General features: G+C 39.1%; 1 pseudogene across 1 annotated transcript; it reads right to left on the reverse strand.

The window, feature by feature from the left end:
• Window positions 1-39,788: 39,788 nt before the first annotated feature.
• LOC309821791 lies at window positions 39,789-104,893 on the reverse strand (annotated as a pseudogene). The gene is made up of 6 exons: window positions 104,883-104,893; window positions 86,053-86,237; window positions 77,264-77,316; window positions 71,071-71,149; window positions 67,244-67,381; window positions 39,789-40,277 (listed from the first exon to the last, which is right to left on the reverse strand). The product of its transcript is annotated as an uncharacterized misc_RNA (transcript).
• Window positions 104,894-144,179: the final 39,286 nt, after the last annotated feature.

Below are 144,179 nucleotides of genomic sequence, written 5' to 3' on the forward strand. Positions count from 1 at the left end.
TTAGAATAAATGTCTTTTAATTTTGAGCCAAAGTATATTGTTGCCCTTGCATGAAGTTTTGTTGGAAAAATACCAGTATATCACTAGCCTTCATAAAATGATAGACTGTTGAGAGTGGATAAACTTGTACATAGTTTATAGAAAACGAATTGAGACTCCAAAAGTTTCTCTCTGATATATCTTTATTGACCTCAATTTATATCATATAGCTCAATTAATGACATTAAGTTCTTGCTGTGTGTGTGAGAAGGTACATGATGTGTAAGGACCCTCCTACCCCTTGACTGCTGACAGACTGGGGAGGTAGGGAAGAGGTGTGAACAAAGATTGGCAGTGTGATGTAGGGGGAGGGGATGGCCATATTAAATCAAGAAAGTGAAGGCAAAAAGTGAAGACGTTGCAAAAGTAAAACAACAATTACTTAGATGGCACTTAATTAACATTGCTTTTCCCTGTATTTGATTTGCAACCTTGGCTAACCTTGCCAATCCTTATAAATAGGGTAATGGTTTTATTATTATTTCCTAACCATTGTGTTCATAAGTTTTCGACATTATTTATAATCTGTGTAACATCATCTTCTTTATTTGAAATTATTATTCAAGTGAGTCACTATGTGTCTGAATAGTTTTTAAAAAGGGAAGAAAATATCCTGTACTCCTTAATGACTATGAGTGGAAAATGTATTTCAGGCAGAAAGACCCCTCAGTTCCTCTAATAAAGGGCCTTCCTTGCTGGGAGCTCAGCTAGCCCCTGAATGAAGCAGGAATACAGGATTGACTTTTGGTTACTAGAGCCTTTACCAAGTGAAAAACGGGATCCAGTGTTAGGCCAGTGCAAAGAGGGGCTAGAACAGAAAGTAAGCATTGGTGGTTTATTTATGTATTGCTTTAAAACCCTCTTTTGCCATATTGCAAAGCAATGTCCAAGTATTTTCTTGTAAACAGAGAGACCGTATTTTGTAGGGTTCTAATGAAGCTGGTATTATTTGTTCCCTGTGGGGATAGGAGATTGTATTGGGAGAGGGGAAGAATACTTTTGAATCTTAAAATATTTGAATGTAGTAATTAAAATAGTTTTAGTGATATCTTATAGATGTAGAAAAATAAAAATAAGAAAACAGATAAAAAGAAAAAAAGTAAAAACCCCTGATAGTATTCACTTGAAAATGATCATTGTTAACGTGTTGTTGTATGCTTTTGTTTTTTTCCCCTATGCATCTAATTTTTAAAAGGAAAAACAGGCCATACATAAATGTGTGGAGTTTCAGTTATACTAAATGTCTGAAAAAATCAACAAATCCCCATCTCATTCTCTAGAAAGACAGGTTATTCCTTGTCGGCAAATCTAGTCCTTTTTATCCCTTATCCTTATGAAATGCAGGTGATAAATAGTGTATCAGTATTTGAGGAAATCCCTCTTCTTGCAATTAGAAGTCAAAATATTTTATATCTGGAAGGAACCTAAAAGGTGGAGTTCAAATCCCTCATTTTAGAAGTGAGTAAGTTGGATTCTGAAAGGTGAGCCACACAGCTGGTTGAGAACAGAATGTGGCCTGGATCCCAGGTGAGGGTATCTTTCATCACATCATGCAGCCACATCATTCTTCTAAAAACCTTAAATTCCAGTGTGTGGAGAGACTGCACAAGAGGAAAGCAGAGAAGAAACTTGCCTTCATTTGACATTGAAGAAGTTCAGTTTTGATTTATTTAGGAACTTGACTTAAAAGCCAAGTTTATTAGCAGCAGTAGGACCAAAGAAGAACAAACCAGCAAAAATAAAACTGAGTTGATTAAAACCTTTTGAAAAACAAACAAAAAAAACCTTTTGAGCTCTCAATAAGTTCAACAATAAATAATAGCAATTATATTGTTTTAAGAGTTGTGTACTTCTTAATGCTCTTCTGATTTTTAAAATTACTTTTTTTGGGACTTCCCTGGTGGCCCAGTGGTTAAGACTCCACGTTCCCAATGCAGGGAGCACAGGTTCAGTCCCGGTCGGGTAACTAAGATCTCACATGCTGCGTGGCACAGCCAAAAAAAAACAACAACAAAAAGCCCACAAAATTACTTTTCTTATTATGAAAGTTTTCAATCCTGTAGAGAAGTAGAGAGAATAGTTTAATAATCCTCTATAACCATCACTCTGACTCAACAGTTATTAATATTTGCTCTTCATCTGAACCCTATTTTTTTTAAATTAATTAATTTATTTTTAGCTGCATTGGATCTTCTGCTGCGCACGGGCTCTCTCTAGTTGAGATGAGTGGAGGCTACTCTTTCTTGCGGTACTCAGGCTTCTCATTGCTGTGGCTTCTTTTGTTGCGGAGCACAGGCTCTAGGCACGCGGGCTTCAGTAGCTGTGGCTCACGGGCTCTAGACTGCAGGCTTCAGTAGTTGTGGCACGCGGGCTCCGTAGTTGTGGGTCACGGGCTCTAGAGCGCAGGCTCAGAAGTTGTGGAGCATGGGCTTATTTGCTCCGCAGCATGTGGGATCTTCCCGGACCAGGGCTTGAACCCGTGTCCCCTGCATTGGCAGGTGGATTCTTAACCACTGCTCCATCAGGGAAGCCCCTTTCCTTTATTTTTGTTGCTATAGTGTTTTAAAGTCAATCCCTGCCTTCTTGTGATTTCACCTTTTCCATTTGTGATTACATCATCCTACAATTCCCGTGTTACAATTTCATTGTCGACAGTTAACTTGGCATTTCCTGTGGTCTCTTAATGACAGTGACATTTCTTATTAGTAACTGTCTAACAGTATTAATGAGTCTACCTTGATGGCACCCCACGTGTCAGGCATTTCCCGTGTATTAATTTATTTAAGTCTCACAATAATCCTGTGAGACGGGATCTACTATATTCTCTGGTTTTATAGATGAGGAATTGGAAGTACAGAGAGTTAGTCCATGGTAGATTACTTCTGAGCAGTTCATTACTTAATAAGTAATTCACAGTTTACAAAATTGAAGTCATAGAGTTTCTCAAGCATGAACGTCTTACACTTTTCAACATTTTGCCTGCTAGGTTTTAGGGTGAATCTTTTTTTGTGTCTGTAGCCATCCCATCCTAACACAGGAATAAAGTCTGTGGGTTGAGAAATGGTGTATGTGGTAAAAGACAGAAATATCAAGGGCTTCATAATTTGGAGTTGTTAATTGTAGGAGAAGAAAACGTTTTTCTTGACCCTCTTAGGTTTCCTGACTGGGTCTGAAAATGAGACAAAGACAGATTAATAGGAGAAAGCATATAAAATTTTTTTTTTGGCATACAAATTTATGTGATATAAGCGTTATAAGACATGTGAGCTCTTATAAGGAAAGACCTGAAGAAGAAGTTAAACCTGACTGTTTTTTATGCTTGGTTGTCAGCGAGTGGAAGGTCATGGAAAGATATGGTGGAACAAAGAGTATGAGGTCAGTGGAGTAAACTGGGGGAAACTTAGCAAGGCCTCTCCATTCAGATTCCTCTCTGTGTCCCTTTCTCTTAAGAGATAGGATGCTCATTTCCTCCAGTATAGAGATGGCATCTCTCACATGAGGAGCTTAATTCCTGCTTCAGGGGTAGGTAAGAAAGTTCTTCCTGCACCGGCTGTTTCTCACATTCCTTCAGCTTAAAATGTTTAATATGCCAAAGCGCCATGTTTTGAGTCGTATGTCCTGATTATGAACCCTGTCGTAATCTTTCCAAAGATGCAGTGTTTTAGGTGTATGATTATGTACAAGTTTGAACATTAAGTTAGAAAAATAGAATTTTTTTCTGTTTATTGTCTATTTTTGATTGGAAATGCAAACCTAAATATATTTTAATTCTCTGATCAGTTTTGAATGTCATTCCTTCCAAATTAGTTTTTCTATTTATGATTTTCAGGAAACGATACTAAGGATCAGATCTACTAAACTGTCAGAACGGTCTTTACAAGGCAGCAGATCTTTCTAATTACCAAACTTGAATTGCTATTTTCTTTTATCTTCCTAGGAATTGGTATCAGACAATAAGAACAAAGGTGGAAGTTGCATAAAAATAAGAGGATTCCCTCTGGTCCATTTCTTGGTGGTAAATTCCATCTCAATGCTGTAGAGAAGTGGGTGGTAGTGGTGAGTAAATTAGCATATGAAAGGAAAGTCCATTTTCTCTCTCATCCTTAACTTCTGTGGCTTTGATTGGTTTCAGTGGTATCCCTCCAGCATTTTCCTGTCATCCAGACTTGGAACCTTTATTTGATAATTAGTGATTATTAGAGTTTCATACATTGTAGAGGACTTTATGCTTTTCAGAGGGCTTCTGCATCCATGATGTATTTCACTCGTTTTCCCTTTCATCTTCTCCCTACCCAATTTTTGTTAAGTTCCTATTGATTCCCTGACTATTATGTGTTTTGGATTCAACCCATCCATTCCAGTAGCTGATACCATAAAAATCACAGCGTGGTGGGGCTGGAAGAATCCTTAGAGACCATTTAATATGAACACATCATCTGTTAAATGAAGAAACTGAGATATGAGTGTTATGTAACTTTGGCAAGATTATAGGTCCACTGCCCGCCCCTGCCCCCTGCAGGTCTCTGGACCACTGCCTTCCAGGCCATAAATCACGGTTTGACTGCTTAGTCCCCACCCCCATCCTCATTCTCACCCCAGTTCCAGTTCGTTCTGTAGAGTTAGGAGGAAAATATTTTTCTTTTTTTTTTGAAAATATTTTTCAAATTCCATTTTCTTAAAGCTGAGTTTTCTCCTATAGACTTAATGGGACTTATTTTCTGATATATGAAATCAAAAGTGCTTTAGGAGGGTTAATTATGTGTACCTTCTTTATAAACTATTCCTTTTTTTCTTGAACATATGTGCACTGTCTTTATAGTAAATATATTACATTTGAATGTACATTACTTTTGTAATGTACTGAAGTTTTGGGTGTGTATGCTTAAAATATCTAAAGTTTGAAACTGTGCCATTTATTTCTTTTGTAGGCTTCTTCACAGTGTTTAATACAGTGTTCTGAGCTGCATCTCAATTAATACAAATAAAGTTCTCTACCAAGTTGAGTGCAAAGATAGTACTTGGAAATATTTCTTTCACTAATGAATGCTTACTTAATGTTTGCTAGTCTTCCTCTACTGTGTTTCTTCCATTATCATATACCTATTTTTGCATGTAATTGTATTTTTTTTTCCTCGTGTCACTCTATTACCTATTGTAGGGGAGAAAAAAATATCTTTTTTCTCTATTTTTTTTAGTTCTGGACTGCAACCCCTTCAACAAAAGACAGATTAAGAAGAGAAAAGCATGCAAGTTTATTTAATATTTTTTATGTGATATCAGGGCCTTTATAAGGAAATGAAGACCTAATGAAACAAAATGGTTAAACCTGAGTGTTTCCATGCTAGATTTGCTGCAGAGTGAAAAGTTTGGGAACGGTCCCAGTGATGGGACAAAGGGTATGAAGTAAACTGGGTGAAAACTTAGTAAGCCCTGTTCATTCAGGTTTATCTCTGTGTTCCTTTCTCTTTGGAGATAGGGATGATCCTTTTGTCTGAGTGTAGGGAGGGTTTCATGATCTGCTTTAGAGGAAGGTCAAAAAGTCCTTCCTCCACCTGCCATTTCTCAAATTCCTTCACCTTAAAATATTAAATATACCAAGATGGCGTATTTTAGGGCAGCGTGTTCTGAACCCCATGATATAAACTCCTTGAGGGAAAAAGCTAAGCCTCTGATGCATGGCATATAGTAGGCTTTTAAGAAATATTTCCTTCATCTAATGACACTGGAAACACCAAGTGTTGTAGGAGTGCAGAAAAGCGCAGAGGAAGGAGTGATTCATTTTTCTACAGGTGACATAGTGTGAAAGGCAGCTGGACCAATATTTGAGCTGGTCCTTGAATTTATTGGGCTGGGGGAAACACGTTTCAGGTAAAAGGAATCATATAACCAAGGTAGGGAGAGTTCCAGCATTTTAGGTGTGACTTGTTGCCCCAGTTGATCAGTGCATTGAAAGATTGAAACATAGACCTCTGAGGGCTAGTCTGTTTCTTTGGAATAAAAGAGGTAAAAAAAAAAAGTTTTCTTAACTTTTGATTAAATAAATCATTGGAATATAAGAGAAGGCAAGGAAATATGTTAGCTAAGGTGAAAATTACTAAGCTCAAATCTGTACCCTTAATAAAGTGAGGTAATTTATTGGTTTAAGCAGAATACCTTCTAATTTAAAATAGCAATAAGCTCGATAATATAATTCTGATAATTTTTTACTTTTGTAAGTGTTTCAAATATTGTGTCAGTTTTAAAAAATCAGTTTAAAAATATTTAATGGAAAAGAATAAAATTAAGCCATGAGATAGATTTTCTAAATATTTTGACGCTCTAACCTGTACTCTATTTTTTAAATACTTCAAAATTGAATTTTTAGCAACTTGAAAACTATGGTATTTTTTAAATGCTTGTGCATCTGAGCTTCTCGTGCCCTCTAGTGGCAGGAATGAACTATTAAATCCTTAATTTAGTGTTTTGAAAATGCTCAATACTACTCGATATAGTTAATTTTATGCATATTCAACATTTCATTAGGAGAAAATTAGGCTTACAACTAATGGGAAAGAAGTACTAATTTGGATTAACATAAAGTAATAACTCCTAGAAACATTGTTCTAACATTTGATGAATATTAATTTCATTTAAGAAAAAAAGAATCAGTGGGCTACAGTTCTCAAAAAGTGTTACAGTTAGTAGTTTGTAGCTGATACACTTATCTAGGAAGCTAAGTGTATCAAATCAAGAGGAAATCAAGAACATACAAAGTGGAGTGGTAATTTACATAGTTTCTTTCATCTATAGGTCTTCAATAATTAGGGAATTTTGCCCCCAGGAGGCAGTAGTCTGCTGTATTCAAAAGATAACTAAGTGCAGTGGAATTTTCCCTGATCCCAGAAATCAGATTATAGAGGTACAAAGTATCAGATAACCTGTCATGTTTCTTTTGAAAAACTCAAGGCAGAATCATGCAGCTGAAAACTTTACTAAAAGACCTTGCTTCTAGTTCAAGATCAGTCACCTCACCAGTGGGAGGGTGGTGCCCACGATATTTAAAATACCCTGTTTGCCATCACCCCAATGGTGGGCTCAAGATCCAGAGTCTGGAGACTGAGTTTGGACACTTGCTTCAACTCCGACTGGCTGTTGCCCTTTATCCTTGCTGGGCTTCAGTTTTCTCATCTGTAAAGTGGAAATTGTAATATCAATGTTTATTGGTTTGATTTTGTGTCTTACATGAAATGTGTAGATAAAACACTTGCTAATTTTAGAACAACTTTAAAAATTAGGGGTTTTTTTGTTTTGTATTATTATTATTTTTTAATGTTTTAGGCCATGCCTTGCGGCATGCGGATCTTAGTTCCCACCAGGGATCAAACCTGTGTCCCCTGCATTGGGATCACGGAGTCTTAACCACTGAACTGCCAGGGAAGTCCCTAAAATTTAGGTTATTTTTATTGCTAGGAATTGTTACTATTGTTACTAGGCAGAGCATGAGGAGACAGAGAGAGATGGAGGGCCGTTCAAAAGGGATATTTCAACCAGGCTTTGGGCAACTGCTAAGACATTCTGAAAATTTTGCCAGTCTCTGAGTTCAAAACTAATAATGCATAGGGCTCCCCTGGTGGCGCAGTGGTTGAGAGTCCACCTGCCGATGCAGGGGACACGGGTTCGTGCCCCGGTCCGGGAAGATCCCACATGCCGCGGAGCGGCTGGGTCCGTGAGCCACTGAGCCTGCGCGTCCGGAGCCTGTGCTCCTCAACGGGAGAGGCCACAACAGTGAGAGGCTCGCGTACCGAAAAAAAAAAAACTATAATGCATATAGGAGGCTAGGCCTGAAAGGTCACTAAAGGCATGTAGAATTAGTCTCCCGAGGGAATGGGACTAGACATTTCTCTCTGGATCTGTGAATAGTGTTTATTGTGCATCTTTCTCTTTTTACTATGTAACTGTTAGGGCTTCATTTGGGTCTTTGTTGGGGGACTCTGGGGTGTTTCCATTCAAATTTATGAATTGTCCTTGAAACTTTTCAAAACACATTTAATATCAATTATCACTTTATTTAGGATACAGCCATTAAGATCCAGGCCCCATGAAAAAAACACTGCTTTTCCCCATTGGAATCTGCCTGTGGGAGTTAACACTGTCAGACTCCAAGGTGGCTTCTGGAATGCAAGGTTCACTCACCTAAGGGTTCATTCTAGACTTTGACTAAACCTACCATCTGGCAAACAGGAAGTTTTCCCCCAAAGAAATCATTCCCTTGGAATCCACACACTTTTCTTCCACTGAGGTGTTTCCCTGTATCTTCTAACTGGTCTCCTGACTGCTCTCTCTCCTCCCTCTAACTCAGTAGTTCATAGTCCCAATCAATGGAGAACCCATATACAACTGCTGAAGCTAATTTCAGGAATTCCAGGGAATCTTGACTGTTAAGTAAGCCAGAGGAACCTAGCTGGTGTCACAGTATTAAAATAACTTAAAGCAATGACAGTTGCAAACATTTCTAGGGCAAAGCTTCTCAACATATCTTGTCGTCTTTTCTTTCACTGGAAATCACCTTTTTTCGCACTCCCTATGCCCCCTAGGATTTTCCAGCCTCTCTTTTTACTAGGAATGCTGAGACTGTGCTCTGGCTTCATATCTGGGCCCAGGGTTTCTATTTTAGTTCTAAATTGAAACTATAGTGAAGAGGCAACAATACCCCCAGTGGCTACCTCTCTTGGATTCTGGTACAGACTTTGTTCTTCAAGGCTCTCCTTTGTCATTGATATGTAGCCTCCCTATAGGGTCTACCAAATCATTTCCACCTAGTTCTTTTTTTTTTTTTAATTTATTTATTTATTTTTGCTCTGTTGGGTCTTCGTTTCTGTGCGAGGGCTTTCTCTTGTTGTGGCAAGTGGGGGCCACTCTTCATCGCGGTGCGCGGGCCTCTCACTATCATGGCCTCTCTTGTTGCGGAGCACAGGCTCCAGAAGTGCAGGCTCAGTAGTTGTGGCTCATGGGCCTAGTTGCTCCGCGGTATGTGGGATCCTCCCAGACCAGGGCTCGAACCCGTGTCCCCTGCATTAGCAGGCAGATTCTCAACCACTGCGCCACCAGGGAAGCCCTCCACCTAGTTCTGACATAATTGCTTTTGTAGTGAGTTGGTTGGTTAGGCCATCTCTTTCAATCAGCTGTTTCTGTGCTCCTTTCTACTTAGACTACTTACCATCCATATATGAACAATGGAGGTACATCTGTACACACCCATTGTTTCATTTGATCTTACACTATCCTTATGGGATAGGTTATAGTGATCCCATTTTACAGATGTGGTTCAGAAACATTTAATGAGTTGCTAGCGTAGGGGAACAAAAATTCTTTTTCCTACTGAAAAAATTCTTTTTTCTCGGGCTGGGGCCCTAAAAAGTGATCTGACAAAAGACAGATTAACAAGAGCAAAGCATACAAGTTTATTTAACATAAGTTTTATGTGACTTGGGAGCCTTCCTAAGACCCGAAGAAACTGTTAATCTTGAGGGTTTTTGAATTAGGTTTGATGAAGAGTGAAGAGTCACGGAAAAATGTGATAGGACAAAAGGGTATGAGCTAAGGGTAATAAACTGGGGGGAACTTAGCAAGGCCTGTTCCTCTCTGTGTCCCTCTATCTCTGGAGATAAGAATCTTCCTTTCCTCCAGGTATAAGGAAGGCACCTCTCACATGAGGGTCTTAAGACTTGTTTCAGGAGAAACAGGGGAGGTCAGAGAGTCCTTCCTGCATCTGCAGAAGAATTTCTTCTCAAATTCCTCAAATTTCTCAAATTCCTTCGGCTTAAAACATTCAGTATGCCAAGGTGCCACATTTGGGGGGATAGTGTTCACTAGATAATGGCAGAACCAAGACAAGATTTTACATCTCCAAGATCCTGGTGCAGTGTTCTAGCCACTGAATTACTGTCTCCCTTTTATCTTCTTGACCTCTGACCTCTTCTCTTTTTTTCAAATACCTGTCCACCTACTGAGATTTTTCAAGGACGAATGTTGGGTGTTTAGTACTTCAGTATTTTCTAGCAGCCTCTCGTTTAATCCTCATGATCTTATGGGGGAGGTATTACTATGAAATTTTTTTTTTTAGTTTTTTAAAAAATTGAAGTATAGTTGATGTACAATGTGATATAAGTAACAGGTGTACAATATAGTGATTCACAACTTTTAAAGTTTGTACTCTATTTATAGTTATTATAAAGCATTGGCTAAATTCCCTGTGTTGTACAAACTATGAACCTTGTATTACAAATGAGGAACTGGATGAAACACGCAGAAGTGAAGTAGGAGGTCCAACGTCACACACCTAGCGTTTGGTGATGTGAAGATGTGAATCGAGAAGTGTGACTCCAGAGTTCTTGCTGTCAACCACAGTGCTATGCAGGCATTTTGTTTCTTTCTTTTTTCTTTCTTGGCTTAAAATCCTTCACTGATCTTGTCAACATGTTCCTTTCCTTTCATCACCAAAATCAACCCACTATCTCTATTCCCTTATCAACTGCTTACTCTTCCACTCCCTGCATTCTGGCTCTTGATCAAAGCTTTTTTTTTAAGATCAGCAATCACCAGTTTTCTAACATATTTTCTTTCTTTCTTTTTTTAACCTCCATTTACTCTTGGCATTGTTAAGTCCTTCCTCTCTCTTGAAGCTTTCTTTTGTTTTCCGTGACACATCAATCTGACTGGTCCTTCTCCAAATTCATTTATTTAGGCATTCATTCATTTAGTGTGTGTGTGAATGTATGAGAGAAGATGAGAGTCACTGTACTAATCATTGGACATTGGAAAATGGTTCTGTGGTGTTTTATGTTTTATTCCTTAACTTGATTACTTATTATATGGATGTGTTTACTTTGTGAAAATTCATAAAGCCGTATGTCATGATTTGTGCACTTTATTAGTCTTCAGCAAAACATTTAAAATCAAGTAAGTACAATGAGGAGGAGTTTAAGGTCTAGTATGGGAAAGACACACACCATTACAGTACAGTATGATTGCATTGCTATGGCATTATTCTGATATGCGTTATGATACTTGGGGTCCTAGGAAATTACAGACTGAGCAGTGAGAACTGAAGTAGTGATGCCAGAGTTGAAAGTTAAAAAAATGTTTAATAAGGTCAAAGAGTTTGAAGAAGATTTAATTAAGATGGGGTGTAAGCACCTTTTGGGCAGAGGTTACTGCATGTAAAACATACATTTAAAACATGGGGATTGGGTTTCCCTGGTGGTGCAGTGGTTAAGAATCCGCCTGCCAATGCAAGGGACACGGGTTCGAGCCCTGATCCGGGAAGATCCCGCATGCCGTGGAGCAACTAAGCCCATGTGGCACAACTACTGAGCCCTCATGCTGCAACCACTGAAGCCCATGCGCCTAGAGCCTGTGCTCACAAGAAAAGCCACTGCAATGAGAAGCCTGAGCACTGCGACGAAGAGTATCCCCTGCTCACTGCAAGCCAGAGAAAGCCCATGCACAGCAACAAAGACCCAACGCAGCCCCCGCAAAAAACCACAAAAAACCATGGGGATTTCCCTGGTAGTCTAGTGGTTAGGATTCGGCACTTTCATTGCCATGGCTTGGGTTCAATTCCTGGTTAGGGAAGCGAGATCCTGCAAAAACAAACAAAGAAGAAAACCATAAAAAGAGTTTGCCAAGTTTGGAAGACTCCATAGCCTTCCAACCACCTGATAGATTTTGAGTACCTATGCTTAGGTACTATGCTAGGAATGACAAACTCAGTCTCTACTCTCAATGAGTTTACTCTCTAGTGTAGCATATGAGGTTGACAGTTAAGCAGTCAGTTTAAGGTGTGATGAGTTAACTACTACCAAGAAAGAACATGGTGATGTTAAAGTTGAGATCTAAAATAAATGAATAGACATTAGCCTGCAAGCTGAGGCCAAACCGTAATGGTCATGTTAATTGCTTAGGATTTTATCCCAAAGGCAATTTTTTCACTGGCAAGTGAAAGGATTAGATTTGTGGTTGAGGGAGGTTCTCTCTCTGTGGCTGCAGGGGCTGGACTGAAAGCCAGGCTCCCAGTTAAAAGGGTGGTGAGACAGGAGAGACGTTGGAGTTGAAGGCCTCGCTTTGCTGGCTGCTTTGGTGATAGGAAGACAGGATGGCTTCAGGAGATAGATTTCTCAGGACAAGGTGTTGATTGGACGTCAGCCAGAGAGTGCGGGGTTGAGGAAGTCTTCCACACTTCTGACACGGTCATTAAAGATAGATCAGACCGTAAAGTAGAAAATGTGAGAGCAGGTCTTCCTGTAGGGAAAGGTGATGAGTCTAGTTTTGGCCTTAGTGACATGAAAGTTCAGTGTGGCTAAACGTCCACAGCAGGTTGCCGCTAAACTAGGGAGATGCGTGAGGAGAATATCTTGGAGGGCGTTCCATGTCTGTGTGCACACTTGGAATCTATCTTTAAAGGCCATGGGGAGCTAGCCCTAAGGGCTTCTTCTATGTCAAGATTTGTGCGTTTCTATTCAACATTCTTATTGTACACTTACTGATCTCACTTACTGCCAATGCTTTAATCACTGTTTTCGTTCAGAGTAGTCCTAAATCTGTGTTTCTAGGTACATATCTCCAGAGATGCATAGATAACATTTCCATTGGCCTACTTGGTGATTGGTGCCACCTGGTTGTCCTATAGCTTTCCCTGGATATCTCACTTACACTTAAAATTTAACGTAACTCCCACGTTTATTCCTTCTGGGTCTCATGATTATTTTCCCCCCACCATCCTCCCATTATACAGCTGCTAAATATTGGCATCATCTTTGACTTTACTTACTCTGCATATCCAATCAGATGGCTCTTGGTCCCATCGATCTCTTTTCTATTGTAGCTCTCTAATCTATGGCTCCGTCTATTCCAGTCACTTTTGTGTTTTTTAAAATATTTCTCATTGATTTTTTTCCCTTGTGCCTTCTAATTGGTCTCCTTGACCTCACCATAAATCCCCTCTAATTTACGGTCTTGACTGGTAGGGCTGACACAGGTGGTCATCATGAATCAAGAGCACCTAGAGAAAAAAAAAATAAAGATCACCTAGAGAGCTTTCTATTCTGCTCCTCTCAAACCACCCGGGCTATATCAGACCCTCAACAATATACTTTGTTTTCTCTTCCCTCTACAATCTACAAAGAACCAATGAGTCCAATTCCGTTTTCCCCAAAGGATGAGAATTAGCTAGAGTGATTCCTGGACCTGAGATTACGTTTTACTAGATTTTTGATGGGGCTCAGGAATTTGTAGTTTAAGACTCTGGTCTAATTCATTCTGCATACACTTGCTAAAGTTATATTCTTCAAGCACAGGCCAGGGCTAACCTGTGGTTTCACTTTTTTTTTTTTTTGCGGTACGCGGGCCTCTCACTGTTGTGTTCTCTCCCGCTGCGGAGCACAGGCTCCGGACGCGCAGGCTCCGGACGTGCAGGCTCAGTGGCCATGGCTCACGGGCCCAGCTGCTCTGCGGCATATGGGATCCTCCCGGACCGGGGCACGAACCCGTGTCCCCTGCATCGGCAGGTGGACTCCCAACCACTGCGCCACCAGGGAAGCCCTGGTTTCATTTTTTTCAAGTGCATTGAACATGGAGGCAGAGGCCTCTGATTATGATTTGCCTTCATTGTTTACGAGCTCTGTGAACTTGGACAAGTCCTTAATATCTTTGAGCCATGTCTGCAAAATGGGATGATAATAAATAATATTAATAATCATGATATGAGTTCTTATCTGGATCAGAAACTTCTTCAGTTATGAAGATCTTTCATATATTTACATTCCAGTGTCTTCTTATAGTAATGGGGATATTGATACCCAGTCGGTTTATCTCAGATTTCAGAACTGGGTCATAAAGTGAGAATGGCCCTAGAAGAAAGAGTAGCCAAATGCTGAAAGGCAGGGTCAGGGTTATTAAAAACCCCTTCTTGCCTCAAGTCAGTATAAATTCCGAACTGCAGGTTGGTATCAGGAATTTGATAGGGCATCACCCAGATAGGATGGGGGACCCACACATGAATGAATGCAGAGTAAAATTTGGGTCAGTGGTTATCAACTTGGCTGCCCACAGGACCGGAGGAGCTTTAAAAACTGCTGATGCCCAGTTTCTACTCCCAAAGTTTCTGATTTAATTTGTCTAGGGAAGGGGCTACAAAGAAGTTCAAAATACTCTCCAGTACCCAGGTTGTTGTAACGTACAATTATAATTGAGAACCATTGTTTTAGAATGTCTCATGAGGAGTTTGCTTTTTCCTTGCAAATTGTCACTTATTAAACTGAAATGATCTTTTTAAAAAGAATTTATATGCAGTTTAATATGTGCCAGGTATTGTTTGAAGCACTTTACAAGTATTCATTCATTTAATCTCAACCACATATAAAATAAGTATTATCTCTATTTTACTGATGAAGAAATTGAGGTGTTGAGATTTTAAGCAACTTGCCCATGTTTTGGATTCAAGTAGTTTCGAAATGATGTTCTAAGTGTGTACTCTAAGCTGTTTCTCTAGTTCTTCTTCAGCTTTAAAATTAAAAGGAGTGGGGAGACCAAAATATTATAGCACAGTTCATACCCTTCAGTGTTTTCTTAAATAAACAGTTATTTATTTAAAAAATTGGAAATTGTTTAAACGAATCTTTAAATAGTATCAGTACATAGGAACTGTGTAGGACAAGAAATAGAAAACTGTAGGAAGGATGCATATGTATTATTTCTTCAATTAACTATGATAAAGTTATAACTTTTAATTGACATTCTCTTATGAAAATTCTTCTAATATAGAGAAAAGTAGAGAGAATACGCTAGTGAAAATCTATATATCCAGCAGTATTTTAACAAAATAGTTAAAAAGCAGTTAAAGAGAGAATTAAAATGCTAAATGAATCTCTTAACACAGTATCCTAGATTTAACACTTATTAAGATTCTGCCATATTTGCTTCATCTGAAATATTTTAACATACTAACAAACATGATGATTGTCTACCCCTGAATATTTAATTATACATCTCTAAAAACATGAAGATTTTTCTATATAACTACATCAAACAAACTGGACAACAACTTCTTAATATCATCGAAGATCCAGTCTGTGTTCAGATTTTCCCAGTTGTCCCCCAAATGTCTTTTACAGCGAATTTGTTCAAATCGGGATTCAAGCACGCTCAGCATACTTATCACATTAGCTTGTTCTGTTTCTTAGGTCTCTTTTAATCTAGAATAGTTCTGACTGCCCCCAAGCCCCAACTTGGTTTTGACCTTGCCTTGCTGAGAGGGAGGGCCAACTGACTGCAGAATGTCTCCGTTTTGAACTTGTCAGAATGAAGCTCTATTTTATTATTAACTTGTTTCGTCTTGCCCCTGGCTGCTGGCGACCTCAAGCATTTTTTTTCTTTACATCCTTAATCATTTGCTATTTCATATCTCTTTCTATTCATTGAAACCCTTATTTGTCTTTTACCTTCTAATAGTAGATATCACTCTGTTCTGACTTCTTGAACAACTTTTCCTATTCTATATATATATATATTTTTTCCTCGATGAGTACTTCTGATATGTCCTTTATACTGGACATGCCTGACAGCTGTAAAATCCTTAGTTCTATGATGTCATTATCAGGGTCTCCCCGCTCCTCGCCCCTCAGTCATTCTCAATCAGGAGTAGTACTGCCCTCTAGGGGAATTTCTGGAAATGTGTGACAATTTCAATTGTCACAGTGACTGGGGGCTTACTGGCATGTATATTGGACAAAGGCCAGGGATGCTAAATGTTCTTCCCTACTTAGAATAATCCAGAGCAACTAAGAATTATCTTGCCTAAAGTTATAATAGTGCCCATGTTGAAAAACACTACACCAGCACATAGTAGGTGTTCAGTACATATTTGTTGAATGAATGAGTTTTGAAATTTGACCTTTTAAAGCAGACTGTTTTGCCACACACACACACACACACACACACACACACACACACACATTACACAAAATTATTTTGTTAAAACTCCTTTAATTACAAGTGAGAAAAACTCAGTTCACACTGGATTATGTAATTGAAAAGTTCAGGGGTACCTGCCTTCAGAAATTGCCAGATCCATGGCCGTAAATTGTATTATTGGCACTCGATCTCCTTTAACTTTTGGCTTTCTACTCTGAATATTGGCTTCACTTTCTGATGGGCTCTTTCCTCAAGAGAGTGCCCAGCAGCTCAAGGTTTATATCCCTTACCCCGAAGTCCAGGAGAAAGGAGAATTTCCTTGTCCTAACAGTTCCAACCCACACTTTCATCTTACTAGAGTCATTTGCATCACCTGCTCATACCTAAGCCAATCACTGTGGCCAGAGGAGATGGGGTACATTAACAGGTCCGGCAAGATTGTTTCTTTTCCTTCACTCAAGGCAGGCACTGAAGTTAGCCCATCTGCACCAGATGCTTTTATCCAAAGAAGAGGGGATGGATGCTGAGCAGGAAACAGCAAAACAACGTGCATTTCCACTGCTCTAACCCATCACTCAGTACAGAACACCAATCAAATATTCACTCAGTCATCATCATCTGAACCAGGGACAGATTTTAAAAACGAAATTATACAGTGTAATTTTAACATTATTACACAACACTAAATAGTAAATATTATTTGTGTATTTTGAATATCTTGTGATGTAAAACATCATCCCTGTCTTACCATGAAACTAGAAACTAAAGGAATATTTCCAATAGAACTGAAGTGTTTTTTTTCTTTTCTTTTCTTTTTGGCTGCACTGCATGGCTTGTGGGATCTTAGTTCCCCAACCAGGGGTTGAACCTGGGCCCTTAGGCAGTGAGAGCTGGAAGTCCTAACCATTGGACCACCAGGGAATTCCCAAATAGAACTGAAGTGTTTAATTCGATTCTACAAGTATTTCTTGAGGCCTACTTGTAGTGTCACATTGTACTGAATTGGTCGACCAGACCGGTGTCTGGGTCCTAGCCTCAGAGAGATAGGAGGTTTCAGCCAGGGAGGTTCTTTTTCTGATAGGATTTGTGCAGCCAATAATGAAACTGATGCTGAGACTAGAATAGCACAGGCTTTACTCAATGGCCAAAGAATGGAGAAGCCGGAACCTAGTTCACAAATCATCCTCTCAATTCAGGCAGAGACACCAAATATATAGGAGGGTGGAGGTAAAAGGGAGGAAATTGGAAAGAGTAGGAGGAATGTTCATGAGTTATCCAAGAACAGGGGTGTGGTTTGGACCTGGAATTGATGCAACTCTCCTTTTCATTCCTTGTTTGGGCTTTCCAGTTGTTGTCATGGCAATCATCAGCTGTCATGGCTCTGGTGGGTGTGTCATTTAGCAATCTAGTGCATTACAATTAGCTATAATGAAGTTCCAGGTCTACTGGAAGGCAAATCCTCCCCCATCTTGGGCCTAATTGATTCTAACCAGTTTATGGGTTTTTTTTTTTTGTTTTGTTTTGTTTCTGTTTGCAGCTTCTTCCTGAAACTTAGATTAGTTGGTTTCTATTCAAGGGAGGGGCAGGGATATGATTCTGGGGCAACAGCCTTGGTAACAAAATTTCTAGTAAAATAATTGAAGAACACTTCAAGGTAGTATGAGTTAAAATGCTAAATTTAATTTCTAAAAATATAGTTTAGTCCATATATTCCTAGCTTTCACCTCTGGGGCAAAGGGAATGGACAGCAGGCAAATATTATTTATAGACTAAATTTTCTTTTTGGATATGTCTTGAATATGTAGGTGCTATTGTTAAAAATTAAATGTCTATTCCTTGGTAGCATTTTTTTTTTTTTTTTTTTGCCATGCGGCATGCAGGATCTTAGTTCCCCAACCAGGGATCAAACCTGTGCCCCCTGCAATAGAAGCTCGGGGTCTTAATCACTGGACCACCAGGGAAGTCCCTCATTGGTTGCATTTTTGGCCATTGTTGTTACCTTAGCAGATGTTAGAAGTAACATTTTTTTTCAACTTTAAAAGGAACTAATGCTGGACTTTTGAGTCAGAAAGAGAAAAACAAATATCGTATATTAACGCATATATGTGGAACCTAGAAAAATGGTACAGATGAACTGGTTTGCAGGGCAGAAATAGAGACACAGATGTAGAGAACAAACATATGGACACCAAGGGGGGAAAGCAGGGTGGTGGTGGTGGTGGTGTGATGAATTGGGAGATTGGGATTGACATCTATACACTGATGTGTATAACATCGATGACTAATAAGGACCTGCTGTATAAAAAAATAAATAAAATACAATTCAAAAAAGAAAAAAGAAAGAAGGAACTAATGCTCAAAAAGGCTGGGGTTTTGACCCAGGCAATCAAATACTCCTATTATAGGAATAACTTTCCCATCTCCTCATTCCCATATCAAGGTCTGAAATACTCCCTTTGCCTTTTAGCTGAAAACAATCAGAGGAAGAAAGGAATAGGGCCAGAGAGGCACAAAAGGGGCAGGAGACTGGGAGAGGGCAAGGAGGAAGAAACCTGGGAAGACAACGTTGATGTGCAAGATTTCTTGAATGGCTACTGGTGAATGGGAGTAAGGCATATGGATGTAAGGGATGTTTAACTTTATATGCTGTCCTTCTATCTGCATTGACATTACTCCATAATCAGTAGGCATATACATTTTCAGACCTCATCCGAACTGAAATCAGAAGCACTTGGTACTATTGTTCATGCTTGCCTTCTTGAAATTCTGTTTGTTTATATTTTGCGGTATTATTTTCGTCTGTAGCAGGAGAGAATACCTGTTTTACTGACTACCTTTTAAACGGTGTTCCCCAAATTTCTTATTTTGCTGTTTTTAAAAAATTTTTATTATTATTATTATTACTTTTATATTTTGCTGTTAAAAAAGAAATCTTACTGTTTGTGCTCTCTGAGATCAGTTTATGCTGAAGGAGGAAATTTATGTCGTCAGCTCAAAATTTTGTTTGGGTTCTAGACTTGTGTTTCTATGTTACTTTTGCATGTTTTTACCTAGTTGTCCTATAATGATCTTAAATTCATGATGTCTAGACTTGAATTTTTCTTTCTCTACTCACATGCTCTGCGTCTGTTTCAAAGTCTGCAAAGAGAACCACTGGGTTTCTTTTTTTTTTTTTTTTTTTTTTTTTTGCGGTACGCGGGCTTCTCACTGCTGTGGCCTCTCCCATTGCGGAGCACAGGTTCGGGACGCGCAGGCTCAGTGGCCATGGCTCACGGGCCCAGCCGCTCCGCGGCATGTGGGATCCTCCCGGACCGGGGCACGAACCCGTGTCCCCTGCATCGGCAGGTGGACTCTCAACCACTGCACCACCAGGGAAGCCCCCACTGGGTTTCTTGACTCTCTCAGTTACCTTTACCTGTTGCTATAAAAATGCTGTGTAACAGTTCACTTTGAAAGCTCAGTGGCTTAAAATACTGTCATTATTATGGCTTACAGGTCTCAGCTGGTTTTGCGCATGTAGTGTGAAGTCAGCTGCCCTTTGGTTGCGTGGTTCTGGTGAGCCTGATGAGGCTTTCACATGTTTGAGGAGCAGCTGGCTATAGGCTGGTCTAACATGACCTTAGTCGGATAACTGGGCTCTTCTTCAAGTGTCTCTCATATGCACATGTTTCTCATGTCCTTGTAGTAGGCTAGCCTGAGCATGTTTTCAAGCAAGCTTGGAGAATATGCTCAGAGCGATCACAGAGAAGCAAAAGAAGGTAGAAGTTCTTAAAAGCTTTTTCAAGTCACTGCTTGCTTCAAGCTTGATATTGTCCCACTGGTGAAAGCACGTAATATAGCCCAGCCCAGAGTCAGAGTAAGAGGGAACTAAATATAGGGTAAAGGGTCTAGATATGGGAGTCCCTTTAATTGGGGCCATTAAATGGAATCAATTTACTGCACTTTTCTAAGTTTGACTCAGAGTTATCCTTGGTTTCCCTATTCCCTTTACTTGCCATGCAGTTAGTTGATCATGTCTTCTTTTTTTTAATTTAATTTTTATTTTATATTGGAGTGTAGTTGATTTACAATGGTGTGTTAGTTTCATGTGGACAGCTAAGTGATTCAGTCATACATATATATCCATTTGTTTTAGTTTCTTTTTCCATATAGGTTATTACAGAATACTGAGTAGATTTCCCTGTGCTATACAGTAGTTCGTTGTTGATTATTTTATATATAGTAGTGTATACATATTAATTCCAAACTCCTAATTTATCCCTCCCTCCGACGTTTCCCCTTTAGTAACCATAAGTTTGTTTTCAAAATCTGAGTCTGTTCCTCTTTTGTAAATAAGTTCATTTGTATCCTTTTTTTAAATTTAATTTAATTTTTTAATTTTTTATTAAAAAAATAGTCACGGCACGTGGGATCTTTCATTGTGGTGCGCGGACTTCTCTCTAGTTGTGGTGCAGCGTCTCTAGAGTGTGTGGGCTCAGTAGTTGTGATGCGTGGGCTTAGTTGCCCTGCAGCATGTGGGATCTCATTTCTCTGACCAGGGATAGAACCTGCATCCCCTGCACTGGAAGGCAGATTCTTAACCACTGGACCGACAGGGAAGTCCCTGTATCCTTTTTTTTTTTTTTTTTAGATTCCAAGTATAAGTGATATCATATAATATTTGTCTTTCTCTGTCTGACTTACTTCACTTGGTATGATAATCTCTGGGTCCATCCATGTTGCTGCACATGGCATTATTTCATTCTATTTTAAGGCTGAGTAATATTCTGTTGTATATATGTACCACATCGTCTTTATGCATTCATCTGTTGATGGACATTTAGGTTGCTTCCATGTCTTTTTTTATTTCAGTAATTTTAATTTTTATCATGGTTAAAAAATATAACAAGATATAAATACAGTCAGCCCTCTGTATCTGTAAGTTCTACCTCCATAGGTTCAACCAACCATGGATCAAAAATATTCAGAAAAAACCAAACAAACAATTCCAGAAAGTTCCAGAAAGCAAAATTTGGATTTGTCACATTCCAGGAATGATCTATATAGTATTTTTTTAATGGGCTTGTCATATAGAATATATAGCCTTTATTATGTTGAGGTGAATTATATACTTTTGAGGTTTTATAAACAACACAAAAAGGGCGGACAGAAAAGAAAATACTTGGTTCAAATGGAGATGGTACTGAAGTTACCTCTGGTTGCCTCAGCGTTGCTGAGTCTGATGCATCCCTTAGCTACCGCTGCAAAACAGCCCACCTTCCCCGAACTCGGTGCTGAAAATAACAAGCACAGGTTGTTGCTTGTGCATCTCTGGATCAGCTGGTTAGTTCTTGGCTTGGCCTGGCTCCCTCACATGTCTGTTATTAGCTGAGTGTTGGCTGGAAGCTTTGCTTTGCCTGCTCTTCCCATCCCTGGTGTATGAAGCCCTTTTTGCTTCTCTGCAGAGGTATGGTCTTCCTCAGCATCGTTCCCATGTCTTCTCCCTGGACCCCAGCCAGGTCCGTCCATCATGGTTCCCTCAGCTGAACGCTGGGCATGCGAGCCTTCTCATGGATTACCTGGGTTGCATCTGAGTCCTTTGTGTTAAAAGTCCATCGCAGTTTACCCTTCTAATCACGTGTCCCTCATTCCCCTTCACCTCTTATCACACATAGGATTGTGAATTCCTTTTACTTTGTTCATCTCTCTCTCTTATTTTTTTTTTCAGGTATTATTTTTTTTAACATCTTTATTGGAGTATAATTGCTTTACAATGTTGTGTTAATTTCTGTTGTATAACAAAGTGAATCAGCTATATGTATACATATATCACCATGTCCCCTCACTCTTGTGTCTCCTTCCCACCCTCCTTATCCCACCCCTCTAGGTGGTCACAAAGCACCGAGCTGATCTCCCTGTGCTATGTGGCTGCTTCCCACTAGCTATCTGTTTTACATTTGATAGTGTATACATGCCCATGCTGCTCTCTCGCTTTGTCCCTGCTTACCCTTCCCCCTCCCTGTGTCCTCAAGTCCATTCTCTACATCTGCATGTTTATTCCTGTCCTGTTCCTAGGTTCATCAGAACCATTTTTTTTTTAGATTCCATATATATGTGTTAGCATACAGTATTTGTTTTTCTCTTTCTGACTTAATTCACTCTGTATGACAGACTCTAGGTCCATCCCCCTCACTACAAATAACTCAATTTCGTTTCTTTTTATGGCTGAGTAATATTCCATTGTATATATGTGCCACATCTTCTTTATCCATTCATCTGTCGATGGACACTTAGGTTGCTTCCATGTCCTGGCTATTGTAAATAGAGCTGCAGTGAACACTGTGGTACTCTTTTTGAATTATGGTTTTCTCAGGGTATATGCCCAGTAGTGGGATTGCTAGGTCGTATGGTAGTTCTATTTTTAGTTTTTTAAGGAACCTCCATACTGTTCTCCATAGTGGTTGTACCAATTTACATTCCCACCAACAGTGCAAGAGGGTTCCCTTTTCTCCACACCCTCTCCAGCATTTGTTACTTGTAGACTTTTTAATGTTGGCCTTTCTGACCTGTGTGAGGTGGTACCTCACTGTAGTTTTGATTTGCATTTCTCTAGTAATTAGTGTTGTTGAGCATCTTTTCATGTGCCTATTGGCCATATGTATGTCTTCTTTGGAGAAATGTCTATTTAGATCTTCTACCCATGTTTTGATTGGGTTGTTTGTATTTTTGATATTGAGCTATATGAGGTCTTTGTATATTTTGGAGATTAATCCCTTGTCGGTTGCTTCATTTGTAAATATGTTCTTCCATTCTGTGGGTTGTCTTTTTATTTTGTTTATGGTTTCCTTTGCTGTGCAAAAGCTTTTACTTTTAATTAGGTACCATTTGTTCATTTTTGTTTTTATTTTCATTACTCTAAGAGGTGGTTCCAAAAAGATATTGCTGCAATTTATGTCAGAGTGTTCTGCCTATGTTTTCTTCTAAGAGTTTTGATCCTGTCTTCATTCTTCCTTTGAATTGAATCAGCTGTTTCTCTTCATCAGTGCCCACTAATGCTGATTGATTTAAGACCTTAACCATCACTCTCCTGAATTACTGTAATACTCTTTGCACTGGTAGGCTTCCCCACCCCCACCCCGTTTTATCAAGTTCTACATCAGATCACAACAAAACTGGTTCATTTCTCCATGAAACCTGCAGATCCCCGTCAGTTTGGTTTCCCTTTTCTGGAAGTTCTGACTCACAACCCCAGAGATGTTTTAGCCCTCCTAGTCCTGTGCCGCAGTCAGGAGCTCCAGGGAGTGTGGACATATGGTTTGGGTGAGCCTGCTGCAGATTCTGTGCTGTTTGTTCATCCAGCATGGGGTACGTTACTGAACGCAAGTTTGTGTGCCTGCCACAAGTAAGGCCAAACGATACTGAAATGTCACAGTTCGGAGCAGAGAAAGGTTTATTGTAGGACCATCCATGGAGGCAGGTGGTTCATGCCCCCCAAAACCCCAATCCACCGAAGGGTTTCAGCAAAGCATTTTTAAAGGCCAGGTAAGGGAGTGGGGTTGCAGGGTATGTGATCAGCACGTGCACAATTCTCTGATTGGTTGATGTTGAGGTGACAGGGTGGTTAACATTATCAATCCTTGGGCACCAGTAGGTCTGAGAGCTACATGCTCATGATCATCAGGTAGGTAATTTCTTCCATTTGGTGGTGGTTTTTAGCATATGAAAAATTCAGGAAATATGCATGAGATAGTATTATCTGGGTACTTAAGAGAGGAGCTAAAGCAGAGGATATGGGGGAGGGGTCTGTCCGGGTAGGCCCCATAGGGTCCTGATCGGTTACCGATAGGGTATCAGAAGGCATCCCAAGGACTCATGCTCCATTCATCGGTACCATCCCTGGTTAAATGGGAGGAGAGCAGTTTGGGTTTTTTTTGGCGTTATGCGGGCCTCTCACTGTTGTGGCCTCTCCCGTTGCGGAGCACAGGCTCCGGACGTGCAGGCTCAGCGGCCATGGTTCACAGGCCCAGCCGCTCCGCGGCATTGTGGGATCTTTCCGGACCGGGGCCCCTGCATCGGCAGGCGGGCTCTCAACCACTGCGCCACCAGGGAAGCCCAGGAGAGCAGTTTTTACTGTAGCTAATGCTGATGAAGATTCCAGGTCTCCATAGCACACTCATCGCAGAGAACTGGATGCATCAGCATTGGAAACAGATTCTGGAGGCCTCTAACGCTGGGGTCACAGGAGGTCACTAAAAGCAGATCTTGGTTGGGATGCCAGTGTCTCTCTGTGGTATCTTCTTGGGCATGCCTCTGCTGATGCCTTTCAGAGCCTTAAATCTTCATACTTTCTACAAGAACAGCAGCTGGTGCCATAGGCTCGACATTTCTAGAAGAAAATCTAAAATTTCTTTTGGCTAAAAAGCTGGGTGGTATATTGGAGTATTTCTACTACGAGGATGAAGAGAGGAAGTGTTTGGGGAGGACTGTGACCCTAAGACTATCGTGGTAGAAGTTAGCAAGTGTCTCATCCAGATCTGGCACCAGTGTCTCTTTTTTGTTTATGGCCCTAGGACACAGGGGTCGGAGGAGGGATTCCATACTGAAAAGTTTGGTGCTGACTTACCATTCTGATCCGAGGAGCTCTAGAGCTTTGTGGCAGAGGCCCAAAAGGTACACGGGCCCAGCAGACACTGCATTATCTCTTGTGCCTCACTGAGGTCCATGTAAACCAGTTCTGGCCATTAGACAGGAAGTGGGGGACTCAAAGGTCAGCATCTAAGAAGGACATAGGACAGAATGAACAGAGAGTGGGCACAGGGGGCAGTAGGGCAGCAGGCATGGGCAGTTTGAGGGGACCCTTACTGGGAGAACTGCACTGAAGGCTCTCTGGGAGTCTGGACAGAGACAGCCTCACCGGCTTTCAGTCCAAACAAGACATAAATATCTGTAAAGTACCTGGTACTTGATACATTGTAGGTGCAGTATAAATATTTGATTTATTGTGTTTCTCTTTGCTTTAATTTATACAATCAGAGTTACCTTTCTAAAACACAGATAAAAGTATTCAATACATCATTTCTTTGTTTTAAACCACCAGTCACTACCTTTCCTTTCCATCAGTAGTTCTCAGATTCATGTACATTAGGATCACCTGGAGGGCTTTATAAACCACAGATTTCTAAGCCCCACCTCCAGGATTTCTGGTTCAGTAGATCTAGGGTGATGCCCAAGAATTGCATTTCCTAACAGGTTCCTAGCACCGTGTTGATACTGATGGTCTGGTAATTGCACTTTGAAAGGTACTTTATCTCTGAATAAAGTCCCAACTCCTCAGCACCGTTAACAAGGACCTCCATAACTTGAGCTCAGATGTGAAGATGGGGAATTCTACCTCGGAGAGGCGACAATGCCAAGACCACCATCCCCTCTCTGGTGTGTCACACCTGGATTACCCTCCCCTTTTGGCTAGGCAATATTTTATTCCCCTAAAATCTGGCTTAAAAGAGTGTGAAGGACTGTTTTGAGGGGAAAAGAAGGCAGTTAAGGCAAGTGTAGCTTCACTAAATAGTACAGCATAACCTCAGGAAAGAAATGTGTGTTCAAGAGGGAGAGGGCCAAGACCCTTGCTGTTTAGTCTGTTTGGTACCCTTGGTGTGATGGATTTTGTAGCCAGGTCACACCTTCAAGTCCATTTTATTATCTGCTGGTGAAGTTGCTTTCTTCTTCTGTTACACTTTTAACAGAAGTTGCCCCACCCACTTACCACCAGAGGTAGGAGGTTATTGTACTGGGGAACATGTGTCCTGGGGGATGTACCAGAATCATGTGGGGAGATTGGAAAAAAAATGCAGATTCCTACTGTAGACTTACCAGCTGAGAACCTCCAGAATGAGACCTTAGAATCTGTATTTTAATTTAATTTTAATACAGTGTATTAGGTCTTAAAAAAATACAGAAAACTATTTTTTAAAAACCCATAAGAGGGGCTCCCCTGGTGGCACAGTGGTTAAGAATCCGCCTGCCAATGCAGGGGACACAGGTTCAATCCCTGGTCCGGGAAGATCCCACATGCCATGGAGCAACCAAGCCCGTGCGCCACAACTACTGAGCTTGTGCTCCAGAGCCCGTAAGCTACAACTCCTGAAGCCCGGGCCCCTAGAGCCCGTACTCTGCAACAAGAGAAGCCACCGCAATGAGAAGCCCGCGCACCACAATGAAGAGTAGCCCCCACTCACTGCAACTAGGGAAAGCCCGTGCACAGCAACAAAGACCCAACACAGCCAAAAATAAATAAATAAAATAAATTTTTTAAAAAGTTATAAAAAAAATAAAAAATAAAACCCCATAACATTGGCCCATATTCCTCTACTCAGATAACCTATATTGGCATTAAGAATAGAAAAATGAACATATTGGAACATTAATATAGTAAAACCTTCCCTCCATCCTCTTCTCCTTAGTTCCTTTACTAAAAAGTAATCACTCATTGCTTTTCCCTGTTTTTATCTAGATAATATTCTGGGAATCTACTTTTTGGGGAAGAAATGTACATACTGAATGTAGAACTATTTTTATTACAATGTGAGGAGAACACTACAACATATCTATAAGTATCCCTCACTAGCTCCTTTTCCCTCATTTCCTTCTTAAATTGGGCACGCTGCAAAATCCATCCTCAGCCCTCTTCTTTCACCATCACCCAGGTGTGACAGCCCCTGTTCTGGAGAAACTAGGAGAGACCCATTCAAGCATTTAATTTGTGCCAAGATAGGTTGGTTTGACTTAACCTTTGTGTGGTAATTGATACAATATGTATTTCCGCTCAGTTAGTGTTTATTGAGTGTGTCTTAGTCTGTTTGGGCTGCTGTAACAACATACCATGGACTAGGTAGCTTATAAACAACAGAAATTTATTTCTCGCAGTTCTGGACTCTGGGAAGTCCAAGATCAGGATGTCAGCATGGTTGGTGAGGATCCTCTTCCCTGTTGCCAGCTTCTCATTGTATCCTGACATGGCCGAAGGGGCTAGGGAGCTCTGTGAGCCTTTTTATAAGAGCACTAATCCATTGGCAAAGACTCCACCCTCATGATCTAATCATCTTACCAAGGCTCTGCCTCCTAATGCTATAAACATTAGGCATTAGAATTTCAAAATATGAATTTTGGGAGGACACAAACATTCAGACCATAGCATAATGCTTTCAAAGTAGGCTAAGTAGTTTAAGAGATAGAAATGAATTAAGGTCTCCATCATGCCCTTTAGGGCATGTGTTATCAGATAAGCAAATAACTACTATGCCTGGAAGAAAGGAAGCTCTCACGGAGGTGTAAGAAATGTGCCCTGGGAAACTTCCCTGGTGGTGCAGTGTGGTTAAGAGTCCGCCTGCCAATACAGGGGACACGGTTAGAGCCCTGGTCCAGGAAGATCCCACATGCTGCGGAGCAACTAAGCCCATGCGCCACAACTACTAAGCCTGCGCTCTAGAGCCTGCAAGCCACAACTACGGAAGCCCACGTGCTTAGAGCCTGTGCTCCGAAACAAGAGAAGCCACCGCAATGAGAAGCCTGACAGGCACCACAACGAAGAGTAGCCCCCGCTCACTGCAACTAGAGAAAGCCTGCGTGAAGCAACAAAGACCCAGCGCAGCCAAAAAGTAAATAAATAAATACATGATGAAAAACAGAAATGTGCCATGGGCGGCACAAAGATAACTGATTTGTGAGTTCTGATAGGCAAGTAGCATTCAAACTGGTCTTTGAAGGATAAAAAGTAAAATGGTAAATAAAGAGGGATGGGGGCCTTCCCTGGTGGCGCAGTGGTTGAGAGTCCGCCTGCCGATGCAGGGGACACGGGTTCGTGCCCCGGTCCGGGAAGATCCCACATGCCGCGGAGTGGCTCCGCCCGTGAGCCATGGCCGCTGAGCCTGCGCGTCCGGAGCCTGTGCTCCGCAACGGGAGAGGCCACAACAGTGAGAGGCCCGTGTACCGCAAAAAAAAAAGAAAGAAAGAAAGAAAGAGGGATGGAAATGGGAGGTGAAATCCAGATCCAAGGAGGAGCATGAGTGAAAGTGTGGGGTGGGACCACGCTGTCATGGCAGGGGGCAGGGATTTAAAAACATCCTTTTAAAGAGTTGAGATTTTTAAATAGACAGTGGGAACTTTTTCTTTTTTTTTTTTTGGCCTTATGGCATGTGGGATCTTCCCCAAACAGGGATTGAACCTGTGCCCCGTGCAGTGGAAGCGCGGAGTCTTAACCACTGGACTGCCAGGGAAGTCTCGACAATGGGAAGTTTTGAAAGTTTTTTTTTTTTTCTTCCCCTCCTCCTGAAAGTTTTTGAGAAGAGATTTAACAGGAAAAGACTGATGTTTTGGAAAAATAACGCAATACTATTAATATTTATGAGCAACAGGATCACAGAGAGAATTAAGTACCAGAAAAAGAATATTTTGGAGCAACCAGCAATGGGATTATATTGATGTACAACATGGTCTTTCTCCCTCTTATTTTTTTTGTCCAGCAGAAGTGTGAGGGATGGATTTGGGTGGGGATCAACCAGTGGTGAATAGACCTGTTACTGCAGTACGGTAGTGAAAGTAAGAAAGGAGAGTAGGACATGAGAGACATCGCTAAGGTAGAGTCAGGACTTGTGACCGGAAGAAAACTAAAATAGATGATTTTTAAGATTTCTAGGCTAAGGGACCAGGTGACTATTAGGTATCATTAATTGAGATGGAAGAGCCGGAAAAGGAGCAGGCTTTAGGGTAGAGGTGGTCAGGGAGAGGGGTAGGAGGGTCCAAGCTTATTACTTTGCTGAGTTTGAGTTACACTGGGGATATTCAGATAGAAAGATTTAGCAGGCAGATGGTAACTCAGGTCTGGAGCTCACAAGAGAGGTCAGAGCCAGGCAGTACAGGTTTATAGCCACAGACCTAGGAGGCAGATGAGATTGCCTGGAGGCAGTGGTTTTCAACACACATCAAAATCACCTGGAGGCCTTGTTAAACCTCACCACAGGGCCTCATGCCTGGAGTTTCTGATTCAGTCTGGGATAGGCCCAGTAATTTGCAGCTCTAACAAACGCCCAGGTCGTGCTTATGCTGCTGGTCTGGAAGCACACTTTGAGACGCATCAGCCTAAGGAAACATGTAGTGAAAGAAGAGGTCTGAGGGTGGGAATTGGGGCAGTGCCCAGCTTAAGGAGGAAGTGAAGGAAGAGGAGCTAGTGAGAGCTACTTATAGATATGTCTTAGTGTTCCCTTACTTAGTAAGAAAAATAACTGTACATTAAATGTGTACATTACGCACATATATTTGCACATAAAATATGCACATTTCAGGTATACAGTTAGATAAGAAGGATCAGAGGAGAACCTGGAGAAAGAGAGGATGCTGTGAATCCCAGAAATCTGGTCTTTTTCGAGGAATCCCTCTCACTCTGTTTAATCCCTGAATGGCTTTCATTTGGGTGTCATCCATTTCCTACAGGTCTCAGTAGCTAGTCCTTTCATTAACTGATCGGTTTAACCCATTCCTGGAATAGAAAAGTCTGACCCAGTTTATAATCTGAGATTTCATGTGAGTTGCTTCTAAAAATTGAAATAGATTTTAATTTTCTTATTAGGAGGAAAATAAAAATAATATTGGTGACAATAACTCAGTAAAGGTTGGGGTAGTATATTTTTGTTAATTGGGTTGAGTCGTTTCTATACACAGTCTTGTGCTGAGGGGTAAGCTACAGCTGGCCAGCAGTATGCACATAGAAGACTCAAATGAACAAAATCACACTGTGGGGAACTTGCTCATTAAGGTAAACGTTTTAAAAGCCCTGCTGATAAAAATATTGGAAATTATAGAAATTAGTTTTTTAAAATATCTGTAGTTTCATATTTGAGAAATAAAACCACTATGAAGATTTAGGTATATTTCTTTCTAGTCTTATATATTTTGTAGGGGAAGAAAATTTCTTTTTTTTTCTTTTTACTACACTCTTAGGTTCTCTGGCTGGGGCCCTATAAATTGGACTGACAGAAGATAAATTACCAAGAGGAAAGCAACCACATTTATTTAAGTTTTATGTGACTTGGGAGCCTTCATAAGGGAATGAAGACCTGAAGAAACAGTTTAAACCTGAGTGTTTTTATTCTAGATTTGATGAAGAGTGGATAGTTATGGACAAAGAAGTATGAGCTAAGGGTAGTAAACTGGGGGAAACTTAGCAAGCCCTGTTTATTGGGATTCTTCTTGGTGCTCCTCTGTCTTCAGAGATAAGGACGCTACTTTCTTCCAGGTATAAGGATGGCACCTCTCACGTGATGGTCTTATCACCTGTTTCAGGGGAGATGGGGTAGGTCTGAGAGTCCTTTCCGTATCTGTCATTTCTCAAATTCCTTTAGCTTAAAGTATTCAATATGTCATGGAGCCATATTTGGGGGCAGCATGCTCTGAACTCCATCAGTATTTTAAAAACTTAAATCAAATAATTGATTTAATTTTATATCATGCTTTTTTCCACTAAATATTATAATGTGGTCATTAAGTATCTTTTGGAAACCTCATTTTTTATTGGCAGCACTGCATTCTAGTTTATGGTTGTATTATAATTTAACTATTGCCTCCAGTTGTTTCCTTTTTAAAATTTATTCTAATCAAAATACAGTGAGGTAAAAATTAATGTTCTTTTTTGTATGATAGAGAATTTCTACTAAAATGTCATAAACAAATTAATTTTTGGCAACATTCTCCTTGCTGTTTAGATATTTAGATGATATCTCATCTGAGTTAATGGATGTATCTAGTGCTTAAATATGCTCATCAGTTTTATTTTCCTCAACTTCTTTCATTTTGTTGGACATGAATCACCTGCTTGAGACTTTTTTTGCTAATTGTATGTGTGTAACTTTTAACAATACCCATTAGCAAATATGTATTAAACTCTGTGTATCAAGAAATATTAGGTGTTATGGGAAATTATAGAGATAAGTAAAATGGGGCCTCTGGTCTCAGAGAGATCATATGTAGTAAGGCAAAAATATAAAAAGAGTATAAATGATAATCAAATTTAGTTTATTGATCAACCACTCTCTGATCTACAGTTCCAAATGAAAGGAAAGAAGTCGTTAGGCAGTAGAAATTACATGTACATTTCTTCCCTTCTGTAGTGTTAGGAAAAAAAGACCGTTGTGTTAAATATGCACGTTGATTATAAAATGCATCCCTATTTCAGAAACATTAGATGTGTAAAGATATATAGTTCAGAATTAAGACATTCTAATTTATATGTATGTATCTGATATCTATCAGATATATATCTACCCACCTATTATCTATCTGTGTTTCAGCTTTTGATGTATATTTCTTTTCCTTTTATATTACTTAAGAGAGTCTCTTATTCTAGGGCTATTCTTGTGGTCCTTTAACTGCTCTACCTGCCTCCAGTCACTTCTGATCTTGCTTATTACTTCCAGACGAATATTCCCAATCTCCAACACTCATCAGAATGTAGTGAAAACAGTCTATGCTGGCCCTGGGGCTACAGCTACAGCTGATTCTGGGATTGTCAAGACAGTTGATCTCTGTGCTGGCTACAAACAAGACCAGGGTCCTGCTGATAATAACAGTAAGACTTTGAAGAGCCAATCAGGGTGGCTGTCACCCGCCCTTCTCTTTTCTGTGGTTGTTGGTATTTGATAGCTCAACAGATGAGGTATGGAGAAAATCACACTGGATATAGTATACCAGAGTTTGAGCCCCATCTTTGTTACCTATCTTGGTTTTTTTAGTGAAGTCCCAGGTAGTCTTAAACAGCTTTTGTAAATCAGGATAATAATTATTCTAGCCAGACCTTGAAGTAGCAGGGTGCTGACAAAATTTAACTTATTCATGAAATAATGTATCCTTTTAAAAGCAGTTTCATACACATAGCTGATTTCTTCTTTACTGTGCTACTTCAAGGTCTGGATGAACACAAATCCTGAAATATTATGACTTCCAACCAACTGCAATGTCAACAAACATCTGTGGAGGATACAATGAGACCTGGTAGTGCTAAGCGCTGGGAAGACAAGGGTAAATAGAACACACAGTTCCTTTCCTTGAGAGGTCGGTAGGTTCCTTTCCTCTGAAAGCAGGTCCCTGTACCTTGCTTACCCCCTTGCAATAACTATGTCATGGAACCAAATCTTTGAGAACTGATGCCAGACTGCAACAGGATTGGCTAGCTAAATTATTCTTGTTTGTGTTTGGGGGGTGGGAGCATGATGAGAGAGTGGCTTGACTATCAGATAACCATCCCGCACGCCATTGCCTGGAGCTGCATTTGTTGCTTTGCTCATTTTTCTTTTGTAGGGGGAAATTGAATTTATAACAGCTTCCAACTTCTCAACATCACCTTTTTCCGGCACTTACCACGTATTATTACCACTGATTTCTGACTTGCTGAGTTAGCTTAAATTGCCTGTTCTTTACATCAAATTGAACCTCTAGGGAAATCTAGTTTGTACCAAAGTGGTCAGAAATGAAAGCCTGCTTCTGTGCAAGGTTTCTACATCACCATTCAGTTTGTGTGATATGCAGCTTCCATTTATGAATGCTGTCTTCTCGGACTGTGGAAACACTCTCTGGGTGAGGTTCTGGTGTATTTTCAATAGCTACACACATCTTATAATATAAATGTGGAATAAGTAAGTGATTTTTTTTGATAATTCTGCATTTTCTTTAAAACTCAGTCACCTTATTCTTACTGACAATGCAGTATAGTAGTATATAGATTGCTCATTTTCTTCTCATTTACTCACATAATTATCTTAATTTTACAAATGTATGAGAGACAGTCTCAGATTTTATCACCAGATTTAGCATTTTTCTCAAAGTCTTGGAGAGTGAAATACTCTACATGACTGTTTTACATAAGCATTTATACATATTTTCATTTCAGACCTTTTCACAATTATTTTATCAGACAATCTTCTCTTGCTTTCACCTGAACATAATCTTAAAATCGGATTATGGAGGAAAATAAAAAATTTATGGTAGAACTTGACTTTCTGTTTTCCCAGAACAAGGGATTTATTGCAGTGCATCTTTCAAGGTTTTCTTTCTCCCAGGAACTCTGCCAGAAGACAGCATCCTGCTCCCAGAGGCCCCTCTCTGCTGCACCCAGTCATTAGAAGTCAGTGAAAACTCTGCAGTTGGAAGGCCCATTAGCCTCAGAGAGGCTGGCAGGAAATGAATTTGCTTGTGCATCTCCAGTCAAGGACAATGCCATTAAGGGTTGCAAAACTACAATATCTCAGAATAAAGATTTTCAAATTCTATTACCGGCGCACCATTGAGACACTTTCATTTCATTTCGACTCAGGGCTGGAAACCCAAGTAAGGAAGCACAGTAGTTAAGGTAGAATACAATTATGATAATGAAAAATACAAGTAAATTCTAAAAGCGAATCTCTATGTTGAGTTAGCTGGAGAATAGATCTCTGGCTGTTTGCTATACTTTAATGACCATAGTTGAATCTGTTTTTAATTTTCAGTGGTATTTCCTTTCTAAAAATGCTGTTTGTTGGTAATGCCTTGAAAGACTACCCTGGCATATTTCTGACTTCCATTCTCACTGCCAGTGGTAACAAACAGTATTCTATATTTTCTTTTAGAAATAATGAAAAGCACCTAAATTGTCTAAAAAGTAGAAATAGGCTCATATCATTCATCACTGTAATGTTAATTTAAAAATGAAAAATTACTGTGAAAGAGACTGTCAACCATTTGTAAGATATAACCCTATTTGGATCCTGATTTGAAAACATTTGTAAAAAACACACAAAAAGATGGAAAACTCAACATTCTATTTCTTCTTCCAAGTGCTGGCTGGTTACATGGGAATGTTCACTTTGTAAAAATTCAGCAAGCTGTGTACTTATAAATACTGCAAAACAAAATTTACTTAAGTATTTATGAGACAAGCAAGGAAATTGAAGCAGTGACTAGATGTTTGATAATATTAAGGAATCGTTAATTCTTAAAATGTGGTAATGGTATTTTTGGTTATGTTTCTAGAAATCCTTATGTTTTAAAGACATAAAAATGTATCTATGGATGAAATCTAGGATTCCCTTCAAAATAATCTAATGTGCGTTTCTGGGAATGGGGGTAGAAGTGAAACATTGGCCATGCTTTGCTAATTATTAAAGCAAAGTGATTGGTACATTTGGGCTTATTATACTAGTCTCCTTGCTTTTGTTTATATTTACAGTTTTCCATAATAATAAGTGAAAAAAATAAATTTTCATGAAATATTACAGCTGTACAAAAGGCTATAGGATATAATAGTAGCTGAATCAAATAGTGCTTACCCATGTGCCAGGTACTGTTTAAGTGCTTAATATATGTTCACTTATTTGATTTTCATGGTACCCCTGTGAGATATGTTTCATTATTATCCCCATTTTACAGATAAAGAAATTAGGTTAAATAACTTGTCTTGGGTCATAGAGCTAAATAATGGTGGATCCACATGGGTTCCTATGAACCCATGTGTATCTTCCTCTTAGCTTAAAAAGTAAAACCTACTTAACATAGTCAAAGACCACTTACATGTGAGGTTGAACCATATATGACATTGTTGTTTCTGTAGGTCAAAAATGGTGGAACATTGGCACTATCATGTGGTTTAACCCAATACCTTGTCCCAATTATATTGTCCCTCCTAATCCCCGTGCATTTCTTTGTACTCTTAATTCATATATATGTGTCCCTAACAGTAGGTAGAATTGTTTCTCATGTTTTAAAATGTCATATAAATGATATAATATTGTTAGTATTTTAGCAATTTGCATTTTGCCCTCAATTTATGTTTATGAGATACATTTATGTTGATATGTTTTATAAATATGTTGTGGTATACTCATACTCTGGCATAGTACACAATTGAAAATACATGAACTTGGGCTTCCCTGGTGGCGCAGTGGAGAGTCCGCCTGCCGATGCAGGGGACACGGGTTCATGCCCCGGTCCGGGAAGATCCCACATGCCGCCGAGCGACTGGGCCCGTGAGTCATGGCCACTGAGCCCGCGCGTCCGGAGCCTAACGGGAGAGGCCACAACAGTGAGAGGCCCCCGTACCGCAAAAAACAAAAACAAAAACAAAATACATGGACTAAAGCTAAACTTTTCATTTTAACTTGTTTTCAGTGTCACTTATTATTCTTTGGTGGGCTTTCCATCTCACAAATATTGGGCTACCTCATTCCTTTTCATTAGCTGCATAGTATCCATTCATTGTATTGGGTAGACTAATTTATTTAACCAGCTCCCTACTGATAGACATTTAGGCTGTTTCTAGTCTTTTGTTATGACAAGCACTCTCCTACAAATATATAGGGCATAGTCGTATGAGTGTGTTCGAAGGATAAACACCTATCAACAATGGCAATTTATAAACTTCACAATTAGTGGATAAAAACACCACCTTAGACTTCTGTTGCTTCTCAAACGTATTTGATTGGATTTTATTTGGTCTTTCCTGAAAATATTCCAGATGGTTCGCACTGATTGTCATGACAGGCTGTATTTCATCTGTTCTCACAGAAAAATATAGCCCCCCTTAAGAGCAGCTTTAAGAGTGTGTGGATAGACAAAGCAGATAATGTGGTTGAGCTGGAAAATTTTACTCAGTTTGATACTGTGGCCAATAACATAAAAAAGAGGGAAAGAACCAGAAATAGGAGAGAGGGAGTCTTCACAAAATAATATATTATCTTATAGAAATAACCTCAGTGTAGCTTTGGTGAAACAGCTGCTTGCTCTTGAGAGAAATCTATCTTCAAGAGTCTATGGGCTGTGGGGGACTTCCCTGGTGGCGCAGTGGTTAAAGAATCCGCCTGCCAATGCAGGGGACTCGGGTTCGAGCCCTGGTCTGGGAAGATTCCACATGTTGTGGGGCAACTAAGCCTGTGCACCACAGCTACTGAGCCTGTGCTCTAGAGCCTGCGAGCCACAACTACTGAGCCCGTGTGCCCCAACTACTGAAGCCAGTATGCCTAGAACCCGTGCTCCGCAACAAGAGACGCCACTGCAATGAGGAGCCTGCGCACTGCAACAAAGAGTAGCCCCCTGCTCACCGCAACTAGAGAAAGCCAGTGCGCAGCAACAAAGACCCAGTGCAGCCATAAAGAAAGAAGAAAGAAAGAGTCTATGGTGGCCTGTGGTTGTAAATGATGGAAGAGTTTGTACATCTGGATCGTTGGTGGGAGTATTTATCCATTTTTACTGCCCACTCTCTCACGCTTATTTTGCTACCTCTCCTTGATACCTAATATATCTTTAGCCTTTCTGGTGACCTTTTGAGGCCCTTGGAATTAGTGACCCTTGCTTACATAAAACCTGAAAAGTTACAGGGAAGCCTGAGCTTCAGTAATGAACACTAGGCATACCAAGGTGAATCTTCTTTGCCAAGCTGCGTGGCCCTTGTGCTCTTGGTACACACATTTGTAGAAAGAGGTAAGAGGTGCTGGAATGACTTTGGAAAATAAATCGTTACCAGTCGGTGTTGTTTTTTTAACTGTAAGCTTTTCTCTTTTTCCCACGTTAGCAATGCTTAGTAGTTAATGTTCCTGCACTGTAGGTAGATTCTTAGTTGAGATTATCTTGGAAAACTGGATACTTGCTTTTTTTATTCTCTGAATATTAAAAGGTTTCAGCTGCCTTCACTTCAGACAGAGTCAAAGAAGATATTTCAATTAAAGAATTATAGTTAAAAAATTTTTAAAGCATACTACTAGACACAGGAAAGAACATTTTAGCATCTTACTCCTTTAAACTTTCTTGCTATTTATGCTTTGCTTTAAAAAATCGTTATAAAGCAGACCCAGTTATTATGCATTACCAATTGGAACCATAAAGCCTGTAATATTTAAATTCAACTACAAGAAAAATCAATCTTATTTTGAGATAGCCTATAAATTTTTTACAATGTTGACCAAAATATTTTGGCTTGCAAAATCCATTCTTCACTGTGTGTAAGAAAATATGGCAATATGAGATTTGGATGTAGATGTACATCTTTTTTTTAAAGGTTTATTTTTTAGAGCAGTTTTGGATTCACAACAAAATTGATAGGAAGGTACAGAGGTTTTCCATATACCCTTTGCCTCAACACGTGCACAGCCTCCCCCATAATTTTTTTTTTTTTTTGACTACACCGTGTGGCTTGTGGGATCTTATTTCCCCGACCAGGGATTGAACCTGGGCCCTCGGCAGTGAGAGCACCGAGTCCTAACCACTGGCCAACCAGAGAATTCCCACCTCCCCCATAATTAACATCACTCACCAGATTGGTACATTTGTTACCAAGGATGAATTTCCATTGACACATCGTTATTACCTAAAGTCCATAGCTTACTTTAGGGTTCACTGTGTTATATGTTCTAATTCTATGAGTTTGGACAAATGCATAATGACATATAATAATATGTCATTATAATATCATACAGAGTATTTTCACTGTTCTAAAACCCTTCTATGCTCTGTCTCTTCACCCCCACCCCCATTTCTAGCAACTGCTGATCTTTTCATTGTTTCCATATTTCTGCCTTTCCCAGAATGTCATATAGTTGGAATCATACAATATGTAGCTTTCTCAGATTGGCTTCTTTTACTTAGAAATATGCATTTAAGTTTCCTCCATGTCTTTTCATAGCTTGATAACTCATTTCTTTTTAGTGCTAAGTAACATTCCATTGTCTGGATGTACCAGAGTTTATCCATTCCTCTACTGAAGGACATATTGGTTGCTTCTAAGTTTTGGCAATTATGAATAAAGGTTCTATAAACATCTGTGTGCACGTTTTTGTGTGGACATGTTTTCAACTCCTTTGGGTAAATACAAAGGAGCACGATTACTGGATTGTAGGATAAGAATATGTTTAATTTTTTAAGACAGTTGCCAAACTGTCTTCCAAAGTGGCTGTACCATTTCGCATTTCTGTCAGAAATGAATGAGAGTTGCTGTTGCTATACATCCTTGCCAGTGTTTGATGTTGGCCAATCTGATAGGTGTGTTGTGGTATCCCATTGTTTTAATTTGCATTCCCTTGGTGACGTATGTTGTAGAGCATCTTTTCACATGCTTATTTGCCATCTGTATATCTTCTTTGGTGAGATGTCTGTTAAGGCCTTTGGCCTATTTTTTAATATGGTTGTTTTCTTATTATTGAGTTTTAAAAGTTCTTTGTATATTTTGGATAACAATCCTTTTTCAGATGTGTCTTTTACAAATATTTTTTTCCAGTCTGTGGCCTGTCTTCTAATTCTCTTGACATTGTCTTTTGCAGAGCAGATGTTTTAATTTTAATGAGGTCTAGCTTATCAATTATTTCTTTCATGGATCATGCCTTTGGTGGTGTTGTTCCCAAGGTTATCTGGGAGTTTATCTTCTTGGAGCTTTATAGTTCTTGCATTTCACATTTAGGCCTATGATCCACTTTTAGTTAACTTTTGGGAAGATGTAAGGTCTATGTCTAGATTCATTTTTTTGCACGTGGATGTCCAGTTATTGCAGCACCATTTGTTGAAGAGACTACCTTTGTTCCATTGTATTGCCTTTGCTCCTTTGTCAAAGATCAGTTGACTATATTTATGCGAGTTTATTTCTGTGATCTCTGTTCTGTTCCATTGATCTATTTATCTGTTCTTTCACCAATACTATACTGTCTTGATCACTGCCACTTTATAGTAAGTCTTGAAGTTGAGTAGCATCAGTCCTCCAGCTTTGTTATTCTACTTCAATATTGTGTTGGCTACTCTGGGTCTTTTGCCTCTGCGTACAAACTTTATTTATTATTTTTTTTTAAATATTTTTTTGATGTGGACCATTTTTAAAGTCTTTATTGACTTTGTTACCATATTGCTTTTGTTTTCTATATTTTTAGTTTCTTTTGTTGCAAGGCATGTGGGATCTTAGCTCCTCGAACAGGAATCAAACCGACACCCTCTGCATTGGAAGGTGAAGTCTTAACCACTGGACCGCCAAGGAAGTCCCCAAACTTTAGAATCAGCTTGTCTGTATCCATAAAATAACTTGCTAGGATCTTGACTGGGATTGCATTGAATCAGTTGATCAAGTTGGGAAGAACTGACATCCTGACAATATTGAGTCTCCCTATCCATGAAGATGCAGTATCTCCCCATTGATTTAGTTCTTTTATTTCATTAATCAGAGGTTTGCTCATATAGATCTTATTTTGTTAGAATTATACCTAAGTATTTTTTGATGTAATGCAAATGTTATTGTGTTTTGAATTTCAAATTCCACTTGTTCATTGTTAGTACGTAGAAAACAATTGACTTTTATATATTAACTTTGTATCCTGCAACCTTGCTATAATTACTTATTAGCTTTAGTAGTTTGTTTGATCCTTTTGGTTTTTCACATAGATGATCATGTCATCTGCAAACAAAGACAGTTTTATGTCTTCCTTCCCAATCTGCCTGTGTACCTTCTATTTCCTTTTCTTGCCTTACTGCATTAACAAGGACTTCCATTATAATGCTGCAAAGAAGTGGTGAGAGGGGAATGTCCTTTCCATATACCTGATCTTAGTGGGAGATATACATCTTTTTTGTGTGTGAAAAAAAGATTTAGAGAGCATCTTATTATGTCAACACACTACTAGATTTTTAAATACCTTTGGTTATCTGTGACAAATAGATATAAAATCAAACATTGTTATTTATGCTATTCAAGTCACATCTCTCTCTTAGCACACTCTAGCACTGGGCATGGCCTGGAGTCGAAGCATCAGGTGTGGGTAGGTGACCTTCATGGAGCCTCACATGGCAAAGAGGATGAGGAAGGTGACCATCAAACAGAAGAGCCCCATAGACTCAGACCAGGGCAAAGCCCAGAATGGCGTAGGAGAAGAGCTGCTGCTTCAGAGATGGGTTCCTGGCATAGCCAATGATCTAGCTGCCAAACACTGTGCCAGTGCTGGCCCCTGAACCAGACACACCAACTGTGGCGGCTCCAGCGCCGATAAACTTGGCCGCTGTGTCAGGGTCCTGGGAGACAACACTGATCCGGAACTCCCGCCTGGCCACGGGGAGTGGGACTCTGCTGTAGGAAGGCTGTTCAGATGGGACCTCTGGCCTCCTCAGGAAGGAGGCAGACACAGGCCTGATCAGACCCCTAGTACAAGAGCAGATCAGAGCAGGAGGAGTGAGTAGTGCCCCGGTGGTCTGCGTTTTTTCAGTCTGCACTCCCACTGCCCCGCTGCCCCTGCTCGGCCCACAGTGCTCGCCCGGCTTGAGGTGACTGACTCCTCAAGTCACATATATCTCTTGCAAATTAATTTATTTCAGTCTTGACTGGTAGGCACTCTTCTGTTTTTTTTTTTAAAGTTTTGCCGAATGTGCAATGGCAAAGTGAAAGTAAGATTACATAAAAAAGAAAGAAAAATATAGCTAGTATTCAAAGTTCTTCACAAGTGAAGACCTTAATCTACTGTTCTGAATTTATCTTTTGCTGTCCCCTGGATAAACTCTTCATCAGGGTAGACCTGTGTATTGCCTATTCCTAAAATATATTGCACTAGGCTTTTTGTTGTTGTAAGGAGGAGATTCATTCAGGTAATCTTAAGATAAAAGGGGTTTACTGTAAATACCAAGGACCTAGACTTTGTTTTCTGATGTCTTTCTGGGTGATTGCTCTCTATTTTTCTCCCCCCTGTTCAATCTTCTCTGCATTCTCCAGTATAAATTCTGGAGGGAGGGCTTCCCTGGTGGCGCAGTGGTTGACAGTCTGCCTGCGGATGCAGGGAACACGGGTTCGTGCCCCGGTCCGGGAAGATCCCACGTGCCGCGGAGCGCCTGGACCCGTGAGCCATGGCTGCTGAGCCTGCGCGTCCAGAGCCTGTGCTCTGCAACGGGAGAGGCCACAACGGTGAGAAACCCGCGTACCACACACACACATAAAAAGTTTGGAGGGAGATAGTCGGATTGGACTAATTTCCACTGCTCCAGTAGGAAGAGTCCTTTGAATTGGGCCACCCCATGAGTCAAGACTGTGGAGTTGCTGCCCTTGGGTCAGGCCCACTCTGGTTTACTCAGTGGCCATTTCTGAGTAAAGAAAAAGTAGCACCACTGTCATGGGTAGGCAGTTTCAGTGAAAAGAATGAGATTTTCTGTGTGACCCTGGGACTGCTATGTCCAAGACGTGTCTAAGGTGTTTCTACCTCTCTGCCTTTGTTGACACTTACTCTCTTATCCATAGGGCGTTCCCTATGAATTTACACATATTCTGATTTTACCAAGCTGAAATATTAATGATTAGGTAGGCAAAGCCTGCCCCAAATATTGCAGTCTACTGATATCTTCCATCTTTGAGTTTTTAGCGGATCATCACAGAGCACAGTGATGATTTGAGACCAAGGAAGTGAAGGACCTAGAGAGGAATGACTTTTTCAACAGTCTGTAAGAATGCAAAAATAAAAATATTTATTAAATTTGGAGTTGAATTTTTTCTGGGCTTGGAGGTGCGGGGAGAAGCAACATGCACTAACAAGGACAACAAAGATTACTGAATTCTTTAGATCGCGCCAATGATTTACTCTGGTGTATGTGGTTTACGTCCCCTATCTCCTTTATACTCTAGTAAATCTGTGCTCTTTTGTTTATTTTTTAATTAAAGTATAGTTGCTTTACAATATTGTGTTAGTTTCAAGTGTACAGCAAAGCAGTTTGGTTATACATATATATGTATATATTTATATTCTTTTTTATTTTTTACATTATAGTTTATTATAAGATATGGAATACGATTCCCTGTGCTCTACAGCAAATTCTTGTTGTTTATTTTATATGGTAGTTTGTATCTACTAATCCCATACTCCCAATTTATCCCTTCCCTCCTTCCCCTTTGGTAACCATAAGTTTGTTTTCTGTCTGTGAGTCTGTTTTTGTTTTGTAAATAAGTTCATTTGTACTGTTTTTTAGATTCCACTTATAAGTGATATCATATGGTATTTGTCTTTCTCTGTCTGACTTACATCACTTAGTGTGATAATCTCTAGGTCCAACCACATTGCTGCAAATGGCATTAGTAAATCTGTGCTTTTGATCTCTGTGTTGTGGACCACAGCAGTTAGTATTCAAAGTAATTTTTTGACAATTCAGATATGACATATTTACAAGAAAAGCACAGCAGTTGGAATAAGCTAGAGAAAAAGAAAAAAGGGATGCGAGAGGACATGAACCAAAAGGTGCAGGACTTGAAGGCAAAAATCTCCCTCTCGGCACTTCCCTGGTGGCGCAGTGGTTAAGAACCCGCCTACCAATGCAGGGGACATGGGTTCGAGCACTGGTCTGGGAAGATCCCACATGCCATGGAGCAACTAAGCCCGTGTGCCACAACTACTGAGCCTGTGCTCTAGAGCCTGCAAGCCACAACTACTGAAGCCTGCGTGCTTAGAGCCTGTGCTCCAAAACAAGAGGAGCCACCACAATGAGAAGCCCGTGCACCACAACGAAGAGTAACCCTCCACTCACTGCAACTAGAGAAAGCCTGCAGGCAGCAACGAAGACCCAACGCAGCCAAAAAAAAAAAAAAAATCTCCCTCTCTTTGGTCCTTGGAAGCAGCACCAGAGAGTTACCCAAGATGGTGACAGCAAGGGATTCACTGAGGAGTTCCCCAGGCACCAAAGGACTAGGCTTATTTGCTCTTCTAATATAGTAGTTTACATGTGCATTGGACTAACTAGTTTTTCCCTATGGAAAAAAAGAGAATAAATAAGAGAAGACTAATGTAGACATTTTGGACATAAGAAAGGTGATAAAAAATAAATGAATTTTACTGGTGAGAAGGAATGAATGGATTCTTTGTCCACAATGACCTTGAGGTAAATAGAAATAATCTGTCCTCAATGATGTACTCATTTATTTTCATGAAGTATCAGGTCTCCAACCAGTTGATCTTGAAGTCTATCTTGTTGATTTCTGAGCCAGCTGACTAGATTTCCAACAAAGAGGACCTTACAGAAGGTTTTTCGTCAGAGATAGGTGGTCTCATCGACTGAAGTTCCCTTCCTCTTAAGGGTTTTTTTTTTTTTTAATATTTTATTTATTTATTTATTTATTTATTTATTTATTTAGGCAGCACTGGGTCTTAGTTGCAGCACGTGGTATCTTCGTTGCGGCATGTGGCATCTTTGTTGCGGCATGCGGATTTCTTAGTTGCGGCACGCATGCAGGATCTAGTTCCCTGAACAGGGATCAAACCTGGGCCCCCTGCATTGGGAGCGCAGAGTCTTACCCACTGGGCCACCAGGGAAATCCCCTCTTAAGGGTTTTGAGGGGTTTTTAGAGAGTAGCTTTTCCTCAGGAAAATTTAAGACTAATTTAGCAAAGTATCGTGCCTCTTATTATTCATATTTATGGAGTACTTAAGGAGTCTTTCTAGCTGCCACTTTTCTTTTTTTTTTTTTTTTGCGGTACACGGGCCTCTCACTGTTGTGGCCTCTCCCGTTGCAGAGCACAGGCTCCGGACGCGCAGGCTCAGCGGCCATGGCTCACGGGCCCAGCCGCTCTGCCGCATGTGGGATCTTCCCGGACCGGGGCACGAACCCGTGTCCCCTCATCGGCAGGTGGACTCTCAACAACTGCGCCACCAAGGAATCCCCAAGCTGCCACATTTTAAAGAGAGTCTTGGTAAATTAGAGTATGTTTAAGTAAGAGGCTGAAGGATAGAGAAGAGTTGTTAAAATATTGGGGACTCTTCACGTAATCTTTTTTTAAATTGAGAACAGGGGTTAAATTTATTTCCTGTAGCTTCAGAAGGCAGACCTTGGATTATCGGGTGGAAGCTGCAGAAAGCAGGTTCCTGCTTAAAATAAGAACTTTGCAACACTTGGAGTTGTTTGAGAGTGGAATTGGCCACCTTGTGAAGCAAGGTGTATTAGTCTGCTGCTAAAACAAAATTCCGTAGCCTAGGTGGCTTAAGCAAGAGAAATTTATTTTCTCACAGTTCTGGAGGCTAGAACTCCAAGGTCAAGGTTCTGGCTGATTGAGTTTCTAGGGAGAGCTCTTTTCCTGGCTTGCAGATGGCTGCCTTTTCCTTATGTCCTCACATGGTCTTTCCTCAGTACATATGTGGAGGGGGAGGGAGAGAGAGAATGAGTGAGTGCTCTGGTGTCTCTTCTTATGAGGACACTAATTCCTGTCAGATCAGGGCCCCTATGACATCATTTGATTTTAATTGCTTCCTTAGCAGCTCCATCTCAGCCTTAGGGCTTTGGCATAGGAATTTTGTGGAGACACAAACAAAACAGGAGAACACTGTGTTTGAAGTGTTTAAATAGAAACTGGTTGCCATCTGTCCGGAAAGTTTTAGAGGGCATCCTCAGACTAGGAGAGGCTTGGCCAGATGATCTCAGTTTTCTTAAATCTGAAGGAACAAGGTCACGCTGTAGATTTTTGAAGATAGGCATATATTGGAGCACACATTTGAAAAAAAAAAGTTTGATTTTATTCTGGAAACTTGTTAGGAACCAAAATTATAGGTGTTGGAAAATCAAAATGGAAGTAAAGAAAACCTCTTACCTCTAGAGCTGCCTGTACTTGGTTAGCTATGAGAATTGAAAGCATTAGAATCTACCTAGATAGAATTTCCAAATATCTTAATCTTCATAAATAACAGAAATAAAGGGAATACATATGTATTTGTCATGTAGCTGGTTCTTTAAAGGACAAATTCATAATAACATTATAAATATGTTGTGTAATTATTGGATGTTGGTAAGTACTTTCTGAGAACATAAACCTCATTTCATTTTATTCTTCAGCACGTCCTGACAGAGTTCCTTTCTCAGTAGGCAGTGAGGTAAATTTTGCTTCTCTTAGGATATCGGAATTGGACCTAATAACAATCAACATTTGAATGACTTGAAAACATTATTTATTTATTTATTTATTTTTGGCTCTGTTGGGTTTTCGTTGCTGTGCGCAGGCTTTCTCTAGTTGCGGTGAGCGGGGGCTACTCTTCCTCGTGGTGCCTGGGCTTCTCATTGTGGTGGCTTCTCTTGTTGCGGAGCATGGCCTCTAGGCGTGCAGGCTTCAGTAGTTGTGGCTCCTGGGCTCAGTAGTTGTGGCTCGCGGGCTCTAGAGTGCAGGCTCAGTAGTTGCGGTGCATGTGCTTAGTTGCTCCGTGGCACGTGGGATCTTCCCGGATCGGGGCTTGAACCCATGTCCCCTGCATTGGCAGGCGGATTCTTAACCACTGCGCCACGAGGGAAGCCCTTGAAAACATTCTTATATACAGGTTTATTGCACTGGAATTTGAATCCTTTTAGCATGAAAAATAGATGATAGTCTACATTGTTCAGTGTTGTTGATGACCATAGATTGGCTACTAGGTGGATGGTCAATCTTAGGCACTTGGTATTTACTTTGGGTCACACAAAAATTTATACTTTATGCTAACTGCAGCAGAAAAAAATATTTGGTTTGCGACAAGAAATGTTAGAAACGTATAGATGCTATACATCATATAGTTTTCTACCTTCCCTGCTTAGTTGATTTCCTACTATTTTACAAATGTAGAGAAATGAAGGGCCAAAAAGAAAGAGAGAAATAGAAAAGTTTTATCCTGATATAAAGAAGAATGTGAATTTTATTTTCATGGTATGTTATTCTTTTGTTTTTGTTTTATTATAAATTTGATACATGCTTATTATAGAACACTTGGAAAAGAGTGCATTCTTTTTAAACTTACCATCTGTTACCTCAAAACTAGATTTTTTTTTTTGGATAACTTGAACTCATCCCTTTTGATCCAAAAGTATAAAATAAAACCACAACAGTGTGGTTTACTTTAAAAAGAACTTCAATTTTTAGAGTTAAGAACCTAAAAGCATTAAAAATATAAGAAAATCTTCAAATTAATTTTTTATCTTTTGGTGCCATTTATTAAATTATTTTGCCCAAGAAATTAAAACAAGTCACAAACGAGCCAAAAGTTAAGGTGTTAAGATCGTTCCTATCAAGATTATTGATGTGAAAGCCTGGAATATTATTTGTATTTTGTTCAAAGAATTTAATTATATTATAGGCATATTAGTTATACTGTAATAACTTAGAAAAGTAGTTATGACATGTAGTTTTTATCATTATTATTTACCCTGCAAACCCTTTGTTAAGAGTTTTTTGGTTTTTTTTTTTTTTTGCGTTACGCGGGCCTCTCACTGCTGTGGCCTCTCCCGTCATGGAGCACAGGCTCCGGACGCGCAGGCCCAGCAGCCATGGCTCATGGGTCCAGCCGCTCCGTGGCATGTGGGATCCTCCCGGACCGGGGCACGAACCCGTGTCCCCTGCATCGGCAGGCGGACTCTCAACCACTGCGCCACCAGGGAAGCCCTGTTAAGAGTTTTATCTCATCATGCCATTAGTTATTAAAACTTAGGTAGGAACTATTTTGTATTTTGGTTTATCACATTGCTGAATAACTAAATCATAGAAGCTCAAAGACTGGAATATAATTAGAGATGATTTTTACTCAATTCCATCTTTCATAGATGAGAAAGCTGAAGCTCAGATGGAGATGAGATAATTTCCTCCATTGAGTAACTAGCAGCTCCCCTGCCTTCCCAACCCCATCGGGTTTCATCACATTTCATTGGTGGGGTTTGTGGAATAATGAATTGTTGATTTCTCCCACCGCAGTCCAATGTGTTGGAAGATATATTAACAATGCAGGAGACTCTGAAGTGCTTCCATGACAAAAGTGGATTTCATTTTAGGACAAGCCATAGAAGGTCATGAAAATCCTTTGGAAAGTTTTCATGCAGTTAAGAGTTAATTTGTGTAGATTTCTAACTTGGAAGTCATAAAATCAATTGCTGTGTAGTAAGATTTCATTTATAAGAATTTGATGTATTTAATGCAGTATTTTGATAGACAAGTCTGCTGTTGTGTGGAAGAGGATCAGGTCACTTGTTGGAAGATATTCAATTACTTAAATGAGTAATAAAAACAGAGTATATAGTTATCCTATTTGTTTATTGCTTTGCTTATTCTTAGCCAATAAAGTAAAATCAATCCCATAAGAAATACTCCTGAAAATGCAATTTAAATATAATTAAGTGCCTAGAATGCTTATAGGGGAGTACAATATCCAAGCCTGAATTTAAACTTAGTGATTTTCAGGCATCAGGTTTAATTTCTTTCATCAATATGAGTTGGTGGCTGTTTTCCTCTTGAGCCAAGGGAGGTACTGAATGTAGGGGTAAGAAGCACTTTCTTCTGTTGCCTCTAATTATTCTAGCTGGGAATCAATTCTTTTTTTTTTTTTTTTCTGTACGCGGGCCTCTCACTGCTGTGGCCTCTCCCGTTGCGGAGCACAGGCTCCGGACGCGCAGGCTCAGCGGCCATGGCTCACGGGCCCAGCCGCTCCGCAGCATGTGGGATCCTCTCGGACCGGGGCACGAACCCGTGTCCCCTGCATCGGCGGGTGGACTCTCAACCACTGCGCCACCAGGGAAGCCCTGGGAATCAATTCTTAAGTACTTTCATCAAAGAATGAACTTGCTGCCAGGAGCCTTATTTGCCTGCCAGCATAAAAGTTTGGGAATAGATTTTATTTTTTTGCGGTACGCGGGCCTCTCACTGTTGTGGCCTTTTCCGTTGCGGAGCACAGGCTCCGGACGCACAGGCTCAGCGGCCATGGCCACCAGGGAAGCCCCTGGGTATAGGTTTTTTTATTTCAGGGTAACATAGCGCTTTCCAAGGAGGAGCCAATGGCAGAAATTGACTCTATAGGCAACTGTGAGACAGAACAATAAAATGATCCTGGGCTATAAGAATTAGAAAATAATCAAGTTTGAATCCTAGTCCTAGGACTTGCAGGCAAATGACTTTGGGAAATACTAATTGCTTTGAGACTTAGGAAATACTAATTGCTTTGAGCCTTAATTTGGCCATCTATGAAATGAGTATAATAATATGTTTGTTATAAGAATCAAATGGGGCTTCCCTGGTGGCGCAGTGGTTGAGAGTCTGCCTGCCGATGCAGGGGACACGGGTTCGTGCCCCGGTCCGGGAAGATCCCACATGCCGCGGAGTGGCTGGGCCCGTGAGCCATGGCCGCTGAGCCTGTGTGTCCCGAGCCTGTGCTCCGCAACGGGAGAGGGCACAGCAGTGAGAGGCCCGCGTACCAAAAAAAAAAAAAAAAGAAGTGGAATTATTGGATCAAATGATAGTTATATTTATAATATTTTGAGGAATCCCCAAATTTTCCATAGTGATTGCAGCATTTTACATTCCCACCAGCAGTGCACAAGGGTTCCAATTTTTCTATACCCTTGCCAACACTTGTTATTTCTGGTTTTTTTGTTGTTGTTGTTAATGTCATCCTAATGGATGTGAAGTGGTAGGTTAATCCTAAAGAAATGATGCATAATGCATAACCTGTCTAGGCTCCAAGCACATAGTAGGTGCTTGTTAAATGAATGGGCAAGAATTCGCATTTCATATATGAAATGAAAGACCATTAGAATATAATCCAGGAAGTATTACAACTTATCCATCTATCCATTAATGAAATGGAGTGTGTACCATGCACTATGTTAATTATTAGGAGTCCAAATTTCAATAAAAAGTGAAGCCAAGACAAATGTTATTCCTTCTCTCAAAGAGCTCACAGTCTCTTATCTCTCCAAGGAGGGAAGCTGAGTCACCAAAATATGACAGCTTAATTAATGAATCCTTAAAAACATCTAATCCTTTTGGCTCTAGAGTCCATATTTTTTAAGCCACATTATAATTATAATTAGTATAATTAGCCACATTATAACTAGATACTATATTCTAGTTTTTGTGACACATGTATTTTCTTTTACCAATTAGTAAATATAATACATACATGTACACACCTACACACACGTATACATATATATGTATAAACTGTATATATATATATATATATACATACATATAATTTACTTCATGGGATTCAAGCCCTCTGGAATTCTGGGAGTGAAATAAGCCCTAATGGTTATTAGGCATCCATTGCATGTAATGAATTAACTTCTCATTGCATCTAGAATGGTAGTAATTATTTGCCATCCTTGGGAGAATGGAGAAATAATCTCTCAAATAATTTTCTGTATTCTGTGTTCAGATGAAGAACCCCTGTTGAGAAAGTCTGCCTCAGTGACTTTCCACTTTGGAGTGAAATAATAAAATTGAGCTTCTTAGCCTGCAAAGCTGAGGACTGTTCACTGGACCATGATAATGGCCGAAACATGCAGGAATCAGTCAACTCTGCTGTTACATTACTGCTCTTACTTTCTGTATAAATTCAGAAAGATAAGGTGGAAACAAATTTGCAGCTGAATCACAGTCTGGTTTTCTTCCTGTAGGAGAATGGGCTTATTTGCGAGGGGGCGGAGTGGTGGTGTTTGGGTTTATTTGTCTTATGCCCAAGTCAACAAAATGCTGTAAACAATAATGCTGCCATTTTGTTTGTTACACGGAAGCCATGCATTGAACTGCCTCCCTGAACAAAAATGTACAGTACCTTTGCTACTGGGATCAGTATTGCTCTTTCTACCTATTTAGTTCCATTTATTTAACAAGTATTTATTGAGATCCTACTGTGTCCCCATTATTAGGCTAGGTAGTATTTGATAATACTTTGATAATACAAAGGTGAACTGATCCTGTGGTCTAGCGGTGGTGAAAGACAAATGAATAGGCTGTTACAATTGCTAAGTATTAATAAGTGACAGAAAGCACAGGATGCTGAGATAGAACAGAAAAGAGACCCCTAACTCAGACCAGAAGAATCAGGGGGAAGACCTCCTGGGGAAACTGATGGCTAAATTAAGACCTATCAATTTAATAGGAGTTAGTTAAGCAAGGAGAGGGGAAACTGTTTTTAGAAGAAACAGCACATACAAAGTCCCAGCGTGGGTAAGCATACACTCTTAAGAAAATGAAAAAATGTGAACATGATGGTTTGAGACCAGATTGCGAGGGTGTGAGATGAAGCCAGAGAGATAAGCAGGAGCTCACTAATCTAGGATATTATAATCCCTCTTTGGGACTTTGGTAGCTTTCTGGATATACAATGTGGGGGAAAAGGTGGACTCCCTGGTTTCTGGCTTGGCCACTGGATTAGAAGGAAAACACTAGGAGTATCAGGTTTCCTAGGGAAGACAGTAAGTTCAATTTTAGATAATTTATATTTGAGGTGCCTGTGCAACAAGCAAGAAGGCTTTTGGGGTGAAAAGTTTAGGGGGAGATTAGGGGAAATTATTGTTGTTGATGTTTTAATTCTTGCCCTTATTGCCAATCCTCTCTTAGGATGCCACTATAAAATAAATAATTTGTGAATTAGAGATATTTCCTGTGGGATTGGATCCAAAGCATATAACGAGCAGGAGCATATAACTTGCTGCTTCTTGGGAGCATAATGGGCTGAGGTAGCAGTGTTTTGATTATCACTTTCTGCCAACAGCTAAACAATTGCTCTTTCCTATTTACTTAAATATATACATGGTTATATATACATAAATAAGGTCTTTATATCTGTTGATGTGCTCATCTTTAGGAAGTGGGTTTAGTTGGAGGAGAGGGAAATGTTACTTTATATACCTCTATATTGCTAGAATTTTTTTTTACACAAAGCACTTTATTTTTATGAAAATAATAAAATGAAAATTATTTAGTAAATAATTGAGTAAAAATTTTGAGTACATTGAGTTGAAAAAAGTAGTTAAAGTGTTGGGGAAGTTTTGAAGGGCAATGCAGAAGACCCAGAAAGAAAAAAAAAAAGACTGGAAGTGAGATAGGAGGTGTGGGGATACTCCACAAACTACATGGAACAGGTGTTTCTGCCTTCCTGCCTCCCTAAGTGGTATATCAGGAACTATGTGTAAAGAATGTTTGTCATTCAGTTGCTGCTGCTTATTTATTCTCCTGTAGCAAGCCTCCAACATTATACCTGTTAGCAAGACTGATGCTCAACCGGCACTCCCTGGTAGGCTATAGTGGTTATTTATAGCTTATGTCTGTTATGGTTGGTCTGATTACTAGTTGTTATTATCACTACTGCTTTAGTTATTTATACTCTCTGGCATCACTGATTTAGAAAACCTTTCTTGGCATCTGCTTGTTTTCCATCTCCTTTCAAGTTGAACTGTCAACTCCTTCTCTGTTTTTCCAGTGTTCCCTGATAGATGTCTATCATGGCTCCTGTGGTGGGCTGAACAATGACCCCCAAAGGTATCTGGTCCTAATTCCTGGAACCCTCAAATGTTACCTTATTTGGAAAAAGGATCCTTGTAGATGTGATTAAGTTTAAGATCTTGAGATGGGTTATCCAGACAGGCTGTAAATGCCATTACAAGTGTCCTTATAAGAGATAGGCAGAGAGAGATTTAACACACATACACAGGAGAGAAGACAATGTAAGGTGGAGCCGTAAGAGATTTGAAGATGTCGGCCTTGTAGATTGGAGTGATGTGGCCACAAGCCAAGGGATGCTGAAAGCCACTAGAAGCTAAAAGAAGTAAGGGACAGATTCTCCCCTAGAGACTTGGGAAGGAATGCAGCCCTGCTAACGCCTTGATTTTGATCTAGCGAAACTGATTTCATGCTCTTTAACTCCAGAAATCGGAGACAATAAATATCTTAAATATACTGAAAACCTATTGTTTGTTGTTTATTTGAAATTCGAATTTAACAGGGCAGGTATTTTATTTGGTAACCCTAGATAGAGATCTTGCATTAATCTTCATATTACTGTTTAACAGCATTTGGTAAAATGGATGTTTGGTGAGTAAATAAATAACCTAATAATTTTACAAATAGTTAAAGAGTATTTTTATTATTGAAATTTCCAAATATATTCAAAAGTAGGGAGAATAGTGTAATGAAGCCCCATGTAGGGATCACCTAGCTTCCACAATCATCAATGCATGGCTAATCTCACAGTTTTTAAAACAATACTTTGTTTAAAATAAGCAGCTCTGGTGGTTTTGTTTTGTGTGTGTATATTTAGGAGTATGTGTACATTTGTACAGCAAAAGAGGGGTGTGGTAGTAATAGCACTGAATTTCAAGACACTGTATCTTTCCAAAAGAATCCAGAAAGTGGAGAACGATAAGCATTTGTATATGAATGACAGGAGAGCAAAATGAGACTTCTACGATTAAAGGAGCTTGCTATAGAACGCCGGGTAAGATAGAAGACGTGGCCAATATTTTCCAAGTCTAAATTGAAACATAGGCACAGAGACTGGTAAATATAACTTCTGGTAGTCTTGTTCTGCTAAAAAAGCAGTTCATGAACCCTCAACTAGCTTTGCTGCTAATTTCACCTCTCAGAATAGCAAGGAAGCAATCAAGAGAATGGACATCCAGAACTTGATTCTGAATGCCAAGGAAGAACAGGTTGGAAACGTGGACGTGATTGGCACTGAGGGAGGGCATGACCACGTGGTCATATCATCCCAGAATATGAAGTTGCCAAGGAACGGAGGGCTGGGCTTAGTTAGACCATGGTTTGTAGGAAAAGTAGGCTTCAAAAATTCAGGTTTAATTGCATCATAAGGATGTTGAATGATGTGCAGGTGCCAGAGAAACAGAAAATTCTTTAAAAAAGAAAATTTTACAGTTAAGCTTCATACATTTTTATGGGAGGAGAATAAACCAGAAGGCATCTGTAGCAGCTGCTGTTGGTTGCCCATCCTCATAACAGGTGGTGTGAACCAGTGAAGTGGTCCAGTCCAGCATCTCAGCCGAGAGAGCCTTTTCTTTTTCCAGCTTTACTGAGGTTTAATTGACAAAGAAAATTGTATATATTAAAAGTGTATGAAGACACAAGAATGAGAAAAGAAAAATGAATAGGAAAAATAGGTCAGAGAAATGTACAAAATGTGTCAGAGAAGAAAGATTATTTGTTTGCTTACAGGTCAATCAATAAGCATTTATTGTTGTTCTTTCACTGTGCACCTCAAAATGATACTTATTCCTTTGGCACCTGAAAATTCTTTAAAATTTAAAAGTAAATTTCACAAGTACCATGGCTTAGAAAGGTCACTTTTCTCTTATACCTTCTTCAAAGATTGTTGTATTATTTATATAAATACCAGTTATTAGTATATTAATTATTGGTAATTGTAATATAAAAATATCTTTAATATAGGGAAAATATATCTAAAAAAGTTAGGGATTCAATTTTGATTCTTATAGCAATGAACCTTTATAGAGCCATTGCTACATGCTAGGTAGTATACTAAACACATTATACCCATTAACTAACGTAATTCTCTCCACACCCTCTAAAAATAGATGTTATTTTAATCTCCATTTTATAGTTGTGGAAACTGAGGCACAAAGAGGTAGAGTAACTTACCTTTAGCTAGTAAGTAGCAGAATAGGGTTTTGAGTCTAGAATCATAAATGTTATATAATATTCCCTAATTATTCTACCAATTTGCTGTCTATGATGAGAAGTATTCAGTAGAAGAACCCAGGTCTTGTATGTGATATCATAGATGTCAGCCTCACAAATTAAACTAATCGGGAAAGATGTCTGAATTAGTTAAAATCTGATTTAAAGAAAGATTGAAAAAATTACATTCTCTACTTTGACATACATTCTTTGGCAGTACTTCAAGACAGAGTAACGAAGCACAAGAAAATGTCACTAAATTGGAATAATTTGAAATCAATAATCGTATGTAAATGGATATTTCTTAAGTAATCAAAAATTCTTATGATAATTAAAATAACCTTAGTCTATTTATAATCCTCTTTAAAGGTTGTACAATGTGATGATTTATTCTATGTATGTATTGTGAAAGAATAACCAAAATCAAATTAATTAACACAGCCATCACCTCACATAGTTACCAATTTTTGATTTGTTTTTTTTTTTGTGGTGAGAACATTGAAAATTTACTATCTTAGTACGTTTCCAGTATACCATATAGTATTATTAACTATAGTCACAATGCTGTACATTAGATCCCCAGAACTTATCATCTTACCACTGAAGGTTTACACCTTTTGACCAACATCACCCCATTCCCCTCACCCCCAACCCCTGGCAGCCACTGTTCTATTCTCTGCTTCTATGAGTTTTCACTTTTCTAGATTCCACATATAAGTGAACTCATACAGTGTTTGTCTTTCTGTGTCTGGCTTATTTTACTTAGGACAATGGCCTCTAAGGTCATCCATGTTGTCACAAATGGCAGAATTATGTTTTTTAATGCCTGAGTAATATTTTATTGCATATATATACCCCGTTTTCTCTTATCCATTCATCCATCGACACTTAGCTTGTTTCCATATCTTGGCCACTGTGAATAATGCTGCAATGACTTGGGAGTGCAGATATCTCTTCAAGATGCTGATCCCATGCCCTTTGTATATATACCTAGAAGTGGGATTGCTGGATTGCATGGTAATTATATTCTTAATTTTGGAGGGAATCTCCATGATGTTTTCCATAATGGCTGTACTAACTTACACTCCCACGAACAGTCTACGAGGGTTCCCTTTTCTCCACATTCTCACCAACACTTGGTATCTATTGTTCTTTTGCTAACATGTGTGAGGTGATATCTAATTGTGGCTTTGATTTGCATTTCCCTGATGATTAGCGATGGGCATTTTATTTTATTTTATTATTTTTTAACCTGTGAAAGTCAAGGTTTATTTGAGGTTGCTGTATAATTTTTCTGAGTTGTACAATAACCTTGCAAAGGAAGAATTATGCACAGCTCATAAATGAGGAAACTGCAGTTAAGAACAATTTTGTGGTTTGCCCAGTTCCACACAGTAGGCAGTTTTGAAGTTTGTATCCTTCTTAACACCAAATACATGGTGTCTTTTCCAACATCAACAGCCAATTCTCCAATTCTCTGGCATCATCTAGGTATCCAAAAATTCAATTCAACTCTGATACTACTAAGTTAGCTCATACCCCTCTGTCCCACCAGGCTACCCTACGTCAGACACCAGCCACAAATGGGTTGCCCAGGCTACCCCACATTTCTGCTCAGCTGACTACAAATGGGGTTTCCCACTGATATTGTACAACCCAGATTGGGCCTTGAACCCATGTCTTTTATTAATTTATTAATTTATTATTTTTTTCAATCTCCCAATTCATCACACCACAACCCCCACCCCCCACCGCTTTCCCCCCTTGGTGTCCATAAGTGTGTTCTTTACATCTGTGTCTCAATTTCTGCTCTGGAAACCGGTTCATCTGTACCATTTTCTAGGTTCCACATATATGTGTTAATATACAATATTTGTTTTTCTGTTTCTGACTTACTTCACTCTGTATGGCAGTGTCTAGATCCATCAACGTCTCTACAAATGACCCAATTTCGTTCTTTTTTTTTTTTTCTTTGTGGTACGCGGGCCTCTCACTGTTGTGGCCTCTCCTGTTGCAGAGCACAGGCTCCGGATGCACAGGCTCAGCAGCCATGGCTCACGGGCCCAGCCGCTCTGCGGCATGTGGGATCTTCCCGGACTGGGGCACGAACCCGTGTCCCCTGCCTCGGCAGGCAGACTCTGAACCACTGTGCCAACAGGGAAGCCCCGTTCCTTTTTATGACTGAGTAATATTCCATTGTATATATGTACCACATCTTCTTTATCCATTCGTCTGTCAATGGGCATTTAGATTGCTTCCATGACCTGGCTGTTGTAAATAGTGCTGCAGTGAATATTGGGGTGCATGTGTCTTTTAGAATTATGGTTTTCTCTGTGTATATGTCCAGTAGTGGGATTTCTTGGTCATACGGTAAAATTCTAATTTTAGTTTTTTAAGGAACCTCCATACTGTTCTCCATAGTGGCTGTATCAATTTACATTCCCACCAACAGTGCAAGAGGGTTCCCTTTTCTCCACACCCTTTCCAGCATTTGTTGTTTGTAGATTTTCTGATGATGCCCATTCTAACTGGTGTGAGGTGGTACCTCATTGTAGTTTTGATTTTCATTTCTCTAATAATTAGTGATGTTGAGCAGCTTTTCATGTGCTTTGTGGCCATCTGTATGTCTTCTTTGGAGAAATGTCTATTTAAGTCTTCTGCCCATTTTTGGATTGGGTTGTTTGTTTTTTTAATATTGAGCTGCATGAGCTGTTTATATATTTTGGAGATTAATCCTTTGTCCGATGATTCATTTGCAAATAGTTTCTCCCATTCTGAGGGTTGTCTTTTGGTCTTGGTTATGGTTTCCTTTGCTGAGCAAAAGCTTCGAAGTTTCATTAGGTCACATTTGTTTATTTTTGTTTTTAATACCATTACTCTAGGAAGTGGATCAAAAAATATCTTGCTGTGATTTATGTCAAAGAGTGTTCTTCCTATGTTTCCCTCTAAGAGTTTTATAGTGTCTGGTCTTACATTTAGGTCTTGAATCCATTTTGAGTTTATTTTTATGTATGGTGCTAGGGAGTGTTCTAATTTCATTCTTTTACATGTTGCTGTCCAGTTTTCCCAGCATTACTTGTTGAAGAGACTGTCTTTTCTCCATTGTATATTCTTGCCTCCCTTGTCATAGATTAGTTGACCATAGGTGCGTGGGTTTATCTCTGGGCTTTCTATCCTGTTCCATTGATCTATATTTCTCTTTTTGTGCCAGTACCATATTTTCTTGATTACTGTAGCTTTGTAGTATTGTCTGAAGTCAGGGAGTCTGATTCCTCCAGCTCCGTTTTTTTCCTCAAGACTGCTTTGGCTATTTGGCGTCCTTTGTTTCTCCATACAAATTTTAAGATTTTTTGTTCTAGTTCTGTAAAAAATGCCATTGGTAATTTGATAGGGATTGCTCTGAATCTGTAGATTGTTTAGGTAGTATAGTCATGTTCACAATATTGATTCTTCCAATCCAAAAACATGGTATATCTCTCCATCTGTTGGTATCATCTTTAATTTCTTTCATCAGTGTCTTATAGTTTTCTGCATACAGGTCTTTTGTCTCCCTAGGTAGGTTTATTCCTAGATATCTTATTCTTTTCACTGCAGTGGTAAATGGGAGTGTTTCCTTAATTTCTCTTTCAGATTTTTAATCACTAGTGTATAAGAGTGCAAGAGATTTCTGTGCATTCATTTTGTATCCTGCAACTTTACCAAACTCATTGATTAGCTCTAGTAGTTTTCTGGTGGCATCTTTAGAATTCTCTGTGTAGAGTATCATGTCATCTGCAAACAGTGACAGTTTTACTTCTTCTTTTCCAATTTGTATTCCTTTTATTTCTTTTTCTTCTCTGATTACCATGGCTAGGACTTCCAAATCTATGTTGAATAATAGTGGTGATAGTGGACATCCTTGTCACATTCCTGATCTGAGAGGAAATGCTTTCAGTTTTTCACCATTGAGAATGATATTTGCTGTGGATTTGTCATATATGGGCTTTATTATGTTGAAGTAGGTTCCCTCTATGCCGACTTTCTGGAGAGTTTTTATCATAAATGGATGTTGAATTTTGTCAAAAGCTTGTTTTGCATCTATTGAGATGATCATATGGTTTTTATTCTTCAATTTGTTAATAAGGTGTATCACATTGATTTGCAAATGTTGAAGAATCCTTGCATCACGGGGATAAATCTCACTTGATCATGGTGTATGATCCTTTTAATGTGCTGTTGGATTCTGTTTGCTAGTATTTTGTTGAGGATTTTTGCATCTGTATTCATCAGTGATATTGGTCTGTCATTTTCTTTTTTAGTAGTGTCTTTGTCTGGTTTTGGTATCAGGGTGATGCTCGCCTCATAGAATGAGTTTGAGAGTGTTCCTTCCCCTGCAATTTTTGGAAGAGTTTGAGAATGATGGGTGTTAACTCTTCTCTAAACGTTTGATAGAATTCACCTGTGAAGCCATCTGGTCCTGGACTTTTGTTTGTGGGAAGATTTTTAATCACAGTTTCAATTTAATTACTTGTGATTGGTCTGTTCATATTTTCTGTTTCTTCCTGGTTCAGTCTTGGAATGTTATACCTTTCTCAGAATTTGTCCATTTCTTCCAGGCTGTCCATTTTATGGGCATAGAGTTGCTTGTAGTAGTCTCTTAGGATGCTTTGTATTTCTGCAGCATCTGTTGTAACTTCTCCTTTTTCATTACTAATTTTATTGATTTGAGTCCTCTCCCTCTTTTTCTTGATGAGTCTGGCTAGTGGTTTATCAATTTTGTTTATCTTCTCAAAGAACCAGCTTTTAGTTTTATTGATCTTTGCCATTGTTTTCTTTGTTTCTATTTCTTTTATTTCTGCTCTGATCTTTATGATTTCTTTCCTTCTGCTAAATTTGGGTTTTGTTTGTTCTTCTTTCTCTAGTTCCTTTAGGTGTAACGTTAGATTGTTTATTTGAGATTTCTCTTGTTTCTTGAGGTAGGCTTGTATAGCTATAAACTTCCCTCTTAGAACGGCTTTTGCTGCATCCCATAGGTTTTAGATCGTGTTTTCATTGTCATTTGTCTCTAGGTAGTTTTTGATTTCCTCTTTGATTTCTTCAGTGATCGCTTGGTTATTGAGTAACATATTGTTTAGCCTCCATGTGCTTGTGTGTTTTACGTTTTTTTCCCTGTAATTGATTTCTAATCTCATAGTGTTGTTGTGGTCAGAAAAGATGCTTGATATGATTTCAATTTTCTTAAATTTATAGAGGCTTGATTTGTGACCCAAAATATGATCTATCCTGGAGAATGTTCCATGTGCACTTGAGAAGAAAGTGTAATCTGCTGTTTTTGGATGGAATGTCCTATAAATATCAATTTAATCTACCTGGTGTATTGTGTCATGTAAAGCTTCTGTTTGCTTATTAATTTTCTCTTTGGATGATCTGTCCATTGGTGTAAGTGAGGTGCTAAATTCCCCCACTATTATTGTGTTACTGTTGATTTCCTCTTTTATAGCTGTTAGCAGTTGCCTTATGTATTGAGGTGCTCTTATGTTGGGTGCATATATATTTATAATTGTTATATCTTCTTCTTGGATTGATCCCTTGATCATTATGTAGTGTTCTTCCTTGTCTCTTGTAACATTCTTTATTTTAACGTCTATTTTATCTGATATGAGTATTGCTACTCCAACTTTATTTTCATTTCCATTTGCATGGAATATCTTTTTCATCCCCTCACTTTCAGTCTGTGTGTGTCCCTAGGTTTGAAGTGGGTCTCTTGTAGACAGCATATATATGGGTCTTGTTTTTGTATCCATTCAGCAAGCCTGTGTCTTCTGGTTGGAGCATTTAATCCATTCATGTTTAAGGTGATTATCGATATGTATGTTCCTGTGACCATTTTCTTAATTGTTCTGTGTTTGTTTTTGTAGGTCCTTTTTTTCTCTTGTGTTTCCCACTTTGAGAAGTTTCTTTAGCATTTGTTGTAGAGCTGGTTTGGTGGTGCTGAATTTTCTTAGCTTTTGCTTGTCTGTAAAGCTTTTGAGTTCTCCATCGAATCTGAATGAGATCCTTCCCTGGTAGAGTAATCTTGGTTGTAGGTTCTTCCCTTTCATCACTTTAAGTACATCATGCCACTCACTTCTGGCTTGCGGAGTTTCTGCTGAGAAATCAGCTAATCTTATGGGATTTCTCTTGTATGTTGTCATTTTTCCCTTGCTGCCTTCAATAATATTTCTGTGTCTTTAATTTTTGCCAATTTGATTACTATGTGTCTCGGCGTGTTTCTCCTTGGGTTTATCCTGTATGGGACTCTCTGCACTTCCTGGACTTGGGTGGCTATTTCCTTTCCCATGTTGGGGAAGTTTTCGACTATAATCTCTTCAAATATTTTCTTGGTTCCTTTCTCTCTCTTTTCTCCTTCTGGGACCCCTATAATGCGAATGTTTTTGCATTTAATGTTGTCCCAGAGGTCTCTTAGGCTGTCTTCCTTTCTTTTCATTCTTTCTTCTTTAGTCTGTTCTGCAGCAGTGAATTCCACCATTCTGTCTTCCAGGTCACTTATCCATTCTTCTGCATCAGTTATTCTGCTATTGATTCCTTCTAGTATATTCTTCATTTCAGTTATTGTATTCTTCATCTCTGTTTGTTTGTTCAATTATTCTAGATCTTTATTAAACATTTCTTGCATCATCTCGATCTTTGCCTTCATTCTTTTTCCGAGGTCCTGGATCATCTTCACATCATTATTCTGAATTCCTTTTCTGAAAGTTCGCCTATCTCTATTTCATTTAGTTGTTTTTCTGGGGTTTTATCTTGTTCCTTCCTCTGGTACATAGCCCTCTGCCTCTTCATCTTGCCTATCTTTCTGTGAATGTGGTTTTTGTTCCACAGGCTGCAGGATTGTAGTTCTTCTTGCTTCTGCTGTCTGCCCTCTGGTGGATGAGGCTATCTAAGAGGCTTGAGGAAGTTTCCTAATGGGAGGGACTGGTGGTGGGTAGAGCTGGCTGTTGCCCTGGTGGGCAGAGCTCAGTAAAACTTTAATCCTCTTCTCTGCTGGTGGGTGGTCCTGACCTCCCTCCCTGCTGGTTGTTTGGCCTGAGGGGACCCACACTTGAGCCTACCCGGGCTCTTTGGTGGGGATAATGGCAGACTCTGGGAGGGCTCACAGCAAGGAGTATTTCCCAGAACTTCTGCTGCCAGTGTCCTTGTCCTTTGGTGAGCCACTGCTGCCCCCCACCTCTGCTGGAGACCCTCCAACACTAGCAGGTAGGTCAGGTTCAGTCTCCTATGGGGTCACTGCTGCTTCCTCTGGGTCCTGATATACACACTACTTTGTGTGTGCCCTCCAAGAGTGGAGTCTCTGTTTCCCCCAGTCCTGCCAAAGCCCTGCAATCAAATCCCGCTAGCCTTCAAAGTCTGATTCTCTAGGAATTCCTCGTCCCGTTGCTGGACCCCCAGGTTGGGAAGCCTGACCTGTGGCTCAGAACCTTCACTCCAGTGGGTGGACTTCTGTGGTATAAGTGTTCTCCAGTCTGTGAGTCACCCACCCAGCAGTTATGGGATTTGATTTTTTTGTGATAGCGCCCCTCCTACCATCTCATTGCAGCTTCTCCTTTGTCTTTGCATGTGGGGTATCTTTTTGGTCAGTTCCAGTGTCTTCCTGTTGATGATTGTTCAGCAGTTAATTGTGCTTCCGGTGTTCTCGAAAGAGGGAGTGAGAGCATGTCGTTCTACTCCACCATCTTGAAACAATCTAGCAATGAGCATTTTAAAATGTACTTGTTGGCCATTTGTATGTCTTCTTTGAAAAAATGTCTATTTATGTCCTCCGCCCATGTTTTAATCAGATATTTTTTGCTACTAAGTTGTGTGTGTTCCTTATATGTTTTGGATATTAACCTCTTATTGGATATGTGAGCAACCTAATTCTGTAGGTCACTCTTTCATTTTGTTGTTTGTTTTCTTTGCTGTACAGAAGTTTATTAGTTTGATATAGTCCCACTTGTTTAGTATTGCTCTTGTTGCTTGTGCTTTTGGTGTCCTATCCAAAAAATCATTGCCAAGAAGTTGTTTCCCTATGTTTTCTTCTAGGACTTTTACAGTTCCAGGTCTTACATTTAAGTCTTTAATCCATTTTGAGTTAATTTTTGGGTATGGTGTAAGATAAGAGTCCAATTTCAGTCTTTTACATGTAGCTGTCCAATTTCCCCAACACTATTTTTTGAAAAGATTATCCTTTACCTATTGTGTATTCTTGGTGCCCTTGTCAAAGATTAGTTGAATGTATGTGCATGGGTTTATTTCTGGGCTCTCTATTATGTTCCATTGATCTATGTGTGTGTTTTCTGCCAATAATATACTGTTTTGAATACTATAGTTATATAATATAGTTTGAAATCAGGGAGCATGTTGCTTTCAGTTTTGTTCTTTCTCAGAATTTTTTTGGTATTCAGGGTCTTTTGTGGCTCCATATGAATTGTAGAAGTTTTCCTTTTTTTCTTCTATTTCTGTGAAAAATGCCATTTGGAATTTTGATAGGAGTTGCATTGAATCTATAGATTGCCTTGGGAGTATGAATATTTTAACAATATTAATTTTTCCAATTCATGAACATAGGGTATCTTTCCATTTATTTGTGTCATCTTCAGTTTCTTTCATCAGTATGTTATGGTTTTCAGTGTACAGCTCTTTTACCTCCATGGTTCAATTTATTCCTAAGTGTTTTATTCTTTTTGATGCTATTGTGAGTGGGATGTTTTAAAAAAAATTCTCTTTCTGATACTTCGTTGTTAGTGTATAGAAACACAACTTATTTTTGTACACTGATTTTTGTATTCTGCAATTTTACTGAATTGGTTTATTAATTCTAATAGTTTTTTTTTATGGGGAGTGTCTCTAGGGTTTTCTATATATAAAAGCATGTCATATGCAAACGGAGACAATTTTACTTCTTCCTTTTCTATTTGGTTGCCTTTTGTTTTTTATTTTTGTTGCCTTGTTACTCTGGCTAAAACTTCCAGTACTGTGTTGAATAGAAGTGCAAAAGTGGGCATCCTTGTCTTGTTCCTGACCTTAGAGGAAATGCTTTCAGCTTTTTACTGTTGAGTACAATGTTGGATATGGCCTTGTCATATATAACCTCTCTTATATTGAAGTACATTCCTTCTATACCCAATTTGTTGAGGGTTTTATCATGAAAGGATGTTGAATTTTGTCAGATGATTTTTTTGCATCTATTGGGATGAAACCAACATAGTCTTTTTTTTTTTTTAACATCTTCATTGGAGTATAATTGCTTTACAATGGTGTGTTAGTTTCTGCTTTATAACAAAGTGAATCAGCTATACATATACCTATACATATATCCCCATATCCCCCCCTCTTGCATCTCCCTCCCACCCTCCTTATCCCACCCCTCTAGGTGGTCACAAAGCACCGAGCTGATCTCCCTGTGCTATGCAGCTGCTTCCCAGTAGCTATCTGTTTTACATTTGATAGTGTATATATGTTCATGCTGCTCTCTCACTTTGTCCCAGCTTACCCTTCCCCCTCCCCATGTCCTCAAGTCCATTCTCTACATCTGCATCTTTATTCCTGTCCTGCCCCTAGGTTATTCAGAACCATTTGTTTGTTTGTTTGTTTTAGATTCCATATATATGTGTTAGCATACAGTATTTGTTTTTCTCTTTCTGACTTAATTTATTCTGTATGACAGACTCTAGGTCCATCCACCTCACTACAAATAACTCAATTTCGTTTCTTTTTATGGCTGAGTAATATCCCATTGTATATGTATGCCACATCTTCTTTATCCATTCATCTGTTGATGGACACTTAGGTTGCTTCCATGTCCTGGCTATTGTAAATAGAGCTGCAATGAACATTGTGGTACATGACTCTTTTTGAATTATGGTTTTCCCCGGGTATATGCCCAGTAGTGGGATTGCTGGGTCACATGGTAGTTCTATTTTTAGTTCTTTAAGGAACCTCCATACTGTTCTCCATATCGGCTGTATCAATTTACATTCCTACCACCAGCAACATAGTCTTTTGAAGCTTTGTATGCCTCAGGCACTGACCTAGGCATCGAGGAGCCCATTATAAAGGATCCAGACAAAGGTCCAGTGTACCAAGAGCCAATATTCTGGTTGCAGTTTAAGACCACAAGGATGTAGGGACTGTGACAAAGTAGATAGGTCTGTGGATTTTTGTATGTTTTTTTTTTGAGATTGTGTGGGGCAAACAAAATGAGACTGCAGAGGAACCTGGCTCTTGGGTGGCCTGTTTCCAACTTTCTCCTAAAGGATAAAGTTGAAGTTTCTTAGCATGGTTTCCAAGGGACTCTCTGATTGAGGTCTTTAAAAGGTCCTTAAAGGATGTTACTTAAAAGGTACCTTCCATCCTTATTTCCTGCTACTCCATAACTCTCAGTCCAGCAGTGCAGAACTGTTTCTAGTCCCTGTACACACTGTGTTGTTCTGCATCTCTGTTTCTGTTGTTTTCTCTGTTGCCTCCCTGTCAACTCTCACAGTTGCTGTTAAAATACCTGACATTCATGAAGTGTAGGTTGAATTGAACTGAATGTTATTCAGTATTGTTTAAGTAACTTAAAATCTGATTGAGGAGACAAATGTGTATGCAAACACCTTCACAGAAGTACATGCAGGTACCATAATAAGTTCATGGCTCTAGGACTTAAGGAATGGTATAGCAGAGCAATGAAAAATATGTAAGTGCAATTCACAGTCACTATTCTTTGAGGAGAGCTGGAGAATGGCAGAGATTCTAGGTGATGGGTGATTTTTATTCATATTTTCAGAAAGGGGATAAACTTTGGATTTTGATGTATAATTGTGTTCGATGTTGGTCCTCAGCAAAATTTAGAATGAATTTTAAAATAGGAGGTGTGTGAGCATTCAGATTGAGGGGAGATAATCATTAGGAATCGGTATGGGTTTACGATGAGCAGGTGAGATCAAAACTAACCTTGCTCCTTTTTTTCATAGGTCTCCTAGTTGGTAAGGAAATGCTGAAGATCCACTATTTCAACTCAGCCTTGGGCAATCCCCCAGAATGAAGCATTTGGTTATTTTGTCATTGGACTTGGTTCTTTACTCTTTGTCAGACATGTTTATTAAATTTGCTGATGACTAAGTTTTAATTGCTTGAAAAGTGAAATTAGGATTTATAGTCAGGCTGAAATGATGGACCAATGTTGAAAAGATGAAATTTCACAAGGGTACATATAGTAATATATATACAAATAGATTCAGCATTCATCTGCTTATATTCAAGAAAATGTAGATCTATTTTAAGAACAATTCAGTGGAAAAGTTCTAATGATTTTAGTTGACTGCAAGCTCATTCTGAGCCAATAGTGTAGAGGACTGCCAAGAAAACTGGATACAAATCTAGACTGCATTAATAACAGCTGAGTGTTCAGGATAAAGTAAATAATAATCCCTTCTTTGTGCTTCTCAGATCACATATATTTGGAGTCTTGAGTCCTTAGATCTGGGCTTCACATTTCAAGAGGAAACACTGACAAAGTGGAGCATATTTCGAAGTGGGTAAGCAGGACAATGAAGAGAGTGAAAGATCATGTCAAACAGGAAACGGCTGAATAAACTGGGAACTTAATTGCTCTCTTCAATTATGTAGAAGGAGTTCACAAATTTTATGTCACTCCAGAGAGCAGAACTAAAACTGTGGGGTTGAGGAATTTGAAGAAAGCACCTAATAATTCAATATGAGGAGGAATTAAAACTAGAGCTCTTAAAATTTGAGTGAGATTAAGTATTAATTGTCAGTAATATAGAGATGATAATCCTTTCCAATTCAACTTTAATCAAACCCCAATAGAAAACAAACAAACAAAAATAGGATTTTTTTGGAGGTTGGGGGCAAATTTCAAAAATTACCCCCAAAAACAAATGAACAAAGATAAATACTGTGTGATATCACTTATATGTGGAATATAAAAAATAAACCAAACTTGTGAATATAATAACAACAGAAAAACAAATGGGCAATAATGGCTTTAAAAATTGAAAAGAGAAGGTTGTTTTGTCATTGCAGAAAGCTATAATAATTAAATTAAAATGACACTGGTATAGATATATCAATGGAATAGTTATCTTAGAAATAGACTAATATATCAATATTTAATAAAAGACAAAAGAAGTATAACAATTGAGGAGAAATAGAAGGATTATTTAATCATTTTTTAGGGCAATTGCTTTCATAATTGGGGAAAGACAAAATACTGCAAAAAACAGTCCAGGTAACAAATTGTTAAATGGTTAAAAAAAAAATCAAACCATAAAAATTAGAAGTAAATATTTAGAAAACTCCTGGACTTGGGAAGTACTTTTCTGTGTTATTATGTTTTACTATAAAACCTATCAAACATGAAAATAAATAGGGTGAATAGCGTGACAAATACCCACATACTCCTATATAGGAGTTACTAATTATTAACATTTTGCCGTATTTACTTAATTTTCTTTTTAAACATTTGGAAACAAATTACGGTCATGTTTTGTCTCTACATTCTATGGTATGCATCTCTAAAATAAGGATATTTTTCCTAAGCATGATACTATTATTATCACATCTAAAAAATTAGCAAAAATTCCCTGATATCTTGTAATACCCAATACACATTCCTCAGTTGTCCCCAAAGGGTGTGGTTTGTTTTTTTGTTTGTTTTGTTTGTTTTTAACTAATTTGCCCAAACCAGGATCTAATCAATGACCTACATGGCTCTTACCGTTTGGCTATTGTAGATCTTATTTCTCTGTTAGTTCAGGAAAGTTCCACCCTTCTCTACTTCCCCCTTTTTAAAAATTATATTTACTCGTTGAAGAGACTGCGTCAATTTTCTGGTAGAATTCCACCCTCTGGACTCACATGATTGTTTCCTTCTGGTTTCATTTAACTTTTTATTAACTCTCCACTGTATTTTCTGTAAACACGAAATTTTGATCTCACGTTATGACTAAAGTCAGGTAAAACATTCTTGTCAAGAATATTTCATGGGTGATGCTGTGAATATATATATTTTTTAATTAATTAATTTATTTTTTAGGCTGCCCCGGGTCTTCACTGTGGCATGCGAGATCTTTAGTTGCAGCATGCGGGATCTTTAGTTGTGGCATGTGGGCTTTTAGTTGTGGCATGCATGTGGGATCTAGTTTCCTGACCAGGGATTGAACCCAGTCCCCTGCATTGGGAGCACCGAGTCTTACTCACTGGATCACCAGGGAAGACCTGGTGCTGTGCATATTATATTGTTTATTTTAGGGGTTGCATAATACCTAGTTGTTTTACTTTTTAATAATCTAAGCTCCATCACTGGATTAATGGTTAACGTGAAAATTGCTCCATTGTAATGTAATCACAACATTACTCCATTGTAAAGTTATGATTTTTCCCCTTGAGACAAATATTCTGTGTGTTGTTAACTTTGTGGCAGATTAGTATCCAGTCCCTTGTCAACCTCATATTGAATGCTTTCAGTATCCATTGCTGATTCTTGCCTGAACCACTTATCCCATTACAAGTTGAAAAATGGTGTTTTTTTCCACTTCCTTCTGTCCTTTTGCATTCATTAATTGGAATTCTTCTGTCAAGAAGAGCTTCCCCTCATCCACTGGAACTAATTTTTACTCTGAAATAGAGTCCCACGTAGAAAAGAAAGAATTAATACTTAAATTTCTCTCTCTTTTTGAGTAAGGAATTGGTATAACTGTCATCTCAATTAGTGGCAAATGTGGGTTTTTTCCCTGTGTTGAGTGTCATTAGGATTTTTATATATTCAAATACATCAGTCAATTATAGGATTCTTTATTATGCTGTGATTACATTTACCGAAGAAGTCTACACCAATATATTTGGTCTCACATGTTCTTCTTATAATGTGATATTGACACTTCTCCATCACTTCTGCCGGGCACTCTCTTGGGACATGTGTGTTTAGTGAAATTCGATCACCTTGAAGACATCGCACTGAAAAGAGCACATGAAAAGACACCATAGAGACAAAGAGAGTTAACTAAGAAGTCCAGATTGTTCCATTCCTTAGCTGTTCACGTCCAGGCAACAACAGACATGCAAGTGAACAAGCTCTCAGTAGATTTCAGCCTCTAGCTTTTTTTTTTCTTTTTTGGCTGCGTTGGGTCTTTGTTGCGTGCGGGCTTTCTCTAGGTGCGGGGAGCGGGGGCTACTCTTTGTTGTGGTGCACGGGCTTCTCATTGCGGTGGCTTCTCTTGTTGCAGAACATGGGCTCTAGGTGCGTGGTCTTCAGTAGTTGCAGCACGCTGGGTCAGTAGTTGCAGGGTGCAGGCTCTAGAGCGCAGGCTCAGTAGTTGTGGAGCACAGTCTCAGTTGCTCCGCAGCGTGTGGGATCTTCCCAGACCAGGGATCAAACCCGTGACCCCTGCATTGGCAGGTGGATTCTTAAGCACTGCACCATCAGGGAAGTCCCCAGCCTCCAGCTTTTGAGATGCTCAGTTGATACTGAGTAGAGTAGACACCAGCTGACCCACTGAGCCTTGCCGACACTAAAGATTTTAGCAAAAATAAATGTTGTTTTAAGTTAAGTTTGGTGTGGCTCTTACATGTCCATAGTAACTAGAACAGATGCTTTGATGAAGTTGGCTTTTGGGAGCCTCCCCAAATTGATTCCTATGTCCTTTGACACGACGCCAATGCTCTTCAATAGTTTCCTTGCTTTCTGGCGTAAGAGAATGTCCCAAGTTTACCTTGTACCTTCTCTGCCTCAGATCTGAAATCAGCCTTTTCCCTTAAAAACCCTGACTCTTTGTAGTGAGGTAATGGTATTTAGGTTTCAAAATCTGGGCATTAGGAATGCTTTCCATGGAACAAGTTGTAGTAGAAAAATTACAAATTTGATGACAATAAAACATTTCAGCATGTTTTCCAAAAGCAGAATTAAAAGACAAACTACGAAGCTCAACAGAATGGACAAGAATACTAAAAATCCAATAAAAATGAAAAACAACATGAATAAGCAATTCTCAAAAGATGGAATACAAATGAACACTAAATCATGTTTAACTTCCTAATAATAAAAGAGAGGACATATACTATTATTTTCCTTTATCAATTTAGTAGATTTTCTTTAAAAGAAATAAGCTTCAGTGTTGACAAGAATGCAGTAAAACTAATCTTGTACACATTGGTGGAAATGTCACTTGATTTTTGGCTTTCTGCTTAGTAATTGTGCAATATGAATTAAGTTGCAATATTAAAAAGTTGTGATCCAAAAACAAAAAAAAGAAAGTTATGACCACTTATACTAGTTAGGACAGAGCCTAAGATTCTGTGACAAAGAGGTACCAAATAAAGTGTCTTAAAAAAACAAATTTATTTTTCTCTCATATAACAGTCCGTAGTGAGTGGTCTGGGTTGGAAGAACAGCTCTGCTTTCTGTCGTTATTCAGGGGCCACTTTTCCTTCCATTCTCTTGCCCTGCCATTTCCAAAGTGTTAAAGCCGTGTGGTTGAAGCTCGGTCACAGGCAAGTCTGTGTTCCAGTTTACATGAAGGGGAAAAAAAGAACTCTAAGAGAAGCAATTTTCTTTTAAGCAAGAGAGGTAGAATTCTGCTTACAAGGCCACACCCAGCTGCAAGGGAGGTTGGGAGCTCTAGTCTTTGGACAGTCAACTATGTATCTAGCTTAAACATTATTACTTTGGAAGAAGACCATGTGCTTTGATGCAATAATTCCATTTTCTGATAGTCTACCCTAATGAAATAAATCAATTATAGAAAATGTATTAATTCCTTAAAGAACAATAATTCAGTCAAGGAGAGTAATGTTCAGTATGTTACTTACTAGAGAGGAAAGGCTCTTGAGAAACATCTATGCACTATTATTGAAGGGTTTTAAGGGCCATGGTAAGGAGTTAAATGAGATGGGAAACTGGTGGAAGGTTTTAAGTAAAAGAGTGATTCAATTTGCTCAAGAAGAACATTCTGCTTCCCGAATGGAGGACAGAGTGGAGGCAGTTGCCATAGTCTAGGAGACAAATGATGATGCAGATTGAACTAGGGTTTTAGCAGTAGCAGTGATAGTCTTTTTTTGTTTGTTTGTTTGTTGGAAGATTTTTTTTTAACATCTTTAGTGATAGTCTTTTGAATATTAAATTTTTATTAGCTGTATAGATTTGGAAGTAGCATTTTGTCTGTGAGGCCAAATTTCTCACTTAGCCCATATAGTAAGAGATAATGGCAAAATTCACTAAGTGGAGTGTTGGTACAGACACATATCTGGGAATTATTATTATTGTTTTTCGGTACGTGGGCCCCTCACTGTTGTGGCCTCTCCCGTTGCGGAGCACAGGCTCCGGACACCCAGGCTCAGCGGCCATGGCTTCCGGGCCCAGCCGCTCCGCGGCATGTGGGATCCTCCCGGACCGGGGCACGAACCCGTGTCCCGAACCCGTGTCCCGAACCCGTGTCCCCTGCATCGGCAGGCAGACTCTCAACCACTGCGCCACCAGGGAAGCCCTGGGAAGTATTATTTTGAAATGTTCAAGTTAATTATGTTTATAAAGTTAAAGGTGAGCAAAATGCCAAGAAACTAAAGGACATTTCTTAAGTAGAAAAATATATCATTTTCATTTTCTTGTATCTTAGTTTATTAATATGCTTTTTCCTACAGAATAACCAAAAACATTTTAGCTTTGTTTTTTTTAAATTAAATTTAATTAATTTATTTAAATATAGCAGGTTCTTATTAGTTATCTGTTTTATACATATTGGTGTACATATGTGAATCCCAATCTCCCAATCCATCTCCCCACCCCCACCACCCATCACTTCCCCCCTTCGTGTCCATACGTTTGTTCTCTACATCTGTGTCTCTATTTCTGCCCTGCAAACCAGTTCATCTGTACCATTTTTCTAGATTCCACATATATGCATTAATATATGATATTTTTTTCTCTCTTTCTGACTTCACTCTGTATGACAGTCTCTAGGTCTCTACAAATGACCCAATTTTGTTCCTTTTTATGGCTAATATTCCACTGTATATATGTGCCACATCTTCTTTATCCATTCATCTGTCGATGGACACTTAGGTTGCTTCCATGTCCTGGCTATTGTAAATAGAGCTGCAATGAACATTATGGTACATGACTGTTTTTGAATTATGGTTTTCTCAGGGTATATGCCCAGTAGTGGGATTGCTGGATCATATGGTAATTCTATTTTTAGTTCTTTAAGGAACCTCCATACTGTTCTCCATAGTGGCTGTATCAATTTACATTCCCACCAACAGTGCAGGAGGGTTCCCTTTTCTCCACACCCTCTCCAGCATTTGTTGTTTGTAGATTTTCTGATGATGCCCATTCTAACCGCTGTGAGGTGATACCTCATTGTAGTTTTGATTTGCATTTCTCTAATAATTAGTGATGTTGAGCAGCTTTTCAGTTTTGTTCTTTATATTTAAAGTGGACTGTATTGTTTTCTTATGCATTTATTAAAGCTATAATATCAGTGATTAGATAGTATCTACATATCCTCTGTTATGGAAGCAATCTAATCTAATAGCAATCTATTATCTATATAATTATTAATCTAATAATCTATTTGTTATTTTATATGTAATATTTAAGTCATCTATTTGTTTTGCATCAAACTTGTGATGTTTACCGCTGAGAAGATTACCTGGTTGCTTGTGACTATGGAATTCAATATGAGATTCCATGACGCAACTAATTTCCATTTGATCTCTATTGGGAATAAGCTACATAAAGAATAAAACTGTTGGAGTCAATTCATTTATTCTTACTACTTATTGAACACCTATTATGTTTAAATCACTGTAAATAATACCGAGGTACATGGCATTCAATGGGTTTCTAAGCTGGTTAGGGAGCTCCTGTTTCCACATAAATATCTGAAATGCAGTTGATTAACCAAATTCACGGGAAGTAATATAGTTAAAGCACACAGAGTGAATTCTCCTCTTGATTAGGGAAGAATACATTTCTGGTCCTTGCTGCCTAGCTTGGCTATGATTTTGCTTCATAAAAGCTTAATAATTTTGGTTATTCTTTCCTTAAAGGTTACATTTATCCCCATTTATCATAATGAAATTAGGGTAGAACATGGTTTTGTTATCAGCCTTCAGATTCAGTGTTCGACACAGAACATATCGTAAAAAGCCTTCATAAAGCTATTACTTCCACTGCATATTACAGAAATAGAATTAGAAACCCTGTGCCAAATTAAAAAAAAAACTTGCAACTATGCATATTGTTCAAATATTCACCCCCCCCCAATTTAATATTCCCCCCTTGTGCTGGGTACCTAACATGTGATCAATAAATGGTTACTGAATGAATGAACACAAGCAAGAATAGATCATCCTGACTTTCTACCTACTTACCTCTGTCCATCTAGATCTACAAGCCTTTTTCTGTTGGACTGTATATGAGTGCCCTTACGGTGGAATTATTGTAATTGGCACTGAGTCTAGTGGTTACCTCCCTGAGATCTTCCATGAACTAACATCAGTGGTGCCTAGCTTATAAAATCTACACAAAACCCACTGCTATTTTATGATATATATAATATCATATATTATATACATGATGATCTACAGAAACATGGGGGAGGTGGTGGTGATTTGCAGATGAAATCACCCCCCTGGTATTGGCATCTTGACAGTGGCTCATTCCTCATCTTCCCTGAACCAGGTGTGGAAGTCCAGTTACTTCCCATACAGCTGATAAATTCTGGCTGCAAACGAATCCAAGTGCTTTCTTTCTTATTTTTTCCTTCTGTTAGAAACAGAAGGAATCAGGCAACAAATAAAAAAACACTTTGTGAGAAAACAACAGTTCCTTACTCTGTACCACCTGCTTAAAGGCAAACTAAAGGCACCCAAATGATGCAACCCATGAGTGTGGAAGAGGCTGGCCGATGGGCTGTCACGTCTGGCTGATCTGATGTCAGAGCAGATCATGTGGTGCTCTGTGGGCAGCTGGGACTGGCCCGCCGAAAGCACATGGATTACAGTCTGAGGCTGTAATGGGAAAGTCGGCTCCTGGGCTACTGTCTGCTAGACATCAGCTTGCTGGGAAGCTGGGGGCTCTCCGATTTGCCCTGCTCAGGGACCCCTCCTGCTGCGTGACTCACGGGCGCATTGCTGAGAGAAGCTGCTGCTCCCAGTAAGTGCTTAAAGAAGGTCTTTATTCAGAGCATTTTGGAAGCGGAAAGGAAGCACTGGTGTTGATGGGGGTTTCTGGAAGCCCTTTGTAAAACACTCTCCCGGATCTGGGCTGGGCAGCATTGCTTTCTGTGCCATCCTGGAGTTCATAGGCAGCACTGATGTGCAAATGTCCCCCAGCCCTGATTTCTGTTTGTTCTCCACAGGATGTGTCTTTCTGAATTTCATTTTCTATTTTTGTAATTCTAGGGTAGATTTGTTAGAGCTGGTTAAAGCGAATTGATTTCAGATTCACAGACCCATGAGTGGACTTGGTATTCTCTGTATGGTAAGCAGGGAGAGGGGAAAGAGGGTGGTGGCTCTCTTGGTCAGAATCACTGCTTCTGTTAAGATATTGGCTGTGTCTGTGCTGGATAAATATTTAGTGGTTGCCGCCTCTATTCTGTTTTGGGTGAGTGGCTGGTGAGAGGGGAAGGAGGGTGAACCAGCAGTGAGGAGCATGTAGATTTAGGTAGTTACTGGTAAATTGCGATTTTTAATGGTCTAATTTATATTAGGTGGGGTCAGCTGGCAGAACAGGTGCCGGTAGTGGAAGAATGATGGAGTTCTCTCCCCTTTTTCCCAGCAAGCAAATTGTTGCCTGCTTCAAAAGCCAAATTAAAGAGCAGTGAGAAGTGCTAGAGCACAGATTTCTAAGCACTGCTTTTTGGTTTTTTGCTGGTAACAAGCATCACATTCCCACACTCATGCATCAGAAGAGATCCTCACCTTGGCAATGTTTAGGTGTGGGCTTTTTGGAGAGCAAGGGAATAAATTCAATAACATCTTACTGTTTCTTCTGGGCATATGACACTACATTTGTTTTAGAGATAAGTAAAAATAAGTGTGTGTGGTTGGAAGGGACTTTAAAGGGAAATTTAGGAGAACAAATCGTTTCTTTGCCTTAGTACTTTTCTATGAAAACTTGACAGAGTTTTAGGTCAAGGTATAGGATGTCCACTTGAAAGACAATAGCAAATAAATAATTAGGCTATATCTTTAAGCATTGTAAAATATTTATTCTTTTTTTGTTTTATTTTGAGGGATAACCCTAGTCTTTTCTGTGAGTCTCTGCACAAACTGTAGGCTTTGGGGCCAAAGACTGGTTCCAGAAACATGTAGCCATTGAAGAAACTTTTGGGTGGGAAAGATGGTGAGATGGGAGCAAAGAAAGTAAGCTGAGATGAGGTCTATTCTTTTTTATAGCCTTTTGCAATAGATGGTTTAAGTCACAGAACATCAAACAACAGACAAGAGCTTGCCCCACCCATAGTGTTGTGAACATGGATTATTCACTTGCCATTTTATTCCACTAACTCGCATGAGCACTCAGTGCAGAAAGGGTTCCAATTCATCCTGTGACTCTGTGGAATAGAGTACAAACCAAATCAAATGAAGCATAGAAAAATGAGCTTCCCCCTGTCCTGCCCCACCCTACCTTGTCCTCCTTCCATATTGTTGAGTGAAGGCAGATTTATGCTGGAAAGGGCCCTATCACTGCCTGTAAATTTGTGAGTTATTCCAGAGACGCTGACAAAGGGCAGAGGAAATGCAGCTGGTGCTCGGCGGAGAGTAGGTGAGCCCAGTGTGAGAAATGTTTTCAGAGGTATTACTGACCCAGCGCTCTCTCTCTGCCTTCTCTGACCAGCCTGAGACCACACCCCCTTTTCTGGCCATGTGCCAAACACCATCTCTCTCTGAGGGGAAGCCTGATGAAGTGATGTCCATGCTTGGGCGTGTTGATTCCTTGGATAGAAACTTGAGGAGCCCTCATCTCTCTGTAAGCAAACAATTCCTGCTTCTCAGGGTAGAGATGCCCATTTATGGGAGTTTTAGAATTTCTTTTCTTCAAAAATTAATACACTGCTATGAAAAGAAATGGAAGAAAAGTTACCCATTTCCCCATCTCACTCGCACAAGCTCCATTTACTGTCTTTGTGTTCCCTTGTCTTAATCATTACTTTGGGCAGGTTATGATTAATGCAGAGAGGCCATCTATACCCCATACTACTTTTCAGGGAAGACATGTGCAGTTAGGAACTTAGAGCTGAACAAACCTTAAGGACTGACAGTTCACCCCCTTATTTTACAGAGGGGGAAACTGGCCAGAGTTATACATGTGATGAGTGACAGAATCAGGACCAGAACCTAGATCTCAGTGCACCTCTGCAGTCACATAACTTAAGGAAAGAGTATTTTCCTACAAACTTAGGTGTTCTTTCAATTTCAGGTTCTTTTTCTTTTTCTTTAGCTATGGTATTGCTGGAATAATAAAACCACTGCCATTTCACTTGCCTAAGAATATCTTGGAATAGGTTGGAAAGTCCTTAAAGAGAAAATTAAGTTTCTTTTTCTTAGGGGCATGGCATGTATATATTCTTTGCAGGTCATGTGATGAGATTTCAAATACCTGATCATTAGTTTTCCAATCTTGCCGTACCAGAAATGAGGACCACCCTAATTAATAAAGGGATTATTGTTCAGTTTTGGCAAATCAAATACCACAAGATCATTTAGAAGCTTCTTCCCCATTGGGTAGTTTTCGGAGTCATATTAATGTTCTTTGTTTATGCAGGCCCTATTTATGGTGACATATTTAAAACCGTGTATAAGGGATGTTTAATTTAAAATAAAGTTTCAGCTTGACCTCCTCTCCTTAGATTACTGCTAGACCCCAAAGAGATTTCAAAAAATACTTACTGATTGAGGGATAGAATATAAAGAATGCTACAATGCCTGCTTATGAGTATAATGAAATTTAAAATGTAACACAATGTTATGCTGTTCCTTAATGGTATTAGAATGCCCATCTGTAAATTATTCAGTCTAATTTTAGTCAGGGTGAGATTCACATATTTCTTTGAAATCAATATAATTATGAATAAATGTCACATGTAATTTGTCTATGTTAATGCTATTTGTAAAAGCAATAAACACATAATTAGGTTGGGTGTTGTTTAATTACATTTTTTGGAAACTTTGACTACAATACAGAGACCCTCTGATTATATCCTTAATGTGCAATCATCAGTTTCTACTGGTCCAGTGAGGGCATCTTTTCATTCTAGACGTTAAACTCTAGTGATATATTGGGAGAAATTAGTTCTGGTAGCTTTGAGTGGTTTCAACAAGAATAATTGGAACACTGTCTAAAGAGCCTGCACTCTCTAGCTTAGAAACAAATGGCTGCATGTGTGACATTTCTGAATGGTGACATAGTCAAGGAACCCTCTGATTTTTTATTTTCAGCTTCAGGTTATGGAGAGGGGCAAAAAACAGAAAAGGGAAATTAGGCATTAATGTTCCTACTGTGGAGAGACAGAGACTCCAAATAAAGGTACCACTTATTTTAAAAAGATGTAACTTAAGAGGAAATCCAAAAAAAAAAAAGGATGTTCACCGGAGTCTCAATACAGTGAATAGCTGCTGTCCTGGTTGTAAATTTCACTCTCAGGTCTTGGGTGCCTTTAACTGGTTCCATTTAGGCTGAAAGCACAAGAAAATACCTCTTGTGGTAAACAAAGCAACAGATTTAAGTTAATGCTAATGTGTTCACAGGCAGAGCCAAAAGCTTTTCAGGGTTATTATAACACACTGGGCTCTTAGCCCATCCATCTAAATGTCTAAAGTAGACTAAAGTTATGGATCAGTCCATTGTATACACCATCCCACATGAGAGCCAGATGCTACTGTTTACTGTGCTAGTAACTCTGCCAGCTTCAATGTGAAATCTGAGATTGCAGTTTGGGGTCAATGGAAGTTATAGATTGATTTTTCTGATCATGAATTCAAGCTTCTACACTCCAGTCTGGTTTAATTAATGCTGCTTTTTAGAACAATCTCGTAAGCCTAATTTACACCCAACTCTCTAAACTGTTTAGATGGAGGGCTTCCTTGTGAAAACTGTTTATTGTCTTTTGGGCTTTGGGTTTGGTGTAGGTCTTCAGCATATTTTTGTCCTTTGTCTTGAGCATGGAAAAGAAGGCATGAAGATCTATTGCACAACACTACATTTGAAAGCACCACTACATCACAGCCTTTGAGAAGACTGGGTAGAAAAACCGTTCTGTGTATACTGATTTAGAAAAAGACTATCTACTGTCCTCCGTTGTAAAGACAATTCTATCATTCAAGACTCAGTATTGGGTTTTACTGACTCAGTTAGATCCTTTATTTTAATCTTACCCCATTTGATTTGTGCCTTTTTATCATATTTTGAGGAAGTATCATAAGCAATAATAATAATAACAATAGCCATTACCACGTGTTCAGCACTTCCCATATGCTATACCCGGTACCAACATTTCATTTATTTATGGACATTTCACAGACAGTAAGGTAAACTTGCCCCAAAGCACATGACTTGTTAGCTGAGATTCCAACCGGGTCTTTCGAAGTCTAAAGCGCTTTCTCTTATAACTTATGCTTATTGTTTCAACTATAGATTTCTATCGAGTTTTGTACACAAACTAAAAGGTTGTGACAAAGCCTTTTTTATCTACATACAACACAGATTTGGTGATGGGGGGGATGTTGATTTACAGATGAGGAGGGAATGCCTTTATTTTAGGTAAGATTTCGTTGTGTTAATGAATTGTGGTGTGATATGGTTGAAAGGTACAGGGAATGCTTAGAAGTAATACTTACCTGCTTGTTAGTTCTACTTTCAGTATCTAGAAGACAGTCCCCGTAGCAAGTTCCTAATGAAAATGTAATTTAACAAAATTTTGCATTACAGGTCCTTATTATTAAAAGGGTAGCTCTTTTAGCTTTATCCAAAACAGGGTAGACTTTTACTATAAAGTTTTGCAATGATTAAGACTTCCTAAAGGTAATCAATGTAATTTAATGCACTAATACAGTTATTTCACAGAACGATATTACTAAAAATCTAAAAAAGCACATTATCATATTTGTTATATTTTCCTCCTTTTGTATATTAGTTCACGTCCCCGAACTTGGGTAGTCAGTTGCCCTCATAGCTTAGATTTCTTTAAGTTCCTCGAGAGAGAGGCCGACTTTTACCTTTGCCTTCTCAGCTGGGCACAGTAGCTGGTACAGGATGTTGCTTGTTCACAAAATTGCCAACCACTCAGAGGCCAGCTCTCTAAAGGTGTAAGCTTAGTGGTTGAAACTTCAAAGCAGGATTTCTTTGACTTCTTAAGAGAACAAATTGTAGAAAAACAGAAAATATCTAAGTAATCCAAACTGAACTGCTTGTGCCTTGGTTTTTAGCAAAGCAATTTGACAAATCCTTTCATGCTAGCCATTCAGAATACCTACCCATTGTTGCAGGTTTTGTTTGTGACACTTGAAAGTATACCCTTAAATGTGCTATTCAAGTGTTAATGAAAAATAGGTTCCAGAAAGGTTTACATATTAGATCTTTTTTCTCATCTTGGTGTTGAAACATCAACTCTGCCATTCAATAACTTTTCCTCATAACTCAATATTATTGGGTTTTATAATAAAAGAAACATTAAGCCATCCCTAATGAAGAATGAAGCTGATTTACAAAGTAGATTTTGCATGATTTCACAGTCACACAATTATTATGTTTTGTCCAGAAAAGACTATTATTACTCCATGTTGTACATTTTATGCTTACTAAAACTGTTGGTATATATAAAAGCATATTCTTTCTAGTTGTAAAGTTACTTGTGGAGTAATACGGCAGAATTTTAAACTCCTCATCCTGATATTGTATGGTATTTAATTTCAGAATAAACTGAATCCTGTAAGAACATTTGGCCCAGATGTTACTAAAAATAATTGTTGCTCTAAAGTTTCACACAGGGAATAACATTCCATGATTTTCTATTTGTTATGTACTCTGGCTTCATTTTCCATTTGGGATTGAAAAGAAGAAATTTAGAAAAAAAAAATATTTAAAAAGGAGATGCCTTGGTGCTTTATAAGCTCCCAATATGCTGCCTCAGTTAAACCTAAATTGTTGCTGTAAAGAGACAACTATATATTTTTGTGTTTAGGCACTAATCTGTTTAAATTATTTAAAATTTAATTTGGAAAAAAGGCAAATCCCCCGTAATGACAGCTAGACTGGTATATGTTAGTTGATCAACACTTAGCTAGGTTGGAAGGGCAGAAAATGATCTGTGGCAGCTGGATTGTAATACAGGTCTCATTTGGATGTGGGACAGTTTTGAAAGGTGGTCTTGCTTTCAGCTTAACCACCAGAGAAATAAACAGAGAGGCTTTGCTCTACTGAGGAAACTCTGGAACATAGAAATATAAAAAGGTTTGAACCAGAATAAGCCAAACATGAGGTAGTAAGTAAGGGAGATAACAATAAGCTGAAGTGGCAATCTTTTAGACCATAGTAGCTTGAAAACCCAGAACAGAACATTGGATTAAACAGATGGCTGGAGATTTCTGATTTTAGAGATATCAGAGCAATTTTCCAACATAAATCTGGTAGGATACCAAAGTTAGATTAGTTTAAGCTGTGACTGATAATCACAGTTAATGATTAGTTTTGATGATACATGATACACCAGGTGTCTATACATTGTTTTTTTCTTTTAATTTATGAATGATTTATGTTTTTGTATATATAATATACAACCCTAAATTCAAAAGATACAAAAGGATAAACATATCTTCTTCCTTCCCCTGTGCTCTAGTTCCCCTCCTCAGAGACAATCACTGTTTTTAGTTCCATGTGTATTTTCCGGTTGTATTTCATGACTTTCTCTCTCTCTATATATCTATCTATCTATCTATATAGATGTATATATGTACACACACGTATCTCTATATCTTGTTAAACACAAATTGTGGCATAGTACGTACACTATTCTGTGTCTTTTTTCACTTAATATGTCTTGAGCATTTTTCCATATCAGTACATACAAAGTTCCTTATTTTTTAAGCAAGTGTTTTATTATGAAAAATTTCAAACATACACAAGATTAGCATGTATAATGACCCCTCCCAGATATCTATTATCCAGCTTCAACATACATATCAATATTTTGACAATCTTACTGTATGTTAGAAAATATCAAGAGATTATCATTAATTTTGTTCCATGTGATATTGGCCTAGTTGTTATGTGAAAAAGAAAAACTCCTTATTGATTAGTGATACATGTTGATATATTTATGAGTGAAATGATATGTTGTCTGATGTTTGAGATTTACTTTAAAATATATAAGAAAAGATATGTGTGGGAGGAATAACTTGAATCAAGATAGGCAAAATGTTGAAGTTGGATGAATGCAGATTCATTGTATTATTTCTCTGCTATTGTATATGTTGGACGATTTCCGTAAGAATACCTTTGCTAATCTGGTTTCAACTATAGCTCTCCTTTTTTCTCAGGAGTGTTTTAAAATACATCCAAGATATCATGTAATTTCACCCATAAATACTTTAGTATGTATTCCTAAGACATACTGAACAAAAACCTACTACAATGCCATTATCACGTCTCAGAAAATTAATTTATTATTATTTTTTTGCGGTTCGCGGGCCTTTCACTGTTGTGGCCTCTCCCGTTACGTGGCCTCTCCCGTTGCGGAGCACAAGCTCCCGACGCGCAGGCTCAGCGGCCATGGCTCACGGGCCCAGCCGCTCCGCGGCATGTGGGATCTTCCCAGACCGGGGCACAAACCCGTGTCCCCTGCATCGGCAGGCGGACTCTCAACCCCTGTGCCACCAGGGAAGCCCAATATTTTTTAATAATCTAAAATCCAATCTATTTTTCAATTTCCCTAATTTTCTCAAAAATATCTTTTTAAAGTTGTTTTGTTTAAATTAAAAGTCAAATAGGTCCACATATGGCATCTATTGACACTTTTAAACTTTAATAATTCTCTTCCTTAAAAAAAGGCATCCATTCATTTAAGAAACTTAAGTTATTTATCTTGTAGAAGACCACACCTTCTGGATTTGACTGTTCCGTCCATGTGGTGTTCAACTTGTTCCTCTGTCCCTTGTATTTGAGACTTGATTGGATTCAGATTGAATATTTTTGGCAAGAATCCTTCCTAGATGGTGCCTGCTGTGCTCTTGCTGCATCACCTTAAGAGGCTCATATGTCTCACGTTTGATTTTGAGTGATTCAAAGATTGAGCAGAGGATTTGGGTGGTGTCAATCTGATCTGCCTATTGTAAAGCTTCCCATCAACATTTTGTCTAATGTTTTTGACATCCAGTGTTTATTACTGCCTCAGTCCATTATTCCATTAGGGGTTGCAAAATAATTTTCTAGCTCTCCATTCATTTTTGCATTTATTGCAAAATAAAGAAGTTCCCCTCATCAACTTTTTGATTAGTCTAAGTACAGTTGGCTTATTCTTTTAAAGACCATATAGCATTTTACTGTACCATAATTTAACGGGTCCCTATTTATGGATATTTAGAGTGTTTCTTTTGCTATTTCTTGGATTAAATATTTTTTTATACTGTATTTACTATTCATTATACATACATAAACATATGAGAAAACTATAGAATTTTAAGATATTTATATTTTAATAGAAAAATAATTATTGGATTTTTTACTTTCTGAGTGTTAGTTTAGTATAAACGCAAGAGTTAGAGTCACACAGACAAGTATTTTAACCCTGGATCCCTTATTAATCACGTGACCTTGAGCAACTTATTTATCCTTTCTAAGCCTCATTCTCTTCATTCATATATTGGGAATAACAGTAATATCCAATTCCTGATTTTATTTCATCTTTGAAACAATCTATCAAAATGCTTGGTACAGTGCTTACTACATAGTAAGTGCTCAGTAAGATGAACTTGGTTAACATTTGAGGGTTAAATGAAATAGCACATGCAAAGTCCATTGGACAGCCCCGGGCAAATAGATGCTCAATACGTAGTGCTACTTTTCTCCCTTTCTTCACTTTTGCCCCCAATCTGAGCAGTAATGATTGTTCTTTTTCCACCTGTTTTCAGGAATGAAAAAATAAAACCCAAAAAGTCTTAGCTCCTCTGAGCCTTTTGCTGAGAGACCATTCTGTCACTCTAGTATTAGCCTTGGTGGAGACTCACATGGAGGTTCTGGGGCCGCAGCTTCCTGTCGCGGAGGCTATCCTGGCTACATACAGAGAAACTGCTTTTCAGGTTGTCTCAGTCCAAAAAAAGAATAGGTAGAATGCAAACAACACTAAGTTCTAACCATGACCAGTAGAAATAGAGTGTTCCTCTCCTCTGCCTTGCCCTCCCTGCCCAAATAGAACCATGACCAATTAACATTCCCATCAAACATTACTCTAGAATAAATGCAATTTGCCTGAAAGTTGATACGCTAAATTATTTTTGCTAGCAACTCATGAGAATGACTATTTCTCCTGTGCTCTTGGCATTCCTCTTTCCCATGTATTCCTCATCTTAGTGAGGTTTTCATCTTAGCTTTATTCCTCTACTTCCCCCTATCAAATCATGGCCACTCTTCCCTCTTTCTCCTAGGGTTTTAGGCTTCTAACACCTCCTCTCCTTACTTTCTGCTCTAATCTTTCAATTCTCAGAAGCACCATCTGTCCATGAAGTAAGGAGACATTTTGCACAATTCCTTTTTTCATGTGATTGGATAAAACTGGCCCTTCTCAGCATTACCTCATTTCTTTTCCCCATGTTCCTATACAATAGCTGACAAGCACTTTTCTTTCACTGGTCCCAGGTTTCTTAGATATACAGAATGCAGAAAGATTAAGTGATTTGAAATGCTATGTGGCAGATAATAACGGAGTCAGCCCTGCAGACTGGATGAGGATGGTTGGCTCCCTGATGCCAGGATCAGGCTTTTTTCAATGAATCTGCCGAAGGAGCACACAAATATTTTAGTAACAGTCTGGAAAACAAGAGGTACTTTTGGCAATTCTAGTGATACTCTACTTTGACAGAAAGATACCATGAATGTGTGCTGAGTCTTTAAAGAGTGGTGAGGCTAAATATTTTGCCAAATTTGAATGACTTTTAAGTATTAAGGTGTGGTTTTGGTTAAGATGACTGCCATTTGGTATTTTAATTGAGATTTGGAGTATCAGAAACTCTCATAGAATTGCTTTGCTACTTAAATGAAACATAAAGTATAAAGCAGAGGAAAGAAGGTCAAGAACACAGAGGCCGCTTATTTTTCCAGTCACTTTATGATTAATCCATGACAAGTTAGTTCAGATGTCAGTGATCAATTTTAAGCAGGAATGACCCATGTCTGTTCTTCAATCAAAAAATTTCTAGGGGGCTTCCCTGGTGACGCAGTGGTTGAGAGTCCGCCTGCCAATGCCAGGAGCGCGGGTTCGTGCCCCGGTCCGGGAGGATCCCACATGCCGCGGAGCGGCTGGGCCCGTGAGCCATGGCCGCTGAGCCTGCGCGTCCGGAGCCTGTGCTCCGCAGCAGGAGAGGCCACAACAGTGAGAGGCCTGTGTACCGCAAAAAAAAAAAAAAAAAAAAAAAAAAAAAAAAAAAAAAAAATTCTATACCTAGGATGAAGGATGACTTAAAAAATTATATGTAGAAGTTGAAATTTTGTCTTGTACATTCTCTGTACCTGGAACTCCTAAAGAGGAAAACGTCTTAAAAATGTCAACTTGTGATCTTTCTCTGCTAGGTTTGCACTCCTCTATGCATTGGGCAATAGATTGTTTCTCCCATCTATGAAGGACAAGGGTTATTCCTCCTGCTCTCACTCGTTCATGCAACAGTAATTTTATTAAGCAACTACTAAGTGCTAGATCTGGTGGTACAAAGACAAATAAGATGCGGTCCTGCTCTAACAGCTGCCATTAGGTTAAGCATCTCTGCCTGGAACAGGCAGGGTTTCCCAGAGTGTGGTCTGTGGCCTCTCCTGGGGCCCTACCTCAGCTACCAAGTCAGAATCTCAGGATAGACTGAGGAATCTGAATTTTCATCAGATGATTCTCATGCATTGGTCCAGAGCATAGTAGGAATAAGGTGGTTAAGGGGGAGAGTACCAGCCAGCATGCAGTGCAGCACATCCCTCAGAGAGAGCTTTCTTTCCACTCAGCATTAATATTTCTGGGAGGCTCCACAGAAGGGGAACACCTTGCCTGGCTTGAAGGAGCTTCCCTTAGAAGGGGTAGGCTGAGTGCTGGTGTAAAGGCTTCTGGGAATGGTATGAGTTCTGTCCTCCAGAAATTCTTAGTTCTGGATCGAGGGGCAGATTCTGGGTTGGGTCAGGGGTTGTGGTGGTGGGGATTAGGGCTTGTACCCCTAGAGGGTCCATAATTTAGTCCCTGGACTGTTCAAGGGGAGAATATAGCTGGCAGCTATTATTCTGAACATTCATTTAGGGACAGAAAAATGTAGAGGTAAAACCATAAGGGCTAGTACATATGCAATGTCTTGTTATACCTAGGTGCTTAGAAGCACTTTACATACATTAATTCATTCAATCCCAACAGCCTTATGAGTAACTGTGTTAGTACTATTGTCCTCATTTTACAAATGAAGAAACAGGAAGGTTAAGCAATGCTCAGAGTCCCCTAGAAGACCCAGGATTCCAACACAGATAAGTGTAGTACAGAAGGTTAGCTCATTACCACTGCAGTCAGCTGTCTCTTAGAAGCAGCATCATGTAAAATGGTAAAGCGGAAGTGCACACCTTTCATCCTGTTCTACTTGAGCATTGATTTCTTCAGCTTTTCACCAAGTAATATCCTCCCTCCTCCATGGGCCACACAAAGAGCACTTCTGGAAGCCCTGACAGCTGCCCTCTTAAACGCCTTTAGGACTGGCTTCGGTTTTAGAGAAGAAATTACATGCTTCTTTTTGTTGTTACTTTACAATCTAGATGCAGTGAAAATCCCTGTTACAGAAGATGTGGTCCTTCCCTTCACTGCCTGAGTGAAGACTGGATGCACTCTTTTTAGAGATTAAGGCCCCAACATCTTAGTCTTTAAGCAAGTGTGTGATACAAAACAAAACAAAACCAACCAAACAAAACACCCCCCAAACTCACAGTGCATGTTTAGAAGGCTGAACAACCTTTCAGTTTCTCTTATTTTTTTTAGCTTCTTTTATTTGATTTTAATATCAGATTGAGTATCTAAAAGCTTTCATGTTGTGTGTTCAGTAACATGGCTAATTATTAACAAGTTTAAAACATGTTAACAAGGAAAAACACTTTTGAACTCTGAGCTTCTGACATGGAGAGTTATTTGACCTGAGTTCTTATTCAGGAGCTATTTAACATTTTTACATATTGTACCAGCTGACAGAGACCTGGCTTACAAACAGATCTGGAGTTATCTTGAATCAGAAGGAAACTGGTGAATTGAGTGGCTCTCTTTCTCTCTGTAGGAGTAGGAGCAAGAGGCCTGCCGTTTCTTGGAAATTTTGCCCTGTAGTCTGGCAACGTAGACACCTTCCTGGCCTCCTTGCTGGAAGAATTACACCCACAAAACATTATCTAACACTGACCCAATCATTCTTAGGTGTAGGTTTGCTGCATAAACACTTATTCATGCACTCATCAATACCCTTGCCTAACTGGGTCAGCTCTTGCAGCTTTACAGAAGGGCATTTCTGACTATGAAAAGATGCATGAACTTCTGATAGACCCCACTGAATATCCAAACCCAAATTATTTTATTAATTTCAACTAATTGTTTTCCATTAAAATAATAAGTGCAAAAAAAAATAATAAGTGCTTCTTTTATTTATTTATTTATTTATTTGTCTGCGTTGGGTCTTTTTTTGCTGCACATGGGCTTCCTGTAGTTGCGGCGAGCGGGGGCTACTCTTCGTTGCGGTGCGCAGGCTTCTCACTGCGGTGGCTTCTCTTGTTGCGGAGCACGGGCTCTAGGCACACAGGCTTCAGTAGTTGTGGCACACGGGCTCACTAGTTGTGGCTTGCGGGCTCTAGAGCGCGGGCTCAGCAGTTGTGGCACACGGGCTTAGTTGCTCCGCGGCATGTGGGATCTTCCCGGACCAGGGCTCGAACCCGTGTCCCCTGCATTGGCAGGCGGATTCTTAACCACTGCGCCACCAGAGACGTCCCAATAAGTGCTTCTTATAAAAAATTCAATAGAAGAAATATTTGAAGTAAAAGGTGAGTGACCCTCAACCCCCAATTATTTTCAGTGTTCACAGGTATCTGGTGCTTCTCTTAAAACCGTTTTTCCACCAAAGAAAACAATAGTTTAAACCACTGAAAGCTAGAGTTATGATTCATAAGAGTTATTTTTAAATTTTTGACTACTAAGAGACTATATTAATTTCCTATTGCTGCTGTAATAAATTTCCACAAATTTACTGGCTTAAAACAACACAAATGTATTACCTTACAGTCTGGAGATCAGCCGTCCCAAGTGGGTTTCACTGGGTTGAAACCAAGGTGTTGGCAGGGCTGTGATTCCTCTGAAGGCTCTAGGGGAGAATCTGTTTCCCTGCCTTGTCCGCATTCTAGAGGCTGCCTGCATTTCTTGGCTCCTGACCCCATCCTCCATATTCAAAAAACATCACTCCAGCCTCCGGTTCTGTCATCACATCACCTTCTCCCTTGTTGATCCATTTGCCTCCCTCATAAGGATCCTTGGGGTTACACTGGGTCCATCCATCTGGATAATCTCTCATCTCAAAATCCCTAGCTTCATCCCACCTGCAAGGTCCCTTTTGCCATCTGTGGTGACACTCACAGGTTATAGGGATTAGGGAGTGGACATCTTGTGGTGGAGGCATTACTTAGCTACCACAGAGACATATGACTGATTTGCTCAGGGATTTTGTGTGGGAGAAACTCATATTAAATTAGCACTTCTCCCTCAACTCTTCTTTCTGTTTTCATCCAAATACCAGAAGCTCCATTAAGGTCTCACATTTGATTTATCTGAGAGCACCTGACAGTGATGTGAAGTGGGCCCTAGAGCAACATTTACCAAACCGGCGCTCTAGTGGCCCATGAAATGTTAAAGATGTTCTGCGTTAAAAAGTGTTCTGAGGGAGTTCCCTAGAGGTCTGGTGGTTAGAACTCCATGCTTTCACTGCCGTGGCCCGAGGTTCCGTTCCATCCCTAGTCTGGGAACTAAGATCCTGCAAGCCACTTGATGCAGCCAAAAAAAAAAAAAAAAAGTGTTCTGAGTCAAATAAGCTTGAAATATTCAATACATTGTGTGCTCCTACCCACTCAGCTTCCTCTTGTTTTTTTTTTTTTTTTAACATCTTTATTGGAGTATAATTGCTTTACAATGGTGTGTTAGTTTCTGCTTTATAACAAAGTGAATCAGTTATACATATACATATGTTCCCATATCTCTTCCCTCTTGCGTCTCCCTCCCACCCTCCCTATCCCACCCCTCTAGGTGGTCACAAAGCACCGAGCTGATCTCCCTGTGCTATGTGGCTGCTTCCCACTAGCTATCTATTATACATTTCCTACTCACCTTCCTCTTTAATACACATTAGCATATGGGAAAGCTACTGAGAATTCTTGCTATTGTCTGTGATTCCAAATGTATTTTACAATGAAATATTTTTTCTCTTTATATAAATATATATTTAAAAAGAATGCTCATTAATGACCTTCTCAGGGATACCAGTGTATCATGTTCAGGAACTGTTGTTCTTAATGCGGTCTTTCATTCTAAAAGTTAACTAACTATATTGCCCTGAAAAGATAAATAAAATAAAAAGGGCATAGTGGAGCTGACTCTAAATATCTCCTAAATGACATTTTTCCTATTTAATTCTGTCTCTACTACTTATGTGGAACTTAGTTTATTTAGACTGTAAAGCAACCAACTTTCATAATTTAAGTTAAAAACCTGATATTAAGAATAACTTAAGTTTCTGTTAATAAATATTTAGAATAATATTACATGCATAAAACATTTTGTGACTATGACAACACAAACAAAATTGTTTTGAAAAGCAAGATAATGTCTTGATGTTTTTCAAGGCATGTAGAAAAATTTACTACTGTGAATACTATTTCTGAATCGCTGGACTGGAATCCATTAGTTTAAAAATTATATTAATCTTTTCCCTATTTTGAGAAGACAGTTCCTCTGAAGGAGTCCAGGATGGTAACTGATAACTTAGGTTGATTCACCTGAAACTTCCAACAGTGGTGTGAAGAGAGCTTTAGCCTCCTCTTCTGGGTTCATGGAAAGATGGTCCTTAGCATAGGTTGGCAATGCGATCTTTGTCAGATAAGACTTTCATTGCACTTTCTTATGACACCGATCACTTTTTAGTCATATATTATTAGTTGTATATTATGGCTTGCCTGCACACAGTAAAGTTCCTGAGGGTAGGAGCCATCAATATATCTGTTGTGTGCCTGTTTCAATGCTTTTCCCTTAGCAGGAACTGGACCAGTGTTTGTCAAATGAATGGCTCAATGAATGAATGAATGCATTAATTTAGGATGGAAATCCTAGCAATATCAAGTGTGTATGTCAATAATCCATCAGTTGATCCATCCATTTATATCCTTCCCTACTTAAAATTTGAGGAAACTCCCAAATATATATAGAGAGAATAAGGAAAAAGCTAAATTAACATTAGGTAAGACAATTAAAGCAAAGGAAAGATAAGGGCTGGAAAGTAAAATGGATTTAGGACTGAGCCTAGTTCTGAAAAATATATACCACAAAATCTTATGCATTTGTAAGGGGAGAACAGTAATTTGGTGCTAAGCTTACTGGAAGCCTATGAAGGAAGCAGTTCGTTATTTGATTTTCAATATCTAGAAAATTATGATGTCAGTTGCTCACATGAAACAGTTATTCCTGGAATTAGGACCAGAGAGAAACTCTTCCTATGGTATAACAGAAGGAGTTTACTGTGTAATATAAAGAATAATGTATTCAGCTTATCTTTAAACACAGCGATGCATTTCAAAGAGAAATTTCTTATATTACCCTTGGTTTATACTGATAGCATCCCCACCATAACCTATATGAAGAGTACAGCTTTTGAAAGGGATAAACAGTGGTTCATGAAATCCTGTGATTCAAAGGAAACTGCAAGATAGCTTTCAAACAGTTTTTGCAAAGCCTGTACTTAGCAATTAATGTGCATATAAAATTTCATTAGCAGAAACAAATGTGGAATAATGTAAAATCTATTGCCTAGTTATTAGAATAAAATTGAAATCAATTATCTGAAGATGGGGCTCAAATATTGATGAACATAATTTACTCTTTTTTTTTTTTAACTTTTCTCTCTATGTATAACTACAGAATGCAGCAAATGGAACTAGTTATTAAACAACAGGGAAAATTCAGTTAAACAGAGAATATATTTCTTCCTTAGGTTGTAATTTAAGTTCCTTTTCAGTAGAAGGAAACGGACTCTAGTGAGAATTCACAGATGCCAATTATCCCAGAAAATGATGACTTAAAAGGAAGGTGAGAGTAGAAACCAATTAAAGAAGAGCATGCACCTGGAGCCCTCTCTTGGGGATGGGAAAGTTGGATGGGAGTGTTGTAACTGCAGGGATGTGATAGATGGAAATAGCGTGTCTTTTGGGAAATTAACCATCACTAGCTTCCCGTCTTATGCACCCGTGTGGATTTTATGTTGCCATCTTGTAACAGAGGCACCACCAATGGCAGTTTGGAGATATTTGTCAACATGCAAAAATTTACTGAAGAGTTTACAAAACTGAATTTCCAAAAGTTATTGTTAAATCTTAGAGATTTTCTTGGGATGTTGTCTAACTACTGGAAGTTCTAAGGTTAGGATAAAACCTTACCCTGGCCTCCTCCCTTACTTCTGACTTACAGCGTTGGTACTGGCAAGGGGAACCCATCAGATCTATGGATAGAATGGAAAATAAGCCTTCTTATTTGGTTTCTAATTCCCTTGAGTCACCATACATTTAGGAGTTTTAAGCCTATATAAAATGACCGTCAAAATACTTTTTTCCATCTCTCTTCCCTTTCCTTTTTTTTTTTTTAAAAAAATATTTATTTATTTATTTTTGGCTGCGTTGGGTCTTCATTGCTGCGCACGGGCTTTCTCTCGTTGCGGCGAGCAGGGGCTACTCTTCGTTGTGGTGCGCAGACTTCTCATTGCGGTGGCTTCTCTTGTTGCGGAGCACGGGCTCTAGGCATGTGGGCTTCAGTAGTTGTGACACGCAGGCTCAGTAGTTGTGGCACACAGGCTTAGTTGCTCTGCGGCATGTGGGATCTTCCCGGACCAGGGCTCAAACCCGTGTCCCCTGAATTGGCAGGCGGATTCTTAACCACTGCGCCACCAGGGAAGCCCCCTCTTTACTTCTTGAAACAGTAGTCTTCTGCAACTCTAGCTGCTTCCTTCCTTCCTATTAACTTTTAATAGGCCACCACCCCTACTGCTTCACTGACTTTGTTCTGGCGAAGAACAAAGATCAATTTTGTTCTTCACCAAATTGATTAGCCTCTTTTAAATCTCCATCTTAGTTTTCCTCTGTCCCATTGTATATCTCTAAACCAGTCTTCTTCCTGTCCGAAGTACCCTCCTCTCTCTTGACCTTCTCCTACCCCTGTGGCTGTTTCTTTTTGGTCTTGTAAAAGGGCCTTTCTTCACTTTTTAGAGATTGTTGTTCATCTTTGTGTTCCTTTAAGTTTTCTCTCTTTTTTTCTGGTGATCTCATTCATCCTGAGGTTTGAACTATATGCTGATGCCCCATGCATTAGTCAGAGTGAGGCTAAGCTGCTGTAACAAAGAGGTAGGTGCGTGATTATGCTCCATCTGGTCACCCAGGATCTCAGTTTTCTTATCTCTTGTTGCTCCACCATCCCCTAAGGTGCTGTCTTTATCTGCAACATCTGCAGTAGCCCAGTGGCACCATGTCTATGTTCCAACACCCAGGAAGTGAAGGTCAAGAATTTCCAAAGGAAGTGATAAAGAAATTGTACACAGTGTTTCTGCTGAAATTGCATTGATGAGGTTATAGTCTCCTGACCACCTGTAGCGTCAAGAGGGGCTGGGAGGGGGAAGGGTAAGCTGTGACAAAGCGAGAGAGAGGCATGGACATATATACACTACCAAACATAGATAGGTAGTGGGAAGCAGCCGCATAGCACAGGGAGATCAGCTCAGTGCTTTGTGACCTCCTGGAGGGGTGGGATAGGGAGGGTGGGAGGGAGGGAGACGCAAGAGGGAAGAGATATGGGAACATATGTATATATATAACTGATTCATTTTGTTGTAAAGCAGAAACTAACACACCATTGTAAAGCAATTATACTCCAATAAAGATATTAAAAAAAAAATAGAGGGGCTGGGAAATGAGTGGCCATGTGCTCTGTGAAAACGGTGAGTTTAATAACTATGAGGAAGAAGGGGAGAAGGCAAAATGAGTGGTCCCTGCTAAATGAGTGGGTCAGCCCCATTCTCTCATGTTCCACATTCACAAATCTGTCTACTTTGTGAAGCTTTTTTTTTTTTATGGTTCATTAGTTCTTTTAAAAAAATTTCAGCTTCATTGAGGTATAATTGACATATAAAATTATAAGATATTTAAAGTGTACATTGTGGTGGTTTGATATACACTGTGAAAGAATTTCCCCATCTAATTAATTCACACATGTGATGTCTTCTTCTGCATGTCCTAAAGACACCTCAAACTCAACATGCCAAAACGAAACAAGCGTGAACTAATTGTTTTCTCCAAGTTGACTCCTCTTACCAAACTTTCTCAGTCTTAGTTAGTGGTTATTACTATGTTGTTTGAACTAGAAAACTTAGTCATTCTTGATTTTTTTATTCCCCACAGCAAATTTGCCACCAAGTTCTATATATTTTAATTATTGAATCCATCCTTCTACCACTGTCTGTGTCCATCCAGGCCCTAAAAAGCTTTATCTTATATTATTTCTGAAGCCCCCTGACTGGTCTCCAGTCCAAAAGTTGTTTCCTTAGATGACTGTCCTCCCCACACAGCTACCATATTTATCTTTCTAAAGCACATATGGATGATTAAAAGTCTGTAGTGACCCTCCATTTGCTCCTGTGGGTTTTCTTTAAATACGATTTTTAGAAAGAACCCTTTTTTTTTTTCTTAAAATAAATCCTACCCCAAATTCCCCATATAAAAAAATATTCAGAACTCCTTATATGGGCATTGTCCTTAGAGTGTCATTTGAAAATTACTGGCCTCAGGATTTTAATTCAGATTACTTGCTGGTAAATAGAAGACCCTCACAGTCCAGGCCCAGCTGACCTTCCCAAACTTACCTCTAGCCAGTATTTCCATCATCTTCTCTGCTCTAGTCGCATGGCATTAATCACCCCTCTCACACACTTCAGGCCCTTGTGGGTCTGTTTTTGCTCCCGTTCCTTCAGTCCTGAGCGGTGCCTCCTTGTTGTACACTGGCCACACCGTTACTCACCTGAAAGGGCATGAGCTTTGGAGCTAGGCAGACTTGGAGAGCCTCTGAAGAGTCTCATCTGAGCCTTGGTTTCCTCATTGCATGGGTTTAATAAGAGAATCTATGTAAAGTACCCAGGCCATAGGAGAACCTCAAAATGCCACTTCCTTTCCTTCTCTCTCCTTCTTAAATGTGACTTCCGTATTTTGTGTGTGTGTGTGTGTGTGTGTGTGTGTGTGTGTGTGTGTGTGTTTGTGTGTGAATACTGCAGGAAGAAGTTGGTTTCCCCAATCTGTTTTTATAGCATTTGATAATGCTTCTATAAGAGAACTTTTATGATTATATTTATGTATGTATGTAGTTGTCTCACCTGTTGGATTTTGAGCTCTTTGAAGATAGGAGTCTTGACTGACTCACCTTTGATCTTTGGTACCAGGCAAAAATAGACATAAAATAAATGTCTTTTAAACTGAAGTGCATTGAACTGTATTGAAATGAAGTTGTAGTAGAAAAAAAAAGGTCAATCAGTTTTTCTGGCTCTGACTTGCCCTTCTCATAAGGAATGGAACAAGAGTTTGACGGATGTGCATATGCTGTTTTGCAATAAAAAGGAGCAGACTTCTGATTCTGAACATGAAATAGCAACTGCTGGACTGTGAAACAATTTGCAAAATTGCATTTATCCTGGAGTGTTTTGTTTTGGCATCAGTAGGATAGAATGTTGTTTCATAGTCCATGTTTATTGAACCATGTAAGGGATTTACAGGAGCATCTGTATGGAGGCCAAAGTTGAAGTGGGGCACAGTCCCAAAAAAGTGACATGTAAAACAAATTGATGTGTTCAAGCATGCAGAGTTGACAACATAATCTGCTATTTTTATAGAGGAAATTTTGGCACTAAGTGCAGGGTGTATATATATGTGACAAAATCAGGCTTAATATCAACTCCCCCCTACCAAACAAATAAACAAGTTCCTCTTCTTTACTTCTCTATTTCTTTTTATTTTAATGTGGTAAAAAACATAATAAAATTTACCATAATAACCATTCTTAAGTGTATAATTTAGTAGTGTATATTAACATTATTGTGCAACAGATCTCTAGGACTTTTTCATCTTGTTACAGTGAAATTCTGCACCCACTGAACACTAATTCTTCCTCTTGCCTTCTCCCTGCCCTGGGCACCACCCTTTTACTTTCTATTTCTGATTTTGAGTACTTGAAATACTTAACATGAGTGGAATCATAGAGCATTTGTCCTTTCGTCACTGGCTTATTTCACTTATAATGTTCTTCAGGTTCATCCATGTGGTAGCACATGACAAGATTTCCTTCTTTTTAAGGCTTCATAACATTCTGTTATTTTTATATTCCACATTTTCTTTATCCATTCATCTGTCAGTGGACATTTGGATTATTTCCATCTTTTGGCTATTGTGTTAATGCTGTGATGAACATGGGTGTGCAGATATCTTTGAGATTCTCTTTTGAAATCTTTTGGATAAATACCCAGAAGTAGGATAGATGGATAATATGGTAATTCTATTTTTCATCTTTTAAGGAATCTCCATGTTCTTTTCCGTAATGGCTGTACCATTTTACACTCCCACCAGCCAGTGCACAAGCATTTCAATTTCTCTCCATTCTCACCATCCCTGTTATTTTCCCTTTTTTTGATAGTGGCCATCCTGATGAGAGTGAGGTGCTATCTCATATTTTTTTTTTTTTTTTTTTTTTTGTGGTACGCGGGCCTCTCACTGTTGTGGCCTCTCCCGTTGCGGAGCACAGGCTCCGGACACGCAGCTCAGCGGCCATGGCTCACGGGCCCAGCCGCTCTGCGGCATGTGGGATCTTCCCGGACCGGGGCACGAACCCGTGTCTCCTGCATCGGCAGGCGGACTCTCAACCACTGCGCCACCAGGGAAGCCCATCTCATATGCTTTTGATTTGCATTTCCCTAATGATTAGTGATGTTGAATATCTTCTTTGGAGAAATGTCTGTTCAAGTCCTTTGCCCATTTTTTAAATATTGGATGTTGCTGTTGTCCTTGTTGCTGAGTTGTGAAATTTCCTTATGTATTTTGGATATTAACCCCTTATCAGATATATGCTTTACAGTTTTTTTCTTCCATTCTGTAGATTGCTTTTTCACACTATTGATTGTTTCCTTTGATGTGCAGAAGATTTTAAGTGTGATGTAGTCCCACTTATTTTTGCTTTTGTTGCCTGTAGTTTTGGTGTCCTACCCAACTTTTTAATTTCTTTCAATGACATTACCGGTCTTTGTATTATACAGCTCTGAAGTCTTGAAATACCTCTTTCTAGTCCCCTATAATGAAGAGTTGCCTAAGACCACTCAATTCGGTAATAGTTCTTATATCCATTCTCTCTCTCTGTCTCCATTCCACTGCACACATGGTTTATCACTCCTGTATGGATTTCTCTCTCCTCCTTATATGACATCTCTCCCCTTTCCAGGCTTGTCAATATACTGCCTCCAGTTTATGCTTCTTAAAGAAGCATATGTCTAGTTATAGATCTGTTTAGAATACTTAAAGTTTCCCCATTGCTGTGCAGAAGTGTCTAAATTTTTCTAAAATCTGGCTCTGACTTACCTTTACAGCCTATCCTTTGTTCCTTTCTCCCATTCCCTACACAGACTTTATAGTTTAGTTAAACAAGGTGAATCGCCTTTTCCTTGTGTTGCCCCATAGTTTCCTGACTTTGCCCGTGCTGGTCTTTTAACTTGGAATGCATTAGCATGTGCTGGTGACCCTCGTTTGGTCATTCATCTCTCTGTCTGCCATCTTCCGCTCTTATTTCTCTATACTTGCTCCTAGGGAATTCATCTTTAACCTTGACCTATATGTTGATATTTCTTAAGTTAGCATCGCTGTGTATGATCTCATTGCCTCAAGGATGTTACTGAGGTTTTAGGGGACCAATGACTAGCACTCATCCTCCACACCCAAGATATGAGCCAGTTAAGGGATAGACTAGGAGTAAGACAAATGAAACCAAAATACCATCTTTATTATTAATAAAGTTGCAACTGGAGAAGGTGGCTTATACTTCGGAGAAATAGAGTTCCTAATGCTGGACCTAAAATTAGTCCACTTTAAAACTTAAACAGGTAGTGTACAGCAGGATGCACTTCCTACTGGCGATTGCTGCCCAAAGATAAAGAGAAAAAGGAGAGATGCTGTACATGTCCAGCTTTTGCTCTCAAGGTCCTCAGTCAGCCTCCTGTGGGGAGAAGTGAGTGAGGAGATGGAGCAAGGCCGAGGGGGTTGCACTACTGGACATCTGTCCACATGGAGGAAACATTGGGAGTGGGAGGAACATTTCTCCTCCTCCCCTGACACACAAGTCTCCTTCCTGCTCTCCCACTCTCATCCTGCATCCATGTTCATCATATTCCCCTCAAAGACAGCTCTCCTCCCCGACTGCTCTTGTTACACTAGAACTTTTCACCACCTTTAACTTGACTTCTCTCATATGCCACAAAGTTGAGTATTTTAGTAACATTCCTTTTCTTTAAAATGCTTCGGTAATTTGATCATTCTCCAGTATCGCTACCATTAACTTAGGACGGACCCTTAGCACCCTCGAATGGATTTGTCCAATCTGTAAGTGTTCTCCTTCACTTCTGGTTTGCTTCCTAAAGAAGAATGTTTATAAATCCAAGGTATTTTGGATTAGATGCACATTGGCATTCGAGTGTCTCTTCATTGCCCTAATGCATGACATTCTTTTACAACATACTCCAGCTTACAAACAGCACTTTAGAAAGATAATGTTCTTGGAACATTCCATGCTCATTCCTATTGCATCTTTGCCCAAGTGGACATTTCTGCTTGAAGGACAGCCCCTTAACCCTTTATATTCTTAAATTTCCAATTCACTGTCCACCTCTCCTAGATGGCTTTTTGTGTACCTCTAGTTGGCATCTCTGCTATTGTACTTAAAAATTATTATTTTATAATTCTCAACTTATTTATTTTTTGTTTTATTTTTTCAACTCATTTTATTGAGGTCAAGAAGATTTCCTTTACTTCTTATGTCTGCCCTCCCTTTCCCTACATGTCTAGTATGGGCTAAACACAACAAAAAAATCAGTGGAACTGATTAGTCAAGAAAGTTAGAATAACATGAGTTATTTAATATGTTTGAGGTTAAATTTCCAGGCTAAGATGTGAGTCTTTACATATTAAACAACAAAAAATTTCTCCATTTCCTAGCTAAGAACTTCTGTAAATGACATGGCATTTATAAGTATCCAATTTAGAGTTCTTCTGATGCATTCCTTGTTGGAATATAAGACCCTTTTCTTTGCTGAATCCTAAGTGAGAGTATTGGAATGGAATACTGACAGGAAAAAAAAAAGCTCTCAAGATAACACATGGCCTCAATCAAGAAAGCATCAGAAGGAATTAAGCAGGAATTTGGAGAAAAGACATGTTGTCATCTGGGCTTATTGATTTTAAAAGAAAACATTTGGGTACATTTAATATTTAAAGCCACTTTCTGGACCCTTCATCTTAGAAAATAAGTTATTTATTTATAATGACTCTGGTTTCTCTCTGATGTATAGTGGTAAATTTGAATTGACTTTGTACAACAGCATAAAATATGTGATGGAAAGGCCAAAGGATGCTCTAGAAGTATCTACTGGAACTTAATTTACTAAAGGAAAATATTAAAAGCAGAAGTTTTGTCTTACTTACATCCACATAGTTGTTTTTTCTAATAAATACAGAACAATTTGAGAGGTTGACTCTTTGAGCTTTTATTGTTCTTGACTTTCATTTGTTAAAAAAGTCTTCCTTTTAACAGTAGAACAACTATTACAAGTTAGCTAATCAATTGAGTCTTCCATCTTTTATGAATATTTTGAACTGTTAAGAATAGGAGGAAATCTTGGAGAAATTGGGAATGTTTCTTAATTCACAGGATTTCAGGATCCTGGAGAAGGTGCCATGTCTAGGAATGACCACAAAGTGGTGTAGAAATAAATACCTTAAACATACGTGTCATTCATTCATTCAGTAAACAAGCATTTAATAGTCCACAGCTACATGCCAGGAATAATGTTAGGCACCAGAGAAACTGAAACAATTTAGATACAGTACGTGTCCTCAAGGAGCCTAGAGTGTAGCAGACCAAGATGTACCTGTAAGGAAATAAGGGCAATAAGAGTGTTATAAGGACTAAGGTGGAACTTTATATGACAAAAAATGGGGACCAAAAAGAAGGGATGGACACTTTTACAGAAGTTCGGGGATGGAGGAGGGAATGTGGGTTTGTAAAGGCACAACAATGGAAATGATTTTTTTTTAACATCTTTATTGGAGTATAATTGCTTTACAATGGTGTGTTAGTTTCTGCTTTATAACAAAGTGAATCAGTTATACATATGTTCCCATATCTCTTCCCTCTTGCGTCTCCCTCCCTCCCACCCTATCCCACCCTATCCCACCCTTCTAGGTGGTCACAAAGCACCAAGCTGATCTCCCTGTGCTATGCGGCTGCTTCCCACTAGCTATCTATTTTACATTTGGTAGTGTATATATGTCCATGCCGCTCTCTCACTTTGTCCCAGCTTACCCTTCCCCCTCCCCATGTCCCCAAGTCCATTCTCTAATAGGTCTGCATCCTTATTCCCGTCCTGCCTCTACATTCTTCATGACTTTTTTTTTTTTTTTAAGATTCTATATACATGTGTTAGCATACAGTATTTGTTTTTCTCTTTCTGACTTACTTCACTCTGTATGATAGAGTCTAGGTCCATCCACCTCACTCCAAATAACTCAGTTTCGTTTCTATTTATGGCTGAGTAATATTCCATTGTATGTATGTGCCACATCTTCTTTATTCATTCATCTCTTAATGGACACTTAGGTTGCTTCCATGTCCTGGCTATTGTAAATAGAGCTGCAGTGAACATTGTGGTACATGACTCTTTTTTTTTTTTTATTTTTTGCGGTACGCGGGCCTCTCACTGTTGTGGCCTCTCCCATTGCGGAGCACGGGCTCTGGACGCGCAGGCTCAGTGGCCATGGCTCACAGGCCCAGCCGCTCCGCGGCACGTGGGATCCTCCTGGAGCGGAGCACGAACCTGTGTCCCCTGCATCGGCAGGCGGACTCTCAACCACTGCGCCACCAGGAAAGCCCTGTTGTTGTTTTTTAAACATCTTTATTGGAGTATAATTGTTTTACAATGGTGTGTTAGTTTCTGCTTTATAACAAGTGAATCAGTTATACATACACATATGTCCCCATAACCCTTCCCTCTTGCATCTCCCTCCCTCCCACCCTCCCTATCCCATCCCTCTAGGTGGTCACAAAGCACCGAGCTGATCTCCCTGTGCTACGTGGCTGCTTTCCACTAGCTATCTATTTTACGTTTGGTAGTGTATATATGCATGACTCTTTTAGAATTATGGTTTTCTCAGGGTGTATGCCCAGAAATGGGATTGCTGGGTTGTATGGTAGATCTATTTTTAGTTTTTTAAGGAACCTCCATACTGTTCTCCATAGTGGCTGTATCAATTTACATTCCCACCAACAGTGCAAGAGGGTTCCCTTTTCTCCACACCCTCTCCAGCATTTATTGTTTGTAGATTTTTTGATGATGGCCATTCTGACCAGTGTGAGATGATATCTCATTGTAGTTTTGATATGCAGTTCTCTAATGATTAATGATGTTGAGCATTCTTTCATGTGTTTGTTGGCAATCTGTATATCTTCTTTGGAGAAATGTCTGTTTAGGTCTTCTGCCCATTTTTGGATTGGGTTGTTTGTTTTATTGATAGTGAGCTGCATGAGCTACTTGTAAATTTTGGCGTTTAATCCTTTGTCAGTTGCTTCATTTGCAAATGTTTTCTCCCATTCTGAGGGTTGTCTTTTCATCTTCTTTATGGTTTCCTTTGCTTTTGAGTTTCATTAGGTCTCATTTGTTTATTTTTATTTCCATTTCTCTAGGAGGTGGGTCAAAAAGGATCTTGCTGTGATTTATGTCATAGAGTGTTCTGCCTGTGTTTTCCTCTAAGAATGTGATAGTGTCTGGCCTTACATTTAGGTCTTTAATCCATTTTGAGTTTATTTTTGTGTATAGTGTTAGGGAGTGTTCTAATTTCATTCTTTTACATGTAGCTGTTCAGTTTTCCCAGCACCACTTATTGAAGAGGCTGTCTTTTCTCCACTGTATATTCTTGCCTCCTTTATCAAAGATAAGATGACCATAATTGGGTGGGTTTATCTCTGGGCTTTCTATCCTGTTCCATTGATCTATATTTCTGTTTTTGTGCTAGTACCATGCTGTCTTGATTACTGTAGCTTTGTAGTATAGTCTGAAGTCAGGGAGCCTGATTCCTCCAGCTCCGTTTTTCTTCCTCAAGATTGCTTTGGCTATTCGGGGTCTTTTGTGTTTCCATACAAATTGTGAAATTTTTTGTTCTAGTTCTGTGAAAAATGCCAGTGTTAGTTTGATAGGGATTGCATTGAATCTGTAGATTGCTTTGGGTAGTAGAGTCGTTTTCACAATGTTGATTCTTCCAATCCAAGAACATGGTATATCTCTCCATCTGTTTGTATCATCTTTAATTTCTTTCATCAGTGTCTTACAGTTTCCTGCATACAGGTCTTTTGTCTCCTTAGGTAGGTTTATTCCTAGGCATTTTATTCTTTTTGTTGCAATGGTAAATGGGAGGGTTTCCTTAATTTCACTTTCAGATTTTTCATCATTAGTGTATAGGAATGCAAGAGATTTCTGTGCATTGATTTTGTATCCTGCTACTTTACCAAATTCATTGATTAGCTCTAGTAGTTTTCTGGTAGCATCTTTAGGATTCTCTATGTATTGTATCATGTCATCTGCAAACAGTGACAGGTTTACTTCTTCTTTTCTGGTTTGGATTCCTTTTATTTCTTTTTCTTCTCTGATTGTTGTGGCTAAAACTTCCAAAACAATGTTGAGTAACAGTGGTGAGAGTGGGCAACCTTGTCTTGTGCCTGATCTTAGTGGAAATGCTTTCAGTATTTCACCATTAAGAACGATGTTGGCTGTGGGTTTGTCATATATGGCATTTATTATGTTGAGGTAAGTTCCCTCTCTGTCTACTTTCTGGAGGGTTTTTACCATAAATCGGTGTTGAATTTTGTCGAAAGCTTTTTCTGCATCTATTGAGATGATCATATAGTTTTTATTCTTCAGTTTGTTAATATGGTGTATCACATTGATTGATTTGCCTATATTAAAGAATCATAGTATTCCTGGGATAAACCCCACTTGATCATGGTGTTATGATCCTTTTAATGTGCTGTTGGATTCTGTTTGCTAGTATTTTGTTGAGGATTTTTGCATCTGTGTTCATCAGTGGTATTGGTCTGTAGTTTTCTTTCTTTGTGACATCTTTGTCTGGTTTTGGTATCAGGGTGATGGTGGCCTCATAGAATGAGTTTGAGAGTATTCCTCCCTCCCCTATATTTTGGAAGAGTTTGAGAAGGATAGGTGTTAGCTCGTCTCTAAATGTTTGATAGAATTCACCTGTGAAGCCATCTGGTCCTGGGCTTTTGTTTGTTGGAAGATTTTTAATCACAGTTTCAATTTCAGTGCTTGTGATTGGTCTGTTTATATTTTCTGTTTCTTCCCGGTTCAGTCTCGGAAGCTTGTGCTTTTCTTAGAATTGTCCATTTTTTCCAGGCTCTGCATTTTATTGGCATATAGTTGCTTGTAGTAATGTCTCATGATTCTTTGTATTTCTACAGTGTCAGTTGTTACTTCTCCTTTTTCATTTCAAATTCTATTGATTTGAGTCTTCTCCCTTTTTTTCTGGATGAGTCTGGCTAGTGGTTTATCAATTTTGTTTGTCATCTCAAAGAACCAGCTTTTAGTTTTATTTTTCTTTGCTATTGTTTCCTTCATTTTTCTTCATTTATTTCTGATCTGATCTTTATGATTTCTTTCCTTCTGCTAATTTTGTGTTCTTCTTTCTCTAATTGCTTTAGGTGTAAGGTTCTTCTTTCTCTAATTGCTTTAGGTGTAAGGTTAGGTTGTTTATTTGAGATGTTTCTTGTTTCTTAAGGTAGGATTTTTTTGTATTGCTATAAACTTCCCTCTTAGAACTGCTTTTGCTGCATCCCGTAGGTTTTGGGTCATTGTGTTTTCATTGTCATTTGTTTCTAGGTATTTTTTGATTTCCTCAGTGATCTCCTGGTTATTAAGTAGTGTATTGTTTAGCCTCCATGTATTTGTATTTTTTACAGATTTTTTTTCCTGTAATTGATGCCTAGTCTCATAGCGTTGCGGTCGAAAAAGATACTTGATACGATTTCAATTTTCTTAAATTTACCAAAGCTTTATATGTGACCCAATATATGATCTATCCTGCAGAATATTCCATGAGCACTTGAGAAGAAAGTGTATTCTGTTGTTTTTGGATGGAATGTCCTATAAATTCAGTTAAGTCCATCTTGTTTAATGTATCATTTAAAGCTTGTGTTTCCTTATTTATTTTCATTTTGGATGATCTGTCCATTGGTGAAATGGGGTGTTAAAGTCCCCTACTATGATTATGTTACTGTTGATTTCCCCTTTTATGGCTGTTAGCATTTGCTTTACGTATCGAGGTGCTCCTGTTTTTGGCGCATAAATATTTACAATTGTTATATCTTCTTCTTGGATTGATCCCTTGATCATTATGTAGTGTCCTTCTTTGTCTCTTGTAATAGTCTTTATTTTAAATTCTATTTTGTCTGATATGAGAATTGCTACTCCAGCCTTCTTTTGATTTCCTTTTACATGGAATATCTTTTTCCATCCCCTCACTTTCAGTCTTATGTGTCCCTAGCTCTGAAGTGGGTTTCTTTTAGACAGCCTATGCACGGGTCTTGTTTTTGTATGCATTCAGCCAGTCTGTGTCTTTTGGTTGGAGCATTTAATCCATTTATATTTAAGGTAATTATCGATATGTATTTTCCTATCACCATTTTGTTAATTGTTTTGGGTTTGTTTTTGTAGGGCTTTTCCTTCTCTTGTGTTTCTTGCCTAGAGGAGTTTCTTTAGCATTTGTTGTAAAGCTGGTTTGGTGTTGCTGAATTCTCTTAGCTTTTGCTTGTCTGGAAAATTTTTAATTTCTCTGTCAAATCTGAATGAGATCCTTGCTGGATAGAGTAATCTTGGTTGTAGGTTTTTTCCTTACATCACTTTAAATATGTCCTGCCACTCCCTTCTGGCTTGCAGAGTTTCTGCTGAAAGATCAGCTGTTAACCTTATGGGGATTCCCTTGTATGTTTTTTATTGTTTTTCCCTTGCTGCTTTTAATATTTTTTTTTGTATTTAATTTTTGATGGTTTGATTAATATGTGTCTTGGCATGTTTCTCCTTTGATTTATCCTGTATGGAACTCTCTGCCCTTCCTGCACTTGATTAACTATGTCCTTTCCCATATTAGGGAAGTTTTCAACTATAATCTCTTCAAATATTTTCTCAGTCCCTTTGTTTTTCTCTTCTTCTTCTGGGACCCCTATGACTCGAATGTTGGTGCATTTAATGTTGTCCCAGAGGTCTCTGAGACTGTCCTCAATTCTTTTCAGTTTTTTCTTTATTCTGCTCTGCAGTAGTTATATCCACTATTTTATCTTCCAGGTCACTTATCCGTTCTTCTGCCTCAGTTATTCTGCTATTGATTCCTTCTAGAGAATTTTAAATTTCATTTATTGTGTTGTTCATTGTTGTTTGTTTGCTCTTTAGTTCTTGTTAAACATTTCTTGTATTTTCTCCATTCTGTTTCCAAGATTTTGTATCATCTTTACTATCATTATTCTGAATTCTTTTTCAGGTAGACTGCCTATTTCCTCTTTGTTTGTTAGTTCTGGTGGGTTTTTACCTTGCTCCTTCATCTGCTGTGTGTTTCTCTGTCTTCTCATTTTGCTTAACTTACTGTGTTTGGGGTCTCCTTTTCGCAGGCTGCTGGTTTGTAGTTCCTGTTGTTTTTGGTGTCTTCCTCCAGTGGCTAATATTGGTTCAGTGGGTTGTGTAGGCTTCCTGGTGGAGGGGACTGGTGCCTGTGTTCTGGTGGATGAGGCTGGATCTTGTCTTTCTGGTGGGCAGGACCGCGTGTGGTGTTGTGTTTTGGGGTGTCTGTGACCTTATTATGATTTTAGGCAGCCTCTCTGGTAATGGGTGGTGTTGTGTTACTGTCTTGCTAGTTGTTTGGCATAGGGTGTCCAGCACTGTAGCTTGCTGGTCATGGAGTGGAGCTGGGTCTTCATTTTGAGATGGAGATCTCTGGGAGATTTTCGCTGTTTGATATTACATGGAGCTGGGAAGTCTTTGGTGGACCAGTGTCCTGAAGTTGGCTCTCCCACCTCAGAGTCACAGCCCTGACACCCATCCAGAGCACCAAGACCCTGTCATCCACATGGTTCTGAATAAAAGGGAGAAAAAAAGAAAGAAAGAAAGAAAAGAGCAACCAAACCAAAAAACAAATCCACCAATGATAACAAGTGCTAAAAACTATACTAATATATATATTAGTATATATACTAATATATATATATATAGTATATATACTATATATATATATATTAGTATATATACTATATATATATAGTATATATACTATATAGTATATATACTAATATATATATATATATATTAGTATATATAATGTATATATATATATATATACACGGACAGGCAGAACCCTAGGACAAACGGTCAAAGCAAAGCTATACAGACGAAATCACACACAGAAGCATACACATACACACTCACAAAAAGAGAAAAAGGGAAAAAAATGTATCTTTGCTCCCAAAGTACATCTCCTCAATTTGGGATGATTTCGTTGTCTATTCAAGTATTCCACAGATGCAGGGTCCATCAAGTTGATTGTGGAGCTTTAATCCACTGCTCCTGAGGCTGCTGGGAGAGATTTCCCTTTCTTTTCTTTGTTCTCACAGCTCCTCGGGTTCAGATTTGGGTTTGGACCTGTCTTTGCATGTAGGTCGCCTGACGGTGTCTGTTCCCGCCCAGACTGGACGGGGCTAAAGGAGCAGCTGATTCGGGGGCTCTGGCTCACTCAGGCCGGGGGGAGGGAGGGGCACGGATGCGGGGCAAGCCTGCGGTGGCAGAGGCCGGCGTGACGTTGCACCAGCCTGAGGCGCGCCGTGCGTTCTCCTGGGGAGGTTGTCCCTGGATCCTGGGACCCTGGCAGCGGCGGGCTGCACAGGGTCCCTGTAAGGGGGTTGTGGATAGTGACCTGTGCTCGCACACAGGCTTGTTGGTGGCGGCAGCAGCGGCCTTAGCGTCTCATTCCCGTCTCTGGGGTCCGCCCTATTAGCCGCGTCTCGCGACCGTCTCTGGAGCTCCTTTAAGCAGCGCTCTTAATCCCGTCTCCTCGCGCACCAGGAAACAAAGAGGGAAGAAAACGTCTCTTGCCTCTTCGGCAGGTTCAGGCTTTTCCCCCCGAATCCCTCCCGGCCAGCCGTGGCGCACTAACCCCTTCAGGCTATGTTCACGCTGCCAGTCCTCTCCCTGCGCTCCACCGGAAGCCCGAGCCTGCTCCCAGCCCCGCCCACCCCGGCGGTGAGCAGACAAGCCCCTCAGGCTGGTGAGTGCCGGTTGGCACCGATCCTCTGTGCGGGAATCTCTCTGCTTTGCCCTCCGCACCCCTGTGGCTGCGCTCTCCTCCGCGGCTCCGAAGCTTCCCCCCTCCGCCACCCGCAGTCTCCGCCGCGAAGGGGCTTCCTAGTGTGTGGAAACGTTTCCTCCTTCACGGCTCCCTCCCACTGGTGCAGGTCCCGTCCCTATTCTTTTGTCTCCAGGTACGTGGGGAGTTTCTTGCCTTTTGGGAGGTCTGAGGTTTTCTGCCAGTGTTCAGTAGGTGTTCTGTAGGAGTTGTTCCACATGTAGCTGTATTTCTGATGTATTTGTGGGGAGGAAGGTGATCTCCGCGTCTTACCCTTCCGCCATCTTGAAACTCCTCTGGAAATGATTCTTAAATGGAGTCTTATAAACTTGGGGTGGGGGGGCGTTTAGTAGGAAGTAGGTTATATAGATTGTAGAACTGGAGGAGGTGGGGCCTGGGAGTCGAGGAGGGGTCTTTCAGGCAGAAACACATGATTGAAGGACCAAAAATTTAAGAGCCAATCTGGCATGTTGAAGGAATTTTAAGGCACGCGGTAGGAGAGGAACCCGTAGACAGTGGATGGCCTGTCCACTGGCTGTCCAGATGATGTATGGCCTGCCGTGCTGTGGTGGCGGGGTAGCGTTGTGCTCCCGCACGGTCACATTGGTAGAAGACCCCATAAGTGGTGGCAGGGAGGCAGGAGATAGTTGGGAGCGTGTTGTAGACTCCAGGGGACAGACGATAAGGGCCAGTACTGTAGGAATGAGAGGTTAGATCCACATGATTCAGCAGTTCAGCTGTCTGGAAGTAGTATTTCAAGAAGGTGCTGAAGAGTTCTAGCCTAAGAGAGAGTGAGAAATGATTGACCAAGATTGGAGTTACAGGTGGAAGAGTGGATTCAGGAGCAACACCTGATAGAGATGGATAATGGGTTCATAATGAGCTTGTGATGGAGGATTCAGTTTAGGACCAATTGTGCAGAGGTGGGGGCTCGGGTGAGGAAAAAGAATGGGAGGCCCGGGTGCTGAGAAGGGGCTCGGTGTGGGAGGAATGGGGTAGCATGGGGGATGAGGTGCTCTGGCTTGATTTTGATTATTTGCGTCTTTGTATAATATTACTTGTGTTTCTGATTGGGTGTTGAAGAGTTAGGTTGAAGGTATATAGACAAACCTCAAAAAAGATTTTAGTTTGTTTCTAAACATTAAGCTCCGAATGACACAAGTGTTGTTTTTGCAGTTCAGTTTCTTAATCCCACAAATACATTGAATAAGACAGGCTACCCACGCTCTGGGCACAGCCCGTGAACTTGTTCTCTGCACGGCTGCCTGACGTTGGGCAGGTTAATGATTTTTTTCCTCAGTTTCCTCATCTTAAAATGGGAAAATGTATTAAGCAGGGGGCTAATATATAATTACTCCTCTTTTCTCCATGACTTGAAAATTAACTGAGAATGACAAAGGATTCAGGCAAACAGACAGCAAACAACTAACTGTAGTACTGAAAAAGCTGGGTGAAAGGATGTGGCTTAGATGTGTGGGAACAGTGAGCTTCCTAATTGTCTCTTTCTCTCAGTGGAGACCCTGGAATAGATAAATTGCACTGTTACCAGGGATACTTTCTGCTGGATTTTGTGAAAATTAAAAACGAGTGTCTGGACCAAGGGCTACCTTCCCAGATGGACACACCCCTGGCTGCACGCCTCTTACGACTCCTGGTGGGTTGCATTGCCCTCCTGGGATCACCTCGGTGCCAGCCCCTCTGGCCCAGAGTCCTGTGTCCATCTGCATTCTCTTGGTACCTACCAGCCTGCTCAGACTGAAGTATTGTCCACATTTCTACTCGATTGTCTTTGTGCATTTTGAACACCTGCTGAGGCAACTTTCAGCTAAGTTGCCTGGCCAGGAAGTCCAAGCAATACCAGTTATAGTTTTTGGTAGTGCCCTGATGACAGGTTGCATAGGTTTTAAGAAGTCCCTCTATTCCTCTTTTGCCCTCCATAGACTGTGTTTTTAGAGCACAGTTTTGTAGAATATAGAATTTTTTTTCAGGATATACATCAGGCTATAGCAGAAATACCTGTAACGATTATAGCTAATATGTCTCTAGTACTTACCGTGTGCCAGGCATTGCCATAATCGAATTACACACACTAACTTCACAACGACCCTATGAGGTAAGTACGATTATATGCAAGAAAACTAGAGGCACAGGAAGGTTAAGTGACTTATCCGACACCTCACACCTGGAGAGTGCCAGAGCCAGGGTTCAGACTCAGAGTCCCTGAGCTTGACCACCAAGTTACCCATCTCTTCAAGGAAACAGCAAATGGTGAATAACAATGGGTGCAGCGATCCCTCTGTTACCCTCCTCATTCTTTGCTTTCTCCAGCCCTCCTCCCAGTCTTCTAGTGCCCTCAGTGATTGTGTTTCATCTTTCTGAATAAATGGGAATGATTTGTCAGGTGCAGGTGTCTCGTCCCAGCCCCATACAGAACGCCTCTCACCCTCCATGCCTGTCCTCACTTTCTAACTCTGTTACCAGTAGGGGTTCTTCTGGATGACTGCACTCTACCTCTAGGCTCTCCACCTTTAAAGGAAAAGCAAAATTTCCCCATTATTCTATACTTTTGGAGAGATGAGAAGTAATGATGGTAGTGTATTTGTGTGTCTGCGAGTATTGTGAATGCCATACCTTAATCCTTTTTTGTAAAATAAGCTTCACTGATAATATAAGACACCTGTCCCTCCCATCGCCTCCTCCTTTTCTTTCCCCAAGAAGATGAAGTCCTCACCATAAGGTTCAGCGATTTTCAGTGAGTAATTCACATTGTGAGATTTTTAAAATAAACTTTTTATTTTTTGGCTGGGCCACGCGGCTTGCAGATCCGACCAGGGACTGAACCCAGGCCCTCAGCAGTGAAAGCGCCGACTCCTAACCACGGGACCACCAGGGAATTTCCACACAGTGTGGGATTTAAAAAAAAATGTTCTGTGGCAATTGCATTTGGGAAGACCCTGGATTAAAGAAAGTTATACAGGCTCCTTTCCTTCGGAACTTTTCAGAACCTTACATGCTAATATGATTTAGAATCTTTTGTATGCTAATGAACATATGATTCTTTTCAGGGAGGATAGAGCATTCATTCTTTTCCAAGTTAATTTGATCAAGGAACCTTTTTTTTTTTTTTTTTGAAAACATCTCATCGGCTAGTGTTCTATAGAACGCAGCCTTGGGAAACACAGGTATGGATAATGAAGCACTCAACCAAGGAGATGCCTGTAAAAGTGGCCTGAAATTGTCTTATCGTCTATCCACATTTTAGTAACTACATCTACTTTGACCTATTTTGTTAATTTTTAGACTTGAGAGTATTTAGAGGTCTTTTAAAAAATATCCCCTGTGGGGGACTTCCCTGGTGGTCCAGTGGGTAAGACTCCGTGCTCCCAATGCAGGGGGCCTGGGTTTGATCCCTGGTTGGGGAACTAGATCCCACATGCATGCTGCAACTAAGAGTCCACATGCTGCAACTATAAAAGTAGAATAAAATAAAGGACCCGCATGCCATAATTAAAGATCCTGCATGCTACAACTAAGACCCGGCACAGCCTAAATAAATACATAAATAAATATTTTTTTAAAAATAAAAATTATCCCCAGTGGGAATGCTTGATGTGATGGGGGCAGTATTATGTAGAGTGCCCGGACCTTTGGAAATTGACCACCCTGTTGTCATTTTGATGGCCTTTGGAGGGATGTGAGAAGAGTCTCCTGTTGTCTCGTTTCTGGGACTTCAATTGAGTAGTATGAGTGAAACTTAGATGTGGGTACTTGCCCAAGAGGTAAGTTAATGCGGGATCACTGGACCTCTGTTCAGCTGGCTCATTTCTGTTTATACTCCCAACAGAAATAGATCATTAATATTTGGGGGCTTCACATCTTTGGACCATCGTTTAGATGTTTGATTTTATTTAGACTATCTCTATCTAGCATTCTGGGTAAAATCACAGCCTTGAATAACTTAACTTGTTTTGTTTTGAGCTAAATAGTCTCAAATATACTTTTAATAAAATAAACTTCGTTCAAACACACTGTTCCCAGTGCTTTACAGTTCTCAGGGAGTAAGCTACAGTTCTTGCCAATGTTTCTGTGCTCTGGCTGTCGCTTTTTTTTTCTTTTTTTTTCCTGGCTGCTTCTTTTTTTTTAAGAAGTTTTAAAAAGGGTATTGTTAAAGACAAAATTATTCTGACACTTGTTAAAATGGTAAGGAAGACTACTTGGAACTATTATGAAAGATGTCAAGACTACAGTAATAGAAGTGAGAGATCAGGCTCAACTCTCAATATAGCGAAGAGAGCTGGGGATTTAGAACTAGTGAGCAGAGTGAGGGGGCCAGTGGATGGAAAATAATAAGAGGAGGCATCCAGAGGAGGAGGATTCTTGCTGAACTGACTTAGGATTCTTGCTGAAGGCAAGCCAGGGTGACTAGATATCAAGAATGGGAGATGAAGAATTTGCTCAGATATCCTGGGTGGGAGAGTCTTTCTAAACTGACTTAACAGGATTCTTGCTAAAGTTGGGCTCTCCAGTCCCAGCAAGGATGGGGGTCAAGATTGAGGCTTAGTTGAGGGCTCAAAGGAACCTAACTAAATTTTGGTAAAGCGAGTCTTTGTCAATTAGAGCAAAAAAAAAAAAAAAAAAAAGAAAATATTTTTAAAAGACTGTGAACAATAGACATGTGATGTGGATGAAATTAGTCTTCTAAGAAATGGAGGAAGGTATTCCTCAGACTTACTGAGCATTCGTATTTCAAAAAGTCAGGAAATATCAAATCAGCAGTGTATGTAAGACAGTCTGCTTTTTGAGCTCACCATAACATATTATGTAAAATGTATCTGTGCTACACTGGCCATAGCACAAAGGGCAGGTGCTCATGGTTAGGCTTAGGCAGCTTGAAAAATCATTAGGAAATATTCTTCCACCATGTTTAAATTCACAAGAATGTATTTGTCCAGAATTTGGCACCATGGGTATTCCGAGCCTTTTACACATTGTACAAAGCTCTAACTGGGTTTTTAAAAAAGAAATAACAAGTTTCTATGCTGTAATAATTTACTTAGTCACCTCCTACTGATTAGAAACAGAATAATAGAATGTCACCACTCTGAGTTGGCTGGCAAGTGGAGGAATATGGACAGTAAGAGTCCAGTGTTCCTCAAACTTTAAAGTGCATACAAATCCCCTGGAGGTTGTTAAGATGCAGGTTCTGATTCCGTAGGTCTGGGATAGGCCTTCAAATTTTGCATTTCTATCAAGCTCCCAGGTGATGCTGATTCTGCCGGTCCTTGGATGTGTAGCAAAGATCTAACTCAAAAGGAATAGCACTAAGTGCTCTTTCAAACTGTTTATTTACTTGTCTCCCCTAAAATTAAGATGAGTAGTTCTTAGTTTCAAAACATATACAAATTTGTAGGGGAAGAAAAAAAAACTTTTAATCTACCGTTTACCTTCTGTTATTGAGATGTTCAAATTAGACTGGAACTGACAAAAAGGTTAACAGGAGAAAAGGCACACACATTTTATTTGATGTTAATAGTTTAATTTTAGGGTACAGAGCCCTTCATAGAAAGGAAACGAAGATCTAAAGAAGCAGTTAGCCTTGAGATCTCATATACCGTTTAAACAAAGAGTGATAAATTGTGGAGAAGTGATTAGACAAAGGAAAAAGGGTTTGGGCTCCTAGGGAAAGTATATTGGGGGAAAGTAAGTATATGGGGGAAAGTTATGAAAGATAAAATTTATTTTAGTAAGGTTTGTTTGTGCAGACTGATTTTGGTGTCATCTTTCTGTCTCCAGTAATAATGGTTGTTTTCCTTTTCCTGGTTTTGGAGAGGAAAGGGAGAACAACTTAAAAAAGGGAAATTTATGTTTCACTTTTAGGCAGATAGGGTGAGAGCAGAGATCTCTTTCTACATTCTACATTCGCTGCTTTTTAATTGCCTTCAGGTCAAAACAATTTTTATGCCAAAGTGGCATATTTGGGGGCAGATATTTTGATCCCATTCACATTCTTGTCACATCATGAAGAAAATCAGAATTTTAATTTATTTATTGCTTCCAGGCAATGAAGATGACTGTTATTTCATGGAATGTCATGAATTATTTATAGATATTACTGCTTCCTTCATTCTAGGCAAGCTGCTAATGAATGACAATATTATTACTCACAGAAATAAGGTCAGTAAGAAAAATAATAACACTGTCATATATTGAGCACAGATTATGTGTTAGGCATTCTTTCAGGTGCTCTTTTTCTGTTATCTGTATTAGTCCTTACAACAACATTGCAAAGTAGATATTATTAAATATGTTTTGTTGATGGATGAAGAAATCATAGTTCAGAGAAGTTAGGTATCTGCAATGAAAGAAGGGAAATTTGAACTTAGATCTGCTAGACTTTTTTTTTAAAATTTATTTTATTTATTTATTTTTGGCTGCATTGGGTCTTTGTTGCTGCGCGTGGGCTTTCTCTAGTTGCGGCGAGCGGGGCTACCCTTCGTTGCAGTGGGTGGGCTTCTCATTGCTGCGGCTTCTCTTTGCTGCAGAGCACGGGCTCTAGGCACGTGGGCTTTGGTAGTTGTGGCATGTGGGCTTCGGTAGTTGTGACATGTGGGCTTCAGTAGTTGTGGCTCACAGGCTTTAGAGCACAGGCTCAGTAGTTGTGGCGCATGGCTTAGTTGCTCCACGGCATGTGGGATCTTCCCGGACCAGGGCTCGAACCCGTGTCCCCTGCATTGGCAGGTGGATTCTTAACCACTGCACCACCAGAGAAGCCCTGCTTGACTTTTAAGTTGTTTCTGATCTATAAGAGCAATTTTGGGGTTGGTGACGGGAATGATGTCAAGGTCTCTTATTTTTCCAGGAGGATTCTATTCTTTACACTCCATCTTAGTTCTTGTATTGACTGAAACAAAGGGAAAATTAGAAAAAAAGACCAGCTTGGCTTAATGATTTTCTTTAGGACTATGGCTGTATGTAATATCTTTGAGGACAAAGATGATTTAGAGAATATTTACCCTCTTATTGTCTTCCATGAAAGTTTCTCTTTTCTTGACCTGGAGTATTGATTCATGATTATATACTACAAATGCTAATCAATGAATTAACACACACACACAGGTATTTTCAGTAAATTGCTACGCTGGCAGCAAAGTCCGCTGCATAATTTTTGGTGAAAAACAACAAAACTTGACATATAAGCTAATATGTATAAAATGGATAACTAATAAGAACCTGCTGTATATATTTTTTAAAAAAACTTGATATATAATCTGACAACGTTTAAAAACAAAACCCAAAGCAAAGGGCCTGACTGATCCTATTTACTGAAATGGACGTGCATTTCACAGCTTACTTAACCTTCAGAGGCCGTGCCTCTAGTCATCCTAGAATCCCACAGTGCTCATCTTGTCAGCAGTTAGTGGGATCAATCAAAGTTCAGCCACCAACCTCACACGTCACCCGTATATATAGCATTCTTGTCTGTACTGTTTTATCATTTTGCTAACAAACTTGGAGATTATAGAAGTAAATGTAACTTCACAACTTTTATAGTAATACCTTGTTCTAGAGGGGGACTTACGTGTGGGAAATTTCCCTTTTAATTCCCTCTTTGTTCAGGAAGAACACAAGCAGAGGTGGGCAGTGGTGGGATGAGTGGCGCCCACCACTGGTCTCTCTTCAGAGTGTGGGCATTCACAGTTCTCAGGTTCTTTTTGTGCACATAGTAGGTGCTATGAGTAGAGGAAGTGAGTGAGAGTCATCTTCTCTCCCATCTACAACCTAACTACCATGTGACATAATACAATAAAAGCACGTGTTGGACCAAATTGTGTTCCATGAACATACATTTAATAGCGAGCTAGCACAAAAGCAGTCATACAACCTGGAATGCAACTTCTGGTCTCCACCCTTTCGTGCTTTCCTGAAATCACCAACATATGGGAGGTCCATCTGAGGCAATGTTATGATAGTCTGGCAGCAGGGTTCCTAACACTGTATTTGGATCAGGTGGCAGAATTTTCTGTTATGTGACAGACACAGGAACAAATGAAGTTTTTGTCATAAGAGCTGTCTTAAAATTGTTATGCTGCTGGGCTGGACAGGTGCTCGACCCGGCAGGGCAGAGCTTTCCATCCATCATTTCCAACCAGTCCCCATTGCCTGAGCACCACTCAGTTCACCATTAATAGATTATATCTAAGGCCCTTGTGTTCATTAATGACCCCTCTTGCACAGATTCAGAGGGAGATGACTGAAGTGTTTGCCCAAGCAACCTTGGGAATTTGAACTCTTGGTGAGGGTTTGTCCAGTGCCAAAAACCACCCCCTAGGAAACGTGATTTAGCTGCCCTCAGAGTGTGGATTAAAATCAGTGTACAACCACATTATCCCGCTGCCTACCCTGAAGTCTTTGAAGTAAATGACAGACAAGTATGTCTGGGCCAAGGGCTATGTAGTCACTGGGCTAAATAGTTCCTGGGCAAAGCAAAAAGAGAGAACTTCGGGGTTTTCTTAGCCATACTCTCTCAAAGAGCTATAGTTTTAAATAAGGTAATTATGATCATTTGTTTCAATATCCACATTAAAATACCATGCCTTTTAGACTCCTGGTACTCTTCTTTTGTGCTTTCTGCATTTGGGAAAGGGTAAGTGCAGGTGGGCCCAGATAGATGTCAGTCTTCCTGAGTTGTCTGGCCTCAGCAGGTTCCTCCTCCCCACATCCAGGAAGGCTCCAACCCTCAGTGGTGCTGTGCCTAAGCTTGTGCTCTTCTGTTGTCTCTTATTTGCTGCCAGCATATATGGCAGGAAGCCAGAGATTTTTGTTCTGCTGCCTGAAGTCTCCTTCATAAAGTCTCTGCTGAGCAGCAAGTGTGTGTGCAATCGGCATGGGGGCAGCTGCATCCCTACTCATCTGTGACCACCCTGCCTGGCCACAAGCCCTTTCTGGGGCTCCCTCTCACCTGACTGACTTCCGGTTAGATGGTTAAGAGAGCTAGCACTCTCCTGAACTGATAACCTTCATTGCTTGAAAAAAAATAATAATGAAAAGATGAAATTTTAGTTGCTTACTAAATTTGCCCTGGTTTCCATGATGTTTGTTTGCTCCCTAACAGATGTGAATTCACTGGCTGATCTGCCAATCATGGAGCAGCCATTCTCTACAGAATACAGAATACCATTCTCTACATTGGGTGGGTGGTATATCCCAGCAAATCTGATCCATTCTGTGGGGGAAAATAGCTGTAGTGAAAGGAAGATTCATGTCAGTGTTTCATTATTACAGCATCCTATCACTCAGAGAATAAAACATTTATTTGATTAAGTGCCATTGACTGTGCTTCCTTTCCCAGTCACTCTCTCCTCCCACAGTCTCTTGGAGTCAAATTTACCATGTATTGTGACCCAAGTTTTTAACAGAGGTATTTTTCTTCCTTTTTTTTTTAAAAAAAGTTTTTATTTGAACACTAAGAAATAATTGAGAAGATCTGGGTTCTGGACCACCCCCCCCACCCCACCCCCCCGCTACTAACTGGAAAAGATATTTGAACCCTCTGGTCCTTAAGTATCTGGAAAAATGAAGCAGTTAGAAAAAACGATTACTGGTATCTTTAGGTCTAAAATTGTATCACCATATAGTTACAACATAAGGCAATACTTGCTAAATTAGGAGCTTGTTTAAATATGTGGGTTTAAAAAGTACCAGTAGGATATTTAAAAAGTTAACATTTTAAAGTGGAAAGATTTTATAATGGCTAGTTTTTGGATGTGAGTTTTGCTTTCCAAGCTTGGGTGACTGAGGCCACTGGGATTTGGGGTCCTTAGCTATGTGGGCTGCCAAAGGCTGCAAAAGAATCGCTTCACTGTTAATTCTGGTGGACTTTTCTAATGGTAAACAAACTTCCTTTGACATGCACAAGCTTCCGAAGCAGTGCTTTCCTTAGGGAAGGTAGTTGCAGCAATAGGAGCAAAGCCTTTCCAGTTAATTCATTGGGTGAACATGAAAGCCAGGCATAAATCTTAGAACTGTGCTTTGCTGGCAGGCAGAGAATTCTCCCTGCACTCTGATGTGGGGATATGCAGGAGCCCAGGAGGTCCCTGGTAGGGTGCAAACCAATTAAGTAAGAGTCTTGAGCTGAAATAGCTTTTTATCATCTGGGTGAGAAGCCACAGATTTAAAGAAAAGAACTATTGTTTGACAAAGACCTAATTAGCTGGGCTACACTCTTTGTCTTCTTAGGGAAAGGAAAGGTTGAAATTGCATATGGACTACTAAATAAGTTGGAATTCCTTGAAATTTGGAACTTCTAAATCCATTTCTGAAGAATTTAGGATTCTCCCAAAGGCTGATCATATTTGACTAACGAGGATTTAGATTGAGACCCAAACTAAACATGTGGTTACTCTGATTTACTGAGGGTTGTTTAAATACCCTGTTTATTGCAGGCATGGCAGTGCACATATTTTAGCCTATTAAAGAGCATGGACTCTGGAGTAAACAATATGTGGGTTTCAAATTTGGCTGTACAAAAATTTCAGCTTTATAAATAGCTATTTGCTTTGAGGGGAGTTACTTGAATTACTTGAGTTTTTGTATAAAATGGGATATGTAAAGCGTTATTGAGAGGATTAAATAAAATTTAATGACATGGTCCGTGTCCCAAGGGACCTGATAGTGCTTCTAATCTTTACTTGGTATGATGTTTTAAAATGTAGCTCTTTCAGGGTGCAACATTTTATCATAAATGTGCATTGAGATAATTCTTTGTTAAAAACAAGCAAACAAAAGGTGGTGAGAGAAAATGGGGGAAGAATAGGGGGTGGTATTCAGAGCTATGTGGAGAACATAAAGAAAAATTTTCCTTATTCTATAATATAAGAGCATCAAGAACTTGGCACTGAGTTCAAATCTAGATTCCGATCTAGAGTGTGCCACTTACTAAGTGACTGGGGCAAGTTATTTAGCTTCTCTGCTTCAATTTCCTCATCTAAAATAGTTAGTGTTGTCGAACCCAAGGTCAGGTTCCTGATGAACAGTGAGGTTAAACAAACTGAAACATCGGAGTTTGGAGCAGAGAAAGATTTATTGCAGGGCCAAGCAAGGAGAATGGGCAGCTCATGCTCAAAGATCCAAACTTTCTGGCTTTCAGGTGAGGGTTTTCAAAGATAGTGTTAAGGGAGAGGGTCGTAGGTTGCATGATCGGCTCATGGACCTTCTTCTGACTGGTAGGTGTTCAGGTAACAGGGTGATGTTTCTAGAATCTCAACCTTCTGGCTCCAACCAGTCTGGGGTCTAGTGTTTGTGGTTAGCATGTAGTCACCGTCCTCCACCTGGGTGGGAGTCTCAGTTTCTGTAGAACAACTCATCATCAGATGTATATCCCTTCAGGAGGAACTAAGTCCTGTGACTTTATTGTCCTAATTATTAACTGCTTAAGCCTGCTCTTTGGAACTCAGGGGAGGCCTAGGAGACTAAAGCCTTTTTTCTTTTTTTTGCTACAAACAAGAAAGAGGGGGGCACATAGGGGCGTTTGTACCTGGGAAGACCTCAAAGAATCCTGCTCAGTTTCAATCCCCATTCTCTTTGATACTCCTCAATTTTGAGGGGGAACAGGTGTGGGACAAGAAAGGGAATTAAGTTTGGGGTGGAGAGGTTGATCATAAACTCAGCAGAGGAGCTCAGTTTTAGGGGGTCCTGGTTTCACTGGGGGTGGTTGTGAAGATGAAAGGAAATAAAGAATGGAAAGAAAATATCTGGCATTTGCCCAACACCTAGTAGAAGTTAAGGATCATCGTTACTTCCACCACTGGCATTAAACTGCTGAGCACTCAATATCAAAAATAGGAACAAGGAGTTTTTATATGGTGGTATTTGACAGGCTTAAGGAATGATGCTTCCTCTTGGAATAAATTCATCTCATTATTTTTAGCATCCAATTATTACTTTTTGATTTCATAAAGAGATAGAGATGGTTTGTTCCATGAGAGCACTTCTAAGCTACATTTTTAAACATGCTTATCTTCCATGTGAAAGCTGGGCTTCATTATTTCTGGAGTGTTCCTGGCCGAGGCACATGAGAGCTTTAATTTTTGGAATGCTAACAAGGGCAGCTGTATTCCAGAGTCCCAGTGGTTTTTTATGGGATTTTAAAAAAAGCTCAGAAACAAAACAAGTGGAGGAAATGTTTATGGACTCTGATTTGAGTCTACTTCCATTGAGAAGGGTTATTTCTCCTCAAATTAGAAGGCAATGAAATTAGTCAGTCAAATACTCAAATGTGAAGTCTTATGACCTAATCGTATTGTTTGATTAACTAGTTTTTTTCTTTTCAGTTATTTTACATATTTGATTTGGAAAACATTCTTAAGGCATGAGATAAATGTTTTTCCTATGAATAAAAAATTAAATGAAAACCATTTACTCTAGAGGATGCAGGCAATTCCAGAATTTGAATTTTCCTGTAAATACAGTTTGTATACATAAATGATCACATGTACCTTTAGTGATGAAGTAAAGATTTTGGAATTTATTAAATGCCTTGCCATTTTATAATTTCTTCTAATCCATGTTTATGTTTTTTTCCTAGAACAAAAGGTTAGTAAGCTATGTTCCCCCACCAAATATGCTATTTCATTAAAAAAATGATTTTAAGAGATATTAATTTATACATAGTTAGTGTGATTAACTATAAAAATCCAAGGGGTCTTTCAATAGAGAAAAAGGCTAGGAGGAAGAGTGGCTATGTGTGGGTAGTGGAAACATTGGTGATTTAGAGTTTTTTATCTTTCAAATAGTCTCATTAAAAAAAATGAATGATCATATATTACTCCCAAATTAAAAAGTCATAATTTCTAATTTTATGTAAGATGTAATAAATTCAATAGCCTGAGCTTTCAGCATTATCTTAAAGGTTAAAAAAATCTTGTTTTGGGCTTCCCTGGTGGTGCAGTGGTTAAGAATCTGCCTGCCAATGCATGGGACACGGGTTCGAGCCCTGGTCCCGGAAGATCCCACATGCCGCAGAGCAACTAAGCCTGTGTGCCACAACTACTGAGCCTGCACTGTAGAGCGTGTGAGCCACAACTACTAAGCCCACGTGCCACAACTACTGAAGGCTGCATGCCTAGAGCCCGTGCTCTACAACAAGAGAAGCCACTGCAGTGAGAAGCCCGTGCACTGCAATGAAGAGAGTAGCCCCCGCTTGCCGCAACTAGAGAAAGCCTGTGTGCAGCAATGAAGACCCAATGCAGCCAAAAATAAATAAAGTAAATAAATTTTAAAAAATCTTGTTTATTTATTTATTTATTTATTTATTTATTTATTTATTTTGCGGTATGCGGGCCTCTCACTGTTGTGGAGCACAGGCTCTGGACGCACAGGTTCAGCAGCCATGGCTCACGGGCCCAGCTGCTCCGCGGCATGTGGGAATCTTCCCAGACCGGGGCACGAACCCGTGTCCTCTGCATTGGCAGGTGGACTCTCAATCACTGTGCCACCAGGGAAGCCCCTGTTTTTTATTTTTTACTCCTATGTAATTTTGGGGAAAATATCTAACTTTAGAGTATCTTTATATGTATTTGATTTGGTGATGACTATAACTGAGCAACTCCATCTTGTAATATTACAAGGAAAATAATCAAATATTCGTAAACAAAGGAAGGTCAAATATTATATGATAAAATACTGTTATTAAAGGAATTAATAAAAGGTAAATGACAGTATACTCAGGGGTCCCCAAGGGCCTTACATTTATGTAGGTATACATGCAACCAGAAAAACTACCTAAATGCAGAGGTCATGAGAAGAAGAAACAGGGATTAGATAGGGTATTATGGAGAAGAGCCAAAAATTACTTGTAGAAGGAAGAAAACAGATTCAAAATAATAGGGAAGGACTAAAATAAGTGTTCTGGTTAATAAATGAATATTAACATTCATTTAGCATTCAACAAAGATTTTGTTCCAGGTGGGATCAAGATATTCCTTAACCAGATATATCACTGATTCTCAGTGCCATCTCATCATTATGACATTTTGGGAAGGACCAGTAACATTTTCATTAAATGGTAGGGATTTTTTTAAAACTTAGGCTTTATTGAGGTACAATTGACATACAAAATTGTAAGATGTTTAAAATGTACATCTTGGTGATCTGATATATGTATACATTGTGAAAGGAATCCCGCCCCCCATCTAGTTAATTAACACATTGATAAGAATTAAAAAAAAAATTTTTTTTTTTAGATGGACATTGCCAACATCTGCATTGACGACTTTCCTTTTGTGTTCCTCTGCTACTGATGAATTCTAATTCGAAATAGTACATTCTTACTTTGGATATGTTCATATAGTAAATGAGATCTCAGAGTGTTAATGATATCAGAGACTGCCATTCATTCATTCAATGAATATTTGTTGAGATCCTTATTGTGTAGCAGGCGCTGATCAGGGCAGGGGAGTGGCAGGTATGACATTCCCTTTATTTTAACTTCTGCTACTCTGCCTCTTTAAGATGACTTTGCACTATGGGCTGATTTTATATGTTAATTTTTTGAGGAGATCAGATTTCTTACTTGTGACTGTTGACATTATATACTGCCTGTAATACAAAAAACAAAACAAAAAACAAAACAAAAACAAAAAACAGGCAGTATCTTTTATTAGGGTTTGAGCCCACACCTCCAAGATATTTTTTCTTTAATGTTTACTTGGTCAAAAGTGATGAACTAATGCTGTATTTTGAAACCATATAAAAACAACTAGGTGCTATGCTGGTGGCACTTTAATTTTGGTGACAGTTAGAAGTAGAAACTAGGGATTCGTTAGCCTTAGAAATGGCATTAGCTAAGACCTGTGCATTATGATGACTCTGATCCACCCAATGGTACAGGTTACTTCAGCTGCTGCCAAAGCAATGGGGAGAACTCTGGCTCAGCATTTTAAGTCATAATCTCCCAAAAGCACTGTATACAGTCTTGAAACTTAATGTGGAGAGTTTAAGAATTGCAGTAAAGAAATTAACCTTCCCATCTTTCATTTTCTCAAAACTTTTTGAAAGCTCTGTTACTTGTAGTTACAATGAATTTTGGTTTATACCAAACTCACAACTGTAGGTCTCACTGAGAATGCTTGTGTATTGTTGTTAACTCAAGTTAAAAACAAAAATCTTTTTAGAATCTGCAAAGGGATATATATATATATATATATATATATATATATATATATATATATATATAAAAACTGAATCACTTTGCTGTATACCTGAAACTAACACAGTATTGTAAATTAACTATACTTCAATTTAAAAAATGGTTTAAAAATCACTTTTTAAAAGATTTCTGGGTATATGAAAAGCATTTCTGTGCCACGTAAAAAGGATGTACTTTGCTGCAGTAATCTCACTCCACTGCCAGTTTCACCCATGAAAAATAGATGAATAAACTGCTTACAGAGTGGTGAGGACAAAACAAAATGTGGTGTGGGGATATGGAGATGGGAAACATGAGTTACTTGAACGAATTTTTGCTGCAGTTAGAATTCATAGAAAATACTACAAGGAATCTAATTTAATTTTACACCATAACCTTAAAAAATATATTGTCATTTACCTAAGATTTATTTCCTGACATATATACTTGAAACACTGAAGATGGATGAGTTTCACAAATTTCCTTGCACCTTTAAAAAGATCTATTATTGGGGCTTCCCTGGTGGCACAGTGGTTGGGAGTGTGCCTGCCGATGCAGGGGACGCGGGTTCGTGCCCCGGTCCGGGAGGATCGCGCATACCGCGGAGCGGCTGGGCCCGTGAGCCATGGCCGCTGGGCCTGCGCGTCTGGAGCCTGTGCCAAAAAAAAAAAAAAATCTGTTATTGGTAGGAATGGTCTACTAGGTTTCTTACATATTAATTCCAAAAAAAAGTCGTTGCTCGAAGTTTTAAAGCAATTAAGTACCCTGTTATTTTCTTTTCTATTTTTTTTTGTGGTACGCGGGCCTCTCACTGTCGTGGCCTCTCCCGTTGGGGAGCACAGGCTCCGGACGCGCAGACTCAGCGGCCATGGCTCACGGGCCCAGCCGCTCCGTGGCATGTGGGATCTTCCCGGACCAGGGGCATGAACCCGTGTCCCCTGCATCGGCAGGTGGATTCTCAACCACTGCGCCACCTGGGAAGCCCCAACAGTTAATTTTTGATGTTAACACTGGTGTAAACTTTTAATGTATTTTTCCTCATGTTTATTATTATTTTTTAAAGAGATGGGAGCTTTGTGCTGTGGTCCCAATGTTAAATTATTAACTTTTTCTTAAAAGTTAAATATATCTAAAGGAAAACTATAGTCTTTTCTTTTTCCCTCACAATTCTACATTGTCTGCTGATAATCTTTTGTGGTGGTTTATCAGTCTTGGTCTGTGTCAGAATAGTTACTTCCTTGTAACTAAAATTACGTAAATTGTAAATGAATCTAAGTTTCTGCAATTCAAATTTACTTTTCATACACTAAAAAATTATTTGTATTTCTATAGATCTAGCTATTTTCTAGATTCATGCTATACTGGATTTCTAAGTTCTCCTTTAATATACTCCAAAAGATCTTTTGTTTGTAATGTACTTCTTTTCTGCTTTCATAATAACTTTGTTTTTTGAGGGCTTTTAATTGTGTGTGTGTGTGTGGGGGGCATGCCACATGGCTTGCGGTCTCTCAGTTCCTCAACCAGGGATTGAACCTGGGACCTGGCAGTGAAAGCCTGGAATCCTAACCACAGGCCACCAGGGAACTCCTGAGGTCTTTTAATTTTTTTCTTCCATTTTTTTTCTGAACTCTACCAGTTCATGTTTTATCTCCTTTGAAAGTATTTCCCTATCTTCCCTAAGTACTTGTATTTCTACTTTGTGCTCTTATTTTATAAAGGTAATTACTTTTAAAAGTTTAAGAAAAATAGTATTAATATATACTTGATTAAATTTTATGTGTCTTTGGGAGCATTTTTCTGGTGAATACTCTTAATTTGTTATTTATTTCTTCTGTTTTTCTTCAGTTTTGCATTTTTTTGTATAAATACTATTTAAAAAAATTGAGGTATGATACGTATACCATAAAATTCACCATTGTATAGGCTACAATTCAGTGGTTTTTTTTAGCATATTCACAGTTGTGCAACTAACACCACTATTTAATTCCATAATATTTTCATCACCCCAAAAAGAAACTCTGTACCTGTTAGCAGTCACTCCCCATTCCCACTTCCCCCCAGTCCCTGGCAACCACTAATAAACTTTCTGTGTCTGTGGGTTTGCTTATTCTGAATGTTTTATATAAATGGAATCATATTGGGTTGGCCAAAAGGTTCGTTCATTTTTTTCCCATAAGATGGCTCTAGTAGCGCTTAGTTGTCTTTAACTTGATTCGAAACAATTTTGTTAGATTGTACTGTGGCAGGTGTCATATCAACATGCATTTAAAAAAAATTCATCAAAACTGGTGAATTTTTGTATAGCCATTTTAATGTTGGAAGAAAAAAGCCACATTTTTCAGCATGTTATGCTCTATTATTTCAAGAAAGGTAAAAGCACAACTGAAATGCAAAAAAAGCTTTGTGCAGTGTATGGAGAAGGTGCTGTGACTGATTGAATGTGTCAAAAGTGGTTTGCCAAGTTTCATGCTGGAGATTTCTCAAGCTGGATGATGCTCCACGGTTGGGTAGACCAGATGAAATTGATAATGATGAAATCGAGGCATAAATTGAGAACAGTCAACGTTATTCCACACGGGAGATAGCTGACATACTCAAAATATCCAAATCAAGCGTTGAAAATAATTTGCACCAGCTTGGTTATGTTAGTCGCTTTGATGTTTGGATTCCACCTAAGTTAAGTGAAAAAAACCTTTTTGACCATATTTCTGCATGCGATTCTCCACTGAAACATGAAAACGTTCCGTTTTTAAAACAAATTGTAACGGGTGATGAAAAGTGGATACTGTACAATAATGTGGAATGGAAGAAATCCTGGGGCAAGAGAAATGAACCACCACCAACCACCAAAGGCCGGACTTCATCCAAAGAAGATGATGTTGTGTATATGGTGGGATTGAAAGGGAGTCCCCTATTATGAGTTCCTTCCGGAAAACCAAACAATTAATTCCAACAAGTACTGCTCCCAGTTAGACCAACAAAGCAGCACCCGATGAAAAGCATCCGGAATTAGTCAACAGAAAATGCATAATCTTCCATCAGGTTAATGCAAGACCCCATGTTTCTTTGATGACCAGGCAAAAACTGTTATAGCTTGACTGGGAAGTTCTGATTCATCTACGATATTCACCAGACAATGCACCTTTGGATTTACATTTATTTCAGTCTTTACAAAATTCTCTTGATGGAAAAGATTTCAATTCCCTGGAAGACTGTAAAAGGTATCTGGAACAGTTCTTTGCTCAGAGATAAAATGTTTTGGGAAGATGGAAATATGAAGTTGCCTGAAAAATGTCAGAAGGTAGTAGAACAAAATGGTGAACACATTGTTCAATAAAGTTCTTGGTGAAAATAAAAAAATGTGTCTTTTATTTTTACTTAAAAACTGAAGGAACTTTTTGGCCAACCCAGTATATTATATGACCTTTTGTGTCTGGCTTCACTTAGAATAATGCTTACAAGATTCATCCATGTTGTCATGTATCAGTCCTCCATTCCTTTTTATGGCTGAGTAATATTCTACTGTATACATACACCACACTTTGTTTATTCATTCATCAGTTGACACATATTTGGATTGTTTCCACTTTTTTGCTATTATTAATAATGCTACTATAAACATTCATGTACAAGTTTTCACATGGATATGTTTTCATTTCTGTTGGTTCTACCTAGGAGTGGAATTGCTAGGCCACATGGTAACTCTAGGTTTAATCATTTGAGAGATTGCAAGATTGTTTTCCAAAGAGACTGCATTTTCACTGGCAGAGTATGAGGGTTTTGATTTTTCTATATCTTCATTAACTCTTGTTATTATTGGACTTTAAAAATTTTATTATTTGACTGCATCGGTTCTTGGTTGCGGCATGCGGGATCTTTGTTGTGGCGTGTGGGCTTCTCTAGTTGTGGTGTTTGGGCTTCTCTAGTTGTGGCGTGTAGGGTCCAGAACGTGCGGGCTCAGTAGTTGTGGTGTGCCTCGGGCTTAGTTGCCCCACAGCATGTGGGACCTTAGTTCCCTGACCAGGGATCAAACCCACATCCCCTGCATTGGAAGGTGGATTCTTAACCACTGGACCACCAGGGAAGTCCCGGGACTTTTTGATTAGAGCTGCCCTAGTGGGTATGAAGTGGTAACTCATTGTGTTTGTGAGGTTGAACATCTTTTCATATGCTTATTGGTTATTTTTAGTCTTCTTTGGAGAGATGTACTCATTTTTAAATTGAGGTTTTTGCCTTAACCACTGGACCACCAGGGAAGTCCCAAGCCACATATCTTTTATAAAAATAAAAATAAATAAGTAAATAAAATTCTTAAAAAGAAAAAGATATGCAGCTTCTATCTTGTTCTGTTGGATCAGTACCTATAGAGCAAGCCACCTGCCTTGGTTTAGGGCACTCAAACAGCTCCACACCTGTAGAGGGGTTCATCTGTTGAGGCACTGAGGCCTCCGGACAACAGCCATATGTGTGTCTTTTCTTGGAGGCAGATCCTCTTCCCCAGGCAAACCTTCAGATCCTTGGAGTCCTGGCCTGAGTTTTGACGCAATTTTGTGAGGGACCCTGAGACGGAACCACCCAGCCAAGCCACTCTCAAATCCCTGAGCCACAGGAACTGTGAAATAATAAATGTTTATTGTTCTAAGCTATTAAGTTTGAGAGTAATTTGTTACATGGCGATAGAAAACTAATGCAGAAGGCTTTTTGTTGTATACATTTTTATAGGTATTGAACTCTTGAACCATGGGAGTGTATTATATGTATAAACAAACACAGCAAGGGCAACTACAAAGGGAGCTCTGAAAATTAAATTCCTCCCTAAATCCCCCAATGGTTTCTTATTACATTTCGAATTCCTTGCACTTACCCAGTCTATGTGATCTGGTTCCACTTCCCTCTTCAGCGTCTCCAGCCAGGAGATACTTAGTGCTGGTTCCCCTGGACTTTCATCTATGTTCTGACATTTTGGAATTCCAGGATCAACAAAGATCAGCTTCTTGAATTGAAGCTCCAGCTGTATACCCTAAAGCAGCTCTTTAACAAAAGTGATATCCCCTACATATTACTAGCACAGTGGGACACACACACACACAACTTTATAGAGGTATAATTAAAATATAATAAGCTGTACATATTGAAAGCATACACTTTGATAAATTTAAAATAAATTTGAAAACATCACCACAGTCAAGATAGTGAATATCCATTATGCTTAAAAGTTTCCTCCAAACCTCTTCCTCTCACGTCACCTCCTTCTTCTCCAAACTACTTTGGACAAATTATACTTCTTTGGGCAAATTATAGAACATTTCCATCATTACAGAAAGTTCTATTGGAAAGTGCTTGTGTAAGTCTGGTAAAGAATACCCCATTTTATTTTGTTGTAGTTAATATACTAGTTGTTTACAAAGTCAGTGAGCATTGGAACCTAATAGTGCAGGGAAACAATTCTATCTATTGACAGTTGTGATGAGATGGCTCTTGGGTTTTAGAGATCTGTTTGCCAGATCGGTTGAGATATAGTAAGTTTACACCATTGAGCAGAGTGTGAAATGCCAACAGCAAAGCATCATCTTCCTCCAGGAAACTAGCTTCTGACTGTAATTAGAAAAGTTAGCTTTATAGGTTGAAAGAGATTTGTAGTTTTTGATTGAGGTAGAAGAAAAACAAAACTTGCTGTTTCCATTTAATTATCACATAAAAATTTGATCAGAGCATCCCCTATCTGTATCCTCTGATCCTCTTTCCTTCTTCTCTTTTCTGTATTTGATTAGACCAGAGGTTGGTAACTTCCCTATAAATTCCTCAAAGAGATTGATGAATTAGGATCAGATTAGAATTCATGAATTAATACAGTCTTTTTCTGGAGAATAGCTCCAATTGTTTGTTTCTTGGAGAATAGCCTCAAATCAGATGTACAGATAAGCTAAAAAAAGAAAGTAAAAGTTATGACTATGCCTAACATATAGAAATAACTACATATATGTAGTTTTTTACAATTACAGTTTTTTTAATAGTGTTTATTTATTTTTACTTGTTGACAGTTTGCTTTATTTATTTATTTATTTATGGCTGTGTTGGGTCTTCGTTTCTGTGAGAGGGCTTTCTCTAGTTGTGGCAAGTGAGGGCCACTCTTCATCGCGATGCGTGGGCCTCTCACTATCGCGGCCTCTCTTGTTGTGGAGCACAGGCTCCAGACGCGCAGGCTCAGTAATTGTGGCTCACGGGCCCAGTTGCTCCGTGGCATGCGGGATCCTCCCAGACCAGAACTCGAACCCGTGTCCCCTGCATTGGCAGGCAGATTCTCAACCACTGTGCCACCAGAGAAGCCCCAAGTACAGTTTTATTAACTTTTATATTTTAGTATAAACAGAATTCTCATTCTTCTTTATAACAATGAAAATATACCACACATTTTAAGTGTTATTTACTTACTGTATCGTGAATTATTATGTTATCAAATATGTTCTATAGCACAATTTAAAATAGCTAACATATACTGTTATTTAATGAAGTTTGAATATATCAGCTGCTGTGAATAAAGATATTTTTTTCTCTAAGCTTTTGACCCTTGAATTGTTTTTATAGTCCCACATGTAGGGAAAAATATACAGAAGTAATTGCCAGCAATGTTAGGGTCAATATTGCCAGCTCAGTTAGAAAAGAAGAAAATATTAATTTTTTTTAAGTTGCTGAAATATTCATTAGTAGTTTAAAATGTATTTTCCATCTCAAATTCTGAATGATGTTTACTAATTGGAATGGTTGGAAACCTGATCTGGGAAATGGAATCTGGCAGCTGATCGATGGTTCAGAACAATAAGAATGTTGGTTTAGGATCAGAATCAAAGGATGCTGTATCTAATTGAAACTTTGGGAAAATTTATGTAAGCAACATGGAATTATCCAAATTAGCATTAAGCAAGAATACCAGCTCTAATGCATCAATAATTGAAAGATTAAAAAACAAAACAAAGCAAAAATCCCTAGGTTCTGTTGATTTCATCACTTAATATAAGCAGAAAATACTTAATTTTTTTAGGAATTCTGAGAATATGAAAAATATTTCTAGACAAATTCCATGAAAATAAGTCTTGTACAAAGGATACAAAACTTTATTAGCTTTTAACAGAATACAGTAGGTGTTCACAAAGTCATCAAGCTGGATTAACCTATATACTCCTTTCCCCTGGAGAATATGCTGAATTTGGCCGTGATGTGCTGAATGCATGTGGCGAGTGACGACTTTCTGGTTTGCCTGGGAGTTGTGTGCGTACCCATAGTCCCTTGTGTTTCTGTCTCTTTGTATTTGTTATTATAGTTATGCAAACTGATTAAATGTTACATTGTAGATGAAACATATTTGAAATAAATGTTGTATGAAAAATGGAATGCTTTGGAAAGATGATAAAAGTGAGTCAAGGGCTTCCCTGGTGGCGCAGTGGTTGAGAGTCCTCCTGCCGATGCAGGGGACAGGGGTTTGTGCCCCGGTCCGGGAAGATCCCACATGCCGCAGAGCGGCTGGGCCCGTGAGCCATGGCCGCCGAGCCTGCGCGTCCGGAGCCTGTGCTCCGCAACGGGAGAGGCCACAACAGTGAGAGGCCCACGTACAGCAAAAAAAAAAAAAAAAAAAAAACCCACAAAAGTGAGTCAAGGTGGGCCAGAAAACTGTAAAAGATTAGAGAGAATTTCCTTTTATATAAATATAAATCATGAAGGGTCTATATTCAGATTGCCTCACATTTGGCTTGACATTTTTCCTCCACATAAAGAAACTGAAATTTGAAGTGGAGAATATCCACTGAGGATGTGGTTTAATTGCAAGGAAGAAGACTTGGAACTCCGTATTGTAGATATGAAATTAAACAAGGGTTTTTGTCCCTTTGCAATAAATGGTGAATAAATGCACTTTTTTTTTTTTTTTGCGGTACACGGGCCTCTCACTGTTGTGGCCTCTCCCGTTGCGGAGCACCGGCTCTGGACGCGCAGGCTCAGCGGCCATGGCTCATGGGCCCAGCCGCTCCGCGGCATGTGGGATCTTCCCGGACCGGGGCACGAACCCATGTCCTCTGCATCGGCAGGCGGACTCTCAACCACTGCGCCACCAGGGAAGCCCTAAATGCACTTTTAATTAAGTTAAAATAAAATATTTAAGTTACGTATACATCTTTTAAACTAATTCTCCGTTCTAACTTTTTCAACTTATCAGTCAACACCTGGACCTGATTTGCTCTAGATAAGGAGATAAGAGAGTGGACTTAACACTGTGAGTGATTTTCAATAGAGATTTAAAAAAAAAAAAGATTCAGTAATGGTTCAACCAAATTTGGTCTCATTTCATAAATTCCCCTGAGTGACAATGAAAATGTGACTTAGACTCATCAGTACTTTTGGTAAGTAATTATAGGAAAACGAATTTCGTTTTAGAAACAGTGATCGACAACAATATAAATTTGTAATCTTTAAAATTCTCTCTAGTTGTCCTATCACAAAAATGAAAAGAACTGACCTATTTTGACTTAAATTATTAAACTTGTTGGTCTGTGGGTAATAGAATAAATTAGGAGTTTCATTTTTGTAGATCGGGGGTTGCAACTTTTCTGGTAAAGGACCAGATAGTAAATATTTTTGGCCTTGTGGATTATATGGTTACTACTCAATTCTACTCTTGTACCCAAAGCAGCCGTAGACAACATGTAAATGAGTCAGTGTGGTTGTGCTCCAATAAAACTTTATTTATGGGCACTGAAATCTGGATTTCATATAATTTTCACATGTCATGATATGTTATTCTCCTTCAGATTTTCCCCCAACCATTTAAAAATATAAAAACCATTTTTAGCTCACAGACTGTTGAAAAAAACACATGGTAGGCTGGACTTGGCCCTTGGGCCCTCGTGTGCCAACCCCTGATCTATCCCTCATTCAAGTTATCCAACGTTGCCTTTTCATGACCTAATCAGGATGTTTCAGTAAAACAGAAACACGTTGTATTCATATTTGCTGACACATTCTTTTGCTCACATTTTTTATTGCCTGGAATAGCTTCTTTGTGTCTTCTAATCCAGAATTAGCTTAATTCCTCTGCCTTTCCTCATAACTTTCCCAGCTTCTCTCAGGTACCTCCCTTGCTTTCAAATTCTTTTAAGTACCTTCGCTCTCTTTCCTATGATTAGTGTGAATTAGTCCTTTATTATTCCAGATCCGTGAGCTTTGATTCTTTTGAGTATAATTTCTAGGATCAGAGATCATGTATTATCCTCCCTCTAATTCCCCTCAGCATAGTACTGAGCACATAGAAGGATAAATACTTAATAGATTGACATGTTTGCTATCAAAATACAATATTTATTATTCTTTCATTAAGTTTGAAAGCATTTTGATTTGGGTCTTTGGTCTCAAATATCCTTTTATTTCTCCATCTTTATTTAATCTTTCTCCATTGACTTCCCTCCGTGTTCATAATCATGCTCAAGTCTCCGCTTTATTAAAAAACTAACAACAATAACAATAAAGCTTTCTGTCTGTATTGGTATTCATGTATCCCTTACTGAGTTAAGGCATTTAGTTTTTCCTGAGATAATATATTTTGGATATCTAAAGGGATAGGGACGAGGTGGCCCTAACTTCTTCCTGGGAACACTTTCCTGCCATGACACATGGAGGTGGAGCCCAAATGAAGCACAGTCTCATTGGGCTGAGGAGGCCGGGATCAGAGTTTGAGCCTGCTGAAGTAGCTGGGCTTTGTAGGGCAGGGCCCTGGAGAAGAGGAGAGTCATGGAAGTCTTCTTGGGGACTTACTGTTCATCCTTGGCCAAAGGCAGACCTGCATATATATATAAGGCAAGGTTCCAGGAGGCCCAGCAGAAATTGCCTGGTGCAGGGTTGAGAGGTGAATGTGATACAGAGCTTGTACTATGCTGGGAGATGTTCAAGTTCTGGTCCAGCAAGAATGGAGACACCACATTGGGCACCTTAAGTGTTCAGTTGAGATTCCCTAAAGACCACACTTCAGCGAGTGTGTGGAGTAGGGATAAGAGCTATGCCTTAAGTTTAAGTTCAAAGTAGACTTGCCCTAACAAAGAATGCGGAACTGATTCTGACGGGACTAAAAGTGTCTGAGTAATTTAACTGCCTTCCAGAAAAAAGCTCAACATACTTTACAGGAAGATGACATAATCCAGACTTCCTACAATTTATCACCAACAGTGTTCACTAGACATTGAAAAGAAATTACTGGTCATGTGGGAAAGCCGAATGAGACCCATGATCGAGAAATAAATGCAGTTAATAGAAGGTGTACCTGGGATGACCCAGATATTGCCATCCCACAAAAAAACCTGTAGTGCCTTTTCCCATTTTTAAAGTTAATATTTAATACATCCTTCAAGATTCTATTTAAATGGTAGGAAAATTTCAAGAAGCTTCCTTGAATTCCTCCAACTTGAAATAATTTATTTCTCTTTTGACTTCTCACTGATTTATGCCTCTTCAATGGTACCTAATTATATTATATTATATTATAGTATATTATAGTTACCTCCATGCATATTTTATTTTCTTGGTTGAAATCAGAGATTGTATTTCCTTATCTTTTTAATCACTAATGTATTTACCCACTAAAGTCATATAGTAAGCACTCAAAAATTATTTTTGAATATATGAGTAAAAGATGTATGTGTTCTGTTCTTTTTTCCCATTTTAAAAATATTTACTTTCTGAAATTTTTGTGTTTACTTAGGTACATATGTGTATGAGTGGAAAATCTTCCTCAATGTTATCATGAATCATGAGTTTTCGTAGAGTTTTCCAAAAATTAGTAGGCTAAAGTGATTAGTCTTCATTCCCTTTGTATTAATGGGAAAAGTAATTGCTTATTGTTTTTATCCTAGAACGTTGAATATAAATTTATTTATGTCTATCTTCTCCACTAGAATGTAAACTCCTTGAGAATAGAGACTTTGTTTGTATCCCCAGTATTTTCAACAATTTGTGTCACATCGTAAATGCTCAATAAATATTTATTAAATTTCTTACATCGACTGGTATTTGTCCAAACTTTGATAAACATGGTACACATTTTAGCATTTCATGATAATTTATTTTAAACCAGTTAAGTGTATCAAGAAAAGCCTTCAGAGTTTCCAAATAATTTTTCTCAGAAATGATAGTTGCATGTAAGTCCTATTAACTAAAATCTATATTTTAACAAAAATTAAGATAAGTAGTTTTTTCCTTTATTTGTTAGTTTCTTTCAAGATGGTTTCAGCTGAAGATTTTATTTGCTATTTATACATATCATACTGACAGTAATTTTATGCTCCCTTTGATAACAACTCACAAGTTAAAAATAATCGGTTGATGGGGAATTGCTAGTTATATAAAACATGGTGGTTAACAGAATGTTTAGTGTCATCACATTCCCAAGCCAAAATCGACCCTAGAGATTCATCTAATCACTAGAGGTGATGAAAAATTAATTCCAGAAAGTTAAAGAGAGTAGTTCACTGTCAGGATAAATTGATATTTTGGAAAATTACTTTTTTCAAATAAAAATACAAAAAAAAAATACACAAGGAAGATTTTTTTTTTGCATTCTGAAAATAAACAGATGTTTACATTTTAAAATATAACTAAGATAAATACTCAATCTCAAAACGTATTTTTTGGGGAAAATTTTAGCAAGGTAAACAGCTCTAAATAATTTTAATTTTGATATTTTCTTTCTACTTTACAGAAAGGGGAGTTCTGCCTGTTTTCTAACCTTTCACCCTTCCACCCCCCCAAAAAGAAACAAACTAACAATGCTCAAAGAGATAAATCCAGGCTTTGTTCCCCAAGATTCTTTCAACCTGGCACTGGCACTACCACTGGCTTGGTCCGATTATAGTTAATCCACTGCCTACAACATGACAAATGTTTTTGGTTCAAGTTGAATGGCAAAGTCTTTTCAAATAGGAAAAGCAGTTGTCAGCTGTCCTTGTTGTGGTACCAACAAGTATCATGTCAGGATAGCCAAACAAAGAAGGGGATGATTCAGAATGCTGACCCCAGTACACTGAACCTTATTGACTCTGGTGGGTTTTCTGGAAGGCTTGTTAATAGTGATGCAGAAAAGAAATCAGGGCATAAATCCCACATTATATTTGGTCCCTTTGACTGATACAGATTTATCAACTAACATACATCAAGTGGTGTCACAAAAATGTGAATTGCAATTCCTAACTCTCCTGTAAATGACATTTCTCCTCTCCTTAAAATCTCAATTTATGCAGGTTTCCTTAAAATAACAAAATTTTCCAGCTTTTTTAAGCTTGTTAAATAGAAACTATTTCTGTTACAGTTCCTGAATTCTATGAGTGCTATTTCTCTTGACGTTCTCATTCAAAAAGATTAACTTTAAATTCACTTAAACACTATGGCTACTATTAATCATCTCTTTTATGGGAGATATTGACTTTTCTCTTTGGGGTGAGTGATGCATGATGTTGCTTCTATAATAGAGTACGACATACAAGCTATTATGCACGTTTAGAGATGTACGCTCTACATGGCCAATTTTCATTCTTCTAGGTGCAGTGGAGCCCATAATTCTGCAGAGCTACACTGAATAGAATACAATAAACACTTATCTCAATTGTATTTTAGATGTCATACTGTAGGTTTTCGGGATATCATTATTTTTTAAAGATCTTTCCTTTTCCCCCCATTTTTTGCTGGGTTCCTGATTTTGTTCTTTTTTTTCCTTTTTAAAAATGACCAATTATTTCTACTTTACAAAATTAATGTGAGAAATGAAAGTACACCATGATACTTTCTTTATTAGTAAAGCATGTCATGATAAAATAGGTTTATGTTTTAATTTATCCTTGAAAAGAACTGAGTTTATGGTCTTTATTTCACATCCCAGCTGTTAGGGAATTACTAAATCCATAGGGAGTAATTGCATGAGTTCTGTAATTCCATGAATTATTTGAGTTTAAGGAAACACAATCGCCCCACAATATAGTGATACCCAGTGCTGGATAAATCTACATTCTTCAAGGATTCAGGGTTCCAGAGGTCTGTGGGACTGTGATGTTTTCTTAGTTGAGTGCCATTTTAAATTGATTTCTTTTTTTATAGCCTGTTAGGTGAAAACACATAATTCTTTAGCATCTTGCCTCATGACTATCTAGCCAAGCCATGCTATGAAGGAAGACTACTTAAAAGATGAAATAAACAAATAGGCTTAGGAAATGTTAAACTAATAATATTTAGTGGTTTATAATACATTCACACCCCCTCCATTCTTTCTCACCTCTTCTTCTTCTTTTAAACATAGTACAAGGAGATACAAACATAGTATCCTTGCCAAATAGTTTTCTTTCACATTGGGAGAAAGGAAAAGAGCTTCATTTTACCTTGCTGCTCTGGGATTTCCTTTCCTGTTCCCTCAAGATGTCTTGAAACTTGGTTCATCAGTCTTTGAAGTCCCAGATTTTAAAGTAAAAATATGTATCCAAGAATGTGATGTGGTTTTCCCACTTCAACCTACATGGTAAGACCACCTACAATGAGTTGATAGTCGGGCTTTAGGATATTGTGTGGCCTTCAAGAAATGCATTATGTAATGGATTCATTTTTGTAAATAATTCCCAATTCTATAACTCTGAAGAATTAAGATTACAGCTGGAATTATTGGTATAAATTTCTGTTGGCTCTGAATGTTAGGTGCCTGTCCAAAGGCTGTTTAATTCCTCTAAGAACTCATTTTCATTTGCAGTAGAAAAATCATGTAAAATGTAAGAGAAACTGTTCCAAAGAATAACTAAATGTCTATTTTTTTGAGATCTTATCATGTTCCAGGTACTTTTCCTAGGTAATCTTAAGTGCTTTTCACCATAGCCCTGGGAGTTGGTGTTTTTAACTCTTTTATAGAGGATATTAATTGAGACTCACAGAGGCAACTTGGCCGATGGCACACAACTGACTAGTAGCAGAGCCCGGTCTTGAATCAAGGTCTATTGATTCCTAGTTTTTTGTTTTTCCTTCCTCTCCATAGTCCCTTTGTATCCTAGTGACTATGTTGTAGAATATCCCTGTGCTGTTTTCTCTTTTGGCCATGTCCAGTTAACTATTATTCTTTTTTATTTTTATTTTATTATTTATTTATTTATTTATTTTTTATATTTGACTGCGTTGGGTCTTTATTGCTGTGTGCGGGCTTTCTCTAGTTGAGGCGAGCGGGGGCTACTCTTCGTTGCGGTGCGTGGGCTTCTCATTGCGATGGCTTCTCTTGTTGTGGAGCACGGGCTCTAGGCGCGGGGGCTGCAGTAGTTGTGGCTCGTGGGCTCAGTAGTTGTGGCTCGCAAGTTCTAGAGCGCAGGCTCAGTAGTTGTGGCACCCGGGATTAGTTGCTCCGGGGCATGTGGAATCTTCCTGGACCAGGGCTTGAACCCAAGTCCCCTGCACTGGCAGGCAGATTCCCAACCACTGCGCCACCAGGGAAGCCCCTATTATTCTTTTATTGGCAATAGGGTAACAATATAATTTATTCTTCAAAGACAGACACTTTTGGTTTTTTTTTTTGGCCACTCACCATGCGGGATCTTAGTTCCTCAACCAGAGGTGGACCCGTGTCCCCTGCAGTGGAAGCACGGAGTCTTAACCATTGGACCATCAGGGAAGTTTCCAAAGAAGGACACTTTTGAGAGTGAAAGGGGGCGCTATTAATTATTCTGGGAATACAGGCTCATCCCAGAATTATCAGGCAAGTTAGAATGTATACATGCCCTAATTTTATATAAAAACAAACAAAAAACCCTAAAGCGAGTATAGCTTATTAAGAGGAGCAGCTGTCAAGACAGAACTTACTTCAAACCATGATTCTGCTATTTACTAGCCAAATAATTTTTGTCAAAATATCTCACCACTATGCCTCAATTTCCTTATATATAAAACGGGAATAATATTATTAGTACCTATTTTATAAGGTCATTGATTTAAATGAGGTAATACATGTATATCACTAAAACAGAATAAACACTTGGTGAGTATTATCTATTATTATACATAGAGAGAGAATTTTGAATGCCATCCAAACACTTGTCTGACAATAAATGTAGCTCTATTGGTTCTTAGAATTAAAACATTAGTTTTGGGGAAGTATCACATAATGAATTCTCAATAAATATTTATTAAATGAATAAATGAATATATACTATTCCAGAGAAATAAAATGCACTAGCATCCATTTGTGTTACAAAGATAATTTGTATTTTATTTTATTTTTTTATTTTTATTTTTTTGTGGTACGCGGGCCTCTCACTGTTGTGGCCGCTCCCGCTGCGGAGCACAGGCTCCAGACGCGCAGGCTCAGCGGCCATGGCTCACGGGCCTAGCCGCTCCGCGGCATGTGGGATCTTCCCGGAACGGGGCACGAACCCGTGTCCCCTGCATCAGCAGGCAGACTCTCAACCACTGCGCCACCATGGAAGCCCGACAATTTGTATTTTAAAGAGACATAAAAGAATAGAGATAGGTAGGTAGGTTTTGACGGTGGCAGTAGAGAATGGGAGTTTGGGTAGGAGAAATGTTGTATGGAGCTTCTGGGGGGGCAGACTCAGATGGGATGTGGGAGTTCTAGACAAGTTCTGTGGGCCAGTAAAACTTCTAGAGTTCAGATGGAAAGAAGGGGTAGAAATGGAAGAGGCCCTTAGACAAATGTCATTTGCACAAAGATTTTATTGGCATTATATGCTAGGAAAAGAGAAATAGCTCTTGCATGGCAGGAAAATTCAGCCCCTGAAACCAGACTATCTTTATTAACCTTGAGTAAATTCCCTTGGGCAAGCAGCCTCAGCTGCTTCACTGGAAAGCTAGGGATAATAATATTTCCTTTATAGAGTTGTTGTAAGGATTAGAACGAAGTATGTGTGTGCATGCAAGAGTGTGTACGTGAATATAATGTTTACTTATAGTAGAAATTCAACAAATGATAGTTTTATAATTTTTAAGGATCGTAACAACTACATTACTCATAGAATTTTGAAGTCAAGTACTTGAAAGCTCTTTGTGACTATAAGTGCTTTACAAAGATGTGGCCCTGCTATGAATGCTGACATTGTTCTAGTTATAATCTCTGGACCTTGGGTGTGCTGTTCTTTGGAAACAGCAGTGTTCCGTATTCACGTGGTCAGAGCAGCAAGGATTCAAGAGTCGAGGTTGTGACTGATGTGTTTGCTAAGAATGTATTGAGGTTAAACTTTAAAGCATAACTACTTTTTAAATTCCCTTAAAAAAAATGAGGCTTAAGTAGTTTTGAGCTTAATAAAGATCTTTGAAAAACCAGTTTCACTCCACATATTTGGCTACTGAATGCTGCTGCATCAGTGGCCTTTAAGGTGAGAAGAGATAATCTTCTTGCATGTACATGTGCTTTAAGTATCTTATTTATATTTTTTACGAGTTATTCATTAAAACAGGTAATATACCCAAAAAATAGTCATTTCAACCACATTTTGGATAAATGTGTAAGGTTTTCTATTTAATTGTTTTTATGTTTCCTTTAGAGCCCATTCTGATATTCTAACTCTAATTTTGTGAATATACCTAGGAATGTGAACTTCAATTTTCTCAGATATAAAATGGAGGTAATACTACTTCATATGGTTGTTGATTGGGTTAACATGATAAAAGTTATGAGATGCTTAGAAAAGTGCATTATACCTACAAGTGTGAGATATTATTACTGTGAATATGAATAATAACGCACCTTAAATCTTAACTTGCTATAAGTAACCTCAGGAAATGAGGGTATCATCATAATTACCATTTATCAAACTCTACATTTTACATACATTCTCCATAATTGTCTTGCAAGATTCTTCTCTTTTTAGAGATGGAGGAAATGTCCACAGAGGTTGAGTTATTTATTCAACATCACACAGACAGGAAATTGTAAAATCAGAATACAAACACAAGCTTGTGTGACCCCAAAGCTTGTGCAGTTTCCACCATGTCATGTTGATTCCTAGTTTCGAAGCTCAGTGATGTCTCAATTCAAGATGTCCTAGTTGACTACTTGTAAGCATATATTTTTTAACCTAATTCTTTCATTACTTGAGCACTTACTATGTGCTAGGCCTGTATTAGGCCCCAGTAATACAGAAGTGAATACAACACTGTCCCTGTCTTTGAGAAATTCTTTGGGGTTCTTTGTCTCTTGTAATAGTCTTTATTTTAAAGTCTATTTTGTCTGATATGAGAATTGCTACTCCAGCTTTCTTTTGATTTCCATTTGCATGGAATATATTTTTCCATCCCCTCATTTTCAGTATGTATGTGTCCCTAGGTCTGAAGTGAGTCTCTTGTAGACAGCATTTATACGGGTCTTATTTTTGTATCCATTCAGCCAGTCTGTGTCTTTTGGTTGGAGCATTTAATCCATTTACATTTAAGGTAATTATCAATATGTGTGTTACTATTACCATTTTCTTAATTGTTTTGGGTTTGTTATTGTAGGTCTTTTCCTTCTCTTGTGTTTTCTGCTTAGAAAAGTTCCTTTAGCATTTGTTATAAAGCTGGTTTGGTGGTGCTGAATTCTTTTAGCTTTTGCTTGTCTGTAAAGTTTTTAATTTCTCTGTTGAATCTGAATGAGATCCTTGCTGGGTAGAGTAATCTTGGTTGTAGGTTTTTCCCTTTCATCACTTAAAATATGTCCTGCCACTGCCTTTTGGCTTGCAGAGTGTCTGCTGAAAGATCAACTGTTAACCTTATTGGGATTCCCTTGTATGTTATTTGTTGCTTTTCCTTTGCTGCTTTTAATATTTTTTCTTTGTATTTAATTTTTTTTTTTTTTTGCAGTACGTGGGCCTCTCACTGTTGTGGCCTCTCCCATTGCGGGACGCGGAGGCTCAGCGGCCATGGCTCACGGGCCCAGCCACTCCGTGGCATGTGGGATCTTCCCGGACCGGGGCACGAACCCATGTCCCCTGCATTGGCAGGCGGACTCTCAACTACTGCGCCACCAGGGAAGCCCTTTGTATTTAATTTTTGATAGTTTGATTAATATGTGTCTTAGCGTGTTTCTCCTTGGATTTATCCTGTATGGGACTCTCTGCACTTCCTGGACTTGATTAACTATTTCCTTTCCCATATTAAGGAAGTTTTCAACTATAATCTCTTCAAATATTTTCTCAGTCCCTTTCTTTTTCTCTTCTTCTTCTGGGACCCTTATAATTTTGAATGTTGGGGCATTTAATGTTGTCCCAGAGGTCTTTAAGACAGTCCTCAATTCTTTTCCTTCTTTTTTCTTTATTCTGCTCTGCAGTAGTTATTTCCACTTTTTTATCTTCCAGGTCACTTATCCGTTCTTCTGCCTCAGTTATTCTGCTATTGATTCCTTCTAGAGAATTTTAAATTTCATTTATTGTGTTTTTCATCATTGTTTGTTTGCTCTTTAGTTCTTGTAGGTCCTTGTTAAACATTTATTTTCTCCATTCTATTTCCAAGATTTTGGATCATCTTTACTATCATTATGATGAATTCTTTTTCAGGTAGACTGTGTATTTCCTCTTCATTTGTTAGGTCTGGTGGGTTTTTGTCTTGCTTCTTCATCTGCTGTATGTTTCTCTGTCTTACAATTTTGCTTAACTTACTGTGTTTGGGGTCTCCTTTTCTCAGGCTGCAGGTTTGTAGTTCCCGTTGTTTTTGGTGTCTGCCCCCAGTGGCTAAGGTTGGCTCAGTGGGTTGTGTAGGCTTCCTGGTGGAGGGGACTGGTGCCTGTGTTCTGGTGGATCAGGCTGGATCTTAGCTTTCTGGTGGGCAGGATCACATCCGGTGGTGTGTTTTGGGGTGTCTGTGACCTTATTATGATTTTAGGTAGCCTCTCTGCTAATGGGTGGGGTTATGTTCCTGTCTTGCTAGTTGTTTGGCATAGGGTTTCCAGCACTGTAGCTTGCTGGTCGTTGAGTGGAGCTGGGTCTTGGCGTTGAGATGGAGATCTCTGGGAGAGCTTTCGCTCTTTGATATTACATGGAGCTGGGAGATCTCTGGTGGACCAATGTCCTGAACTCAGCTCTCCCACCTCAGAGACACAGGCCTGACACTGGCTGGAGAACCAAGACCCTGTCAGCCACACGGCTCAGAAGAAAAGGGAGAAAAAAAATAAAGAAAGAAAGAAAAAAATAAAGTTATTAAGATAAAAAAATAATTATTAAAAAAATTATAAAAGTAATAAAAAAAGAAAGAGGAGAGCAACCAAACCAAAAAACAAATCCACCAATGACAACAGGTGCTAAAAAGTATACTAAAAAACAAAACAAAACAAAAAATGGACAGACAGAACCCTAGGACAAATGGTAAAAGCAAAGCTACACAGACAAATTTATTTACAACAGCCAGGACATGGAAGTAAGCTAAGTGTCCATTGACAGATGAATGGATAAAGAAGATGTGGCACATATATACAATGGAATATTACTCAGCCATAAAAAGAAACGAAATTGAGTTGATTGTAGTGAGGTGGATGGACCTAGAGTCTGTCATACAGAGTGAAGTAAGTCAGAAAGAGAAAAACAAATACTGTATGCTAACTGTATGCCTGTATATGGAATCTAAAAAAAAAGAAAAAAAATGGTTCTGAAGGATCTAGGGGCTGGACAGGAATAAAGATGCAGACGTAGAGAATGGACTTGAGGACACGGGGAGGGGGAAGGGTAAGCTGGGATGAAGTGAGAGAATGGCATGGACTTATATATACACTACCAAATGTAAAATAGATAGCTAGTGGGAAGCAGCCGCATAGTACAGGGAGATCAGCTAGGTGCTTTGTGACCACCTAGAGGGGTGGGATAGGGAGGGTGGGAGGGAGATGCAAGAGGGAGGAGATATGGTGATATATGTATATGTATAACTGACTCACTTTGTTATAAAGCAGAAACTAACACACCATTGTAAAGCAATTATACTCCAATAAAGAGTACAAAAAAAAAATTCTATGGGGAAGGAGAACTCCATTCATTTGTATAGATGGCATCCGCTAGTCTTTTCTTTTCAGGGAGATTGATGTTATTGACTGTCATAAAATTTTTTGGACTACTTATTTTCTCTGGGTGTGCTGTAGAATGTTCCACAATTGCCTAAGTGTTAAATGTAGAAACACAGTAAAATACAAATACTCAAACTCCTTGTCATTCTTCGTTGGAAGCATGATATTCTCTTGGATTCAGTCACCACCCCAATTTTTTCACCATCCCTTGGCTGTTCCAGCATGACTTTACAGGAGTGGAAACAAGAGGGGAGTCTGGTATACTCATGATTTAGCTGTGATTTTTATGAGTCACATCAATGAAACATGCTTTAGAACAGCCGAGCTAATAGATATGATGAGACTGCATGGCCAAGTTGAATGCCAAGTTTGATATATAATATTTCTTTCTTCCCCTCAATTTTCATGACTATCAAGTGATAAAATTTCAGCAATTTACTAAATGCCTGGCAGGGTTAATGTACCAATTATACCACTGGTGACATCAGGATCCTGGTGCATTAGACATATTTTGTGCAGTAGTTTTATAAGGCCGCTTCCGATGGAGACGCTTAGAAATGAAGCATCAGTGTACTGGTAAATAACTTAAGGGTAATTTAGTTATCCTGAGCATTCTGAAACATATTTTCTTAATGGAAATTTTTATTGTGATGAGCATTGAACCACTTAGTATCGTTGCTATCATATTCCATTTGTCTGAGTAAAAATACAGATGGCATTGAAAACAGGCATAATGCCTAATTAGCCTAATGCCACAGTGGATGACATCAATACAGTACTTAGGGGAGAACTGGTTACAATCGCCATAAAGCCAGTGAATCTTCTCCTTCCCAGACTTGAGGAGGAGGTAAGCCTATTTTCTTTTTCTTTTTTTTTTTTCTAGTTCAAACAATTTTAATTTTACAGCTGAGAGTGATGAAAAAGGCTGTCATATGTTTAAAATTACAAAGTTATTTAATAGCAGAACCAAGTCTAAATGTAAGCCTATTTTCAATTTAAAAGAAAAAAAATCATTCAAAGCAGGACTTGCAAAAGGAATTTTCATTCATAGTGAGGATCAGGATTACTTTCCCCACCAATTATATGACCTTTTAGGTGAAAGATGCCATCAACTTCTCCCCAGAGTGACAGAAAGTTATCATTGTCTATTCTTCAGGGGAATTAAATAGATTTTTTAAATGCTCCAGTGAGGTCACAGTTTTACTTTTATGCTCATAGAGCACCAGGGCTTGCAGGTGCTGGCATTTCTGTGTTTTTCAGACAAGTGATAAGAACCCAAAGGAACACTTTTATTTATTTATTTATTTTTTTCTAGAGGTATATAACATGTTTTAATTCTCTCGGAAGAATTTCTCTTTAATGGCTTGTTTTTCTTTCCTTCTTTCTTTTTTTTTTCATTTTCACCAACTTCATTTATTTATTTATTTTTAATTATTTTTTTAATATCTTTATTGGAGTATAATTGCTTTACAATGGTGTGTTAGTTTCTGCTTTATAACAAAGTGAATCAGTTATACATATACATATGTTCCCATATCTCTTCCAACAACACTTTTAATTTGTAAGCAACTGCATTGTGTAGTTCAGTTACTTTGAAATTCTGCCTAACACCCCCCTCCCCGACCCGTGCGTCCCCAAACTAAAGAGAAATGCAAGACTCTAATGTTAAAAAAAATGCCAACAACCACAACAACAAAAACAACAAACCAGGCAAGATATCCAGTCAAGTCTACCTTCCTAAGTATTCCTGAATTCCACAGTCAAAATATGAACAGAAGCGGTTTAAAAATAGTTTTCTCGGTTGACAGTAATTTCAGGGGCACGCTGGAGAACTTTTGGACTCAGGGTGTGCATCAAAGTGAAAGCATTCAAACCGGCTGTGTTTCCATGTTGGCCCGTTGTGGCCTCTGGGCTGCCTCTAATTGTGTTGTATTTGTGAGTCAAACTCTCGTTTTTGTCTTAGCAAGCTGCACAGTGGAGGCATTTGTTCTCAGTCTCCTGTCACCGCACTGCTTGTGTTCCAGGCCACTGTGCCCGAACTCTTAACGGAGAAAAAGGAACCCACTTTAGAATGCTTTGAAGGGTCAGCAGGATTGCTGGACTTGGAGTGAAGCACTGACTTAATTTATATCCATTGGTTATTTTGAGAGCTTAGCTGTGTGTATGTTGTTTCTCAGCCACAGGGGAGGAGCTACAGTATACTTGCAAAAATTATTTCTTTTGCCATGGGTGATACAGACTATGGTTTGAAAAAGTTCTGTTTATTCACCAGGGTCGTATTTTCAAGTGCAAGCATGAACTTCTCCTACATTCCATTTGTTTCTAAGCCCTTTGCTTTGTCTAAGTAAGTGAGGATTCTGAGAGGTAAATCTGTGCATTGGAAAGTTCAAACCATTTTCACCAGAACAAAATAAAGAGGGGGAGAAAAAAGGATTGAGGAACACAGCATAAAACTTAGCTTACTGAAATCTCTCTATCCTTGCAGAAGCGATAAATTAATGTCTGGGTGCTGGTAACCCTTTTCTCGGGGTAGAGAAAGGCAGCCATTGAGTTCTCATTTAGGGCATTTCAGACGCTGAGAAAGGGGTTAAAGAGCTTTTGGCCAAGGTTTTTATTGCTGCTATGGGGCTCGTTTGGATAAACACTATGAATGCTGGGCTCACACTGGTGGCTTTGTCAGGTTGTCACTTCTGTTGTCACCAACCTGAGACCTTATTAGGGGCTTCTGTCTGTATTTGACCTTGGAATCATGGCCATGGCCACTTCCCTGCTCTAAGGACAGCTCCTTCCACTGAGTCGTTACTGACGTTAGAGTCAAACTGTCCTTCAGAGGAGAACAAACCACTTAACTCCAAGTGTGAGCTTGCTGAGCACAACTGTTTACAGACATGTCAGTGACAGTGCAGCCTCTTGTATCCTAGGTGAAGATCATTCCTTAGTCATGAATTCCTTTTTTCAATTTCCCTTCTCCAGGGCACTCTCCCACTGGTTCTTTTCCAACTGGTGATCTGACAAGTCTTCTTTCTCTTACAGCCAAGGCTAGAGTCCCCTCTCTACTTGAGCTTCTCTGATAACTGGTAACTGAGGGAGAGGACAGTTCTTTAGGGATCTGGCAATGGGTACTCAGGGTTTCACTCAAGCAAAACAAAAACTGTATCTGCCTCCAAAAACTATGGCTTCTGGACCTCATGACAGAAGTTTCTCCCCTTTCCTGGATTTTCCCTTGAGCTTCAAGTTCGTTGACGTAGTCTACCAACCCTCTCTTTCTTTGCCCAGTGACTCTTATTTGTGTCTTCGTCCTTGCTACTGTTTCATTCTCCATAATAGGAATTCAAATGGAAAAAATCTCCTGTCTCAAGCAAAAATCATTTGCATACGTGATGATAAAGAAAAGAGGCTGATTTTCTCTAACCTCTTAGAATCAGGGTCTTTATTTTTCAAGTTTCAGAAAAGTATTGAGAGGATTGCTTATCAGAAATTAGTTGGCTGTTAAAATTCCCTCATCTGTGAAAATGAAGGGATTAGAGCAAAGGATCTCATAAGGGTCTTTCTCGCGCTCAAAGTTTCCGTGCCCTGATGATGCTCTGTCTCCTTGTGGGAGAGAACAGATGGATGCTCAGCTTTCATACTACTCATCTTTTTGATCAATGGCTTGAACATCTGTTTGGGATTTCTGATACCACTGCACTGCAATTCCCACTGCTCACCCTTTCAGCTGGCAGCAACAGAATGCCTCTCCAGAAGGCATCAGGCCTCTTGTCTCTGGAAGAGCTTTTTATTCTTATTATTTCCAAGAATATTGTAAGAGCTAGTTTCCTTCATATTTCCTTTCTGAGACTGGGAAATCTATTTTGGGGTAATGGAGAAGAAAAATATATTCCTTTCAAGTAGCTCAAAAGAACAGAGATTTAATATCTAGTCTGGTATTAATTTATAAAATGAAATATAAATTTAAAAGGTAAAATTATATTTTGATTTATTTCTTCAAGGGAGAAGCGAACCTTTTAAAAAAATAACAGAATTTATTTTTTTAATTAATTAATGAGTTTGTTTTTTATTTTTGGCTGTATTGGGTCTTCGTTGCTGCACGCGGGCTTTCTCTAGTCGTCGCCAGCGGGGGCTACTCTTCTTTGCGGTGCGCGGGCTTCTCATTGTCTGTCGTGACTTCTCTTCTTGCAGAGCACGGGCTCTAGGCGCGCGGGCTTCGGTAGTTGTGGCACGTGGGCTCTAGAGGGCAGGCTCAGTAGTTGTGGTGCACGGGCTTAGTTGCTCCGTGGCATGTGCGATATTCCTGAACCAGGGCTCGAACCCGTGTCCCCTGCATTGGCAGGTGGATTCTTAACCACTGCGCTACCAG

The sequence above is a fragment of the Grampus griseus genome, assembly GCF_964374135.1.
Source record: "Grampus griseus genome assembly, chromosome: 4".
NCBI classification, from domain to species: Eukaryota; Metazoa; Chordata; class Mammalia; order Artiodactyla; family Delphinidae; genus Grampus; species Grampus griseus.